This window comes from Thermobia domestica, chromosome 15 (assembly GCF_964235325.1).
Source record: "Thermobia domestica chromosome 15, izTheDome1.hap1.1, whole genome shotgun sequence".
NCBI lineage: Eukaryota > Metazoa > Arthropoda > Insecta > Zygentoma > Lepismatidae > Thermobia > Thermobia domestica.
Window position 1 is genome coordinate 23,826,417 of NC_137468.1, and position 144,179 is coordinate 23,970,595.

General features: G+C 35.3%; 2 protein-coding genes across 6 annotated transcripts in view; both read left to right on the forward strand.

Annotated features, from left to right (window-relative positions):
- The first annotated feature begins 7,711 nt into the window (after positions 1 to 7,711).
- LOC145672120 (tumor protein p63-regulated gene 1-like protein) lies at positions 7,712 to 63,545 on the forward strand. Of its 4 annotated transcripts, none has more exons than XM_081741398.1 (6): positions 7,712 to 8,107; positions 26,391 to 26,607; positions 28,551 to 28,727; positions 36,389 to 36,547; positions 46,582 to 46,736; positions 48,552 to 63,545. In XM_081741398.1, exons 1-6 carry the CDS (start codon positions 7,786 to 7,788, stop codon positions 48,761 to 48,763), a joined length of 1,242 nt encoding a protein of 413 aa, XP_081597524.1. In that variant the 5' UTR covers positions 7,712 to 7,785; the 3' UTR covers positions 48,764 to 63,545. The 4 variants fall into 4 exon arrangements, with proteins under 4 accessions (XP_081597524.1, XP_081597525.1, XP_081597526.1 ...); XM_081741399.1 differs by having other exon boundaries at positions 46,603 to 46,736; XM_081741400.1 differs by lacking the exon at positions 36,389 to 36,547.
- A 25,884-nt stretch (positions 63,546 to 89,429) lies between these two features.
- Positions 89,430 to 144,179, forward strand: part of LOC145672121 (sodium/potassium/calcium exchanger 4-like) — a 57,508-nt gene continuing 2,758 nt past the window's right edge. The window contains exons 1-8 of one of the 2 annotated variants that reach the window (XM_081741403.1): positions 89,441 to 89,646; positions 105,445 to 105,639; positions 106,934 to 107,121; positions 110,723 to 110,870; positions 123,732 to 123,815; positions 125,622 to 125,756; positions 129,874 to 130,077; positions 141,957 to 142,058. In XM_081741403.1, coding sequence (XP_081597529.1) covers positions 89,511 to 89,646; positions 105,445 to 105,639; positions 106,934 to 107,121; positions 110,723 to 110,870; positions 123,732 to 123,815; positions 125,622 to 125,756; positions 129,874 to 130,077; positions 141,957 to 142,058 — 1,192 coding nt within the window. In that variant the 5' untranslated portion in view covers positions 89,441 to 89,510. Of the gene's footprint in view, positions 89,647 to 105,444; positions 105,640 to 106,933; positions 107,122 to 110,722; positions 110,871 to 123,731; positions 123,816 to 125,621; positions 125,757 to 129,873; positions 130,078 to 141,956; positions 142,059 to 144,179 lie in introns of both variants that reach the window. The other variant, XM_081741404.1, reaches the window with a different exon arrangement.

Sequence of the window (144,179 nt, forward strand, 5' to 3'; positions counted from 1 at the left end):
TCGATTTTTCTCGCTATAGTCGGTGGATCTTTTACTAACAGTGAATCTTCCAGACATATTTCCAGGAGGGCTTTTGATCCTGCAGAGTGACAAAAGCCTCTCCTCCCGTCGAAATAGTATTGCTTACGGGACGAGACGAGACGAGACGAGAAATAAGATTTTCTCGTCTCGTCTCGGAAGTCTTGTCTCGTCTAGATGCTCTCTAATTATTCTTTCTCGTCGTGTTTTGTAAAATTATACACAAAAATTTATCTCATGATTGTTTTTCTTAATTTTTATCTAGAAATTATCAGGTTCCTTCCGCTTCACAACAGGTCCACGAAGAGTGTGATAATAATATTTGAACCATATTTATTATTAGAGTATATTGTGCAATGATTTTTAATGATGTTCACTGTGTTCGTACAATCATTTGATCAATTTATAGTTTTTACTAGTGGTGGACACAAAAATCCACTGTTTAAACTGTTTCGGTTCCAGTTTTCTTCAAAACCGGTTCGGTTTTCGCCGAAACCGGTTGTCGGTTTTCTTGAAAACCGATTCCGTTTTTTTTTCAAAATTTGTTCTATTTCTGACCAGAATAGTGCTTCGTTGTTTTCCGGAAACTGAATCCGTTTCCACAGAAATAGTTCTGTGTGTTTTTCAAAGGTTTTCACCGAAACCAGTTTCGGTGAAAACCGAACCGGTTTGTGGAGAAAACCGAAACCTGTTTCGGTTATAAAACCGAATCGGTTTTGGTGAAAAACCGAACCGGTTTTGGAGAAAACCAAAATTTGTCTGTTTTTCGGTTTTTCTAGAAACCGGTTTTCCGTTTTTATAAAAACCGGTTTTGCCCATCCCTAGTTTTTACACTATGAATCATGTAACACTCAAACAGTGTTTGAGATTTAAGACCTGAGTATATTAGTGTTACTCATGACTCTCCTGAAATACCTCGTTTCATCCGCAACACTACCTCGGAGCTAGGGCCATGGTTGCTCAGTGATAGAGTGTTCCCCTCTGGTGCTTAGGGTCCCGGGTTCGATGCCAGTCCCCGCCAAGTGAACTTTGTGGTGGACAAACACCATGTGCGTGGGTTTTCTCGGGGTTCTCCCGTTTCCTCCCACTTTCTTCATTTCTCATCATTATCGTCTCCTTTAGCCTAACCGGAAAAAATCGTGGGACGTAAAACTCAAATATTTCATTTCATTTTTTTACTACCTCAGAGCTAAGATAAATTTAATTGCAATTACAATCTCACTTTTGTGCAGGGCACATTCTTCAGCAAATAATGCATCAGGGTGTTTTCATCAAATTCCAACCCCCTCCTCCCGGAGAAAATTTTGTTTAAAAAAATCTGATTACTATGCTTCCCACCACTTTCTCTCTCTTTTTTGTGTGACTAAATCAGTATCAGCAAATAATGGTAAAGTAGGCTATTGCATTCTTATAAAATGGCGTCAAACGAATTAGAAATATAAGGGTCAACTAGTTATTTTCAATATCTCGGTATTTAGGACGTCATAAAACGCTTACCCCACTCTCTGGTTCAAGAAAAAGTAGTAAAAACAGTAACTATTCTCTTAATAACATTTTGAAGATGATATTTGGCTCACTTCCTCAATTCTTGTCATGTATTATTCCGTCTTCAATGATTAACTGAAATGATGGAAGTGCTGGGGAGCAATTAACTTTTAGAATTATCATTTCTAGTAACAACACAAAATTCTCATGCAGATTTAATAATCCTTTTGGGAAAACTAGATTTTTATTATAACGATATGATATATATAATATAAACGTTCCAAATTCGCTAAAAAATAATTTATGTAACAAAAGTTTTTGAACTAAGAATGTGATAAGGGTACCTAACAGCCCAAATGTTATTAGAGTAGAACTTTATCCTTGGTGTGTGAGTCTCTCCCTTGGATTCCATAGTATCTTTATAATATAGAGATCATGGCTGTATAATGTAAGATATTTAATTAGATAATATCAAGTATTTTTTGTTGTATATACCTTCGAAGTGAAAGATATTCATTATTAGATTTGTTGGTGGTTGGACTCGTGAGTCAGAAACTACTATTAATTAAGAGTTTGTTTTGTCTACTATCCCTGCGATTAGAAGGGCCTTATCTAAAAGATATTTCATTTGTATATGAGAAAAGAAGAAAGTTTATTTTCTAAGAATAAAATAAATAATTTCAATGTGAAGCTAACATTAAGTTTCGAAGAGGAGCTAAACAGAAGAATTTGTTATCATTTACATCAGTTTTCAGACAGTTCACTATACTCTGAAATGGGAAGAAATCAAACTGGGAAACATTTTACTAAAGAGACTTCGACAGAAAGTTCAACATGTAAATACTGCAAGGTTAAAATAAAATAAAGAACAAAGGTAACACAAACGTGTTATGGAAACATTTAAAAGCACAGCAACCTACTATATCAGTGAATCCTAAAAAAAAGTTTTAACGAATTTTAGATATTCAATTTTATCATCACAATTTTTTCAGATGCAGGTTTGGATACGAATCAAGATCTGAGATTCGAATTTCGGATCCAGATCCGAGATCCGGATCTAGGTCCGGATCCGAAAATTTGTAAACGGTCTTTTCCAGGAATGAGAAAATCTCAAAAATAAATCAAAAAAAATTCTGCATTGGATTACCACTTCGTTAAAGATTCTTAAAATCCAGTAAAACAGAGTGATGAGTATTTTTTTTAAAATATTATACACTATGATAATTTATAAATTTTGAATAGGTAATGAAAGAAAAAAAACTAAGTTCTGTAATACTGCTCAACATTAACTTTGTTCCAACGAAATAACGCGCAACTGACTCGGTTCTAGAAAATGACATTTAAGTTCTTGCTTAAGCAGTAAACCAGCAGTAAGATTCCGTATTATTACAACCTCTATATGTATCACTGTTCACATTGCTATTTAATAAATTAGTTTATTTTATCAAAATCATAAGCTCAAGTTAGGATAACAATTTTATTATCTTAGGTCGGTTTATCATTACAAAACGGAGACAAGAAAAAAATCCAGTTTGATTAATAATTTAAGACAATTGTATTTCATAACAATTCAATAAAGTTGCATATTGATACTTCAATTGATATATTTAATAATCACAAGACAGTTTCAGCGAATCGGTACGTTAGTCACAATATATCAGGCAAGGACTGATATTGAGTAGCCAACTACGGAACTTTACAATAATTGCTCTTCGACTAAATTCGTATCATGACTGGTTTTACAGACAGGAAAAGAAAAAAAAATCTACCAAATACTCATCCATCCCCTTTTTAATTATCAAAAAAAATTGAACGTTCCATTTCTGAAGACATAATTATCTAACTGTCACTCATATTCTACAATGTCCTCTAATCTGTGTTGCTACTGTATAACTCCAACTGAGTTCTAAAACTGTAGCATATATCAGATATGGCTTAAGCATTTAGCCCGCCCTCGGACAACACATTAAATATTTTATTTATGTACTACAAAGAAAAAAATAATTAACAGCGAATTATGTACATATGATATGATTGATGATAAGAAACGTAATTACGTGACAGGATATTCTCGGTATTAATGTAACTAACACAAACACACGATCATAACAATAATAAAACAAATTGGCACAAATGCACAATACGGGAGCCATCAAACATGTAACGAGTATCAATATGCCTACCGGTATTAATATTAGTGTAATGTAATCGCTACCGGTAAACCGGTACGTTACAAATTTTTGGCCATCCCCAATATATATATATATATATATATATATATATATATATATATATATATATAGAGAGAGAGAGAGAGAGAGAGAGAGAACATTATATACAACAGCAGTGGATTTTGTTTCGAGAGAGGCTTGAGGAACGGGTAAGAAACATTTGTGTTGTACGTGCAATACGAAAAAAATTATCACAGATTTATTTCGGGAGGGGCTTGAGCCCGATATCTACTCCCTAAATACACCACTGTACATCAGTCAACCGTTCCCATATTATCTCACACAGCAACGAAACAAATTTTGAGTAAATGCAAAATAGCTATCAATATTCGAGACGAGACCGAGACTGACCAAGGTCACGTCTCGATCTCCACTCGATTTATTGAGGTCTGTGTCGGTCTCGTCTCGGTATGTAAAAGTTCGTCTCGGTCTCGTCTCGGTATATAAAAGTCCGTCTCGGTACCATCCCTAATTAATTCGCGTATTCCAGCAGCTAGAAATAGTTGTTTTTCTAATTCTTGGGCCCCCTTTCCATCTTCCTTCCCCTTCCACATATCAAGGTCTGCGGGAGCGTTAGTTATGCCTCTGGGCCGTTCCGTACATGACAAATTAATTAAGAAGATAATAGTGACAAATCTCATATCCATACGAATAAATATTTCTAGGGCCCCTAATAGTAGATATGTTTTACTGAAATGGGCCCACGACTCATTTTTGTTTTATTTACCTTTTGTGTGCTGTTTTTGTTTATATAATGTAGTGATCCTGTTCGGTGCTTCATTTTTAATTTCATGTTCGTATCGCATATGGAGTAAGAACATTTTGTCTTAAAATGCCCCCCTTGAACGGCGCGGAGCTTCCCTGGGGTGCAGTTGCCCCTCCTTCCCCCCACAAGTTACGGTCCTGGCAGTAAGAGAAGTTTAGATGATATATTTAAGGAATTATGGAATATTGAAAACAAAAATGGGTCAAAATGAACCCAAGAACCTTATGAGCGTTAAAGTAACTTCACAAGCTGCTTTCACGTCATCAATAGTTCTCTATGTTCTTTCAGGGGGAATTCCAAAAGGGGAAACAAAAAGAAATCAGCGGGAACCAAGTCGGGATTGTAGAGTACCTGAGACAGTGTTGCAACGTTAGATTTGGCCAGATAGCTGGTCACGAAGAAGGCAGTGTGGGCTGATAAGTTGTCATGATGAAGTTTCCAATCGCTGCTGATGTATAGTCTGGCGCCCTTGATAATTGCTCTGTCTCTTGAGGACCTCTACGTAAAATTTAAAGTTAACCGTTGTCCCGGGAAGTACAGATTCATGGTGAACGACCCCCTGATGTAAAAAAATGACCATGGTTTTGATCTTTGATTTGCTCAGTTGAACTTCCTTGGGACGAGGGACGCTGAGGTGTGCCACTTAGCACTTTGCTTCTTCGTTTCGGAGTCGTACTGGGATATCCTCGCTCCATCATCCGTGATACATTTTCATACATTTCCAAAACGTCTTAACAAATTTCCTCGCGGCGAGATTTTTGGTCGTCAGTTAAAATTATTGGGACATCTTCGCGTACACTTTTCTCATGTACAAATTCTTGGTCACAATCTGATGGACGATAATTTTGGGAACATTTAGCATTTCGGCTATGAAACGAACAGTCTTTCGACGGTCTGTTTGCAAAATTTATTTCACACGAGTCACATTTTCGTCTTTTGAGGAGGTTGACAGGTGTCCAGCGCTGACTTTGTGGTCGGTCTCTTCCACAAACATCATGTGCCATTTGTAGACATGCCCTTGTGATAAACACTCATCCCTGAAGGCCTGTTGAACTATTGGAAAAATTTCCGCTGCAGACTTGCCGAGTTTCGCACAAAAGTTGATCGCGTATCTTTGTTCCAGTAGTAAGTGTTGCATCATGACTTGTACAAGAGACGAAACAGAGGTTTACGAAATCGCTCATCCTTCACCTTCGAGAGCTCGGAGACAACTGAGCAAACAAACACTCGGTAGTTGACTTCGATCCCGGTGGATACAGGCGCTGCAATCGATTCATAATAAAATGTATGTCAGTACTCTTCGGCGCCTGGGTATTTTCAATGGCTCTATGTAAACATTACGAACATCAATAGATTCAGGATGACGAAACGAATCAATTGGTATAAATACTAGCCACTTTCAGTATAGTTACAATTTCTTTCAGTATTTTCTATAGTTACAAGTTTCTTTCAGTATAGTTACAAGTTTCTTTCAGTATAGTTACAAGTTTCTTTCAGTATAGTTACAATTTACTATCTGATGTCTGAGTATCTCTATTGACTCTAGGAAGATGTTAAGAAAATTAATCGATGCAGAGTGACGAAATGAATCTATTAATGCAAATTATCGCCACTTCAAGAGTCACTCTTGGTTTAAAGTCACACTTTACTTTCCGGGATCCGAACGTTTCTAGTGATTCAATAAAAGTAATATCCACTGAGAATGCGTCAGCTACTGACTACTAACGTCAGTGTTATGCCTCATTAATTGAACTATTGACAAAGCTACTCTTACAATTGAAGTTTGTGATATATTAATCAATAAGTCTGATTTACTCGTAAATTTCTCAATATAAGTATCTAAAATATTCGTTTAAGTTAAAAACAGTACTCTAATATTGGGATATTATTCCCCAGCGATGTTATACTACTAGTATCGCAAGAACAAGTAACTTGATATAGGATGGAAATTATATACAAACACAACGAAATAAATCCGAAGGTTTAATAATGAAATTCTCTGTTGAAACTCTTTATCATCCCCTCCTTTTTACTTTTCTGTTTAGTAATATACATTAGATTATTTTTCTTGTTCAAGTGTTTTTCAAAAGATAAGTTAGGAATAAAGCCTTCCTTGGCATTTGTTTTATGACTTTACATTTTTTAAATTTGCGTATACTTTCTTTCAATTTTCCAAACGAGGCCTACTTTTTATGACTGCTATCCCTTAAAGAAATTATATTTTCAGATAGTAACCAGGGTGAGAATCGCTACCTGGAGCTATAAAATCCTTTTTCCTGAGGAATTTCTTCGGCAGGTTCAACATGGGTTACATGTAATTTCGTAGTACTGCTTACGCTCCTCGTATATTCAAACATCCGTTCGGGGAAATTAAAATCATTGCTGTTTCAAGAGGAAGCTGAAATTTTGAACGCAAACTTATGCACGTGTATAAGAGTAATTCTGTAAAAACTTTTTTTAAGTATAATTTTCATGCATTAAGGCACAGAAAAGAAGTTCCTCTTATGGTGAATTTTAAGGTGAAATAATAATAATAATAATAATAATAATAATAATAATAATAATAATAATAATAATAATAATAATAATAATAATAATAATAATAATAATAATTTCTACAATACAGGGCATTACTAGTACAGCAGAGGATATTTGGTACAGATTTATTGTACGGCTCCGTAGATAAATCCTTTGCATATACACTTATTTTTCAGTATATCAACTCTACATCTTAAACAATCATTTTTTGAATGTGGACTTGCGTTCCTGTGTGGAGATTAACTTTAGGAGGGCTTCAGTGTGCGTACACGAAAAGAACTATTGTGCAAAAGACACTAAGCAACTTGTACTACAAGCTTAAAAAAAAAAAAAAAAAAAAAAAAACACGAATGCCATCTAACCACGACAATGCGTATAAATCTAAACGAGGATGTCGCAAAACACTGTATACGACATAAAAAACACTTTCACTACGTGTTGGCTTATGCATTTTTACGTTGCTAAGGACATTATAGATAATATCTTTGTATGTTTTAAATTGATCCACATTTGTGTTCCACTAATGATACGTCAGAACGACTCTGCATAAGGCCCAAGGTTTTTATTTTAACTGACCATAGGGTGACATCCTTAAAATTCCTATAATAAAACTGAATTTTAATAATCTGAGACGATACTAAAAACTAATTGCTCACTGTCATTGTCAGTGGCAGTCTTCTGCTGTGGTCGTGGTGATGTGTATTTGTATTTTACAGCAGGGGGAGTGGCTTCGTTATATCAGTAAAAATGGTAGATAGAGAGAAAAGTGTTGGAGAGTTTGCAAATAATGATGATTCGTTATTAGAAGATGGACCTACAGCCGAGTTCTATGGTGCTACGCTGCAAATACAGGATGCATATCGGCTGAGTCCTAGTCTAAGCAATGAACCGAGTGATAACGAGTCAGTGGCGAAATTACCGTTGACACCTGATTCGTTGTCAACTGATAGACTAGTGGTGAGGACAGGTGGTGATGGTCAAGATTATTCGCAACCAGAACACAATCTGAAACCAGTGGTATTAAGTGGTGCTGATGTTGTATCCCCGGTGAACTTTTCTCCTAAAAAAAGTAAGACAACCTCAATAATCTAGTTGCAATTGCAATCTACAGATTTTTCACTAGCATTTTTTTTTTAAGTAATAGCTAAAGATTATTTTTTTACTCTACTTCTATGGTTGTTCTTCGACAATAACATGAAGAATCGTGCAGAAATAACATAAAAAGGCAAATATTGGACTAATTTATTAACCTAGTATTTATGTGCATAATGATCTAATATAGAGTACCCATGCAGCAAATAGGAAGCCAGAGTAATTTCCGCCCCGCTAATAATAATTAAGGCAACGGGGAGCGCGGTGGCTCAGTGGTAGAGCGTTCACCTCCGGTGCTTGGGGTCCCTGGTTCGATCCCAGCTCGCGCCGTGTGGACTTTGTGGTGGACAAACACCGTGCTCGTGGGTTTTCTCGGGGCTCTCCCGTTTCCTCCCACTTTCTTCATTCCACCATTTCACTCATTTCTCATTATCACCGTCTCCTTTAGCCTAACCGGCATAACCGTGGGTCGTTAAACTTAAAAGAGATAATAATTAAGGCATTTATTCCGAAGTTGGTCGTCCGCCTTGTTTCTGGCTAAAAGCGTAATAATTGATTCCTTTGTGTACCAAAGTTTAATATGTCATTCGCACAGTATTGCCGAGCGAGTGTTAGCGAGTGAAGGCGGGTTAGAGCACGTTGTTTTCTGTCTTTATTACAGCTAAATGCGAAAGAGGACCTGTGCTGTAGAACCGTGGTGTTACGTTGGTACGTTACTTACCGTTACATTGAAAAGTACAACGGGTTGAGTTTACAGGAGAAATGCGGTAAGAAACAATGATTTGGGGTTCTTATGTGACGTTTAGATGTGTAAGTTTGGCACTAAATATCTGTTTAATATTAAAAAAAAAAGTTATGTAGAAGTGGGTACTATTTGCAACACGCGGAAGGTTTCTGTGATTCAGCAGCATGGTAGTCGTATAGGACGACAAATCTGTGCGTTGAATAAGATATTTCCGCATTGTGTTTTATAGAATTATATAAGCATAACGTAGAGAATCTGTTAATTTTTTGAGAACCGGGTCTAGTCACTGTTTTAGTCTGACTAAAGTCTTACCAGCTAACCTAACTTAAACTAACCAAACCCAACCTAAACCAATCTAATCTATTCTAAACTAACCTAACCTAACAATGTTATAATTGCTATATAATACCTATAATTGCTTTATTGTAGGTTTGAAACTGGAGGGATGACTCTAAACTTAAGCCAGTGCAACTTTCTTCACGGTTATTTGCTTACCGCATTTTCTACATTTTATTTTTAGATTTATTAAGCCGTAACTTTTACTTGCTTTTAATAGATTTTCCTGATTATCACCAGCCATGTTTACAAAACAAATATTCATTACATTCCCATAATCCTTCCATGACATAACCTTCCGCCAAGTAGTTCCCTTCGCTTGCCAAATAGTTGCGTTTATATAAGAAAACCGTTTATGTAAGAAAATAAACAAACTTTCGCTCTCCTTATACATTATCAAGCACACAAACAAGCAAATTATACATTTCTTCCCGGTAAATTTTCAAAATTTTGCTAGAAATGGACGACGAATTTTAGAACTTAACCTAGAATTAACGTCTTGTATGTTAAAAAACTTTAAAGAGTATCATCCAATACGAATTACATGAAATAAGCATCAGACTAAAGAAATGCTGAACTTCGAAATCTAATCAATGTCTCAGAGTGCAACGGGATATCCTAAGGGTCGACTTTGTAGTGCCCGCTTCAGTTAGTATCCTTACAGATAAAAATGACACTAGGCTCCATGTAGCGTAGTCGCTAACGCTCTAGCCTTCGGTGCGAGCGGTCTCGGATTCGGTTACTGGTGGGAGCACTCGGTCGAAAAAGTGTAAAAGGCTTTTTCAAGCCATCCATCCTGAATGAATGAATTTCCTCATTCACACTAGGCAAATGCCGGGGAGGTACCTAACTTATAGGTCCCAGGCCGCTTTGCTTCGCCCGCTTTACGCGTAATTTTTCAACTTCGTTTTATAGTTAAATGTTGGAATGTACCTTATACCTGACAGATTAAAGATAAGGAATTTCCTGTAAAAAAAATATCCTATGCATGAGTTTCTCAGTGTACTCTCGTTTCCTTCAACTTTCTTTGTTCCGCCATTTTATTTATTATCACCGTTTCTCTAGCCGACTTTTGCATAATTGTAGAGCACGTTCAAAGAGAGATACGGAGAAAATTTATATAACACAGATACTCATATTTCTCAGTTGTAGAGCTATCACCTCTGATGCGTGCTGGTTCGATTCCAGCTCGCACCAAGTGGGGTTAGTGGTGGACAAATATCGTGTGCGTGGGTTTTCTCGGACTTCTCCCGTTTACTCCCACTTTCTTCATTCTATCATTTCATTCATTTCTCATCATTACCGCCTCCCTTAGCCTCGGTGTATAATAGTGGAGCGTTAAGTTAAAAAAGAAAAAAATCCTTTACGATACAGACAGGTGTGTACTGTATGCCAGTCTCTCATTAGTTCGTGTGTTGTGAGCTGAGCATACATATTTTTTTATCTATGAATTTGGGAACACTTTTGGAAGGGAGAATGCAAACAAGATCTGACCAGGAAATGAATGTAGTAGAATTTTTGAAAACCTTGAGAAAGACCAAGTATTTTTAATAGTAAGTAAAGGTCTACTTATAATTAGTTTCCTCAGCACGAATCGTTTTATAAACCCAACGTTGCTGGACAAGTTACATCATATAACACGATTGGATCGTGTTGGGTTCGGTTCCAGTTCGGGGCAGCAGTTCTTATGGCCTGGAGGGTCTAATTTTTGTTCGAGCTAACCACTTTTTTGACTGGCAGAGTCTGATCCTTACCTAATCCCATTCGGGATAACCAAATCTTATAACTCTGCTGGAAACAACTCCCGTTCAATACAGCTTACCTGTGGTGGATTTTAGTAATTGGTGTGAAGAAGGCATTCGCAACAAAAAGATAATACTACAATAGAGAGTGCGCAAACCTCCAAGTTGGATCGCGAACCAAAATACTATTTCATTGAGGTTGCGACTGCGAGTGCCCACCATCCTTGCCACGCCTGCTGGTATCAGCGGAATAAGTGCAAGTCATTAGACATAACATCCAGCAACTCTGTAGTGATTGTGCAGAAATACTGTAAAGGTAATTGCACATAAAGAAATAGATAGTGTGTAAATTTTATTCGCTTAACACAGGTTTATAATACTTACGTTTACAACATTACAACATTTGTTAGTGATTTATTTAACATGTACCAACACACCATAAGCCCAAAACTTTATTAACGTGTAATTTATGCGAAGAGATTATTATATATTTTTATTTTATTCTTTCTTTCTTTAAGGAAGATGACGCACTACGAATGCCGGCTAAATTTTATATTACGCAATGCACTAGTATTAAACACACGCCATTTCGGTATCACACTTAACCACACTATAAATTGATGGATTTTGGGGGGGGGGGAATCATGTAGTCATTCTTACGAAGAAGATTTCTCCATGCTTCTTGTTGCTCGTTGGACAGTCATTATTTAGCTTCCGTGGAAGTTATTATTTTTCAATTCCAAGTGGAATTCACCCTTTTACTTGCATAAGTTCCTTGCTCATGCCTCGTTACTTACATGATTTCACATATTAAACGTTGTCTTGGTATACGAACATGGATTTTGTGTTAAATTTATATTTATATACCTGCGCAGATTTAGCTCACTCTTTTCATTATCAAACTTATTAAATCTTCAACGATTGCGAGGCAAAACTTTGATATTCTTCTCGGGCGTCACTGTAGCAGAACCAATCAACCGCCATAACCACTTAGAGTACCACTCGCGGCTTTTTTGCCTCAACGTCAGTATGTTTACGCTGAGCACACCAGAAAAGATTTTATAAATATTCATAATAAATATCTTTCATCAGAAATACAAACATCAAAGGGCGTTAAATAAGTTCACCATTAAAACAAAATAATTAAAGTGTTAAAAACAGTAAAAATATTTTACGATGGCATTTGAATTCAAGGGACTATTTTTTTTAGATTGTCATAGCCACTTTGCACCTCCTTTGTTCGGTGGACGGGAAGCACGAGTCATCACTCACAGGATTGCCAACTTATACAAAGATAAAACAAAAACACAGTTTGCGTCGACGAACAGTACATGAAGCCTCATTCCAATTCAGCCAACAGTAACTGGGAAATTTAAAATGGAATGGGAGTGAGGGGGGCCACACGCTCACAAATGGCGTGCGACATGGACGATGATCTTCTTTGAAGATTATCAGAACCCTGGGATCTTGGGTTTCCTCTTCTTAAATTTATTTTTCCGGTTATTATTCCTCTTGTTTCTTCCATGATTAACATTTGATTCATTATGATTCACTAACACTTTACACAAACGTAGATGGGCTTTTATTTTATGGGCTATTTACTTTAAATGGGCTTTCTTTTTTTTTTTTTTTTTGTGTGTGTGTGTATATGCGAAAATATAAAATTACATTTGTTTTTATAAGACAAGATTTCAATATAAGTTGAAAAATATTGATTATCTATTATATTTTCATTTTATATCATATACTATTCATATTCTATTTACTAACATCAAACTAATATATTTCTTACACCATTACTTATATCATAAATTTTTTTTTTTTTTTTTGTTTTTGTAAGTATCTGACTCGTATTACTACACCTCACACTAAATATTCTTATCATACTAAACACATAAAATTTTCAATATTTTGAGAAAAATGACACATGAAATGCAAAAATAACCTTTTCATCAATATATGCTTCCTTATAACTAATTCTCAAAATAACAATTCTTCAAACCTTTAATATACAACATTTAAATAACACTATATCAACTTACAAGTTAATTTTCAAATATAATGCAATAGTATAGTGACATGACATGAATATACGAAATGGGTTCTCTCATTAGTAAATAATTTTTCAAAACATATTACATATTAAAACTTTATTTTCGCACAATATTCAATAATATACGTTTCAGTCGAGATTCAATAAAATTTATCGGCGCCTTTAAGATTCACAGCTAAACTTTTACAACGTAATAATTCAGCTATGACTCTCTCTAATCACTCGACAAGATCTGCCTGGCTAAATTTTGAAGAAACCTACCCACAATGAATTATTTATTTTACCACCCTGAGATGAGGCTGAATTAAAGAATACAAAGTTAAAAACGTAAAATAATAAAGAATGGGATTTACCAAAATAGCTTACTCCGAGCATTACATAAATATAATGTTACCCAAATATATATATAAGGGGGGGGGGGAACCTCATCTCCATGACTTGGCATATTTCTTTGCTGGTTTTTCCATTACTTTGGAAAAGAAATATCAACGGCCATCTGGAAGTCGCATAGCGGGTCACAGATGCCTGCATAAATCATATGAAACAATTTTTTTTTTTTTTTTTTACTTTTCTTGTACTTGCTCATTTAGTGTCACATAAGGATTCTGTAGATTTACTAACGCAAATTCCAATACATCAGATGAGCATAAATTTTTACAGTACAGAAAATTCAAATACTTATCAATATCTAGCAATTTCTCTAAAATTTTATGTATTCGTTGGTTATTACTTCTCGATTGAACACTTTGAGACAAACATACTGGTGTTGTAGTTAATGCATTGCAAAGAACGGTTTCGACACTACTTTCTAGATCTGAATTTTTAAATTCGCTTGAAATTACATCATGATATTTCTCAGAACTATGTTTTACTGCTAAATCTAACCAAATTTTACGAGTTTGTTTCGTAGGTTTCCACACCTTAAGTCTATCCACTGAATGTGAACCAATTGATTTACCAGTTAAAGGATCTAACAATTCGAACACCTTTTCTGAATTTGATGGTTTGTTAACACAAAGATAGGGTCCCTTGAACACATTGAAAAATTTGGCGATTTTCTTGTCTGTTGCGGAACTTAAGTTTGTCTGTTTCAAAAAAACCAGATCATTCACCTGTATTTTATGTTTACTCTCCTGTTGTGAGTTATACCTTTCATTTCGCTTTCGGATCACTTCTTTTCTTTTAAAATCTGCCATTACCAATTTATTGTCCCAACTTTCATTATCGTTTTCGTTCGTATCATTCGTAAAAATGCCAAAATGTTCGAAGATAGGTTTTTCAGCCTGTATGTTCAAATGTAAACTGGCTGGACTCGCGCCAAGACTGCTAGATATAGAATAGTTCAGCAACACAACGACTTGTGGTATAAATTTCTCCCAAGAACCATGATCATCTTTACAAAACAGTCTAAACAGCCTGTTCGTGTCCCGATGGATTCTCTCCACCGCGTTCGACGCCGGATGGTAAGGCGTTGAATAAAATATCTTAACACCATATTCTTCCATTTTCTGTTTAAAGTTTTTAGAGATAAAACAACTACCATTGTCCGCCAATATAGCTGAAGGTATTCCTAAATGCACGAAGTACAATGTCTCCAAACATTTAACTACGCACTTCGTAGTAGCGTTCCGGATCGGATAAAGAACAAGGTAACGAGTAAAGACATCCAAAACTGAGAGTATAAATTATACTTTGAGGGAGATGGCACAAGAGGTCCGATAATGTCAATCGAAATTAATCTCCTAGGGCCTTTCACCTGTATGGTTTCTAAAGGTCTCGCCGGGGGTCGAGTATCGACTTTAGTTCGTTTACACTCGAGACAATCGTTAATATAGTTCATCACGTCTCGCCGCATAGATTTCCAATAACAGATCTCACTGATAAAGCTTACAGTTCTTTCGCACCCGAAATGTCCACGGTTATTATGCATTTCTTCAATTACCAGATTTACTAAAGATGGTGGGATGCAAATTCTCCAACTATTGGGAAAGTGAAAGTTCTTATACAACAATATACCATTTTCTAATTTGTAGAATTTCTCTACATTTCTATTTTGCATCTTACTGTAGGGATCGTTTGGTTTCTCTAGAAATTTGATAATTTTATTATACTCAGGATGTTCCTTTTGTTTTTCAGTTAACTCTCCTGGTGTGAGATTTCTGAAGAATGATGGAAGTACTTCTAAATTGTTTATATCCAGAATTTCACTAGGAGGAGCTAAAACTATCCTGGACAATGCATCACTGGCTACATTTTCACTACCTGAAATGTGCGTTATTTCTAAATCAAATCCCTGTAGTTCAAGACTCCACCGAGCCAAACGAGAGGTCCAATGGCGAATTTTATTCAAAAACACTAATGAGTTATGGTCTGTGTAAACTTTCACATGATGGCCATATAATAAATGTCCCCATTTACGTACAGCTGTAACGATTGCATACGCCTCTAATTCTGTAATAGTGAAATTTCGTTGTGCACTATTCAAAGTTTTACTGTAAAAACCAAGTATGTGTTTTTCACCGTTAACTTCTTGAAATAATATATTTCCCACTGCTACCAAGGAACTGTCTGTCACTAAACAAAAATCGTGATCTAACAGCGGATGATTTAACAACACTTCTTCAGCTAACGATGCTTTTAACTTAGTGAAACTTTGATCACATTCGTCAGTCCAAACCCATTTTTTATTCTTTTTCAGAAGTTCAAACAATGGATTGGCTAAATGAGCGAAATGATATACAAATTTTGAACACCACTCGAACAAACCTAACACTCGCTTAAGTTCCTTTACATTTTTCGGACGAGGCAATGTTCGAATTGTTTCTACATACGACGGATCCTTTTTCACGCCTTCAGGTGTGACTACGAAACCAAGAAATTGAAAACTCGTATTGCAAAATGAAGATTTCTTTAAATTTACAGTCATATTGGCTTCTTCTAATTTTGTAAACAACAAATTTAAAATTTCTAACTGTTCATCGAAAGAAAATGTTGGTACAGAAATGTCATCGATGTACGTAACTAATTTGTCAAACAATGCATGGCCTAAGACAACCAAAAGACAAGCCATTAATCCTACACCTCCATTTGCATATCCAAAAGGGATAGATGTAAATCTATACATTTTGCCATTCCACGAGAAGGCTGTGTAATCTCTACAATTTTCAGAAATTGGAACTTGTGTATAACTTCCTACTAAATCAATATTTGAAACATACTTCGCACCTTGAAACTTTAACAACAAATCATCAATTTTATTTACCTTTAATTGTTTTATTTTTACATGCTTGTTCAAGACAGTTAAATCGACTACCACTCGCATTTTACTAGTGTTTTTCTTTGGCACGCAAAAGATTGGGTGAGAATGGATTGGCACACAAGATTCTATTACGCCACATTGTAACCACTCATCGATTTGCGAATCAATATGTTCTTTGAATTTATATGGTAATGTATACTGCCTTTTAACCAAAGGTTGATCAGTGTCTACCTCAATTTCATATTCAAATTTGGTACAACGTCCGGGAATATTTTTAAAAATTTTCCTATGTTTCAACAACAATTTGAACAATTTCTCTTTCTCAAAATCAGACAATTGTGCTTCCATAACCCTTTCCCGTATTTCTGAAATTGGAACAAATTCACTTTCAATTTTACTATCAAATGTATTACAAACTGCAGCTCTATCTAACGATTTACAATGCGATTTTTCGATCTCACAGTCTATCTCTGAAATTTGCTGTGAATAGTAATCAAACAAAAATTTATCTTCGTTAGCAACTTCTAGATTTAACACTTTCATTTCTTTTTCATTACTACAAGAATTACGAATTTTATTATAAGCTTGATCAGAAAGAACAACATGATTAACCCATTCTTTTTCTAATTTTTGTTTTTCACTTACCAAATTATTTACTATGGGACACTCTACATTTACCTTTCCAATTTCAAATAAAATTTCTGATTCATCATCACTGTCGCTAGTAACATTCATTTTTGCTTCAATACCAACTTGAGATACAAAATTTACCTTTTTCTCTACATCACCTTTAGTCAGAATTTTTGTAACTTTCATATTGTCAGCTTGAGCACCTAGCATAGGTACGTTAACAATTTCTCCTTCCTTTTCAACCGTAATAGAATTATCACCAAAATCTATCTTTGCCTTGGATTGTGTGAGAAAATTTCTACCCAATAAGCATTCAGTATTCAAATCAGAGACAACTAGCACACGTACGTCAAAACTAACTTTCCCTATTTCAATACACAATATTGTTTCACCTTGCACCTGTTTCTTTTTCTTACCTGAAAAATCCACCAACAAAATATGTGGAGCTGGTCGCAAGTGAGGGTGTGATATAATTGACGCTATACGTTTCCATGTCTCTAACGACAAAATACTAACCGAAGCTCCAGAGTCACACAAGGCTACTACCGGTTGATTTAAAATATGTACTTTTATTTCAGCTGACCTAGCTTGGCTATTAAATTTCTGTTCTTCATCACTACTTTCAGATGAATCAGTGTCCCAGCTTACTACATTCACTACATTCTTTCCAATTACAACAAGCTCGCATTGCGAATCATTGAGTGCATTTTGACTTTCAGTACTAAAATTACCATTTACATTACCAACTCTGCCAACCGCACTCGCGTTGGAGAGCAACTTTAGTTTAAAGTTTGATCTTTGTTTTGAGGAAACATAACTCTTGGGCTATAATACGGAAATTGTGGTGCAGATTGAGTATATGTAGACATTGGCTGTGTTCGGTTCATACCTTCATCATGGTTACTATTTACAAAGCTCACTCTTTCGTTTTGATTTGAATTTTCATACTCGTGATCATCTTCGTAATTGCTACGATTATTACCCTGACCTTCATTGCGATCATTATTCCTTCTGTGATTATTCTTACCTTTGTTCCAATAGAACTTTCTCTTGTTCGGAGTTCCCTTTCTTCTGGGTCCGTCAAACTTACCTTTACCTGAGTTTTTGTGGTTTTCATTACCATAATTTCCCCTCTTATTAAAATTCTCGTAATTCCCTTGCACTTCGTCTACCTGATTGACACGTACAGTTCTACCATGAAAGTTGTTTCTATCGTTAGTATTTCTACTGTCATAATACAGTGCTTCAAGATTTTGTATGGCTGTTAAAAATGAACTGAAATCTAAATTTGGGAACAACGCTAATTGTCGTCGGTAAGAAATAGGGATCAACTGTTTAATTGTGTTCACAATAAAAGTATCCGGTATATTAGGTGACAAACCACGTATCTTATTGAACCTTTTGTGAACGAAATCGGAAACCGTACCATCAGTTTTCGGATTGAACGCTTGCGATTGCAACACTGAGAGTTTGCTTGCGATGACTTGTTCAGAACCAAATTGAGCTTTGAATTCTTTAGTGAAATCTTTAAATGAACGAAATGTACCTAATTTTGACTTGTACCACTCACGAGCGTTACCGGTAAAAATAAACCCTAATACATCTAAATATTGGGATTCAGGTACGTCTACAGCGTGCGCTGCGATCTTAAACTGCTCTAAAAACGAAGCTGGTGACTCATCATCTTCTAAACCAGAAAATTTCGGGAACATTTCGATGTCACCGTGACGCAATATTCGTCGTTTAGCCCTTTTTACGTCACCCCTATCTGATTTTCTTACTTTAATACGCTTCTTTAGTTTTGTTGTCTCACTAGCTGTCGAAGAACTACAATCTGTTTGGTTGGCACTACTAGTTTCTTCCTTACTGCTGTATTTCGACTTAAGACTACTCCTATCATCACCGGATATACTTAATCTACGCCAATTACGCTCACTCACTTCTCTGCTAGCGCTCTCCGCTAATGAGGTTAACTTCGTTTGGGTTTCATCTACCTTAATTTCTAAACTTGACAACCTGTCACCTATTAAAGCAATATTTTGGTTCATATTAACGATATCAATACCAGGAGGGATAGCGTTCTGTGACAAAATATCAACCCTACTGTGCAAAACTACGACATTTCTTTCTAACTTATGGGTCGTATCATTTAATCCCACTAACATTTTTTCTTTATTTTCCAAATTATCTTCAATTTTATTTACTGACCCCTCGATTGCTTCAATTTTCTCAAAAGCTCGGTCCACCTTTTCTTCACATTTACCCAAATCGACCGTAATGTTCTGAAGTTCTTGATAATTCTGAAGTGTTTTCCCCCATATTTTCTCACATTTATCATTAACCTTTTCATATTTCTCATCTATTTCTTTGGATATTTGTTCATATCTACCTACGCATTCTTTTTTGAATATTTCTAATTGCACCTCGAGTTTATCGTCGATCTGTTGTTTTGTTGCCTCTGAGATTTCTAACATCTTGTTTTCTAAGGAATCATTGATCTCAACAATTTTGCTTTCTAAAGACTCATTAACTTTTTCAATTTTGTTTTCTAAAGATTCACGTAAATTTTGCATTTCTTTATTAGAAGCAGCACTTTTAGTTTCTAACGACTCGTGCAAAGTTTGCATTTCAGCTTTAATTGCCTCTAAAAGTGACTTAACGTTACTTGCATCCATTATTCACAGTTATGTAAAATTTCTAAGTACGAGTCAGATACTTTATACCTTTACGTTTCTACACATAAATCACTACTTTTTACATGTACGGTGAAGGAGTTCTGTTCCTGTTTCGGAGCGCCATTTTTATAACACGATTGGATCGTGTTGGGTTCGGTTCCAGTTCGGGGCAGCAGTTCTTATGGCCTGGAGGGTCTAATTTTTGTTCGAGCTAACCACTTTTGTGACTGGCAGAGTCTGATCCTTACCTAATCCCATTCGGGATAACCAAATCTTATAACTCTGCTGGAAACAACTCCCGTTCAATACAGCTTACCTGTGGTGGATTTTAGTAATTGGTGTGAAGAAGGCATTCGCAACAAAAAGATAATACTACAATAGAGAGTGCGCAAACCTCCAAGTTGGATCGCGAACCAAAATACTATTTCATTGAGGTTGCGACTGCGAGTGCCCACCATCCTTGCCACGCCTGCTGGTATCAGCGGAATAAGTGCAAGTCATTAGACATAACATCCAGCAACTCTGTAGTGATTGTGCAGAAATACTGTAAAGGTAATTGCACATAAAGAAATAGATAGTGTGTAAATTTTATTCGCTTAACACAGGTTTATAATACTTACGTTTACAACATTACAACATTTGTTAGTGATTTATTTAACATGTACCAACACACCATAAGCCCAAAACTTTATTAACGTGTAATTTATGCGAAGAGATTATTATATATTTTTATTTTATTCTTTCTTTCTTTAAGGAAGATGACGCACTACGAATGCCGGCTAAATTTTATATTACGCAATGCACTAGTATTAAACACACGCCATTTCGGTATCACACTTAACCACACTATAAATTGATGGATTTTGGGGGGGGGGGAATCATGTAGTCATTCTTACGAAGAAGATTTCTCCATGCTTCTTGTTGCTCGTTGGACAGTCATTATTTAGCTTCCGTGGAAGTTATTATTTTTCAATTCCAAGTGGAATTCACCCTTTTACTTGCATAAGTTCCTTGCTCATGCCTCGTTACTTACATGATTTCACATATTAAACGTTGTCTTGGTATACGAACATAGATTTTGTGTTAAATTTATATTTATATACCTGCGCAGATTTAGCTCACTCTTTTCATTATCAAACTTATTAAATCTTCAACGATTGCGAGGCAAAACTTTGATATTCTTCTCGGGCGTCACTGTAGCAGAACCAATCAACCGCCATAACCACTTAGAGTACCACTCGCGGCTTTTTTGCCTCAACGTCAGTATGTTTACGCTGAGCACACCAGAAAAGATTTTATAAATATTCATAATAAATATCTTTCATCAGAAATACAAACATCAAAGGGCGTTAAATAAGTTCACCATTAAAACAAAATAATTAAAGTGTTAAAAACAGTAAAAATATTTTACGATGGCATTTGAATTCAAGGGACTATTTTTTTTAGATTGTCATAGCCACTTTGCACCTCCTTTGTTCGGTGGACGGGAAGCACGAGTCATCACTCACAGGATTGCCAACTTATACAAAGATAAAACAAAAACACAGTTTGCGTCGACGAACAGTACATGAAGCCTCATTCCAATTCAGCCAACAGTAACTGGGAAATTTAAAATGGAATGGGAGTGAGGGGGGCCACACGCTCACAATCACTGTCAATTAACTTTTACTGTATACGGTAACTTACATTCTTCCACGTATAGTTTTAACCTCTTTAGCTTGTACGAGGAAGAATCAGTAACTAAAGTTAAAAGGCTGATATTTCTGGAATTTCGTGTGTTATAGATGAATGAGCAATGTGCTGTAATTTTAATATATGGAGTTGGCAACTGTGCAGAGTTTCAGCCACCCACACCTACAATGCTAGTTATAAGGTAAATGCAAATGGCGACTCGTTTGGAAAACTGGACTCGCGAAGAAGTCCGCTCAGTTATTCGATTTCTATGGGTGAAACTAGGGATGGCTACAAAGTTCCGGTGGAACCGTTTCCGGACCTGGATCCGAAAACTGTTCCGGAACCGGTTCCAGACCTGGATCCGAAAGACCCGTAAAGGAGGCACAAAGTTAACCTTCAAAACTGCAAAGAGGACCATGCGCTTGTGCCCCCAGAAAAAAAAAATTGGTCCAGCAGTGGGTGTTTAACCAAATGAGTTGGCCTGTTTAGCCAAATGAGACAAGCGGCCGCCGCCTGGGCGCCTGCCTGTCGGTTCCATTTCATCTAGCACACTGTTCACAGCCTGCCAGCAGCTCGGGTTTAGTGTAGGGATGGTCACAAAGTTTCGGTTCCAGCGGAACCGGTTCTGGAGATCCGGTTTTCAGAACCGGTTCCGGATTCGTTCAGACCCGAAAACCGGTTCCACCAGGAACCGATTCTGGCCATCCCTAGGTGAAACATGTTACCGTGGCCGAAATTCACCGGCAGGTGGTAGAAATTTACGGAGAGACTGTAATGTCTCGCCAGCATGTCGCAGAATGGTATCGAATGTTTGCGGCTGGTAGAGAAAACGTCACCAACAAAGAGCACAGTGGCCGACCCAGCACGGCATCAACAGATTTTGAACACCGCTCGTGTAGCAGAGCTGATTCAGGACGGATCTACAGGATGATCACGTTACAGCATCTGATGACAGAATTGGGAATCGTTCGTCTCATTGTGCACCAGGGTTGGCTGGCTTAATCCATTTTTTTTTTTTTTTAATGGTTTAAACCAAAAAACGAAAAATGTTCGTAAAAGTAAGTATTCGTAAAGTCTTGATGAAAACACATTTGTGGGTTATCACGTTTCACTCCCGTATATTATTCGTATTCGCTAAATTACCCATTCATTACTCAAAGAGATTATACTGCAAAAGCAACTTTTTTTTTTTTTTTTTTTTTTTTAAATATAAGTTTATGAATGTTTCTTTTGTGATTTTTTAATAGTGTTATATTTGTTATGCAATTGCAATCAAAGAAAAATTCTAAATGTTGTTTCGTTTTAATAATGTTTATTATTGATAAAATACATCGAAATGCTGTACTTTATTTCTGGGGGGCGGAAGCATACAAACCCCACAAGAGGAATTTATTCAAATCAGAAGTATCTTTGATATCTATTCATCTATAAATGGGTCAGAGCCAAAGTGGACTCAAATAATTCGTATCTGTATGCACTTTTCTTAGTGATATGCAAATTAAGTCGTTATATTTCTTTAACTTGGACTAAATTAGTTCTTCTGTACTCTAAAATAATATTTTGAAATTGTCTATATGTAATTCTGTATAATGGTTTCACTTGTGCACGTGTTTATCATTTTGTCCTGAAATGACTCTTGACAATCTATTAACAAGTATGTAAAGATCAGTGAAACGTATTTTTATGAGGAGTCCTTCTTGAGTGAGTCGGCAGACATATCGCACTTGTGGCCAATTAGAGTTCCGGTTTCGAGTTCAAATGGAGGACAATTTCCCTCGGATGTAAGTCGAGAAAGGGTTTGGATTCCGCTTTAAGCTTATGTGACCCCTTCCAGCACAACCCGATTGTTTAATAATAATACCAAGGTGAAACAAATTTATTTCTGTCCATATGTGATATAAATATATAGAGCAAATTATTTAAACCAAAAAAATCTGATTTAAACAAAAAAGAAAACTTCAATAAAAACCATGGTTTTTGCCAACCCTGTTGTGCACCGTATTTTGCAGGCAAGGAGGTGAAACACTTCGTAACAACGTTGCTTACAACGCAAGGACAGGATTTTTACCAGGAGGGAATCTTAAAACTCATTCCACGATGCGACAAGTGCCTCAGCCAATATGTAGACTATGTCGAAAAATAACCTAATGTATGTACTATCTGTTGGCTGTATTGGTTGTATGAAATAATATATAAACGTTTCACTGCAGGCTTTGTAACATTACTTTCTGATCATCCGTCATATATTCTGTGAATGAACCTTTATTAATAATCTGATGATTAATAATTAAAGGAATATTGCTCTAAAATGTTACTTGTGTTTCATATCTTTTGGCTAAAAATTTTAAACTTTTATCCTTAAAATCTCAGGTATCGCCATTACCTTGAATCCGTAGGAAACGATTCCTTGAATTCTGTTCTTAAATGAAATAGAAGGAAACAATGTACTGTACTTATGTTCAAATTAACATACCACTGTTTACAGTTTCGCATTAAATTACAAATTTTAGTTGAAGTTTTTGTTGAAAAACTATGCTGCTTAAGTATTATAAACATCACGTGACGTATGAAAAATTATTTAGCTTTAAAACTAAATCTGGTCTTTCCTGTTTCTATTTTACAGGTTCTGTCAAAGGGACGAATGGATTTCCAAATCGTTTAGCTAATATTTACTTAATCTGGCTTAGTTAATACTTAATATGCGTTTAATTAAATCATTCTACAGTACAAAACATCCCTAAGGATGTTTTAAAAGGACACCGGTCCGTATCAGATGATTTAAAAATTGCAAAATCTATAAAAGAAATTACAATTTTTCCGAATCGAAATTGATAAACAAATTGGCATAATATGTATGAAGGAAGAACCATTTTGTGAATTAGTTGGGAATGTGCATTTTTAGAAATATGTGAGCCTCGGATCGAACATCGAACCTATACCAATTGTAGTTTCCATTTTATATTTTGAGTGAAAGTAATCTATCAGATAATATGATGTGCAGTTCCGGGAAGAAAAGTAATCGGTAAATTGTTGGATGATGCCTATATGTATATGCATTGAGGAGATAATTCTAGTGTTTCTTTTTTAAAACAGCCCTCTACGAAATATAATGGAACAATATGGTTTTAGTAATATAGAAATAAATAATATAAGGATATGTGATGCGTATATGTTAATTATAATGTGTAAATTGATGATGAGGCTGTTAAAAGAATAATTGAATTAATCTTCAGTTAAACTATATATATGTATATTAATACGTTATTTTATTGGAAATGCATCTTCAAGTTGACATTACAAGGAATCGTAGACTGCCTTGTAGCTATGTCTGATATGAATAGAAGAGAGGATAGTGTTCTTTACTGTGGGAATCTCCATCCACACAACAATCTAATATATAAGAATTGCTAGAAATTATAATCACCTTCTTCCTCCTACACTATGGTGAGAGTGGGGAGCTGCATAGTTAAAGATGACAACGTTTGGTTAAGTTTATTTCAAAATCAACGATGGTTCGTTTGAGTTCACTCCTCGCACAGTCCAAAAATTCGGAGAGGGTTTTAACCAAGGATGTTATAAAATAGATGATCTGCCTATATGTATGTTCATCCTATTAAATTAATGAAGGAAGAAAGAAAAAAAAAAACGAGCATCGACAAGACTGATTGCCTACTCTCGTTTTCGGCATCGTCTGATTGGTTACTTTCGTTTCCGCCATGATTGTTGGCTCAAAACTCTGCGATCTTTTTGGGCGGAGTGGGCAGAGTAGGGGTGGCAAAACTGTGACGTATGACTTCAAGATTTTGTTGTAAGGGCAGATCCTCTATTTTATAAGATCCTTGGTTTTAACACTCCTAATAGCATTTTCTTTCTTCATTATTTTCATTAAGATACCTCGGGTTCCCATCTAGCTACTACTGTTACCAACTGTATTGTTCATTATTCACGGCATATTGTCTTCAGTGTCTGCGTATTCTTCGTCTGTACCTCAGAAAGTCCTTTGTCAACGGTCGCCATTTTCTGAAATGCATCTACTCACACACACTGGTACATGTTCCATTATAAAATTGGAGGTTCGGTGCGCAACTGGAGAAACTTCCACAATGAAGAACTCTATCAGCCATGCATGAAACTGACCATTAATACTCAAGCTGTGCAGGAAACGTCTATTAAATGTCAATTGGACTATGCAACATTTGAGAACATACTAATATTTATACGATATTTTAATAGAAATCAATTTAAATTTCATAAGTCCTTTTATAAAATTACATATTGTAACGCATTCATTACCCATTATCATCATCTTTGTCATCATATACAATTCTTATATTTTATCATATCATTCAATTCATTTATATCTCATTTTTCTAACTTTCGTAGAGGCTGTTCTCAAAACTAGAACATCTGTTTCTGTAAAGCTGCACATCCTACGTGGACAAAATATTAATATGATTGCAACAGCTCGAACTAATTTGATATATCTAGGTTTCATTTAAGTATCAAGTTCTAAATGTAAACACAAATACAGTTTTCAGTTGGTTTAGCTTCCGATGCTCAATCCAAAATTTAATCATTTACAAATTCATATTTCTAAACTATATTATCAATCGAAATTCCAAAATCTTCTAACATTTCATCTTTACTTTCAAAAACTAATTTGTTTAATACTTTCGATTCGATTTTTTTTTTCTTTTCATTCTTTTAAATTTAGGGGGCTGCGGTGGCTTAGTGGTAGAGCGTTCACCTCTGGTGCTTGAGGTCCCTGGTTCGATCCCAGCTCTCACCAATTGAACCTTGTGGTGGACAAACACCGTGTGCGTGGGTTTCCTCGGCGTCCTCCCGTTTCCTCCCACTTTCGTCATTCCACCATTTCATTCATTTCTCATCATCACCGTCTCCTTTAGCCTAACCGGCATAACCGTGGGAAGTAAAAACTTCAAGACTTTCTTTTAAATTTAGATCATATGATACGGACCGGAAAGCTTATTGCCACACTTCCAAATATCATGCGACGGCTTGGATTTAAAATAGCAGCGCATTACAATTAAATCTAACGAATGTGTGCTTCTTATCATAATTAAATTAACTTACATTTAGTAATGTTTATACACTTGTATGCTTTATTGTAATATATCATTTCTAGGTATTACGAGATCGTCAAATCAATCGAAGTGCCAACCAGTTCGAAATGATATGTTATGGCAACCTCAGAACCCGATGCCTCCTACAACAGAAGAGGAGGCGAGAGAATTTTTTACTTACCGTGATAGTCTGGTGCAAGATGCTGTGAAAGAATGTGCCAATAAACTAATCCTGGAAAATATTGACGGAGAAATGTTAGGGTCGTGGCTGCTAACTGAGTAAGTGAATATAAGTTAGTTAATAAGAAAAAAGAACGGAAAAATAATACGGAACGGGTTTAAAGGAGTAAGGTAGATGCCACTATGACGTGGTGGTTTATCTGTACAAGTTATCTCAAGTTACCTCTCCTGTAAGGGACTAGTTAACTGGTTCATGTATTCAGTCCAGTGGATCCCAACTGGCGTGTCGCGAAATTTTAGGTGAAGCATGTACTAATTAATCAATTTTGAGACAGATTGTACACTCCTGTTCACAAAATCCTAGAAGCCCTTTCAGAGACTTAAGACCAAAAAGGTAAGCCTAGATCCATCACAATTCCCACAGATCTATACAGAGGGAATTGCATTTTCCCTCCATTCTTTATATAGACACTAGCTGCAAGAAGTACTTGTACTCATGTACTTGCCAAGTGTGATGAGGCACTAAGTCTTCGTAAATAACTTATGAAGCTTGAAGATCGAGGGTTCGCAACTCGGTCTCAGATACTTTTTTGTATTAATTTTTAAACATAAAGATATGATGAAATACTTAAAAGTGTAATATTTGTTACACATTTAATTTCAGATTTAATGCTTTGGTGTTAAAATTGATGTTTATTGCTATATTTCATTGTTTTCTTTTTTTTAACTTATAGTTCCAAAACGGAATACGTATAAGATCTCTTGGTTTAAAATCTCTAGAATAATCAGTGACATTTGGATGGTTTTGAAATTTGACTGAAATAAACGCAAATAAGCAAGTAATTAGAAATTTATACACAAAACTAATTTTATATCTGATGAAATACGTTTCTACTGCAAACATATTTGATAACGAGGCGGGCAGTAGAAGGAAATGCCTTCTCTATGGCCAGAACTATTTTCAAGTTTATGGAGCGTTTAATGTGTAGAAAGGTTGTAGGCTGTATGATATTATGAGCTGAAGTAGGAAAACGTATAAAACGTGTAGCTGCAAACATGTACGTCTTGCAGCTAGTGTCTACATGAAGAACGGGGGGAAAATGAAATTTTCTCTGTACAGACCGCAGAGATTGTGATTTATTATTATTTTTTTATTTTTATTTATTTATTTATTTATTTTTTACTTAATCTCTGAAAGGGTTTCTAGGTTTTTGTGAAGAGAAGTGTCCCAGTCAACTTCTCCAGTGGCAGCAACAAAGGTGAATGCTTTTTAGAGTCAATATTTTTTAGAAACCTGTAGGGTTACACTATTACAATTCATACTATTATTAATAATAATTTACAATTCATACTATTATTAATAATAATAAAACAAACTAGTGTGTTGCTATATCGTAGTTCTTCAATAAAGTATGTCTTAAGTCAAGAAAGGTGGGACCCACTGATTTAATGTATTACGACTATCTTTAGACTTATTTCCATGTTACTGTGAGACAGATATACTGCATAATCATTACAATATTTCAAAAACTCGATTTTTATTCTTCTGGCAATAGTAAAGAATGCATCTTGCCTTATATTATGTTCCTACATGTTACGTATTTGATTATAGAGATTCCTTAGATGTGTGTATTTTCTGTCAAAAATATGTATAACATAGAAGGTAATTGACGTAACTGAGTCTATATAATATAGGTACAGTGGCATTGCCCCTGTTTCCCTGTGAGAGATCTGAAGTATTCCAAAGGGGAGATGGTGTTGAATGTATGTCAATGGCATTTTCTGTATCCTCACCCATATTAATTATTTACTGCACAGTCATCCCCAGCACTTATAATGTTTCATTGTCCGATCAAGACTTTTGGAACATCCTTTATATCTCATTATTGTGGATTTGTCAATCCTAAGTTATCTTCTCAATACGACATAAGGAAACTCATAACCTTTTGATATACTCCATAGATTGAAACAACTGGATAGAAAGTTATTTGTGATTTTTTTTTCTTTCTTAGATATTGATATTGGCATTGTTTTCTTTTCAGAATTAGTTTGTGGGACAATGAAAAGGAGCGCCTTATATTACTAACATCAAATACGTTAACGACAGTAAAATACGATTTTATTGCATTGAAGCAGCTGGAATATCGTAAAATTCCTCTTCAGAATATTGATACTCTAGTTATCGGAGATCTCATTTACCCATCAGGGTCTCTAGTGCCGTAAGTATTTCCAAGGACTATTTTCAGAAAGAATGCTTCATTTCACCTCCTTACATGTTATACATATGTATCCTATCACAAATTCTTCTATGTCGATATTTGTTGGTGTGCTTCTTACGGGTAGGCTTATTGGCGAGACACTTGCGGAGACGATCAAACACTCGCTTTTGTGAAAATTTTATCGTACTAATCACTTATTAGTCAACTGCTGTGATAGAAACATTACTTTTGTTAATTGCCGTAGAAGTAAAAATAAAACCAGCAGCATTGTCACTTGTATGGAATAGTGTAGCATTTATTTATTTTTAATCTAAAGGAAGTAGATGTATCACCCAAACAAAGTAGACACAGCTTTTATCACAACATTTGAAGTGAATAAGCTATTAAATTATTTGGATAAATATTGTAATATTCTTGTAGGTGTAGTCAATAACCACACGAGATTTAGCCCATTATCTTTTATTATAAAATGTATTATAAAGTTATTATACAAAGTCTCAATAAATCTATTATTAATTTAAATAGGTGTTTTCAATATTAGGTAGAAAGGGTCCCCTCAGGCATAAGATGTTGCCTTGGGTTGACAGGATGGTGTCTTATCCAAAAGCTGCTTGAGACGGGATTGGTGTCTCCTAATACAAAGCTGTTAGAAGGAGGTAGGATAGAGTCCCCTTGCACAAAATTGTCTCGGGGAGGGTAAGACTCCTTAACCCAAAGCGACCTCGGGAGTAGGGATTGTACATAAACGATCAGTACAGGCGCTCAAGCCAGACGCTCCTTTTAAGGCCTATCCTCGTGAAACTTCGGTTCTTCGGGCCTCTTCGTCTCTTCCGGTGTGACTTTCTTCTGTCTTGCTATTATTTATTTATGAATGGTAAAAACATGTATTCATAGTATGCTCATAGTAAAAACATGTGCTATATAGTATGGGTAGATGTACGAATCCTTGCAATATAGTCCGAACGCGATTAATGTGTCAATGATAAATATACCTAAATTCTGTTTAGTAATTTTCACTAAGTATTATTATGATAAAACTTGAAACATTGATAACCTATATAGTCATGTTGATTAAATAAGTAAAGATACGTTTAAAAGAACGTCACATGTTTTTATTTTTATTTTAAATAAATAAATTGAAAGATGTACGCTTTCAATATGGCAATCAAAACAATAGGTAGAGCTTTAGTGGTATTATATGCCAGATATTCCGATATCTGTGTCTAAAAGTCATACAATTTTGAACATTTTACGTGACTATTTAACTTGAATAGCTCCAAAACAAGTAGTTACGCTAGAATTAAAATTTAAAGAGTTGAAAATGTATAACTGGATCAGGAATAGAATCGAGGTCTCCGAGTAAACTTGCAGCTGTATTTTTGAGATTCGGCTTCAATTCTAGATCCAGTTGTGCATTTTTTAATTCTTTTAATTTCGCTGAATTTACGCCCAGCGGATATAACGTGAGAATAATCAACCGTTTTTCCCATTTATCGTATATCTATATCACCAGAAATTAGTTTCCTATTCAAATCGTGTTGAACATATCACATGACCCACTTCCCATATAAACATATTTTAGATGTCCATGATAAATATGAACTTCAAGAGATAAAGCACATTGTTACAATTTCATGACCCTGATATTAAAATACTATGCAATGATTTGATTATTCTAATTGACAATAAGCAAAAAGAATAGAAATGAGAATCGGGGGAAGGGGAGGAAGAAGATTAAATAAAGTCAAATTGAAACGATAGCATTTCAGTACGTTCTGATGATTAGTGTCGTGACAATATTATTAAGCCTAGGTTGGTTAGTACATGATTTTTCCGGTATCTAACTTGTAAGTTAACAGTAACGAACATAAATTAAAAAAGAAATGTAGAATTACTTTATGTTATAGTTTTGGCGCTGAAAATAAGAAGAAAAAATATGAAATTATTGTTGAAGTTATAAAATGGAAGGAAATTGTAACGCGACCGTACTTATGATTCTCTATATTTCTCAGATACATGTAATATTGAATTTAAAAGTCAGTGTTTCAATGTTTTAATTTACAAGGAGTTTTAATAGAGTGGTGCAACATAACAAGGTTAGTTATTGCAGTGAAGAGGCTACCTTCAGATATTTTCAAAATTTTATCAGTTGCTGACGAGTATAACTATAGGACAGCTTTTTCATTAACGTTCTTTTGACAAAGTATCATTATTTGTTCCGTTAGCCGAGCAGTTTTAAGGTTAAAGTTTTTTTTTCTTTCTTCAGTATATCAATGTGTTCATTTCAAAATAAAATAATAACTATTTACTTTAGAACTATATAATAATACTTTAATCTGTTTAGAAATAATTTGGGTTCGTCTTCCTTTATTTATATTTAATATACTGTATATAAAGAATATATCCATTCTAGTAGATAAGATTTTTACATTAAATATTGTTTTAAATTTTCACGAAGATTCTAATGAACTGTCAATATAATATAATATTTTTTTACATTGTTCGAAATAATTTACTTACTTTTGAGTTTACTCATATTTTACATATCTATGCCATTCGTCTAATATAGATGGTTTTTTTTTTCTGGTTGTCCAGACTCTTAATATTTTTTTTCTTTCTTTTCTGTAGAGGGTTGTATGAACTTTTATTATATTTAGTCACCCATTTAAGTAGCAAAAAAATATATAGTAAAGCACGATTATCTGTGGGCGGATGATCCGTGTTGCGGATTATCCACGAGTGCCGCGAAAAATTATTTTAATTACGAACCTAATAAATAAGTAAAATAATCCAAACCAACGACCGGAAAATATACAATAGGTTCTATAGTACGAAGGTTGAAAATTACTGACTGGTTTATTGTGCATCGTAATCCTATATGCCTTCTCGGAATTTCTGGATGATTGGCAGACTCTTCAGACTCTTGCTCTTTTGTTTTGATCATGGCTTTCATATTCTCTGATCACTGACCTTGACGACCCGAACAATACAAACAATAAAACATAGTTTTTATGCTGAAATACGATTTTTTTTTTTTTTTTTTTTCATGTTTGCACCTTATTTTTGGTCTTTTTCAAGTTATCTGTGATTTTCACTATCCGTGGTGTCCTTGCCACCCAATTCTGCGGGTAATCGGTGCTTTACTGTGTATTAACTCGAGAGTTGTTTGTATATACATTTTGTTTTATTGTTCCTTTGTATTTTACACAGTTCTTGTATCTATATCTTTAAGTTGGTTTGTAATATTTTTTCTTCATGTCGAGTTCACAGATTGTTTTCATATATTTTTTTAAAGCAGATTTTCTTTATGTAAAGAATCAGTAAATTTAAATTGAAATTTTTAAAAATAATTAAATAAAAATAATAACTTGATTTCTGGATAAGTGTTTGTACTATGGTCAATCTACTCGTGCGGGTAATGAATGGCATGAATAGGCATTAGGATCTGGAAATTTAATTAATAAGCTAATAAAGAAACTATCTGGATCGGTAAGGAATTTTCTGCTCCCAAAATTGTGTAAATCTGTCTTAGTAGTAATGAAAACTGTTTGCTAGATATATTCGTAGCCAAATGGCTATTGTGCGTGTTTTCTAAAAGAGTGGTCTCTAGTTTGATTCCTGAGAGGATTCTTGTCTCGGATACTAATTCGAGGATTGGTTCGGATCCCACTTTAAATAATAGTTCCCTTCTCATGTAGTCTCGGTGCTGAGAAAGAATTCCAACTTTGTCACCGGAAACATCTGTGTTTGCGTTTTCCGTTACTGTTATTAAATTGTGATTTCTAACAGGAAAGTGTAGATATTAGATTTGGCGCCCACCAACCAAAGAATATTTACGACCTCGGATGGATAAAGACGATGATCAAGGAGGGTAAAGAAATTTACCTTCCACAGCCTTTGCTTCTTCTGAGCAACCATCAGTACTTAGTCATTACTAATTTTATTTGAAACGCTGCTGTGTGAATTACAGTATGCTTATGAATTTTGGATCTTCATTTTGTTTTTCTTCTTCTTTTTTTTTAATAAATTATTTTTAAGGGTGTTCTTCGAAATTTATGGCATATTTTATATTTTTCTTCAAATATTGTAACTTTTTTTTCTTTCTTTAAAGTGTTTACAAAGTGCGATTATGATAGGAAAATTTAATAATGCATTTGTACGTCACTTCATACATGGTCTAAGCATGTTACACATAAGAGCAAACCCTACAATTATTAAGGTTTACAAATAAAAGATCTGAGTTAGTATTCATCGGTTCTTGACTGAAAAAGATGTGTGCGCGTGTGAACTGTAAGTTGCTTATATTGTAAGAATCAAAGTTATGTTTTCAGCTAATCATCTGTAACTTTCCCTTTTTGGCAGTAAGTTTTGAATTGTCACTGAAAGTGGTACTTACATTTATTAATGGTCTGTTGACTCCTCCCCTCGTGATAGCAGGTAAACTTTTTCTCTAGGCTCTATTTTGTATCCAGTGAATTATTGACACGAGTTAAAACTTAAATAATAATCATATCACGAAAATAATTCCCTGGGAATCAATCCAAATGTGTCTCCCTCTATCTAACCATACATATTTTTATATGGTACTGAGTACAGTAAATCCTTGTAAGCACATCGGACGGAAAAGTAAGTTATTCCCTCCAGAGCTAACATTGATGGTTTTTCATCACACTTACTTTTGGCTTGGCTTCGTTCGCAGATTCCATAAAATCCTTTTTCCCTTGAAATCACAGCCGTCATAGGTGTTCTGTATATGGACACAGGGATTGTGGAAACACAGCACGGTCTGTGGGATAACCTATGTGGTCCGAGTGGAGAGCACCAAACTCGAGAGCGAAGGAATAAGTGATTATTCTGGGAGGTGGACTGGGTGGCGTAGTGGTTAACGCATCGACACAGTATGTCGGACGTCCCGGGTTCGAGTTCCGGTCCAGTCACTCACTTTTTTACTTTTTGTACGTTATAAACAGATCCATTAGTCTTCAGGGCACATCTGGAATTTGATTATAATTGAGATCGCGTAGTGTGCGATATACAGTATTTGAATATAACTAGAAACGAAAAAAATGGAAAGTGAAAGACAGATATTAAAAGTCAAGAACAATGTTCATTCGGGGTTCTTACAAATCTGGAAATCAGAGAAATACTGGAAAAGACAGGGAAAACGAAATAATATGAAAAAGTAAAGGAAAACGGTACTTAACCTGGAAATCAGAGAAAAATGCGGCTTTTGCTTAGGAAATTATTTTTTCTTTTCTCCCCATTTTGCTCATTTGTTGAGATAAGCCAGTAATTCAAACACTAAAGCCCAAAGAAACAAGTCTGAAGCAGTCAGTCTAAGTAATTGTGTTACTTAGTAATACAGTTTAACTTCCTTTTACATTTTAATGTTTTGTGCAATAAACTTGTTATTGTTGCTAGCTTTCATGTAGTTCTACTTAGCTCTTATCGGTATTTAACATCATTTAGCATTGCTCTTTTGCATTTTTTTTTTTTTTTTTTTTTGTTTGTTTGTTCATTTAACAAATAATTTTTAAACAATTGAACAAACGTATGGAAATTACAAAATTGGCATGAATAGCTGTAACAATATTCCCCTCCCCAAATCTTCATTATGTCATATCTTTTAATACTTGCATATGAACAAATGAAACACTCCTTCGGTATCCTGTTTTTATGAAATTTGAGAAAAAATTAAAATATCTCGCTAAAGTAATTGTGTTTTCTTTATTTACTACATTTTTAGAAGTTCATCTCTTCTTCGAAATTTACTGAAGCAATGTCTTGAAACTTTGTGAAAACCCTAATAAGCAGCTAACTAGTTGAGAAGAAGAATGGTCAGTTTCTTAAACAATAACAACAACATAAAAAAATAATGTGTATTAACTTGAAGATATCGTATAAAATTTATTCAGTAGCGCAAGTACCAATTCTTAGGTCAGTTTACATGTTTTCTTATTCATTGTTATTAACCAAGCATTTATTTAGCTCAAAAACTGGATCTTTATCTTATTAAATACCGCGGGTCAGGGAAAGTGGTTGGTCTGGTGATCAGTAAAACATCAGAGGAAAACGTAAAAATTATCTTGTAAGAACCTTGTTATTACATTTTAGTTTCCTGCTCATTATCCTCGTGTAAGCGGTATCGCCGTGAAAGTCTTATCTGTCCACTATGTAACGTGGACACATTAATAAGTAAATTTCCCAGCGAAGTGATTGTCTTAGCGTTGAAGAATCTTTCGGTTTGCGAATGTAAAGCTCCCATGTCAATTATTATTATTATTATTATTATTATTATTATTATTATTATTATTATTATTATTATTATTATTAATAGTAATAGTAATAATAATAATAATAGGAGGAGGTCCTTCTCTCTTAAGTTCGGGTCTGGAAATGTTTCTTCCACGCTTCTCGATCTTCAGCTTCCTCTGTTAATTCCTAATATTTTCTTCTATTTTTCAAATCATTAATCAGTTGTATTCTTCTTTCTACTCCTTATTTTCCTTCCATCTTTCCCTCTGTGGCGTTATGAAGAAGACAGTCTAATTGGCCCTTCTACGAAGAATATCGGATAAAAGCATCTTTCTCTCTTCTACTCGTTTTAAAACACCTTCCTTTATTAGGTCCGTCCACTTTATGTTCTCCATCTTCCTCCAACACCACATTTCGAAGCTTAAATAGTAGTAGTCATATGTTATTAGATTTAGAGATCTTGCAGACATTCCATTGGAGTCTTTCATCAAGTCCACCTGTTCAGCTAATCAGAATCTGTTAATTTTATTTTTTCCGATGACGAGGTTAAGAGGTACTCCAATTGAAAGTACGTAATTAGTAGTTAAGTAATTGAGTAATTGGAGCACATTTGAATATATTATAAACTAACCTGGATAATGTTCCTTTTAAAAAGAATTCTTGTCTATATTTCCAGTACCTCCCACGGATATTTTTCTCCGGGGCTAAGGCTTGAGAATATCTTGTATACTATTATTCACATCTTAATGTTCTAACAAACAGTGGTGTGAAAACATGTATAAACTTTCATTGTTATAATAGTTAGTGCACTAACTCTAAAAGCCACCTGCGTTGTATTTTTTTTTTTTTTTTTTTTTTTTTTTTAAATAAAGTCTAGTCCTGAGATGATCTATTTTTCACATGTCTTCCAACCTCCGTAAGTTTAAATCCTGCCACTTGCTAGTATTCCGTTCCCGGTTAACCAGATAATGTCAGCACAGTATAGAACCAAACGTATACCCTTTCTTCTGAGTCTCTGTCTCTACTTAGCCCTGTTACACATACCTAATAGAATATTGATAATAAAAAAAATAAAATAAATAAAAAAAAAACCTTCAGCACAACAAATTGGAGTGATTTTGTTTTATATCAAGTTGTCATAATTATTGATAGAAATTATTTTCTTTTTCTTCTTTCTTTTCTTTTTTTCTTTCTTTTAACAAGACTAACTTTAACATATGCTGAGGAATTTCGTGAACACCCTTTTTAACAGTTCCTCCTTTATTGTTGAACTTTATTTGAAGCAGTGTTGCTTGTATCCTCCTTGAGAACGTTGATTTTGAGTGCTTTCTTATTTTTGTACATGGTATGTGTACATATCTTGGTTTATCTTGGTATACGTCTGTGTGTGTGTATGTTCTTTGTAGAAGAATCAACGGCTTGGCAAGCGGGGTGGTCACTGTTGTTAAAGGTTGTCTGTTGAAGCCTTTGCAAGAGAGGTGGGCTCGAAACACGGAGGCAGGAACGAAACTTGATGCTTCCGAGTTCTGTTCCGCTACTTTTGACTACTTGAGCTTTGAACCAAGGTATGGAGTATTGGTCGTTTGTTGATGCATGACTCGTTTGATATTGTATATACAGTTATTACAAATTGCTGTGGGCTGCATTAAATTTGGAATTTAGTTTATACGCTTGTTACTTTGTAGTTGAAGATTAACTGTGCTTGTGGTGTATTGTGTGCATGCTGATTTGAAAGCACCATAACCATTTGATCTTTTAAATTATGCTTAAGGTAGTTCACCTTCACGCTCGTTATTATTTTATTTATTTATTTATTTTTTGAATAACTTAAAAAAAATTTTATAATCTTGAAAAGTGTAGAATATTTTATATTTATTTATAAGATTGATTGAAGTGAACTATTATGGTTATATTGTGCGTTTACCTATGAATAACATTGTTTAGAGAGATATGCGAGAGGTATCTCAATCATAGCCATAACCAACTATTTCTTAGAAATCTAGACATCGATAATCTTACACCAATATCTATGGACATTCTGTTTAGAGTGAAATGAAAACAATTAAGTTTCGGACAATTATATTTAATGCATGTTGTTAAACGTTTATTCATATCTGTGAAAATGGTCCAAGAACCGTATCATACCAAGGCATTCACAAACATTATGCAAGTACATACCTTATTTGGTGATATTGAATTCTCAGATGGTCCTTAACTACAAGCTCTGTTGACGGCACACTTCACGGTGCAGACAAACTATAACCTCAATATTCAGTTCGGATCCAGGTTGGATACAGTATGTTTTTCGTATTGAAAGTCTAAAGTCTAATGCCACGACTTAGATATTTCAAGTGGTTTTGCTTCTCGACTAATGCAGAGATCAGCTACTGTACTAGAGGCGAAATAGTAGGTACATACAGTATATCTACAGGAATATACTTGTATAATTATGTTTGTGAATGCAAAACTTACACGGTGACGTTGTGTAAGGTGGTTGACATCGGTACGTGGAAACAAATTCAATGACAGAATCACAAAGGAGTTTTACACACAAAGAAGTCCTAAGTTAATGATAAAGGAGTTTGGAAATATCCAAAGTTTCCTTTCACCATCTTTTGCAAGTCATTTTAAAGAGTAATGAACTAAAAGTACAATTACGGACAAAAGTGTAACGTAGTCCTTGACACTATATATGTATGAATTATATTGACGGAATTCCATGCGCATTAAATCGTCACACGTTTTATTATTATTATTATTATTATTATTATTATTATTATTATTATTATTATTATTATTATTATTAAAGTCGTAAGTATAGTTACAAACCCATGTCATAGTCTTTTCTAAGTTGGAAATGATTATTTTCAAGGAGTTTGTTTTACCAAGACTTATATACGAGAACAATTCGAAAAAGAAGAAAAAATCTCCGTTTGCGCATGTGCGACAAATGGCTGGGAAGAGCGACGTCAGTCCTGTGGCGCTGTGTGCAGTAGTTCAGTAGAAAGTGAACAGTGGAAGAAGAAGGTTGTGTTACAGTTCACTTGTCCGTTATAACAATTGCAAATGAACGCTACAATAGAAAAACTCGCCGAATGTGAAGCGCATGCGGTAATACGATTTCTGAATGCAAAAAAACTTTCGGTTGCTGCGATTCATTGGTGGTGTTCACGGACCAAACGTGATGAATGAAGGTGTCGTACGTGAGTGGTGTCGCACGTTTAAAATGAATGAACCGACGTGCACGATGCGGCGAGAAGTGGGCACCCATCTGTAGTCAGCAATGAACTCGGCTGCACCTCTTCAGGCACACGAAACAGTGACTTGCGTTGCACCGCTTCGACAGTGACAATGCATTTCACAATGATGTTAGTGGATAGCTTCATTCCCAGACGGGATATGTTTTTACAGAAGGAATTTCAGACTTTGTAAAATTACGCCAAGAGCCTCAATTTGAATGGTGAATATGTTGAAAAGTAATGTAATGTAATGTTGTACTTTTCTAATGTATATAATACAAGTTCTGTATCTACGAGTGTATATCATTGATAACCAAAAGTTTTTTTTTTTTTTTTTTCTTTTTCGAATTGCCCTCATAGTTACTCTGTACATGTATCCGTCCGTCTGAGAAAAAAAGAAAAGAAAAATCTCGAGAACTGTTGATGAAACACTACCAATTTTGGTCAAGATGTAAAAAGAGTTACGAGTCGAATTCATTGCTGAAGGTGATAGTCACACCAGAAGTTGTAGAAATCAACCATTTTCGGTTTTTACTTTGATCATATAAAGCCAAAACAATAATAGATAGCGAGAAGCGATTTAATCAATTGATTAACCGTCTGAAGAATATATTTAATCTCTTTCTTTAACTCTCTGCTAACACCAGAAGTGATAGAAATCCATTACTATTTCAGGTTTTAATGTTGATTTTCAAGAAGCAAAAATGATAAGGGATAAAAACGAGAAGCGGAGTCGATTTAGCGCTCTAAGAATAGGTACTGTCTTCTCTCGTAATCTTCCATTCAAACCGTAATTGGTAGAAATCAACCATTTCCGGTTTTAGCGTTGGTCGCCATAGAATAAAAACGGTAAGAGATATTGAGAAGCGATTTTCTGCAATCAATTAAGCATCCCAAGAATATATTCCATCATCACTCTAATCTAAGAAATTACCGCTTCCGGTTTCAATATTAATTGAGAAAGTATCACGTTGTAGAAGCCAAACTTTTTCACGTGATGTATCCGTGACACTGCTATTTGTTTAAAATTGTGATTTTTGTCATCGATGTTATACAGGGTGTTTCAAAATGAATGACCTGATTTTAAAAGTCCATATGTATTGATAAAAACATACTACAAAAATGGGATAAATTGCAAAATACTTACAAAATCTCCAAGTTCTAGCTATGGTATTACAATTGCTCTATGTGTCCACCAGCAGTAGCACAAAGAACATCTAGACGATAGCTAAATTCGTCATATATTTTACAAATATATATCTGCAGTTATGGCAGTTCAAGGGGGGCGCAGCGAGGGGCATTTGCCCCCCAGAGTTTGAGATGTACATAGATTTTATCAATAGAATAGTAGTAAATCAATGAAAAACGCGAAATTTTACTAATATCAAGGGGTCTTCCCCCCCCCCCTCCAAAGCAAAATCTGAAATGACGCTCCTGTGGCAGTTGTTATTGTTCTTTACTTATTGGCGATGCCAACGACGAATATTTTTAGGTGCAGACGGATCAATGCCAAAACGCCAATGCTGAACCGAAATCACTGACTCAGTTTTTGCAAACTGCGGCACACAAAACATCTTTTGTTGAGCGGACGCCATCTTACTTCTGACTGACTGCAAACTGAGAAGACGTATTGACTGACATCTAACGGCGATTTTCTGAAACTAGGTCATGTCTATTCAAACAACACTTTTTCCTTACTGGCACGTCCCATGTTCCGTAATTATTACCGTTCAAAATCAGGTAATTCTTTTTGAAACACGGTGTATATATAATTCTGAGAAGTGTTAAGGAATAGAAACGACCTTTATAGACTCGTTGCTACGCTAACCCCTAGTTTTCTAACAAAAATTTAGGAAGTGAGTGAGTATCTACAAAGTGCCGTTAAATAAACTAAGAATGGTTCTTTGTCCTTTTCTGATAGGCCAGAAATTTTGATGGACAGGTTATGACGTTATAATTGTAGGAAACTCGCATCCTTACATTATACGGAAGATCTTGCAATCGAATTGTCATTTCGTTTAATAGTATTTTATCGATATTATCTGGTTCACTTTATAATATTTTTATATACTTCTTGAAGTTATTTTCTAGAATTAAAAGGAAAAATATGGGATGAACGTAGCAAACAGAAAAGTTTGATGAATGAAGTGTGTATGAATTCATTTTCCAGAAACTGTAAGTTCCCTCATGGCTATATGGTTAGCATACGCGTCCTCGACGGCGCAGGAGACCCGAGTTCGATTTCCGGCGGGAATTCATTTGCTTCGGATCCTACGTTTAAGCTGTAAGTCTACGTCTCATATAGCCTCTTTGCTGAAAGGGATGCTAAACCCCAACTCAACCAACCAAAGACTTATACATTGGTGAGCGTTTGAATAACTGCTACAATATCACCTTTTTTGTAAGTTACAGGAAAGTGTACTGACCTATAGTATATATTGAAATTATTGATGTAAGAGATTGACGGTATTGACTTTTGCTGGTGACTGTACCAGAAATTGTATCGTATTGATCTAGGTATTATGTTACCAAATATTGCATAGAGAGTGCAGAGTACAAGTTATCGTTATTAGTTTAATATTGATAAAATAATGTTGTCACATAGATACATTTTAAATCAAAATTATTTATTCTTTTCTAAAACTTAATGATAATCCAAAGGAGTCGTCTATCGGCAATTGACCACATTATCCATGTCGCCGAACCAGAACAAACTTTAGTTATTCTTGCTCAAGTGAATGACTTGAGACGGCTACTCCAGGGGGTTAAAATCAAAAAAAATGAGGCAAAGCATTATCAATATGCAGACTAACGTTGTGCGTACGGTATACTCCATAAGAGGAGACCACGTCAACAATTAGCTAAATGTATCATAATAATAAAGAAGTGCATTTCCATATGTGTGTTTATTTCGCCCCTTTTCGCTTGTACCCTACTGCTTTTTTCACATAATTAGTTCATTCAACTGAATTTACCGTCTCTTGCAATCTCTGTTGTATATTTGAAAGTTACGGACTTCTGTAGGTTATAGGTGTAAAACTTCGGAGATTCCGTTAGTTATTACTTAAGTTGTAGTCACAGGCAGTGCAACAGGAAATATACATATCATGAATAGAATGTGATTTACTGCTGTGGATGAGCAGTGGTAGAGTAGTAACAATTCGTCTGTTCATTGCCTCATCCTGTCATGGAACAACAGACTTGTGCTCTCTTTCTCAACGTAACTTCTTCTAGCAGGACTTAGTGTACCATCAGCAGAAATCGAGAGCAGTAGAAGCGCGGTGGCTCAGTGGTAGAGCGTTCACCTCCGGTGCTTGGGGTCCCTGGTTCGATCCCAGCTCGCGCCGTGTAAACTTTGTGGTGGACAAACACCGTGCTCCTGAGTTTTCTCGGGATTCTTCCGTTTCATCCCACTTTCATTCCACCATCTCTCATCATCGTCTCCTTTACCCTAACCGGCATAACCGTGGGACGTAAAACTGAAAGATTTCATTTCATTTTTTTCATATACGTCTTGACTGACAACGAATCGTGCGTACATGGTAGCATACGAGAAAGGCTAGTATTACGTCACGCGATCAGAATCTTATTACAGTACTTGTGACTTAACAAAATCAATATCATAACATCAACTGGAATTACGAATTACTCATAATTTAAATATCAAAATATACCAACAAACTTGGAAAGCTAAGTTCAATTCATTAGTGGTATGAATAGGTTTTTAAGCAAATATAATTATTATTTCACAGCATATTTATGAACTGCTATAAGCTGCAGTATGTAAATTACAGAAGATTACACTATTATCATGGATTAATTAACAATCAGGGATAACCTCCCTATTAAATAAATCTCTTCGCAGTTTTAACCTTGTCTTCATATAGTTTACTAACCTTAAAATGGTGTCATAGTGCCAATATTTAAATAAATGAGACAGTGACACCATTTTAGACCAACATACATACTATTCGAAGACATGGCTAACACCGCGAAGAGATTTATATAATAGGTAGATTATATCTGATAATTCCTTAACATATGCTATAATACCCTTAAAATAGCTTATTCTCTTTTTTTCATCAATAGTGTATTAAAATCAAACAAAACTAGATTACTATTCTAAGTTTTAAAGTATATTAAACATAACTGAACTTTCAAAAAAATTCAAACAAACAGGCATTAAAATTCGAGCTACTTTTGCCACTTCTCAGATATTGCACAAGAATTGGCATTTCGAAACGAATTTAAAAGTTCAGGGAAATCATGAAATTATTAATGTTACACAAATATAGAAGTATTGCACACAGAAGATTGTATCGCAGTAATAACATCGCAGTATTAGTAAAATGGTATTGTTGCAAATTAAATGGGTGAGCCATATAGCCCTGCACACGAATACATGCATAAATCAGTAAAAATGAGAAGAAAACAAACACCAATACAGTGAATTAGGTAAGAAACATGAAAGGAAAATCCATTAAAAAGAAAAAGAATATATGTAACAAACAGGGTCCTTACAAGAAACGATAGACAGTATCATGCGTTCGTTAATAGATGGGTCAAGCATGACGTATTTCCGCCCGCATTATTTGTTTCCAGTAGGTTGCAAACACATTAGCTACATATGGAACTTACAATAGTAATGTTTTGCATTGGATTTTAAATATACTGAAAGAAAGAATTATAATTCTAGAGAAAAAAACTTTAGAGAAAAAAAAAAACTTTCAAGAGCAAATGGGTCAAAGATAAGGTAGGTAAGGAAGTGCAGTAACATGAAAATAAAGCGAAATACACGTTAGCATATGCTTTATTTACCTAGCTTGTTTGGAGTCGAAAATATGAATTTCGGAACCTTTTTGCTGAGATTGACAGCAAAAATGACGAAATTACTTCACTCATCCATTGGATGCGTTAGAAGAAAGCAGTTGATGGCAATGAATCTGATTTCCGTTTTGATGGCTCGTTACAGCCATAATTATCATCGCAATCTGGACCAGTAACGGTGTATTAGAAAATCACAAACAGCTGATCCATATTCAGCATATATTATTTGGCGCGGTTTATTAACTGAAGACTTAATTGTACTTATTTTTTTAAAAGCATAACAATGGGCAATAACAATAGCCACCAAATGCTACTGCACGATGATAACGACGTTTCTATGGCCAGAATTTTATTGATGCAAACCCGTATTTACATAAAATGTATCTAAAATTGCGAGAAAATTAACTTCTGGCAAACAGCCATGATAACCATTTTTCCCGTATATAAGTACAATAAACAATAGTATTTGTTATATTAAAAGAAAAAAATTCTTTGTTCTAGCTGTGTTTCATTTACACTTTTCGTCCTGTAACTCTTGTTTAAAATTTCTGTAGTGTGATCGGATCATTTTGATTTAGATTTTTATGTAACATCAAAAAAGGCAACAAAACTGTTCCTAATACTTATCGAGCCGTCTTTCGTATGTCAACTTCTTATAAAATTATCCCAAACTTTATTAGCAGGATTGACTTCATACCCAGATGAAATTATTGGAGATTATCAGTGCAGATTTAGGCGAAATCGATCAGATATATTTATCGTTCGCCAAACACTCGAAAAGAAACGGAAATACGACACCTCGATAGATAAATTATTTATTGACTTCAGAACGGCTTAGGACTCGGTTAGGATTGAAACATTGTATAACATTCTTACCAAATTTGGTATACTTAGAAAGCTTATTTAGATATTGAGAAGTATTTGTTGAAATGAAACCCAAAATAATCTCAGTAGGAAAATGTCCACGAGCTTTCACACCGAGAAAGGCCTGAAACAAGGAGAAGCGTTGTCGCCATTATTATTCAGTTTTGTTCTGGAATACGCTATCTATATTATAAAAGAGAACGCACAAATCCTTTGTTAGCTCATCACGCTAATACGGCTGAACCAATTTCTTTTATTTTTGGGGGTTATTAGGATTTGGACCAGATGGTTTTTATCATATCACTTTAATTTTTAATTACCAGTGTCTTGAGATAATTGACCATTCAAGTGTCCATACGTACAAATCCTTTGTTATTAGTTCATCATAGGTAAAAATAAACGTATTTATATGCAACCCGCATGACCGTGTCACTCGGCGGGTTAACATAAATGACAGGCGCTATAATGTTAACATTTACTGCAATTTGAAAGCGAAAAAGTAAAAATTATCTAAGTAACAAAGTTTATTGCGTTCCGGGGTGACCGCAGCGAAGCGGGGTGAACGCTGCTAGTATTATAATAGATAAAATTAAAGATAGCAACCAGGACCTAGAGCTGAATGGTATTCACCAGGTTATGGCTTATGCTAATGATGTCAGTCAAAAAGGAGATCATTTGAGGATGATAGAAAGAAATTCAGAGATTTTATTAAACGCCTACAGGAACATGGGTTCAGAAGTAAATCAAGAGAGAACTAAATATGTGGAAACTCGTCGTGACCGTAATACTGCAAATGATGAATACATATATTAAGTAATACTTGCGATAAAGTGGACACTTTCAAATATCTGTAGGGTCAGACCGAAACCAAGTAATACCTTCGACAAAGTGGGCATTTTCAAATGTGTACAGGATCAGACCAAAACCATATCCGTGAAGAAAGTAAATGTCAACTAAAAGCAGAGAATTTGTGTTATTAGAGAACGGTGGCTCAATGGTAGGGTGCTTACTTTAGTGCGTCGAGTCCCTGGTTCGATCCCCAAGTAAGTTTGTAGTGGACAATATCGTGTCCGTGGATTTTCTTGGGGTACTCCCGTTTCCTCTCATATTCTCATTCCACCAATTCTTTCGTTATCATTCAGTTGCCTAAATCATCCGTCTCCCTTAAGCGTAATAGGCATAATCATGGAACGTTAAACTGAAATATTTATTTGTGTGTGTGTGTTACTAACCAATCCAAACTCATTTATCTTCGTGAATTCTCTCGAAAAATTTGACGCTTAAAATGTATAAAACTAAGACATTTACTTTGAGGTAAAAACACAGACTAAAAATATTTGAAATAAAATTCTGAGGCGAATATTCGGACCCTAGAGGGACAGGAATGGGAAATGGCGGAAACTTCATAGCGAGGGATTGCAGAACTTCTACCGTTTACCTAACACTGTTCGAATCATTAAGTCTAGGAGGCTTGGGTGGGCAGGCCCTGTAGCCAGAATGGAAGAAAGTATAAAGGCTTTCTAAATTTTAACTAGAAATCCAATCGGCAAATGACCATTAGGAAGACCTAAGTGTAGATGGAAGGACAATATTAAACTGGATCTCGCAGAAATAGGAATCCAAAGTAAAATCTGGATCGTGTTGACTAAAGACAGAAGTCAGTGGAGAGCTTTTGTGAATGCGGCATTGAGCTTTTGGGTTTCATAGGCAATAGAGTTAGTTAGTTATGTAACATCAAGTTATGAAGGACAGAACTAACTATTTACATGGGCTTCTTATATAGCTAGATTTGAATCCGGTGCAGTTGGCGGAGCACAAACTGCCATGCAAGATTACTTCGCACAAAACATATCTTTAGTACTTGGATCGAACTAGGTTCTCACCATTTTTTGATTGAAATGCGAAACCTAAGAAGGGAAGGGAGAGTTTCATACACACCTTTAAGATATTTCCTTCTTACGAAGATTATACGTTCAGCTAGTGTCTTCTAAGAATTACTTCATGAAAATTATACCTTCGAAAATTATTTTCGCATAACATTTTTCACATGCAGCCAGTTTTGTAGTATGTCTTATTATTGCATTTTGACAATGCTAATTGGATCTCTGAAGCTCAGTCAGTAATGTTCGGAACCTTCGCCGCCATTCACTTTCTCCTGACTTCCACTAGACAGTAATATTTATACCATTACCACAATATGACCTGTCCACCTACCATTCCTAATACTATCACAGTAAACATTTTATCAGTTCTAAACTTTGTCTTTCTGTTTTTTTCTATTTTATTATACCTTGGTCATTAATGCTAGCTAGAAATTTGACAAAGTAAAACAAGTGTCTGCTCAGTTAATGTTCATGGACGTGTTAAATCAAATAGGGAGTCCAAAGTAGTCTTGTTCAATTTTCAGAAGGTTCAAACTCTAATACTTTATATGTCTCTTTTCCTGTAAGTTTATCATTTGCGTTGCATGCTGTTTTTGTAGCTACATTTCAGCAATTCTTTTATAATATATTCTGATTATTAGGGTGTATTGAATACGTCTGAAACTGTTGTATCGTCTGGTTGATAAAAGTGTAAATACTTTAAATTAGTCTTAGTATTATGTAGGGAAATTTCCCGCCTAAAATTACTGCTTAGAAAACAACACAATCTTGTATGTTTTCACTTAGTGATGCTGAGGCTGGTTTCAGGGCACGAAATGTCCAAGGAATCCGTGCTATGTGGAACAAAGGAGAGCCTTTGTCATTTACGAAGAAATGGAATCCTTTCAATAATGAAGTTCCTTGGGCCACTTACACGTCTCACCCATTGTTGTGGCACAAAGGTAGGTTTTGAAATATTTCGGTGATAAACTTGTTTGTTTCAGTGTAAAACTATTAATCAACGTTTTTTATTATTATTATTATTTGAATTTGAATTTATTGATAATAAAGACCACAGCCGAAGCCAAAATGGTCATATGTACAATAATATACAATAAAAGATTACAAGAGAAATACAAACAAAACAAAACAAATTAAAAATACATCAAATCATCTCGACCAAATTCAAAAAAATAAAAAATTAGCACATAAATTTGATACAAACTAAATTATAAAATAAAGTTACGACATAACCTCGATTCAATAGCTATTATATCAAGCATAATGTATTATTAAGAAATTAAGTATATTGAACATAATAAAAAATGAACAGGTTGCAAAGAAATTATATAATAATACACATAAACATATAAACAATGTAGATAAAACAGACACAATGAAAATTCAGTATACAATATACCAAAGCATGGTAAATTTTGTATATTTATTAAATAAAGCATTCCAAATATTGTTTTTTGAGTAAAGTAAAATTCGGATCAAATAAATCAATTTTAAGAGATTTTTTATTTATATTGTCAACACTAGTAAATAGTGGAGAACCAACCAATTGATTGTTACATAATATAGAACGGTAAACCCTAGAATTATATGGGGGAACTTGAATATATAAATATTCAATTAAATTCACTCTAGCGTGTATTATATCATGAATAAATTTAATTCATTCATTCAATAATAATAATAATAATAATAATAGAAACATAATTATCTATATTGTGTTTTATATTCGTTATCTTCTTACCTTTCTCGTATATATTATTATTTTGTGTCTTAAGTTACCGTAATGTACTCTGATACCACACAAAGTGCTATATTTTTTCATACACAGAATGTTTGTGGCACTGAAATAAAGATTATTATTAACTAGTAGAAGTAAGGCACAATTTATTCTAGGGATGGCCAATTCCGGAATTTGTAAAAATTCCAGATTTCCGAAAAATTCCGAAATTCGGAAAAAATCAGGAATTTTCCCAAAATCTGAAAAGCGAAATTTCCGGATTCCGGAAAATTTTGACCATCCCTAATTTATTCCATTACTCAAATCCTTTCATTTCCTCATTACACAAATTCTTTCACCATAATTAATTTGCTTTATCTCCTTTTTTTTTTTTTTTTTTTTTTTATTCGAGCTATTTATGACTACTTATTAAATAGTTTATCTTATTTTTATCACAATTGCGCTGAATTTCTTACATACCATGTTGTACTTCAACCCATGGAAGTTCCACAATATTATGAAATAACTTTACGGAACCTGAGTAGTCCATTTTATATTTAGTTTGAGAACCAATTAAAATAGCTTACCCGGACTAAACCTAGGACTTACTAGTATCAATGTTGTAAAGGTAATTTCCTAGTGGTAGAATCTACTATAGGAAAACAAAGATGGAATTTCAAAGAATATCATAAAAGATTTAAATAAGTTAAAATTTCTGTTATTTTCCCAAAAAATGTATACTTTTTAATGAAAAAACATCCCCAAATAAGTCGCCTTTTTCATTTGTAGAAAGAATACTGTCGTGAAAAATAATAATTTTTGGAGATATACTGCTCTTGTTTTGTACACTACATTTTATTATTTTTTTTTTTTTATGCAATAAACCTTTTGTTAAGAAATATAAAATATATCAAGGAATGGAAAATTTCTTCCGAGGTGAAACAATAATAATAAAAATAGGAAGAGGAAGTTATTATACCACTTTCACCTTTCTTTATTCGCTATTACAGAAGTGTGATATACATTTCCTTTCCTCTAGGTGGAGAGAACAACAAGATTTTCGATGTCGCCGACTTCTCGCAGAGTTTTATTGCAGCTGTGGAGAAAGCCCAGATGGAGGCCGATTCCAGTGTGTCGTGTAAGATAGAACACAAGCCTATCATTCTACAGAACTATATAGGAATTGGGTCGTTAATACATAACCGTAATGGGCTTGGGTTTTTCAAAGTGAGAGGGAAGTTCAGTTTCTAATCTTCATTCTTGTGATCATGTGTGAGGATGGGTATTTGTAATCTTTATTATCATCAATAATAGTGACACAGTATTACCACTTTGTTTTTTCGCTCTTGTCACTACATTTTTTCGCTTAGCACGTGTATTTTTCTAATAAGGGCATTGCAATTAATTTTGATCATTGTTTATGTACTGACCAAATAAGTACAGGTATATCGTGACTTTCGAATGATAAGTTTGATTTTGTTGTATCGTATACAACCTACACTAGCCATGTCGGTTTTTGTGCAGCATGTAATTATTTTGGGATAATTTTTTTATTATCCTATTTATATTACTTTCAGTTGTCATTAACCTGAAGCACAATATTAAAAATTTAAGAATTATAAGCTTTTCAAAGCTATTAGATTATTCCAAAGCCTTCAAAAAAAAATACAGGAAAGGAATATGTTTACTGTCTTCCTTTGTACCATTGGATTTGAAGAGAAAAGTATGTATAGTACTGATTCAAGCGTCTCAACACACGGCTGTAATTGAAAACAGTTTTCTGTAACTTGTTAAGTTTCTGATGCCAAAGAATGTTTCTACTTTATTGAATAACACAATCTAAAGATCTTGATAAGCGCCCAAGGTGGCTGTGCCATATGAATCTCTTTGATCAAACAATTTCTGTACTAATCGACGAATTTCATTTATATAGAATGTTTCTGAAGCTTTGTTCAGTTTCAAAATATTCATTATTATTTATTACATTTAACAGCAACGTTAGTTTCTTCTTTCTTTCTTCAAATGAAGTAGTTATTTACACATAACTGTTTCTTGGTCATATTTCACAAGAATTTCATGAGAACACATTTTTGTGCCGTTGCCTACTATTTTCTTGCAACAGTTGTTGTAATACGAGTATGTGGGTAATATTACACGTTAACAGCTCTATAGGAACAATATCTTTCTTATTGAATATTAATAAGGTAAGCGAAAGCATTATTTGCTCATAAAAATATTGTTAAATTGAGCATGACTATTTACGTATCTTGTATAAATATTTCATGATTATTTTTTTCAAGTAAGTTCAAAACTACAGGGCTGTTATAAAGTCCTTGCTATAAAACAGATGCTTACAACTGTTTTGAAAATACTGATTTTGCAGTGAAATAAATATTAAGATCTTTATTGAAACTTACATTTTGTATCTTCATCCATAGATACACCACTGCTATCATCGCTATACCTTCAGCTGGGCTCCATTGCCATCCATATTTCGTGCAACTTCCGGCGAAGTCCGTGAATGTTATTCCGTCTGGCGTCGTCAGAAATGCCATCGATCACTTCGCTAATCTTAGCTTTCAGGTATTGCAAGTTCTTGGTTTTTTCCGCATTCACCTGTGTCTTAACGTGACCCTATAACCAAAAACCACAGGGTGTTAAATCGGGGAACCTGGGGAGAAAGGGGTGGGACTTCTGTGCCCAATACACCTGCCAAGTAGCACCTGACGACTTCTGCAACATGTGTGTGTAGGAGGGGGGGGGTGCTCCGTTTTGGTGGTAGTGGATGCGATCCTTGATTCCCAATCTAACCAATTCGGGCATGAGGAAATTTGTAGGCGTTTGAAGGTATGTGACCCCTGTCACAGTGTTTCCGTTGAAGAAAAACGGACCTATGAGGTGGTCCTTTGATACATCACACCACATATTCACTTTCGGGCTCTCTCTTTTATGCGTTTCATATTCATGATTGATTTCAGTTCCCCAAACAAGACACTTGTGCCTGTTTACCCTCCCCGAAACATGGAAAATTGCCTCATCTGAGAACGTGAGTGAATGCAGAAGTTCCCTTTCATCATCCAGTCGTTTCGGCATCAGTTCACGAACTTCAGTCTTCTATCAGCTCATGCACAGATTTAATCTTTTACTGTTTGGCATTTAAACTGTTTACGCATTATCTTACGCGTTGTTGACTGAAGGATTCCCAACTCTGCGACTGCCACGGAATAGATTTTCTTGGATTTCTCTCCAGGCTGTTGGCAACCCTTCGCACCGTGTTTGAGCTCAATAGCGGCCGACCAGTTCTTTGCATATCACAAACACTTCCGGTAGCCAGAAACTTGCTGTGCTAACTCTTTATATTACAAACATCAGGAGTTTTTTTTTAACACTCGTCTGAAGTTTTGCTGCACCGATTTTAGTTCTGCATATCAACAAACAGCACTCTTTCTCTTGTACCGCCGCCATTTTCATGACCTTTCTTGTCATGAGTGTTGCCAACATCATCATTGTGATAGTGTTGCCCACCAAAAATTTGCAGATCATCGCACAATTTAAAATGTATTTCACTGCATTATCATTATTTTTAAAGAGTTATCACCATTTGTTTCATGAGCAAGTACTTTATTGCAGCCCTGTATTAAAATAGTTTAATTAAAAATGTGTAGATAATTAGAATTGGAAAATTCTTTTCCTAAATTGAGCTCTTGAATGAACTTATCAAAATAAAATATTCCTAATGATAGATAAGGTTTGGCCTTGTCATTTTTGTCAACTTTTATCAACTTCATTTTGCTCTGTCTTCATTCATAGTTTCTATGTTGTTGATCTGCATTATTACATACTGCAGAAGAAAGAAGTAATGTTTCCTTAATGTTTATTATAGCTTATTTTGTTTTCCGTTGTTTAACTAGGGCAACTTCTTTTTTATGATTCTCAAAATTGAAAGATCTCATAATACATGTGTTGATTGTCGAGAACTAATGTCAGTGAGAAATACACTTTCCCCGCTGTATTAGATATATACTTGTTCTAAAGTTGGGTGTTCAGCTTTTAAAAAATAAAGTATGTATATTGAGTTTTCTTGTAAAAATGTCTGATAAAAAGTTATAAATAACATTTTTTTACTAAACTTAATTACAAATCAATTAACGACTACTGTGAAAAAAAAAATGTAGTATGTATAGTCTTTATTTCTAATATATTGTCTGCTCCCATAATTGCTTCTATGTGTGAAATTAATTAATTTCGTGTATTGAATACTGTTTACAGCGATCTAATCTTTGTTTGTGTGTTTGGAAAAAAATATGAATTTATTTACTATAGTGTAAATTTGATAAATACACTTAACGATTTTGTTGTATTTGTTTTTCATATGAATATTTTTGTACTTCGGTAAATATTTCAATAACTCCAAACTGCCATTTAATTTTAGATCTGGCCTAATTTGCACCTACAGTACAAATAACTTTTGTTATGATCGAAACGCTAACTTTATCTTTGTTCTAAATCAGGAGTTATTTAACATTAAGGTATTTTATTTTCGCTGTGAGTAAGTTGAAATTAATGTTTAATCATATTTATTCGTGTTTCGTTGGTACTTTTTATTTAATATTATTTATAAATACGGCATTGTAGTCTTGTAATGAGAGAATTGTTCACTATAAAGTGGTAGTCACCTCAAAAGAAAATCCTCGCCGGTGTTTTTACTTTGTCGACGATGATTATACAAATAGAGCATACATTTTTTTTTTCCAAAGTGCTCTAAGAATTGATTGTATATCAATTAAAGTAATAATGAGTAAAGTAACTCTTTCAGTATGTGCACCGTATCTTAAGTGACAAAGTGCTCCTTTGTGACGGGAAGATTTCGTGCTTCGCTCCCGGTCCATGTAGGCTTATGAAATGCAATATTTTGTTATGGGTGATCGCGAGATTCTAATTCCTCGAATTGTTTTTGCATCATACATTTGTATTTGATATACATCGCCACTCGTCTACATCGATACTCTGGGACGTTGAACTATACCTTTCATTTTTTTTTTTTTTTCATTTGAATGGTATTTTTTGTTATTGGTCCATTTACTTAAGAACAGAATTAAAAGTGTGTAAATAAGTTGAACCCTTTTAAACTCCTTGGTACTATCGTATTGCTACCCATACATATCATCAATTATCATTTCCTAAAACCTATATGTTTGCTTGAAAGTTGTTGTTGTTGTTGTTATTATTATTATTATTATTATTATTATTATTATTATTATTATTATTATTATTATTATTATTATTATTATTATTATTATTATTATTATTATTATATTACGTAATAACAAGGCGTATTTTCCACATTTTGCATACAGAGGTATAGGTGGATTACATTATTTCAAGCTTGACCTTGAAGGTCACGTGTTTTGGAGTAGCGTAGCATTTCTGTCTTTGCTTCGCAATAATGGAAAGAAAAACAGTTTGTCAGTATTGCTTATCGGTATTGTAGACCTACAGTTCGTGCATATATATATTGAAAAATGAACCATATGGCGTTAACTGAAAGTCAAAATTTTCCTCTAAGAAAATTGCAGAAAGTTAAAAGGAATTAACTTGAAGGCAAACTGTTATCAAGTATGCACCATTGTCTCATGTAATGAGCCGAACGTACCTGTTACATGTCCGTGTCTGATATATTTGTACAGACGGCAAGATTACGAGCTAATTTCCTTATTTACAAGTGACGTCAAACATATGGCGAAGTTACAATGGATATTGATTTACGTGAGATATTTTGGATGTGCATAAGCTTTTCAAAAAAGCAGAATGGATAAGTTGAACATATTCAAATTTGTGTAAGAGCAGTCGTCTACACACTTTAAATCGTTTGGCGTCGAATATATAAGATTATCTAACATGAGATCAAGCATTAAGCCATTCAAATGGCTGCCCTACATGAAAAAAGAACTTTATACATTAAAAAACCCATTTTTAAAAAATAACATCAATGTGTCTGAGATATAAGGTTTTCTTTTATACAAAATTTCAATAATACTTTGTATCAGGGGTGGGCAAACCGACTTTTAGTAAAAACCTGTTTGGGTTTTCTCGAAAACCGGTTCGATTTCTCACTGAAACTCTTTCTTCGATAGTCTTTTTCTGCAATAGTTATCGGTTTTTACTGAATCCAATGTGATTTTTAATGATGCAGTATCGTTTCTTATTGTAGTGCTCATGTCCAAACACATTAACGAAGAATCACAAAAGTTCTGATAGAAAACCGAACCGGTTATGAACATTTGTCGATAAATAGTCCGAAACTCAATAAATAGTCCTGTTGTAGCAATGAAACCGACTCTTTGCTCAGACATAAATAAACAATGCTGTATAGTGAAATTTATATTTTCATACTTTAGTTCTGTTAACTTACCGACTTCACCTGACAAATTTTGCAGACCAAAACATTGAATTCAATATTTCATTATTGTTAAGAAATGTGTTCTAAGATTATTCTAATAATAATGTAAAAATCGTGGCAGTGTCAGTACAAAAGAAAATAGAGATTGCTTTAGGATAAAGAGATTATTTAAAAGGTGAGAATGGTGTTGTTTAGTGCTTGAAAACAGAGGATGTAAAACGAGGGGGAATTTGTCACGTGCTCTTGGACGTTCAAGTATAAAACACCACTATAACACCATATATTTTGGAAAAGTAATAACAATAATAATATTGAAGTGCCTACCATAGAAATTTTGAAGTTGTATCGTTTCTGCAGTTATAATTATAATAATTAACACAATGGCATTTGTTAATGTGTATATGCTATTAGAGTGGCATGTAGTAATTCTGCATTTGTATATATATTCAATCGTTCATCCAAATCGAAAATGTTAAATTGTTTAAATCGTACTACAAAAGAAGGACATTCTTTGCAAATAGCGTTGCCTAGTGAACATTTGTACAAAACAGAAACATATTTCCTTTGGGGTTGATTCTGAGAGATTCGTCATAATTTTTGCGCGTGTACCGTCTATCAAAACGATTTTCGTTCTGACAGACTTCTGTTTTTATGGTGACTTTCATTATATAATGCCATTTTCAAAAACATGTCCTTCCCTTGTTAGAAAAAAAAAACAGCTGGTGTTCGTTTGGAAAATAAATTTGATTGTTCAAAGGCAGTCCTAGGTAATGAGTGTTGTATGAAGGGTTAGGAGTATGAGATAGGTTTAATCAAGTTAATCTCAATTAAAAGGTGATACGTTAAGTGACTATAGTATTGAACGCGAGAGTAATTACTGTAATTTCCTGTTTTTATAATCTTAAGAAACTAGGAAACATATATGCAAAAAATGCATGTACAAATTATTATTTACGTACTTAAGTTCTGTATGGTCTTTGTTTGCTGGAATTTGTCTTATAATTCATTGTTTGCAGTGGCGGATCTAGAAGATAAAAACTGGGGGGACACCAGAATTCAGACTATGATAAGTATATCATGAGTTTATTATAAACTTTCAAAAATATATAAATAATAGCTTAAATTATTTTTGTCACTCAAAAAAACTGGGGGGACTAGGCCCCCCGCCCCTGACCTAGATCCGCCACTGATTGTTTGCTTCCTGTTAAAGGTGTGAATTACGTATTACTATCATTACAATTCTCTGTACGTAAGATACGTTCGAAATAACACAACAAGTTTGAAATGTTTTGTAATGTAAAATTTATATCTACTGTACATTGTATTTGAACTCGTGTTACTTATCTTGTAGATAAAGATGGTAGTTCATTATTAATACGTTTGAATCGAACAGTTCCACTACTTGAGGAAGAATAATTTCCTCGTAGCCTGTACTTACTGTATCTATAATAAATAGACACTCAGCAAGAAGTGCAAAAGGTGTTAATGGAATAATGGGCTGATAATATATAGTAATAGTTTGGGGATAATGGTTAAGAGTCTTACATCCGGAAAACTCGGGTTCCATGCCTTGTGGGAGAATATAGATGAGAATACCACGTTAAACTATAGGATTATGACTATGGTATCTTTTTAGCACTTGAAACGGGCATAAACTTCAGGGGTGCCCACAAGGGGGGCTATGACGCAAACTGCGTCATTGAAATATTGGGGGGGGGTTAAAAACTATATAAATATGTTTGATGAGGGGGGGTAAAATTAATCAAAAAGAAGATTTTTTCATGGAAGAACACCTACGGATAGACAATTGAGGGAGGTGCGTCATAGACATAAGGGAGGTGGGCACCACTGCATAAACTAAACATAATGAACATTTTTTTTTTTTTTTTCTAGAAAGGCGAGTGTTTCTCACTTGAAATGAATATTAGAAAGTCTCTTTCGTATTGTCAAGTAACATGCACCCATGCTTACTGTGCAATCATGTTTCTCTTTCGTTACCATACACTTAGTATAAAACAAATATTAAAAGGGAAGCCATATATGTAAGATATGAACTGAAAAGTAACGTCAACTTAAATTATTATGTAAATTGTTAATAAAAATGGTGACAAAGAGACTGCGTGACAAAGAGACTTTTGGGGCCTTGGAGTCGATTATTTCAAGGGGGCTCTATGTTACGAATAATTCTAGCGCATAAATTTTCGTTGCTGCTTTCCACAGCGTCATAGGGTTATCGAAACACCGAGAGCTACGCTGTAATATTTTAATGTGCTCCAAGTTTACAGTAATTAGTTTAATTACATTCATTATTAACAGTTAAATATTCATATACTGCAGTGTAACACACAAATGCCAAATACAAGCCAAATGGTCAACAGAATTGTCATCACAAGCTAGTAATTTGGTTCGTAATAGAAGCCAAAAATAGCTCAATCCTTCACAAAATAAGTATCGTGAAGACGGTGGTGGAAGATGATTTAACTCTAAGAATACCGCAAGCGTTGCGAGCGGGAAAAAAATTAGGATGGGTCTGAAGCCTATAATATAATAAGTCGATTGCTATATTTTAGTATTAAAGAGAGGACTTTTTGGAGGCTCCTTGAGCCTGGGCTCCATTGGCTTCGCCCTTAGTCCGCTCCTGCACCTATCTCAGTTCTTTGAAATCGAGTGTTCGAATTCTGGGTTGTGTGTTAAATAACTTTCGTACCGGTTCTTTCACTGCACTAATTATTTCATTGTTACTCAGTTTGTTGTTTTATCACTTCTTTAAACCGAAAGAGGAGAATTGCGGAGTGTAAAACATACATCGTATTCGCTTCAGATGTGGAGCTTCCTCGTGGCTTTTTAGTTATTGTATGAAGCTTCAACGCGGGAGATACGAATTCGATTCCCGGTGTGAGCCCATATGGTTCGGATTCCATGCTAAGCTCTAGGTCCATGTCTCATATGATCTTGGTGCTGAACTGGATAATAAACACCAACCAATCATTTCAAATACTAAGTTGGTTGATATGTCGTACCTTATTTATTTATTTATTTATTTATTTTTTAATAGAAAGGAAAGGAAAGAGTTATATTCCTCAATGGTACAGTGAAGTATTCAGTTTCGGCATCTTCTTTCTATAGAATTTGAAATAGGAGAAAAATATTTTATGTCACTTGGAAGCTAATTGCATCGTAGTATCGAAACAATAGAAATGAAAACGATATGTTCTTGATTAGATCAAAATTGTATAATATAAAACTATTGCATGATTTACGCCATAAACTCGTCAAGGAGTTACCTATATTAAAATCTTACTGTGCTTGACGAGGCTAATTTTATCCCTCTGTTTTTCAAAAATAGAACTTGGTTCCATTTCTTCCTTACATTAAGAAAATCGTTCTACTGGAAGGTTGTTGAAATCTTCAGTTTATCTGCATCATTATATTTGAATAATTTCTATTGTAACAGTTTTAAAATAATCTTCTAGAATCGAATTTTATAATTAATGGTTTTGACATCATTTGTCTTTCTTATAATGTATAAATATTTATAGGGATCTATATTTTACAAAAATGTATAATGAAATTCACAGTGCTCTGTGTCACAACTGATACTGTTTGGTATAAGCAAAGCTTCATTTTTCATTAACGTAAAACAATTAATTTCAGTTAACTAAATATATTACCTTCCTTCCCCAGCTCCATTTTTTTTTAAAAGGAAAGTTTCATTTCACTCTGGTTTTAAGTAGTTTTCTTATTTGATTTTTATATGTGTTCATCATATTTCTCACGGTGGCTCAGTGGTAGAGCGCTTACATGTGGTGCGTGGGGGCCCTGGTTCGGTCTCCGGCCAAATAAGTTTGTGGTGAACAACATCGTGTTCACGGGTTTTCTCGGGGTACTCCCGTCTCCTGCTACTTTCTCATTCCATCAGTTCTTCCACCATCATTCACGTGCATTAATCATCGTTTCCCTTAGCGTAAAAGGCATAACCGTGGGACGTTAAACTGAAAGTTTTCATTCTCATCATATTTCGTAAAAATTTATTAGATTTGTACAAAGATTCGCTACACTGTGTAAAAGATATGTGAGTATGTGGGTCATAGAATACTTTTAAATGTCGAAAGTTTATCTTATAAATGAATGTTGGTTGTATTTTCGCCTTATACTGAACAATAGGCGATTCGATTTCCATTAATCCGTCTTTCCACACAATTATTTGAATTATTCCATATGCTTTAAGTATCAGCAGACATAAAGAACAACGATGCAAAATGAAAAAAAAAAAACATTCCCCTGCCAGTTAAGGATTAGATTCCTGGGCTGTTGGCATCAAAGGCCATTTAGCTCGTCAGGTATATGAGGAATGATATCCCTAGGCAAGCACACTATCCGACGAATGGAAAGGAAGAAAGGATTGAGAAAGAAAGGAAGTGACGTGGGACCATTGTGTTAGGTACTCCCGACATTTGCCTGGTGTGAATGAGGGTAACCTAGGAGAAACCTCATTCAAGATGGCTGGCCTGAGAAAGCTGTTACATCTTTTCGACCGAGTGTCCCCACCTTGAATCGAACCCAGGACCGCTCTCCCCGTCAGTTAAGTGGCGAGAAATTTCGTTCCTTTCCTCCCTTCATACTGCTTAATTGACATCATTTCCGAAGATTTTCGTTAGTAACAACAGACTAAACGCAACAAATCTGCTAAGAATATATATTATTCTTAGAACAAAATGATATATTCTACTATAGAAACATATATTATTCCCAATTAAACAAAGCAGAATGTAGCAGATTTTAATGTAATTCTAAATTATATTCATTAACTGTTCGAAGTGTAATAAATTATGAAGTGATATCATTGTCTTGTGCACAGTATTGTTTTGCTGCTTCATAAAATTATTTTCTTATCCCTGCTGAAATTTGAACATCTCTATGTATATATACAATAATTATATATATGAGGCGTATATGTGTGTACATGTATTATATAGTGTATATTTCTTTTTCAAAATGCACATATGTATATATGGTATATAGTAATATCGAAATGGATGATTAATTATCAATGTGTGGGTTTAATGAAGGGCATATGGACACCAATTGCTTTGGTAGTACAATATGCTGTACAACGCCTTAGGTAATTAGGAACTTAACGACATATCACATTGCCTTATACACGCATGTTCGCATTCTTTTCTGCTTAAAGTCTGCCAGTACTTTTAAAGGGCGATCACTCACAAACAACATACAGGTTGACTCAAAATATTGATGAATGTCGACTAGTCATTCCGGATCGTCATTTTGTCCTCGGTAGTTACGGCAGCATGATGGGGTCAAAATTATTGAGAGAAACTCTACCTCGTTCACGGAATTTGTAAGTACATTACTTTTCTTTATTTTAGGTTATGTCTTCCATTCACAGCTTCTCGAATGGATGTTCGTGTATAAGTATTCTGTGAAATACAATGGAAGATATATCATTCCCTTCTTCGTAAAATAGCATTATTAGGGGTCGCCTGGGCAATACGCATACATCGTCCCTTAACACTGTTTCTCGATGTTCATAAGTTTCCTCAGATTTTATTTCATATCAGAAATCACATACTTCTGTTATTTTTGTTTGAGTCAGCCTGTATATTGAAACACTTCATTCCCGTCTGTGTTTTTTGTTAATCACATCGGAAACAAAATAATATTCGCTGCTATAACTGATTAATTCATCCGTCACGTTCGTTTTGTTGCAAGGTAACTGTAATTGTGTGTGAATTCGAAGACCGGTGCTTTAATATCATGTTCAATAAACGTTGATGTATTTCTGGTTTAATACGTGCTATTTGTGAAGTATAATTGTAGAAAACAGTATATAATACGGAACTTATTACTATATCTTACTTTAAACATTTGGTATTTATAAAGAGTTTACATTGCAACAAACGAATGTGACTTATAATTGAACAATTATTGGTTTCTTCCTGTTTGACTGGAAAACAAATTATTTTTTAAAAATAAGTGTTTGAAATACATAATTGTATACTTGTACCTGGTATGTAAGTAATGTAGATTCTTTGATGTATAACTGTTGTGTACAGATCGTGTTACTTGAAAACGAATCTCATATTTTGTGTATGTTACAAATAATACCTTTGTATAGGAAAGCAGAGCGAGTTGATTCTATGAAAACATATATGTATTGATGTGTGGGATGCAGTTACTAATTTGTAAGAATAAATTATATGTGGTTCTTCGTGATTTACCATTGAGGCAACTTTTAGTCAGACATGATGACGTGATCGACACAAAGTAAGAAACAATCTAATGACCTTTCACTATTAGAAATATCCTTAGGCTAATGATTCCAGTCTTAACACTTTACGATGTGGTTTGTTTTACAAAGTTTGTTATAGAATGAATACGACCATATAATGAATACCGTTATAATTAGTAAAACATACTAGTTTGGGCTTGGATATTAGTGTTGCAGACTTTATTTTTTGAGAAAATTCTTGTCCTCATCGGTGTAATTAACAGTTTGGGTGGTATACCAATTGATTAGCTACATTCTTGTAGCGGACTGTGTCCTTGTAGTGGACAAACACTGTGTGGGTTCGTTTTCTTGAGTTTTTCCGTTACCTCCCAGTTTTTTCATTTCATTTCATTCATTCTCATCATCATAGTCTCCTTTACTCTACATAGCATAACGTGGGACGTTAAAAATAAAAGAATTTCATTTCGTGGAACGTAAAACTGAAAGATCTCTTGTAATTTCCAATACTATGCTCCTCATATGTCGAACTGTTGTTCTGGGATCACAACTGATTAAAGTCATGTATAAATGCTATTGTTTTGCGTTAACGTGTGTCACTTCATATGAACTGAACTTTGACTGATACCTACGAAAAAGTAGGACATAAGCACATTTTGTAGATGATGAAATTCAAGATTGTCTGATAAATATCTATTAAATGGAATAGTTTTGTGTGCATTTGGAGTTCACATCTTTCTTTAATAAGCCGAATATCAAAGAACAGAAAATAAATGGGAAAGCGTGCATATATTTAAAAAAAAAAAATCTAATACATGTATTTGCTAATATGTTATGTTTTCATACTTACAATTATCTATAAAACTTGGAATATGGAATATGCGTATCTTTAATCGAAACATTAAATCACTGTGCAGCTAACAGCTTGTGCCAAACGTAACATGGCAGAGGAATTTAACTTATTTATATCTACAGTTAATAAATTCGTATCGAAATTTCATTAGTCTTAATTTGTCTTGTAATAATTACATATCCTGAAAGCGTCCACAATGTATTTTATTGTTTATTGAAATGGCATTGGAAAATAAATAATGTAATTTAAATTTCATTTACTTATAGTTCTAACCAATGGCAACAGCTCTACAAGCTGTCCAACTCAAGTTAGGAAATGGGGCCGCGGTGGCATGGGGTCCCTGGTTCGATCCTAGCTCGCGCCAAGTGGTGCACAAACACCATGTGCATGTGTTTCCTTAGGGTTTTCCCGTTTCCTCCCACTTTCTTCATTCCACCCTTTCATTCATTTCTCATTATCACAGTCTCGTTGGATGTGAGACGTAAAACTCAAAGATTTCATTTCATTTTCATTTCTTGAAGTTACGAAACGCTATTCGCATATGGCTAGCTTTTAAGTTCTGTCGGGGAGGAGAAATAGCCAGTTTTGTCGCCAATGCTTCTAGGTCAGTTATGTATAATCGTAGTACCGAAGATGATCAAATATTAATAAGCTAGAGCAACTCCGTACTGCAAGAGTTCGTCAGTACATGATTTGTAGGCCTAAACTGAAGGGTAAGAGAAAAGCTCGTGCATTTAAGAGTAGTCACACTTCCTGTGAAAAAAAAAAGATAGTCATAATTAATTTTAAATATGCATTACTTTCATTTTATTTTAGCACGTGAAAACATTTTAAGGCTAATAAATCTTTATTCTTATCACTTCTATTTCCAAAATATAGATTCTGAATAGAATGAATTTTGTATCAAATTAGTATCTTGAAATAGTAGTATACTATACGTTTAACAAAGTATAAATTAGATAAAGAATAACAAACAAAAACTATTTGTAATCGAAACATACAACTATGCTCAATCTTTCTACAGCCGATTTCAATCATTCGATTATAACATATTTTCTAATAAATAGATAATTTAAAAAAAATATATATATATATATATTCAATTATCTGCTTTTACCAATGATCTAAACTCAACCCATGACAAATTATTGTCGTTAGATTGTATGCAAGGAAAATATTGCATTTTAAATGTCCTCTAAAGGAATAAATTGCATGTATTTTGATCTTAGAAATATAAATATGAAAAGATAGGACATACAGCTAGTTGAAAATAACTATATTGTAATCTTAAATGCTTATGGACTTTTGGAAAAGTATATAGTATGTTCTGAACAAAATGGGGATTTATTAGTTTGTTTTTTTTTTAACATTTGTAGAAATATTCAGTAGAATAATTGATTTGAGAGCAGAAGTCATTAGGAATTATTGAAATGTCTGATAGAATTAAGTCATAGTTGATTTGATATGAAACAGAACATAAGGAAGTACAATATAGTAATAACAAAAAAATGAACATGTTAGTAATAGTGTTACTTTCATTATGAAGTGTCTTAGTTGCCCTAATAGTTAAAAATCCAATTTTGACTGAAAGAGAAATTTTTGGTAGGTTTACAGTAGCCGCTATTATTTGTATGTGTTTTAACTGTGATATTGATTCATATTGTTAAATATACTAAACATGCCTATTAATTTCTGTAAAGAATGTTTGTATGCAGTTTGGGCAAGTAAAAATCTGATAATTATGATTTAACAAACAAAAAGTCATTTTGTTCCTATTTTATAATGATAGTAAAATTACGAGGCGCATCCAGAAAGTAACTCTCCCACGTGTCCCATAGCTTGGGAACCATATGTTGCGCGAAGCGATTGCGTGTACGTGAGAGAGTAAGGTCCTAGCATGGCGCATGCGCCAGCGGAATTTCCCTAGTACTCTCAGTAGCGTCGTGGTAGTGGTTGAAGATGAACGTTTCTATTCCAGCCGCGTGTGAAGTGCGAGCAGTGGTAAAATTTTTGAATGCATAGGGCATAGCGCCGATTGAAATCCATCATCAGCTGTGCCAGGCCTATGGGCCTAACGTCATGCACAAGCAGGTAGTGCATTGCTGGTGTAGACAATTTGCAGCAAGAACGCACAATCTGCTTGCTCATGGTCCATGCTAGGACCTTACTCTCTTACGTACACACAGTCGCTTCGCGCAACACACGGTTTCCAAGCAATGGGACGCGTGGGAAAGTTACTTTCTGGATGCGCCTCGTATATCGTATCGTTTTTGGAAATATAAGAGATAGGATGAGTCATACTTGGGTAGTATATTTAAGGAAAAGTAATGTGCTACAGGGGGTTATAATTAAATGTCCTGAGTAAGGATATAAACTGTTAGTGACACAATCATAGCACAATACTGTTTTATTATCGAAGAGATCAGTATTTCGCATATTCAAAATTGCTTGTCAAAATTTTTTGTTATTAATTATAATCGCGGAACTAGGTTACTTCGTATTTGGTTGCATATGTTTAATTTGTACCTCATTTTTTTTAAAAATTGCCGGAATATTTTTATCATGAAACTAACCACTTTCAGTTTATACAAAATCAAGAATTCTAAACTTGTTACTAAATCGAATTGAGTATGTCCACAAAATAAAACCTCCCTGAATAAGATTAACTCTCTACTAGTTTGTATTTACAAAAGTATGCAAAGATTAAAGCGAAAAAATAACTTAAATTTCTGCTATTTCAAGTAATTATTAAAAATTAATTGTATGAAATTCTTATTCGTTTTTAGTATTTTTTTAGAATTTATATTTTGACATGCTGTAAAAGAATATAAAGCAGAATTCCTTAATATCAACGTTAAAAATATTTAATTAAAAGTTTTTTTTTTTTTTAAAGTATTGTTCATCTTGTGAAGAGGTTTAAATATTGAAGCTGTAACATATTACTTTTCATTATAATGTCCAAGATTCGTTCCGACTGAAAAGTCATTGTTATGCTGAAAAATAAATATTAATTTGTTGTGATAAGAATGACTATAACGTTAAAAAAGGACCACAAAGATTTATATCAATAATTACTTAGAATATTATTGTGGTGACAGTGTTGACTTAGCTGAACTGTGAATACGAAAGAAGTTTCGCTAGCAGTTTTTAATAGATGTAGTCTTAGAAAATAATGTATTGTTTCATGGAAAATGGTTATCTACGTATTTGTGAAAAAAAGTCTCTTATATATACGGGGAGATCTCATTTATCCAAAATACTTCACTAAACTTCACTAATTTCTGTAAGAATGCTCTACTTGCTGGATCGTAACACTTTTTACAGAAAATGAAGTTGTAATTCTAGTTAACTTTCTTCTTCCTCGTAATATGCTTCCTTTCTTGTAATAAGTTTAAGAGAATGTAAATTGTATTATTATGTAAATATTGAACAGTGTACAGTTCTATGGGAACGTACGAATGAGGTGGTTGCCTTGTGTTTTCTCTTTCTCTCTCCAGAAATCCTTAATATTTGTACTAAATGCAGTATTATTGATGTAGACTGATGTTAAAGCACGTTAAGCCATTAACTGACTTCGTATATGATAATATTAAGTTGCATGTAAGGTATTTGGTGTAAAATGTAACGTGAGTTGTGTCATTTTTTGAATAAATGAAAGAGACTTATCCGTGATAAAATGACGAGGTAATGTTAACTGCGGGGCCATTCGGTTTGTTCAGCAGTTGAGTAGTGAGTGGATCGAATGCGATGCTACCTTAACGTAGAATGTGAGGATGCTACCAATTATTTAAGCACAAAACAAAGGTGGTCACCCTGCTAAGCACAGAGAAAACAGTCGACAAATCGACGCTCGACATGGAAGAAAGTTGCTTAATGTAAAGATTAAAGAGTTAATAATATTATCAACAAGCATTCGTATGGCGATTCGTGAAGTATCTCATACTAAAATTATTATTGCAAGTTCGAAAAAAATATCTGAACTTTCACAATATCAACAACTGTGCTTTGTTTGCGGGGTTCTTTATATGTGACTCGCTACAATATCTTTTATATGCATCTTACATAGATGTAACGTTCAATGCTTGAACTTCATATCCATACGATATATTACTTTTATAAATACTCTTATTTTTGATAACTATCATAAGCGAAAAAAAAAAGCCAATCTTTACCCATCTCCTTTCCCTCCTTGTAGCGCTGGATTGCTTCACACACACACACACACAGTACACCGATACTCGAAGCTTTTTCGCAATTTTGCGCGTCGTTTTCTTACTGCAAAATTGCAGTTTCGGCCTTTATTACGTTACAAAGTACTTTCCCGTCAACCTATTTTTAACTTGCTTTCAGATTATTTTAATGACTAACATCGAAATATTCGAATAGGACATATGAAGTGAGAAGAAAATTGACAACTGGAAAGCAATTTGTTTATTTTTGCATTTCACTTACAATTACACGAAGCATCGCTAGATGGTGCATGTTCAATTTATCGTACCAAATGTGATTTAAAAAAAAAAAAAAAAAAAAAACGTGATTCATACATGTGTAAATACAGTCGTTACACACCAGTTATAATAGGATACTAATCAGCATGCATAATCTTCTTTAAACTAACTGAAAACTATTGTTTCAGAGTTACCCTGACAAGTAATCCTAACGGATACATTTTTAAGTATTAATTAATTATTTATTTATATACGCGAAAGTGTTCGTAAACTTTTTGGTGGTGTAGATTAAGGATGCACTTTGAAGAAGAAACCAGATTCTAAAACTCTGAAACCTTCGAATGTAAAACTACACAGATAGGTGGATATAAATATAAATAAAGATAGAAACTCAAATCATTATTTGGTTTAAATTTCGTGATAGATATTTATAAACTCACATGGTTGCACACATCTTCCTAACTTGTAAATAAAAAAGTCGAAGTCACACCGATTGTAAATGCAGGAGAACAAATCCAACTCGATTTTTATAAGAAATAATAAATACTTCTGACCAGAGTATATACACTTGTTTTATTAAAAACTAAATTCCAGTGTTCACTAGTTTTTAATAAACAAGTGTATATACTCTGGTCAGAAGTGTTTATTATTTCTTTAGTGAGTTCCAGAGTCGTGATGGATAGAGTCGATTTTTATGTTTATTTCTAAGTTTGTCACAAATTATAACATATTTCTTAAATTGATTACTTCTATAAAAATAATTTTCTAACAGCAGTAAGAATTGACTGGCTCTTGAATTCAACTTTTTTTTTTTTTTTTATTTTCGTCGATATAATGTGCCTTATTTTCTTCGTTGTTCTATAAAACAGCAAATTCATATTTTTTCCGGTTACAAACTGAGAAGATTTATGCTACCAAGAAGTTTGAGCCAACGAATGTTCTATTTTATTGTTCGTTTGTTTGTTTATTTATTTACACTGGAAGATTTTAGTTTTTTTAGGAGCTGGTTTTTCCTTCAGATGTGCATACTTTTCTATGTCAAAGTTTAGCTACAAGATACTTCTATCTTCAATTCAAGATTGTGCCATTTCACTTATATAGAGTTTTCAGTATTGAGAAGTTGGAGTCAACTTCAGAATGTGTTCTAAAATCAATAGCTGATTACTGTTCTTGTCGTTGAAAGTATTGTGATATTTTCTCTTGTGTACTTCAAAGATCTCGATGCATACCAAGGAATAAGTTATTCTTTCCTGTTGTCAGTGTATTTAATGGAAGTCTGAAAACAAAAATATTAAAATATATATATTCTGTTCGGAACTGCTATATATTAACATGTCAATATTCAAAATAAAATAAAATAAATAAAGTAAAATAAAATAAAAGCACGTACATGATTACAAAATATCAAGTCATAAACAGGAAAAAGCTTTTGTACCAAAGTCAGCAATGTGACATCATCAGTTCGTAATGATTGCATTCGACAGATGTAGAGTTCCTTTAACTTCTACTGTGGACATTTTCTCAGATGTTGGGCAATACCGAATGCGCCTTTTGTATGAAGAAGTGAAACAATAGTTACAATGAAATGACTTTAGAAAACAAAAGTAAATTTAAAAAAAGAAAGCGAGTTATGCGAATCTAATATATGTTACACAGAGTATAGTGTTTATGGTGTAAATTTGAGGAAAAGGTTATGGTTATAAGTTGTTATAAACGAATACTTACCTTATAATACACTATTTTGTAAGGTGTATCAAGATTTACTCATAAAAACAAAATATCACACGCACACACACACACACATATATATATATACATATATACACAAACTAAATAAGTAACAATATAATTCATGTTGCATTATATTTCTTGATATGTCATTGATTAACACTTTTGTGTACAAATAAAAGAAGAGAGATATCAGAGTTTTTATTTTTAATTTAGTTGTCCCTACCTTTTCAATAAATTTCGCTTGTGAGAAATATAAGAGAAACAGGTTTCAAGAATTTTATTCTTCAGTACAAAGTATTAGGAAGGTATTTACTTTTACTATTGTTTTTGTCAGTTTTCCCAAAGATTCGTACTTACTATTATAGCCTTTTTGTGGGAGAAAACGTGTGTGTGTTGTTTACTTAAATGGACTGATTTAGTTCAGAAATTTCTCTGCTGTAGTGTGTCACATCAGGATGCGATAAGATTTTGAATTGCTGAAGGAATAAGTAGAAAATATCGTAACACAGATGTACCCAGCGTTCTAATTAGTTTTAATTTCAAACTAATTAATTATTTTAATTAAACTAATTAATTTTATTTAATTAGTTTAATTGTTAATTTTTAACGCACTAATTATAAGCCTGCTAATTATCTACAAGAGGCTCTGTACATGTTTTATTCCTTCCAAGTGTGACGATACATGGCAGATAATATTCTTAATTCTAGAAACACTCGGAATTTCCACCCTGTTCCACTCCCTGCGAGTAACAGACATCAAAGGCAGCCTTTAATTGTGGGCTTTACTATCCACACTAATGAGGATTTGATACGCATGCAGAAAAAAAAAAAAGGATTTGCGTCGTAACTTTGTTTTTTTTTTTTTTTTTTTTTTTTTTTTTTTACATTGTGCTGCATATATAGTGAAGCTCCGATTATGTGCAAGTGCCGCGAAAATTTTTTTAAGCCCTGCTGCAGTCGCCCTCTATTATTCTTCATAAGCAGTCGCTGCGGACTGACACTCCATATGCAAATAAGTACTGTACGTTCTAAAACATAAAAATAAATTGCATTGTGAATACAATATTTCCAACAATAGTGCACGTTTCGAAGTGCAACTCTACTCTGATAAGCAGTAGCCTATTGTTGTAAGGTATGGGAAACAGAAATTGGGAACAGTGATTTGCGTACATTCGTTGTTCCCTGCGAAGTGCAAGTCCGCAGGCTACCACTGAAGGGTTAATTACGAACCCTAAAAAAAGTTATAATAATCTAAGGCATCAACCGAGAAAATACAATAGGCTCTACAGTATGAAGATTGAAAGTTACTGACAAGTTTATTGTGCATCGTAATCCTATAGGCCTTGGAATTCGCTCTTACTCTTTTATTTTGGTCATGGCTTTCATATTCTGTGATCACTGACCTTGACAAACCAAGCAATACAAACAAACAGTTTTGAAGCTGAAATACTGTATTTTTTTTTTCGTGTTTGCACCTGATTTTTTTGGAGGGGTGGGGGAGGCTTATCCGTGATTTTCGCTGTTCGTGGGGTCCTTGCACCTCAGTTCTGCGAATAATGGGTTGTCTTTATTAGCAATTTAGTGCGAATATTTTCAGCAGGAATATTTACTGCTGCAGTCTGATAATAATAGCGTTCCAATGTGTTAAATAATTTAGAGAAACGCATTTACGAATTGTCCTTAATGTCCTCATAAACTGTCAAATAATGTATAAACATTTTTCACTCGCCAATTCGAAAGACACATTTTCGACTTAGGTTTTCTTCGTTTTTTAAACGCTAGTGTCAATTTTCAGTATCGAGGCTATATGCGATCTGGACATATAGTTTAAAATGTAGTCCGAATCACCGTAATGCATTCAAAATTTAATGTTTCTCTACAGGGAGTCGAACCCCAGAACACTGATTTACGTTTTGAATTTCACAACAGGCAGACATATATATATGTTCCTCATGAATGGTTCATCAAGGACAACTTACTCAACATCTTCATAGACAACATGATACCAGTGGCAGTGATAACTTTCCCGCAGATCCCGCGAATTTATGAAACTCTTATTCGCATAGGACTTATTTTTTTTTAGTTCTGTAAAGTAGGTGAGAGGACGATCCAATTTCGCCACTATTGGTTGGGAGACAGTGGCGGACCTATGCCGGGGGCGGTTATGCTCTCCCCCAGTTTTTTGAGTGACAAAAATATTTTGAGATAGTATTTATGAAAGTATAGTAAACATGGAGGGCCTTATGCAGAATCGTTTTGAAGCGCTATTAGTGCCATACTAAAGAGTTCGACTAACATAAGTCTCCTGCAGTAGTCAGTGTTTTAGTATGAAGCTAATCAATCTTCCAAACGACTCTGCATAAGGCGGAATAGGTCTTATGCAGAGTCGTTTTGACGAATGATTAGCGCCATACTAAAGAACTGGCTACTGCAGGAAACATGTTAGTCGAACTCTGTAGTATGACACTAATCACGCGTCACAACGTCTTTGCATAAGGCGGGATAGGTCTTATGCAGAGTCGTTTTGACGTATGATTAGCGTCATACTAAAAGTATGACTACTGCAGGAATCATATATTAGTCGAACTCTTTAGTATGGCACTAATCACGCATCAGAACGAGCCCGATATATCTATCATAGTCTGGGTTCTGACTGCACCCAGTTTTTACCTTCTAGATCCGCCTCTCTTGAGAAAATAATGTTTCTGCCTCTTTTTGATTGAAAAGATACGTGAAATCAAAGTGGATTGCGTAATTCTGCGATCACACTGTATAGATAGTAATGCATATGAATTAATCCATCAAGGGTTAAAAGCCTTTACAATTTCTGATAAAACAGAACATGAAACAGCAACATTGGAATACTTTGTAGTTATTTACACAATGGGAAAACGTTATACCTAGGCCCCATGATAACGAATGATTTCTCAAAAAATCTTATAAGTGATATTGTATACTTGTAATATCTTATCAGAATTGTTAATTTTCTTATTTACCATTAGTTTGATAGCATTATTTAAGTGTACTTGAAGATATTTAAGTGTTAAATTCAACAAGGTTTCCAAGTTTTATATCGTTTCAGATTCCTGACATGATTGAAGATTGCATAGCCGTACAAATTTTGAGTTGTTTCTACGACAACGTATCCATGGTATTTCCATAAAACACTTTCTCATATCCATATGCTGTTATATATACAGCAATGCTTTCAGTAGACTCCGAATAGTACCATTAAAATTAGTTTATTGTCTTCACCTATATTAAGGAGTAGTTCTATGTACCATCTCCCGAAAGGGTGCATCAATGTACTCATGTCTTATGAAAGGCGTTGGACTCATATACTCAAGTATTTAGTCATGCAACGTGACAAACTCTCATGAAAGGGAATAAATTAGGTCAGAAACCTCTGAAATTTAAATTTTTGGCAATTTTTTCCATAAAAAGGAACGAGATGAACCGTCCAAATTTAGAGGTACAAATACCATGGCCCTATACTACCATACCAAATTTTTAAACTTGGTAATTTTTAAATTTAAGAAGTGGCCCTATACACCTCTCTCGAAATTTGAGGTATTGGGCCAACATACTCATTGCAAAATTTAGAAAGGTAGTCCTAAGTACCCCTAGGTTATTTACCCTGGGCCAGAAACCATGGCTCTGGGTCAAGGACTTAGGGCACATACGTAAGTTAGCCTAAGTCACGCCCATATTACTCAGGGATGTCCGCGAGATTTTTTCCAAATGGGTCCAAAAGACCGATTCCAAGGGGAGCAAAAGACTGACACACAAGCGCAGTTGTGAATAGACACACACACACGCACACACACACTTTGATGCACGTATACACATGATATATAAAACAACAATTATTTAAGGGCATATCTTATTAGTACTATAGTACTATAGAATTTAGTATAAATGTATTCAGTAAATATATTAAATATATGTGAGAACAAATTAGTATATTTTGACATGTATTTTCATGAACTGAACATCCTTGCCCTCCGCTGCGAGAGATCATGGTTACAAGTGTCAGTTGTAACGGTGGCAATACAATAAACATGCAAGAACCGCGTTCTCAATTATATAAAAGCTGCTTGTCTCCAGAGATCTCTCCAGCCCGGATTGACCCAAGTCAACACGTTTTAGGCGGTGCGAAATCATCTGAGCTGAATCAGGCCAACGCGTCGAGCCACGTTTGGCCCATACATGTATGTGTGCAAATCCATGCTGGAATCATCACGGCAGTGACTCCAGTAGAACCTATGCGATTGCGAATTCATATGCAAACTGCATACTCATCTGTTCCCATTCGATCCGAAAATTTACGAATGCGAATTACGTCGACTTGTCTGAAAAAAAAAAAATCAACCTACAAAATATACTTTGCATGAATTTCACTACCTTTGTATTTTAAGTTTTTGAGAGAGCGATAACAATATATATTTTTTTAAGTGATAAGTAGAGTCCGGATTTTTATGTAATATCAACCTCCTAAATATGTACATAAATATGTAACAAAAATCGCTTAAAATGTAAGAAATATGTAATATATAAGAATATATAATATTATATATGTTACATATTTATGAAAACGTAATATTAACACGCGTATGAGTATGCAATATTTAAACGAACTATGAAAATAAAAACGGAAAATCTACTACACTTTATCCTGCTTAATGCAAGTCCCCCAATGAAGTGAAATGCTTGAACAGCTGAGACAGCCATACGTCACTGACGTGACTGATTGCAGGATAATAAAAATCAGACGCGAATGAAGGAAGATGTGAATCAACTAGAGAGAAACAGGAAAGCCCCGAGAAAAGCAATGCATACGGCATTTGTACGTCAGAAATCTCATGTAGTGTGGTGTGGTCCCGTTTCAAATCTAGAACATTTTACACTAAATACGCATCCGTCACCAAGGCCCAATCTTGAAATGAATTGTACGCAATATACAAATTTAAATAGGCCTACTAAAAGCAACTTAAGACGAAATATATTGTTTTAAATATATTTATTTCATGCGGGAAAAAACAGTCCTATATCTTTTAAACAATACCAGTTGAACTAAAATTGAAGAATAGTTCATTTAGTTTCTTTCGAACTTTTTCTCCTACATCTCCACACACACCTTGCAGCAGTCTCTTTGCATCCTTTATAATATCCATGGATTCCGGAAGAGACCGCCCAACAATCTCTAGCTTTTTAATGCTTGTAGGTAGCCAACCAAAATTGCTGCCTAAGTATCGATATCACACGCTAGTTTTGAGTCTAAACAGTTTCTGAGCAAAACCAACTGACACAACAGACTCCGATGGAAATGAATGAACAACAGGCTTAATTTTTTGAAAATGTTCATTGTAGAAATGTATTGCCTGTATCCTAGTGCCCCATCGCGTTAGCACAGGCTCCGGAGGAAGTGGCACGTCTGGCAGCTAATCTCTGTAAACTTGAACATGTTGTGGCGCCTTAACAAACATTTTTTTCGTGGAAGAAACTAGTTGATTTACTTCACAAAAGTTGTCTCTCACCTCTTCAGCAAAACGCTGAAGAGAGTGGGCCATACAGGTGAAATGGATTAAGTGAGGGTAAAAAACTGTAAGTGTCCTAGACGCTTTTAACATGTACGCTGCACTGTCTGTATAGAGAACAAGGACTTTTTCTTCCTGAACTCCTGCCGGCCACAACACTGTAAGACCATCGTTTACAAAGCGAGCAATTGTGGAATGATTCGTGCGTTCCAGCAATTTACTCGCAATAGGATTTAGATGGAGCATCTTCACTTAACTTTCCAATCACTAAATTTGCTACATAACGTCCCAAAACGTCTGTTGTTTCGTCCACAGAAATCAAAATATATGAACTACCTATTTCTGCCCTAATGGTATCTATAGCTTCCCTATAACAAACTTCGAGATAACACTTTCGAAGAGTGGATTCGTCAGGAATTCGACGCCCGGAGTACTTCTCCAGAAAAGCACGGTATTTTTGCACTTGAATTTTGTTCCAAGGAATGAATGCTGCTATCATTGCTTGGCACAAGTCTTTGAAAAACTCCCTCACTGAAGTATCTTGATGCATTTGTGTCAAGAGTACTTGTTTTTTTTTTTCAGTTCGCAAATTTTTATTTCTTGCATGGAGTGCACTTCGTACGTGTTGTTCTAACTGAGATTTCATTGAACATCCATTTTTTTTATCACACATTTGGCACAACACCACTTTACCGTCCGTAGTAAACGCATCATCGATAGTTACAATTGCGGATAAAATTGAGTCAACTGGAGCCATTTCTAACTTCGGCGGTCAATACAGAACATCTGCGTTTTGCAACTGCAATACTAGAGTACTGTCCTCCTGTCATTCAGTTGAACAAACGAAGTTCTTTGAAAGCTTAGGTTACCTGCTATGATATTGCCATTGTCGCCAGCTTCTTGGAACGAACTCTTGCAGTAAATTTCTAGAAGCACACTAGCATATAGTTTTAACTTGAATTGCAGGATTTGCTTTCATCTTTTTTCTCGTCCGATCTCCGTTAACAATCAAATAGTCTTCATTTTGGGAATTTCCTGGTCAGTCGCCTGTCAGGCACGTGATCTGTCTTCCTCCAGAGTTGAGAATAAAGGGCGCTGCTAATGCACCCCGGAGGGAGGATTTTTACTTTCTTCTTATATTTCTTTTATCGGCGAAAATTCTGCGAAACATGGTTTGACAAATAAAAGAAAAGAGAGAGAGATTTTTCTTTCGGTAAAGAAACGAAAAGATAGACATGACAAAATTGAATCTAGATGCAAACCTTGCACAGTTGGAGAGTTCTTTTTATATAATTTTAAATTAAAATTTCAGTAAACGCAAAATTTTAAAACAGTTTTATGTAAAAAAAATGTAGAAACCATAGAAATATGTAATATTGGTCAAAATATGTAATATGAAACTTAAGTTGAAGCACCCTACAGGTGTGAATCACAAACATTTAAGGATTTGACGAACCTACATATGAAGGAAAAAATATGTAATTACATACAAATCCGGACATTAGTGATAAGTTGTCACTTGAATAAAAGAATTAATATCTGTACAAGCAGTGGCGTAACTAAAGGCTTGGGGGCCCTCCCGCAGACAGTGTGGAGTGGGGCCCCTTCCCTACGTCCCACTAAACTATTTGGGGGCCTCTGATGGCTTGGGGTCCTCCCGCAATGCGGGGTCTGTGGGACCCTTATTTACGCCCCTGCGTATAAGTTTACAATAGGTCGTCAATGTTATTTTCCCCGCGTATGCCCAAACAGTTGCTTAAAGGAAAGTGGGGTAGAGTGAGACAAGAGCTTTTCTTGATTATTTGTTGCATGAAGCTGGAAATGATGGATGTACAGACATGCGGCTGCTGACCTTCCTCTGCCACCTTAGTAGGCAAATGGCTGACGCGAAGGATAGAGGCTGAGAGAGAGTTCAGTGATTTTCAATTAAGCAAAGTAAATTTTCTGTATTTCCTTTATGTCTGAAGAAATCAAAGTAAATCAAATAATTGGAGATTTTATTTCAGAGCATGAGATACTTTATTATTTGTCGATATTTATCACAATATTGATAGTGAGACACTTCCTTCAAACAAAATAGAGATGTGTCCAGAGAAGAAATTATTGGCTGAGAAAAGAAACATTAAGAAAATAACAAAGAAGAAACGAGTATAAAATTAAAAGAGACGCCTTTTTGACTATGAAATCGATCCAGATGTAGAGAAAGAATTGATCAAATTGTCCTCATCAGATGAAGAAATTGAATTATTACACGAAATAGCCCCAGATGATTTTAAAGAATACATGGAAACATAAATTAGGATGATTATGTTCTGGTAGAATTTCACTGTAAAAAGGACATTTATTATATTTGGAAGGTTCTGAAGCTGGATAGTGATAACAATAACTATATAGTTAGCTTTCTGCGAAAAATGTGGGAAAATGTACGGAAAATTTATTTTTCCAGTTGTTCAGGACATTGCAACTGTAAACGCAAATGCCATCAAACTGAAGTTATCATAACCGCTAACACATTGTAAAACTAAACGTCAAACGTCATACTTATCATTTTCTCTTGATTTTCACCTTTTGGATATGCGTTGAACTTCGTAATAGAGAACGAAACAATTAAGTATGTGTATATCTCACTCTACCCCAATAGTTGGGTACAGTGAGACAAATTGTCGTATTTTGTTTATGAGCAAGTAAATCAGAGATGATTAACATTAAACCAAAATAACCAATATTGTATGACAGCCTAAACTCCAACCTTTGGTTCAGATTTTGTTTCATTTTAATCTATTATATAAAAGAGAACGCACAAATCCTTTGTTAGCTCATCACGCTAATACGGCTGAACCAATTTCTTTCATTTTTGGGGGGTTATTAGGATTTGGACCCTAGATGGTTTTTATCATATCACTTTAGTTTTTAATTACCAGTGTCTTGAGATAATTGACCATTCAAGTGTCCATAACGTACAAATCCTTTGTTAGTTCATCATAGGTATAAAAATAAACGTATTTATATGCAACCCGCATGACCGTGTCACTCGGCGGGTTAACATAAATGACAGGCGCTATAATGTTAACATTTACTGCAATTTGAAAGCGAAAAAGTAAAAATTATCTAAGTAACAAAGTTTATTGCGTTCCGGGGTGACCGCAGCGAAGCGGGGTGAACGCTGCTAGTATCTCATATAATACAAGAGTTATTACCTGCGAAAAAAATGTGTCTCACTGATAATATACCCACTTTACCCTACAAATTGATAATATTCGTAAAAACTGATATACTATAAAAAGGACCATTCATGCCAAAATCAGTCATGACAAAACTAAGTTCTGCCAATAAAAAGTCTGTTTATTGTATTACTAATGAACTAAAATCAGGGATGTAGCCAGCAGGTTTATGTAGGAGGGGCCCGTCGTTTTTCAGGGGGGCCAGCTACAAAGCCAAAAGAAATTATGTTGCAGCTAGTGTTTTTGAGGCCTGGAAAAAAGGAAAATTTTGGTTTCCTTCCGGGAAACTAAAAAACACTGCTTTCTAGCTTATTATTATTATTATTATTATTATTATTATTATTATTATTATTATTATTATTATTATTATTATTATTATTATTATTATTATTATTCGCCTTTTCTTCATAAATTATATTCCAGGTGGTTTTTATTATGTTTAACCAATAATTACTGTCCCGGACCAAACATATCTTTGTGCATAACTATTTTAGTTTAAGCCCTTATGCACAGGCTCTCAATCTACGTAAAGCTGATTTTCTTTGAAATTTCACTTATTTTCTTTAAGATTTCCTGACAAATATATTTATTTATTATTCGTGACTAAAAGAAAAACAATTATTTTATTAACATCTATGTCTCATTTCCTGTTCTAGGGGCCGCGGCTAGAACGCTATTTTTGACCATTTTTTACCCCCTCCTTCCTGCTTGTCACATTTCGTAACGCAAGGCCGAACCCCTCCCCTTTGTTACGTAACACTTTGATTTTTTGTTTTTTCATTATTTTGATTATTTTAGGGGTTATTACAATAAAAAACTACTTTTAATGGTGGAACTTTTTATTACAAAATGCTTATATTATTGTGAATATATTTGTAGCGTTTTTCGCCAACAAATCAAAGTATTAGAAAATTGTAGACTCATAATAATATGTTATCAACATAAGGTTGTTTAATTAACCAATCATAATTCTTCAATACTACTGTCGTTTCCCCAAGGAGATCGCACCCATCATTTTAGGTCACTGGTGATTGACAAGGAGAAAGTACTGAGGAATATGCAGTTAAAACAGGATTTAAAGAAATAAGAGCGACCTCTTCTTCCGAGATCCAGGATGCTTCGTGCATTTGAAGTTCGCCAGTGTCAACGGTGCAAAGTTCTGTTCCTCCTCGACCATAGATTCGAAGTGACTGAACACGTGAAGGAGCAGGACATCTCGTTTGTGAACTAGCTTTCGAGCATCTGCTTTGGACTTCGGACTTCAGTTTACCACTTTACAAATTCTTTTTTTTTTTTTTCCTAAATCAGTGCGAGAATGCGAATAAACTCGATTTTTTTTTTCAGAAATATTCAAATCCAAAAATAATAATAAAAAAGTAGTACGACATTAATATCCGACGAATTAGGTTTTTAATATCATTAGGTCTGCAAATCGTGCATCGTTCCGTCGCGGAAAATATTATTTCACGAAAAAATGTTTCTTCTGTTTCACATGCAAAACTTCTTCGAAGAAAAGAGTGGGTAATGATTCGAATCAGAAGTTTTAAATAATATTATCAGAAATAGCGATACAAGTGGGAACGCGAAGGAATTTTAAAGCGGTGGTTACGATCACTAACAACTAACTCCAGAAACGTGTGTGGCGTGAATGCAATGCTGCAATAGCCACAAAACGGAGTTTTATTGTATTGTAATACACACAGGGTTCTTCACCAGTCATGCTGGTGTCTAGTGCGTCTTCGAATCCCTTCTGTATGATTCAATTTATATAGGCTATAGTTCGCAACTTTTCAAAATAATGGAAATATTTATCTATCCATATATCTATATATACAGGGTGAACGGTAACTACGTGGACGAACTTGGACGGGTGATAGTATATCTTTAAAAAAGCAAAAAAGTCCTAGTGAACATGGGGGAAATCCCGTCCCGTTTAGGAATGACAGGGTGTTGAAAGCGTGGAAACATGAACTTCAGAGGCCAACAGCTTAGGAACAACACATCGTAGAGAGTGCGGTTAAAAACGTCAATTAGAAAGTCGTACCTACTCTATTGAAAAATGCATATTTGAAAACGCAGCTACGTGTGCGCACGGAATTAACAATCTGTGACACTTCTTTCCTTTACAACATGTCCGGGAAGCCCTCCGTTCCTTTGAAGAATCCCGTGCGCATGCATAGCTATTAGTACCATTGTTTTATGGTAGTATTTATAGTACCTTGTTGAAACGTTTGTCTTCAAAGTGTCAAATATGAATCGCAGTAAATTGTGTAATCTGCTGTAAAAGAAAAAAAATAATTAAAAAATAAACCATATTGTTTTACGATTGGTATAAGGAGGAGATACCATACTATTTTTCGATTGGTATGGTAAAATAGTATTTTTCCATACTATTTTACCGTAAATTATTAATTATATGTAAACTTTGTTATTTTTAAGTGACTGAAGAGAGGTAATCTTACAATGGTTTTAAAAGCTGGTCATTTGGGGGGCCAGAAAATCACTTGAGGGGCCTGGCCCCGATTGCCCCCCCCCCCCCCCCGTGGCTACACCCCTGACTAAAATAATTTGTTTTTAAGCATTTGAACTTTATTCAATAAAGAAAACCAAAACGTGTAAGTTGTTAGTATTTTTCCTTAAACTGTGATCTACTTTTGTTTGTAAATTTTGTTTCAATATGTCATTAATTTTGAAGGTAATGCGCGACCGGAAGATATTGATGGATTTAAATAATATTTAAAGATTGTTTTTGTGGGTTCCAACACAAGAATATAAGATATTACATTTGGGAAGAGGCTAATTTTAAAATGTTAAAAACTATCGTAAATATGCGCATGTTTCCATATTTCGGCAAACTTTAGATCATATACGCACCCGAAAGATATAAACCGATTTTATTTCTTTTTGTGCTCTTTTTAGTCCACAATTCGCAAATTTTCCTTGGTATTACGACTTGAAAAAACATTACATTATACCACTACGAATAAAGTATGACCTACTATTGGCTTCGAACCAGTTGTGAACCCTAGGAATCGAACCCGAAATCCCTTAATTACAAGCCCTTAAACAGTGAGTTTTCAATTTACTTGCCATTTGTTTTCACTGTCCCTGTGATTATATATATCCATACGTCAGTCGTCAAAGAGGGAAAGAAGATGTAAAGTTAGGAGTTATTTTCAGTGTCGCTTGTACTATTGTTCACAGACATGTCCGTGGGCTATTTCATGACACTGTGTAAGTGCTGGTTTTGATCGTCTCTGATCAGATGACACTCTTACCATTGTGATTGTCTGGCAATACCATGTATCCCCTTTCCTATTACTACCTATCACGTGATACACATGGGTAAGGAACTTTTCACGTTGGTCACCCACATGCACGAAGCGTACATGGGTTTCTTTGCGCTTCTCCCATTGTCTAGCAGACTCTCATTCGCTCAACTCTTTTCATATTTCTTTAATCATCCGCTTCCTTTAGCATAAGAGACAACACTGTGGAATGTTGATTTGTTTAAAACAAATCTGGGAGGATAAGTTACACGACTCTTCGCTCTTCTTGTTACATAACCAGTAAATTTATTGTTGCTTTTATATGTCATCACCTCCCACACGTTGTCAACAATCTGTTGTTCGCTACGTAGGAGCAGGGCCCACTTAAGAGCAGTAAGGACCGGGGGCGGAAGTCTGATAGGAGGTCCCTTGTGAGTAGTCGTGTGGAAAACAGGAAGATCATTTAACAGCCACACAAACATTGTATAATGCTTAACTCTAATACCTAGGTAAACTCTAGTTTGTATATTAGGTCGCATTTAAAAAAAAATACAAATAATAGGAGGGAAAGCCGCATATTGTAACTATAATAATATAAACTTATTCTAGTTTCCAGGAACAGGAGATAAGTCACATTATTGTTTCTATTGAGAATAACTCATCTTCCTTGATTTGTTTATTTTAATTACATACACATTAAAAGTAACTCTGACACTGTTGCTGCCATTTCACTTGTATTTCCATGAGTAAATGTCTTTTCGAGAAAAAAATATCTGGAACCACTAATTACATGTTAAACCACTTATACTAAATTAGATAAGAACACTTGCATTCCGTTTAGGAAGAAATATGTTAAAATGGGCCTACTTTCATACGCTGAATTGCTTCTTCCTTGCTTTCAATGCAGCGAACTTTGAAATTGTTTCAGACAAGTCCGGTTCCCTAATTAGGTCATGTTCTGACGATAAAATGGTAAGAGCATTCAATTCATCTTCCTTTAACGCAGTTCGGATTTTAGATGAGTGATCATTTTAAGAATGCTCTTTCAGCCTCACAACTAGAAATAGAGAGTGTTAGATACATTCGAAGAGCATTCAACATATTTGGAAAAACTGATTGCAAATCATTGTTATACATATGTCTATACCTTGAGCAGTCCTATCTTGTGCCTCAAACTGTGTTTTCACCATATAGCTAGAGAAATGAGTGATTTCACCTTTAATATTTTAATTTTCCACGTTCTCCTTCTAAACTACAATAAATTGTTGGACATCTTCATGAAGTTCTGTGCCTAATTTTGGAATAAAGTGGAAAATAGAACAGACGTGTTCATACGCGGCAATTCTTCTCTTGATTTCGAAAGAAGTGTGTCGATAATAGTGTAAATGATTCAACTTATCATTGTCGATAATAGTGGTAAATAAACGTCATCATTATCGTCAAGGAACCTTTTGGTTCTGCTTCTTTTAGGTGCATCATTGTCATTTGTTACATTTTCTGTATATATCTGTAACACTTCTTCAACTTCATCCAATTTGTCTCTTAGTCAGGATATGAAAGTTTCCAGACTTTTCATCAAATTTAACTGCTGTTGCAATATCCAAGCCAATATCCAAGTAGTTACTTGTTTCATTAAATATTGTTAATATTCTGTGCCACAAAACAGCCATGAAATACAGTTCATACTTCATCTTCTTTATGTGAAGAGTATTAACATCTCGTCGAGTATCGGTGCTCTTTTCTTTATTCTTGTTTATTTCCTCGAGGATCTTCATTATTGTTCGAAAATTTAAAACTAGAGCCTTACATGATTCAGCGTGGCTTGACTGAGTGATTTTTAAGACTAATATTCGATAGTTTTCATTTGGTTTAAATGCCGAACACAGCAAATTCCATTATTGTTTCATCGATCTTACCTCCACATAAGCTATATCACAGCATAATACGAACAATAAAGATTCTTTTTTATATATAAAATTATGAAAAAAAAAAACTAATTTAATCTTAACCTGGAAACATAACAAAATTCAAAGAAAGCTAATTAAATGAAGAATTAAAGTGACAATTCCTGTAAATACTTTTATTAGTTTGTATATAACGTACTAAATCTTTGAAAGTCGATTACAATGAAATGTGTAGGAATCGTAATGTAAACTTTCCAATTGCACAGGGCCTCCTGAAGCTCGGGGCCCAGGGCTACAGCCCCCTTTATTGGGCCCTGCGTAGCAAAGAAAAGGGATTTATGATAACTCAGTGGTAGTGTGCGTCTATTTGAGAAGGGATCCCACTTCAGATTTACGACTAACTAAGTTTGTGATGAAGAGCATTGTATAAATTGTTCTTTTTACGTTTTTTTTTATACTCCCATATTCTCGCAAATCCTCATTACGTCAATTCTTCCAAAATCATTAAGTATTATTAATGTCTGTCTCCTTTAACATACAGGTCATGATTGTGAGTTATGAACCTGCATACGCAATGATTTTATTTAATTTCATTTAATTGCATACTTTCAGTCTACTGTAGTTATGCAACTACGCACAACACACCACAAAACTCTCGTCATCTTGCTTCTGTTCAAAATATGAATGGCCTGTCAACAACTTTTTATTACTTGCTGGAACGTCATTCCATCTGTCGTGAATTGGAACCATCTTTCCTAACGGAATATCCGAGACTCTCCATTTCCTGTGGGGAACCCCCCTTGCACCGCCACTGAACGATTCGAAATTATGCAGTTTTGGATAAAGCAGATTACAAGTCTAAGACACTAACGTGTTGCCTCAGCTCAATGCCTATAATAATTTTGGAAATATTCGGCCTCAAAGTTCATTTTTCCACGATTTTGGACAGACCTAGGTCTGAAACCACGCATTGTGACCACAGGTCCATATGAACTTTCTTCCTTATTTTGATTAGGAATCACCTGTTTCAGTTTGTCGGCCTGATTCATTTACACACACACACACAAACACACACACACACACACACACACACACACACACATATATATATATATATATATATATATATATATATATATATATATATATATATATATATATATATATATATATATATATATATATATATATATATTTGAAATTGTGAAGTGATAAAAGTAGAAAATCATTACAAATGTTCCAATGTACGAAGTAAAATTACCCAAATAAATTTTAAATAAGACAATATAATGTAATATTTGAAGAATTTAAAATTATATAATTGAGGATTATAGAGAACTCACTACAGAAATTCTTCAATATGTCTTCTTGGAAAAAGCAGTTTCTAACTAGATTAAACTCTCGTTCTGATGTGATAACATGGTTGTATGTTTTCCACTTGTGAAATTCAATGATATAGGTGTATTTATTCAGAGTTGCCAATTCCTTTACCTTAGTATCAGAGTTAGTAGAAGTTTTATATGTAGTCAATTTAGTTTTTTATCTGTTCTACTCAATTTGAGGAAAATATTCACTGTAAAAAGAGGAAAGTTGCCATATATGGGTCGGTTGCCTAATTTGAGGAAGTTGGATTTCTCAATATTCATACAACATTTTATATGAATGAAATTATTTGAATGGACATGTATGTTTTGCTCTGGCAATATAGGGTATTAATTCGGCGGGGCTGACAATTTATTGAGATATCTGCATGCGGATGTAATCTCCGAGTACCGAAATATTTTCAGTAGGGGAGAGGGGGGCACATTGGTACACGGGGCACATATGTACGAGGTAGATATTTTTCCACTGTGAAGAGGTAAATGGACAACAGTTTAGTGTTGGCAACATTAGCGACAAAGAACATCGTGAGGCACAGTTGATGGGTGGATGCAGCGTTCTTTTCTCCGTGCAGAAAAAAACTTGATTTCTTAGAGCAAAAGTAAGTTTTAACTTATGTTTTTGTAAGCTTATATTTGTAATAAGCACTGGATTTTTGAAAACTTATGTATGTTGCATGAAAGTGTAATTCTTTACAAATAATTTCATTTATGTTCAATTGCCCTGCGTGGAGTAATTTTCAGTTATAGGAATTAATGATTCTGAAGTTCGGTTGGGGCACATTAGTACACATGCATGTGGGGTGGATTGATACGGACCAATGTGCCCCCACTGCTCTGTACCAATCTACCCCTTCCATTTGTAATTATAAGGGTAGACTACTCTTTGTGCATTTCCCATGTATCACAGTTTTCATTGTGATTAACATCAAGCAGAAAAAGTTACTAATAATGTAGGCTTCTCTTGTGTGATCGCTTGATTTCCGTAATCAAAGCATAAAAATAAATTAACCAAACTAATATGGAAAACGTTCCTATTATTATATTTACGACTTTGCGGAACTATAGGTATAGCCGATAGGTACACAAACTTTCGAATGGAAAATTGTTTAACCATTTAGGAGCCATGATAGTAAAAACGTGAAGATTCTTTCCCCCAGGTCATAACATGCGAGTGTTTTTAATAGGCACATGTCTAACAAAATCAACCTCAAATGAAGGGTAAGGGGAAAAGGAAGGAATGTCACAGAACTACATTTTCGAGGAAACGGCGTTTTAATATTGAGAACCGCCTAAAAAGAATAGGGTTAGTTAAATCTTTTGCTCCTTTTTACATGGACATTTCTACATCTACGCATGCATGGCATATACAGTCGAATAGGACCAAGAGTTACCAACTGATAGGACAAAGCACTCGATTATGCACATGCATAAACATTCATTGTTTTTTCCCTTACCCTTCAAATATATATTTGTACATGGACGCTAAAAGCCAGGATGTAGTAAGTGTCCAAATGCAAGGGCGCCGATACATATACACTATATATATACACACTATATATATACACACTATATATATACAGCGTGATTCAGAATGATGTGAACGATAAGGAAACGTTCTATAAGTGATTATACTCTATCAACAATGAAATCTCTATGGAAATACTTTCAATATTATCCTCAAGTTTTGTTTGGAACGAGCGTATAGTTTAAAATTTATCCGCTAGGTGGCAGAGTGATTAGTTCCAAGATGGCTGCCTGTGGTGCAGAGAGAGCATTTTGCGTTTTACAGTTTCACGTTTGTCGGTTTGTTGTTAGTGTTCAACGCGACTTCCGCACAAAATTTCATAAAGATCCATCATCAAAGAACTCCATACGTAAGTTGTATGACAAATTCAACAGAACGGGATGCATTTGTAAAGAAAAATCGCCCAGTAGGCCGTCCACTTCTGAGGCAGATGTCGAAAGGGTTCCAACCAGTTTTCAACGCAGCCCACAAAAGTCAACAAGGAGAGTTAGCAAAGAGCTTCAAATGCCTCAAACAACTCTTTGGCGGAGCTCCTTCGTGGCTAAGCGGTTAGCGTACGCGCCTTTGGCGTGGGAGACCCGGGTTCGATTCCCGGCGGGAGCTCATGTGGTTCGGATTCCACGTTAATCAGTAGGTCCACGTCTCATATAGCCTCGCTGCTGAACGGGACGTTAAACTCAAAATCAACTCAACTCAACTCTTTGGCGTGTAGTGCGTAAACATTTAAAGATATATTCGTATCGAGTGCAGTTGTTACAATACTTACGAGTAACACCTAATGATCACACGTGTCTCAAGACTTTTTGTGAGTCATTTCAAGAGTTGTGCAGTGTTAATGATGATTTTTTGGGCAAACTTTGTTTCAGTGATGCTATGTTCCATGTGTCAGGAAGAGTGAATATACAACATGTTCGCATTTGGGGAACTGAGAAGCCTCACCAAATCTGTGAAATTGTGCGTGATTCACCGAGGACGAATTTGTTTTGTGCAATTTCATCTTCAAAAGTTTATGGTCCGTACTTCTTTGACGAAGGAACTGTGACTGGACAAACATTTCTATAAATGCTTACTACGTGGCTTATGCCACAGCTCGAACATGACAGTGCAAACTTCGTCTATCAATTGAATGGAGCTCCATGTCACTTTCATCACAATGCCAGAAATTTCCTCAACAACAGACTGCCACACCGCTGGATTGGGCGGTTAGGTAAAAATGATCATCAGCTTCTACGTTGGCCACCAAGATCACCGGACTTAACCCGCTGCGATTTTTTCTGTGAACTGAAAGAGCGCATCACTGCTGCAGTGCAAACTGTTGATGCAAACATGTTGAAACGGATCTGGGCGGAATTGGAATACCGAATAGATGTATGCAGGATAACAAAGGGAGCCCACATAGAACATTTTTTATTTACTATTTTCATTTTTTATCACAAAAACTTGGATAGTTTTAACATTTATTTGTAAGAGTTGAAGCTATTTGCATGATTAATAAAAAAGTTATAAGGAGTAGTAATCGTTCACATCATTTTGAATCACACTGTATATATATAAGGATTTTAAGACAAATTGCATTCAAATTATGCCAAATAATGTATATTCATAAATACAATAGGAGGACCCGGACCCCCAGGATCGGCTCCGTTGTCCAAATGTGCTCTAAATTAACGAATTTTTCTCACGAATAGATTCTATTTCAATCAGAATTGTCTTACAACTAACTTCGTACACTTTCTCTCCGTATTGACAAACGTATATCCACGAAGATGGAAATGTGGTCAATTTCACGTTCCAAAAGCTTATGTAAGTACGTAATACAGGGACCTGAAAAACTAAATGATCCTTTAAAAGAAAAAACGGAAAATAATTTAAACTAATAAATTATGGGCTAACCTCATACACCTAGAATTATTCTCTTAAATCCTTATTAGTATTTATAAAAACAAAACTAGATTTATGCCGGGCAAATACGTATTAAGGAGACTTCACTTGCAAAGATCCTGTAGGTACGAAATAATCCAGTTCTTGATAAGTTATGGGCCTCCATATTCTCCCAAAATTCTCTGCATATTGCCTTGGTAATAAAGCCTACTTTCATGTATTGCATGTAAGTTTATTATTAAATGTTATCTGTCGTTTGGAAGCTTTAGTCAATATTCATTCGCTTTATACTCTTGTTTTTCTATATTTCATCTTGTCGTGCAAATATTTATTTGTATATTATTACAAGAAATATATAATTGAACCGAACGAGCTTATCATTATCACTGAACTTGCATGAAGTTTGTACACTGTAGCTCAAATCGTCCCTTTGCAATTCATTTAGGAAAGAATTCAATACATCCTAACGATAATCACTGTGTAAAGTTTACTTAATGTGGATCAAACAGTTTTGGAGTAATTTGATCAGAAAGAAACTGAAGTGTCTGCTAATGCTAAGTATAAGATTATATATAATAGTTTTTCGGCCACTATTCCTAAAAAGCCGACCAATCAAAACGGTTTTGATTTGAATCTATATATGTAAACCATAATCATCATTAACACACAACATTCGGGTTGGAGAACATTTTACTTGAACAAGTCTTAAGAGAAAACAGTGTTAATGTATGGAATAATTAATAATACTTTTGCATGTTAAAATAATCTGCTTCATGATATTATAAATGATTAAAGTTTGGTCAATGCACCTAAATTGTCTCGGTTAGTTTATTAGTTTGTCAGAATATGATCTACATCAAAAACATTATCAATGTGCAAATCTCTTGGAAAAATCAATGCTATTGCAAACAACATATTATCGCACGTTGTTTCTGAAAGACACAACTAATCACAAACACTCACCTTCAAAATTACCTACCGCATGACCACTACCATTGTTCCAAAATTTGATCAGTACAGCGAAAACCATACTTGAGAAAAGTGGCTTTAATGTCCATAATAAAATGTATGTATAAGTCAAAAGTTTCTACAGTGCAATAGTTTACTTTGATAAACAATGATTTTTTTTTTTTTTTTTGTATTACCCTGTGGACGTAAGGTAAAAGTTAATGTTATATTTAGCCAAAATAATTTGTGTATCAATTGATACCGTATCTTGAAGCAAAAATGTCATCAAATAATCTTCAAATTATCGATAAATTTTATCGGTGACTTGGGAAACGACGTTCTGAAGCAATTGGTATAGAATAATTTTTGCTAAATGTGACATATTAAGTTTTGTTTTCTGGTCACTGTCTTTAATGAAACGAAGAAAATCTTCACAATAACTTTTTCATTTTCTTTCTTTCCTTTTTGTATACTCGGCCTTTCGGCAGCTTACAAGCAATGGTGCTATTCAGGCGGTACGCACTGCTTTGCTCGAACCGGTTAAAATTGTCTCTTCACCTATAGATCCAAGACTTTCGAAAGAAATTAATTCACTAGCACTATTTTAATAAAATCAATATTTAAAATATCCACGTTGGCCATTTGCTATGTGACTTAATCCTAGTTACCATTACTAAGATCAAGATAATAACACTAAGTCAACTTACTACCTAGGTATATTGATCATAGAACCGGTTATTAAATGATTTTAGTGACACCACTACTTACAAAGTTTCTTTATGTTTCCATTTTTGGAAACCAAAGAACACCACTGCATATGGCACCAGAAAAATACGTATGTAAGCTGGCCGTAAAGAAACAAAACGAAATGTAATTGCAGTTTTACGTCCTACGTTTGAAGACTGTATGCTTAAGGAGACAGATGATTAATGAAAGTGAATGAGTATGACAGAATTGGTGGAATGAGAACGTGAGAGGAAACAGGAGTGCATCTGGAGAAACTACGGACAGGGTGTTGTCCAGCATAAATTCAGATCGTTTGTGATCAAACCAGGGACCATCTTGCACCAGAAGAAAGCGTTCTACCACTGAATCCCTGCACCTTCCAAGCTGAAAAAAAAAAACAGCTTTAAACAAATATTCAAAATTCATGACGTTTAAAAATTTTGTACTAGTGTTTTGCTATTTTTTAAAAAAATATATCTCAAAGAACTACTTAATACATACATATATATATATATATATATATATATATATATATATATATATATATATTTACCTGTTCAACTTTATAATCAGCATTTGATTATTCAAATGTTTTTCAGGATCGTTGAACTTACCAATTATACATTCTTTTATGAATAGATTACCTTCTATGCCCGAAGCGTCCATAGCTGGATCAAACAGGAACGTCCACATATGGATGTAGCAATGATATCATTTATTGGAAAAAAAAATGTATGGACATCCAACAGATTATATTTAAGTGCAATATTTATATATATTTTTAGAACCAAATAATTTGGAGATCCAACAGAAATCCGCATATGGTTGTATTGTGGATATCCCTCATTGAATCCAATATAAACATCCTACGAATATCTGAGTATGGATATACCACTTATTAAGTCAAATATGGGTATCCAATAGACGTCCGCTTATGGATTATCACTTAATTGGACTAACAAGTAAGTATGAATATTCAAATATTACATGGTTTACTATGTATGGAGTTTACTGCACGAGTTTCAATAACTTTTCTCATATTGGCTTTGAAATTAAGCTATATTTATTTGTTAGGTTTGGAAACAGTATATATCACACATGATTTTTTTTTTTGTACAAAATACAGGTAAGTTTAGAATTACTATCTTTGTTCTTAAGTTCGTAGCGTTAAGACTGGGTTCTCAACCACTAGCAATAATTAAATATTATTATTATTTGTTATATTTTTTATTTCCATATTTATTGTCACACTATTAGGGTATATTCCTATATAAAGCTTAACATACATATATACAAGTGTAAGCGACAAGCAGCAAAAATCGGTAAGATTAATACTAACACGAAATTATTTATGAGGCCATTGGCAAGAGAATGTGATAAAATGAGGGTCGTGATATGAAATAGGTTGTGGAAGCCTATTTTGAGGAATAAGCTGTTCCACGTACAGTAATACGTAGTAATAATTAACTATAGTTTTTCACTAACTGCTTGAGAAATAAACTGAAAACTTTTTGGGGTATATTTTGAAACAATTTTAGCGTTCATAGTTGGAAACACTACATATAATTATTACTTAAGAACATTATAAATGCTAAAGCTCTGTGTTTTGCGAACAGTTATACATCATTCTAGAACAAGTGTAGTGATTGCTAAATATTTACGTGTTTTCAAACTTTTTATCAAAATAAGTTTTGCCAAATTATCGAAGTAAATGAAGATAACTGTTAAATAACCAGAACAAAACGTGACTCTTTTGTGTGTTATTTAATATTTGTACAACATTGCCGGATAAAACATTTTATTTTTTTTTAACTTGAGACAATATTGGCTGATTGAAGGTGAAGAATCTTAGATAAGATGATCGAAGTTCAATATCGATAAGGAACCCATGGACCTCTTACCTGCCCGGTTTCTTTGCATTACTAAATGGACGTACGGATCATTCGAAACTATCTTTTTCTTCTGATTTTGGTGTTTACAGTCACCAGTGGAGAGTCGAAAGGTGGTTTAAGGCTTACTAATACATCCGTGAATCCATACCCGGAAGAAAATTTATATTATGGTAAGTTTACATTCATCATCACTTTGCAATAAAATGATTGAAGTATACTTGATAAGGAAATAAGTGTGTGGCTTTTTAAATAATATATATTTTAATGTAATTTAATTTAATATATTTACCTAAATATCAGTTTATCTTTGTGGAAAATTGCTTCCGGTGAGCAGTTTTCAACGAAAAGAAGAAAAAGGAATAAGATTTGATCACCATATACCGCTCGATGGAATATTTCTTCTGTTGTAATCATTTTAAAGATTCCATAGTTACTAAACAAGCGTGGCCAGCCTAAATAGATCTCGCAGTCATGACTTTGATCCAGATTACAAGGAGATTATGAAAGTTTCCTTGTTTAGTTGTTAGCGTCCTTTCATTTGATGCAGACTCCAATTCAATTAGTAACTTACATTTAAATGCTGTAAATTCACGCTTCACATCTTTCGTGAAATTTTGGTTTGATTTACTTCCCTTTCAGCATCAAGACTATATGAGACGTGAACCTAGATTGCAATTAATGTGGCATATGCAGAACATGAATTCCCACCGGAAATCGAACTCGAGTCTCCCATATGAAAGGCGTGTACACTAACTTCTTCGTGAAATGTTAACAGGCACTGAACCTCCGGGTTCCATAGGCCATATAGTTAGTTAGTTAGTGGATTTAATGTAGTATTGTAGAAATGATAATATTTTTCTCGTTATTGATTTATATCGTGATTAACTAGGGGTTATTTTTCTAAAATGTTCCTTGTTTGGAACATTGTCCTGTAACGATATTTATATGTTCATGTATTGCCTGTCTTAAGGTTTTCCGAATACTCTCTTTTTGCCTGTCTGTTTATTGAACATTGCAATATATGTGTGTATATCTTACACAAGCTGAGCATCATGATACTTTTATATATATTATTCACACTCGAAATTTCTCGAAATGAATTAGTTTTTTTTTTTTTTTAACTTTTCAGGGGACATTTAACACATATTTAGTTTTACAACTTCTATTAGAAGAAATATTATTTTCATATCTTCGCATGGTTTATGCATTTCATGTTTTGCTCAGGCACATATCAGTGATAACTATCTAAATTCAAAATAAGTAAAACATCTATTTCAATGGTGTTCATACTTTATCGTCGTTATAAGCAATCGTGATTTGTCCATAGGTTTTGCCGGGATATCGGGGTTTCTTATACTAGAAGATACGTTTAGTTATTTGAAAACACTTTGAAGTTACGAGCACTCAGATGTTGATCAACCCTTGGAGAAAGTAAGAATCTTACAAATGAAGAAGGGGAACCTTATCTGGAAAATTATCTTTTACTAGAAGAAATTCCAGTAAATGTGTGTGGGCAATAATGTTTTTGTAATGGCACAACGACATCATCATAGGTATTCTGCCCTTACTGGCAGGTCACTTGCAGCAACTGAGAAGCTTTCATGCTCCACGGTCCTCCGCTAGCCTCTTCGTCTTCATGTAATGATCTTTCTGTTTTTATATCATCCATTAACTGTAGTCTCCTTCGCCTTCTGCCTCTCTTTCCCGCTACCATACCCTCTATGACGTCCCTCATGATACAATTTCTTCTTAGGCAAAGTCCCAACCAGTTTCTCTTCCTCTTCTTAACAATATCTAAAAGTGTTCTCTTCTCCCCGACCATTTCTAACACCCACTCATTCGTTTTCCGCTCGACCCAACTAATTCTTTCCATCCTTCTTCACACCCACATTTCGAATGCTTCCAGTCGTTTTTAATCACTTTTACGTAATGTCCACGTTTCCGCCCCATACAGTACAACACTCCACACGAAGCATTTTATGAGTCTTTTTCTCAACTCTCTATTCAAGGTCCCACAGAACAGGCATTTCTTCCTCCTAAAGGCTTTTTTCGCCATTCCTATCCTTGCTTTTATTTCACGTTCGCGTTTCATGGCATTACTAAGAATACTACCCAGATATCGAAAACTATTCACTTGTTCTATTTTCTCCCCTCCCACTTTTATATTTGACAAAGACCTCTTCGTTCCAATCATCATGGTTTTTGTCTTTCTAACATTTATTTCCATCCCATATTCTTCAAAGCCCATCCTCAGGTTTTCTAACATTTTATTGATTTTATTTTCAGATTGTGCAACAAGCGCCATATCGTCTGCAAATCTTATGCATCTAATCATTCTACCTCCTACCAAAATGCCGTCATCATCATGTAAACTCTTTTTCACTATCTCTTCTAGATAGACATGAAATAGTGTTGGCGAGAGGCAGCATCCTTGTCGAACTCCCCTTCCAATTGCACTCTCTTCCGTCAGTTCTTCCCCTATCCTAACACTTACTACTTGGTTCATGTATAAGTTTTTATGAGTCTTCGATCTCTCCATTCCAATCCTATCTTCTTTAGAACTCCCAACAACAATTCCCAATTCACGCGGTCAAAAGCCTTTTTTAGATCGATAAATACAACATACACCTCTTTCCCTTTTTCTATAAATCTTTCACCGATCGCCCTTAATAATCCAATACCATCTCTTGTGCCCTTACCTCTTCTGAACCCGAGCTGCTCCTTCTCAACTTCTTCATTTGTTCTTCCATAAAACTTTCTGTTCAGTATTCGGAGCAAAATTTTAGCTGCATGTGATATGAGACTAATAGTTCTTTAATCCTCACATCTCTTTGGGTTCGATTTCTTAGCCATCGGTATCATGATCGTCTTCAGGAAGTCTTTTGGCCACTCCCCTGTCTCATGTATTTCATTGCATAGTCGGAACAATTCTTTCTTTCCCTTGTCTCCTATATTTTTAATGAATTCGATTGGTATATTATCTATCCCGGTTGCCTTTCCATTCCTAATCTCGGATATAGCCTTTTCAAACTCATCTGAAGAATACTAAATCCTTTATCATCCTCGCCTACTTCGGTTTCTACTTCAACATTTAGGCTACACGGTCTCTCCCTACTCTCATATAAGTCTTCCACATATTCTTTCCATCTTTCTATGACCTCATTTCTCTCGCTGACTACCTTCCCATTTTTATTTTCTACTGCCATCGTAATACACCCCTGTTACCTCCGAAATTCCACAGATTTCACCTCCTTATACATTTCCTCACATTTCCCAACTCTTGTTACTGACAGAGAAGCAGAAAATAAATGCGTGTTAATGTCAGTTAAGGTATTTCAGATCTGGCAAATAGAATGGTGACTTTTTGAAAAAAAAAAAAAACATTGAACAAGTGTTATAACTAGGTTAAGATTTTTAAGTGTGATACATAAAATATTTCCAGTTGGGAATAGAGATAATTTCTCAACACTTTCTCCCCTTTTGGAGAGCCTTTTATCCCTTTAATTTGCTGTCAACTTCCTTTTCTTCCCTTTTCTTTTCTTTTACTGCAACTTTTCAATATTCTATTTCTAATTTCCCTGTCATTATGAATTTAGTTTGCTGTTCCTTGTGTTAGAATTGTGACAAGATTGAACAGTCTGTACTTTCTCCGGATCCAAATGACACAAGTGCTATTTCCAAAACTCAACAAATTCTACAGCCAGAGAGGATTTATGATTGCATACAGTTTGTATTATGGACTATAAATATGCGATGTTGCCATTAACCTTGGTTATAACATGAGTTTATGGATTTGGCGTCGAAACAAAAGCATGTTCGTTGTAGTGGGTGGCTCAATCATTGTCGAGAACATAAAAAATATGATTTAAACTATTCGCTAAGCAAAATAATACGTTTATTGTACAGTATGCGGCAAAACAAACAGTACTGAAATTACATCGTTGACATTTATTTATTTGTTGTACAACATAATGAAACATAAGAAATGTTGTCAAATAGGTGTCAACTAAATGCTACTCAACATATATTGTAAATTTAAGGGGAATCACGCCTGTACATCATATATTCAAAAGTTGACCATTACTTCGCACAATTGTTCATAGTAATCCTGTAGATCGATAAACATGTTAGTGGACACGGGTTGCTGTAACGACAAAACAAATGACCGAATCTTCTCTCTTAACTCTGGTATAGTGGTAGGAGCTTATCTGTGCGGAAAATTGCTTCCGTCAACATATTCCATATGTACACAGAAAAAAAAAAATTTAAAAAATGAGGTGTTGAAATAACACAAAATGACTACCACTTTAGCGTGTTATTTGTGTGTCACTTCAACACCAGTCACATCGCCTTATTTTAGTTCAAGCACAGCACAACAGGCTCTAGGCCCAATTATTGTGTTGTCTTTGACAACGAAATACATAATAATACAAAACAGTGAGATATACAAATAATTAAAAGAAATGCACATTACAAAATAGACAATTTAAAAATACACATTTATATTGTCTTTAGCACATGTGCTCTTTATATGCCGTTTCCAAAACATGCCTGTTTAATTGCTCTTTTGTACACACTTTCCGACATGCTAAATATAGCAACATTGAAGTCTTTTTCAACCTCATTGTGGAAAGTGCTTATCCTCCATATAGGAGATTTCCGAAGGATATTTGTTCTTGCCTTTCTTTGATAAAACGTAGATGTGTTTCCTATTCTCGTTCTGGTTGATGGGACTTGGAAACAAAGCAACGAACGCAGCTCAATAGAGTCAATCTTATCATGTATTAATTTATATAAAAATATTAGATGATTATATCTTCTTCTTTCGTATAAAGTGGGTAGTTGATAATTTTCCAGTAACTCTCTGTAAGATTCATATTTCGGGTAAATCCCAGTTTTCCTGTACGTTAGAAGTCTTAGGAATTTTTTCTGTATTCCCTCAATCATATCACAGCATTTTTGCATATTTGGTGTCCACACAACAGTAGCATATTCTAATTTTGACCGAACGTAAGTGAAGTACAATTTCATTAAAGTTAAATCATTACGAAACTCTTTACCTAGCCTCATGATAAAACCAAGGTTTCTATAAGCCTCGCTCGTTACTGTTTCCATATGATGCTTAAATGTTAAATTTTGATCAAAGAAAATTCCAAGATCTTTGATATACTTGGGAGAGCTTAATTTTGTCTCATCAATCGAATAAGTATAGTCTACATAACTACTCTTACGTGTAAAACGTAGGAAGTTACATTTATTTACATTCATTTTAAATTTATTTTTATTACACCATTCTATAATGTTAGTTAAGTCTTGTTGTACTTTCTCGCAATCATCAATTGAATCTACCTTAATATATATTTTGAGGTCGTCTGCAAATAGAAGACAGTTAGCATGTTTAATGCTAGTCGGCAAATCATTCACTGCTAAGAGAAACAAAAGCGGTCCGAGATTTGAGCCCTGGGGAACTCCTGACAAAGCATTGAACTTTTCAGAGATGCACCCTTTATAAACAACTGATTGCCTACGGTTACTTAAGTAGGAAGATATTAACTGTTTGTACTCTTGAGAAAAGTGAAAAGAGTTTAGTTTGGCTAGTAAAATGTCATGATCCACTAGGTCGAAGGCTTTAGAAAAGTCAGTATAGATTACATCCACCTGATTACCTTTATCAATCTCCGTTGAGATGTAGTTAGTAATGATGACCAGGTTCGTGGATGTTGATCTCAGAGCATATCAGAAATACCTCGTTACTGGCTGTAAGTATTTCCATTGCTTTTTATTGTTTGTATAAGCGAAGATTTGCGAAACATATTTCGCATTTATGGCAAGTAACTTATAACATTCTATTTTTTCTGTAATCGGTCACAATAATATTGTTGTAAACCTGTGAATCATCTGACAACAGTTACACAGATAGCTGTGCTTCCATCTGTTTTCTTTATCTGTTATTCTTGTGTCTTAGCATATATGAACATAAGATGGCAAACTGTTGACTATGTAATTGTTGTCGGACGATTCACAAGTGTACGACAATATTATTGTGACCGATTACAGAAAACATAGAATATTATTCGTTACTTGGCATAAGTGCGAAAGATATTTCGCAAAGCTTTGCTCATATTAAACGATAAATTCTCTCAGGTAGTAACTAGTTATTTCTGATATGCTCGGAATGCGGTGTCTTGGTGCTGAATGAACACACAAGTAATACGCTAAAGTGGTAGTCATTTTGTGTTGTTTCAACACCTCATTTGTTACAATGTAGGCATCTGAAGCCGTGAGGTCCAGGAAGTAGGAAGAATATGGAAAATCTGTTCCATGGGAAATCAAGCGATGTCCTCCAAACTCTCGTAGACAAAAGGGCAAGTGACTCACTTTCAGTGTGAGCAGTAGCTCCATCTTGTTGTGTCCATTGTTATTTTAACGACAGTGCTTCAAAAACCATCCAAATCATGCAAGAATGGGTCAAAAATCAACTACCGATTGATGTAGCGATCAAGGTACATATATATCTTTCATCACTGAACCATATGGTCCTGTTGAAATCTTCATGTCAGTAGCGTCATTTCAGATTTGGCTTGGGGGGGGACCCCTTGATATAAGTAAAATTTCGCGTTTTTCACTGACTTACTACCATTCTATTGATAACATCTATATAAATCTCAAACTCAGGGGGGGCAAATGCCCCTCCCTGCCCTCCCTAAATGACGCCCCTGCTTCATGTGCCATTGCTCCAGAGCAATACTGTAGACATGCGCGCACATCTCGTGCAGTGAGATGCTGCCTCATACCGTATGAGCGGAAATAGTGCTCGACAATAAACACCTTCTCCTTTGTTGTGAGTAACATTATCTTCGAGCTAACTGCGTACTACGCTAGTCCACACACAACTATAAGCACACACGTGGCGCTTATAGCTGATACCACATTGCACCTGCGAGTAATCCGTGCGCGAATTTCAGTACTGTTTGTTTTGCAGTATACTGTGAAAGTCTTTTGCAGTGAAGATCTTTTGATCATTTTCTTTAACTTTAATAATATTGTTCATTCCAGTTCTACCACGTGAATAAATCACTATTAGATATTTTTAGTTGAAAATAATTTGGCGTTGGAGTAAGGCAATATAAAAAAAGGAAAAAGAAGCTTCAAACGTGAGTAACATAAAAAAAAATCACATGGAAAACGCTCGGTTTCACTCCATATGAAACACTTGCAAACCATTATTTGGATCAGACATATCATTAACTCATTTTTCTGTGACTCTCGGCTTACCCCGAGAAACCAACAAAAAAGAAATATATTTTAAAGTTTGAACAATTGTTATCATTTATGGAAAAGAATAAGTTCCCGCAAAATACTGGTTAACATTCATCCGATCTTTGTTCTGAAAATTGCTAATGCGAGCAGCATATTTCCAGGCATCCAAAAGTCTAGTAGCAAGAAAAAGATATCAGGTGTCGGGAAATAACAATAGCCTACTAGATATCCATCTACTATCCGGATTTCTTATGTTACTTAAATAACTACAGTATTATGTAAGATATATTTAGTTATTTTCAAAAGATCATTACGAGTTTTTTCTTTTTTTCTTTTTTTTTTCAGCCCTCACTATTCTATACTAATGGCATTTGACCCACTTGAAATATTGAATCAGACATGCCTGATTTAGATTTTCCAGTTCCCTATTTTCCAGACTTGGCACCAGCAAACTCTTTCTTTTTCTAGAGAATAAGAGCCACTCAATGTAAACGCCGTTTCTAGGCAATTGGAGAAGCTCAGCAAAAATTTTATACAAGATTTAAAGTGAACTCCACTAAACGCATTCTAGAATATATTTAATTCCTGAAAGAAATTAAAGAAATTATTGAGAAAATTAGCCAATTACTCAAACTAAATCCCTGGCATGAGGCTGCGAGAAGCTTAAAGGAACATCTGGCGAGTTGAAATTAGGGGAAGTGTACTGGTTTGATTGACCATATTGAGAACACTAACAGAACATGAAAAGTACTTTAAAGAGAGGTGGCTTTTGAGGGAAGTCATACCGATAAAAATTAAACTTTTATCGCTTGAAACTATGGGGATAAAATTTACCTTAGGTTCTAATTCTTTTACACAAGAGTTAATAGATTAGATGTGTTTTCCACTCAGTTTTAAGTGATAAATGTTTTTTACGGATGGGACTTCCCTGAAGACACGCCCTTACAAGAAATTAAGATAGTTCCATCACAGGTAAATAAATAATAATATTTAAATAAAACTCGTATAAACTTATAACCGGTCCTTTTTTTATTGACTCAAACAATGATATGTGTGTGTGCCAGTGTTGGGAAGTAACGTAACGCAAGTAACGCGTTACTTGTAACGCGTTACTTTTTAAGTAACGTTTGCTAGTAACGCGTTACATTTTTTCCAAAGTAACTGTAACGGTAACGCGTTACAAATTTTTAAGTAACGTATCTAGTTTGCGTTACTTTTTTCGCGTTACATTTCGGATGAGTAACTACAATATATGTATATTATTTTTCGGAAACAAACGTTTTTTTCCTGTAAGTGAATTTCTCGGAATCGAGCAATGGAGCATGAACGATGTCACTGACCGACAGTCACCGGCACTCAAAGAATCAGATAAGATCATACTACCACTTGCTGTTTTTGGAAGATGAGGACAGCCTCAGGGAAATCACGTGTACTGATTGCAAGCACCTGGAAAGTTTTGTCATAGATTTTGACAGCTCCAATCCATTCACTGAGTGAACTAAGAGTGCAATTGTACCGGTAGTCTATATTACTTTGATTGGTGTTGTTTTTATAAAGATGGAGAACGAAAATATTTTACCGTTCAAACATTTGAAAGATACTTCTTCTTAAAAGCTCAAGATGATAGTGGACAGAATTTAAAAGTAAAGTGGTGCCCCGGCGGGAAATTTTGTCAACAACTAGGGTGCCATAATTTAACGATATAGAGTAAGGGGTTAACATGAATAAACTGTGTTCTGATGAGCAGGCTTACTTTATTACTAGAAAATAGTTTGTTGATGGTTTGTAATATTGGAGTTCTTTCAGATCAGTTTGCGGATCCTAGAGTCCCGTGGATTATAAAGTTTGGAACAACTAGCTTTAAAAAGCATGTATCGATTTTAGAATTACTGGCAAGTTTTGATTCACCTTTAGTTAATGTGTTCTCATGTTATTAGTTGTAGTGTAATGTTTCTCAATATTCTGTATTTTCAATATTACATAACAACATTGTTATTATTATATAATTAGTTTAGCAAAAGAATAATAAGCAATCATTTTTTCTAACGCATATTGATGGGCAAGAGTCGAGCTAAAACTCGACTCAGATTCAAGTCGAGTTTTGAGTTGAGTCGAAGGTAATATTGTCGAGTCTAATTCCGAGCCGACTCACTGTTTTTGGCGTCGTTTCGAGTCGAGTTGAGTTTGATAAATGGTTCGCTCGTTTTAACTCGTTTTGAAATTATGGCCTGATTACACTGGAAAGCGAAAGCCATGAGAAATGTAAGCTAAGCAGTAATATGGAATACTTTGTGTTGCTCACGAGGGGGAACACTGCTCGCATCTATTCTCGTCTCAATATCGAAACCACAAGAAATTATTTTATAACAAGCTCAGCTCGGCTTGGCTCAACTGAGCCGATGGCTCGAGCCGGCTTGCTTGGGGTGAACCATCGGCTCGAGCTGGCTTGGGATGAGCCATTTGCTCGGTTCGGCCAGTAAGTACGCCAGAAATTTTTACTTAGGGGGGTGTTCAAAATAAAAGGGGGGGTGTGCTCTCAGAATAGTGATATAATTTTTAAACAAACTCAAACAAAAAAACAGTATGTTTTGTTACGCAACTATTGCAATATTATTATTATTATTATTATTATTATTATTATTATTATTATTATTATTATTATTATTATTATTATTATTATTATTATTATTATTACTAATAATAATAATAAGAATAATAATATCAACTCTTTGCAGTAGTAGGTTCAATAAAGTAAGTTCACACATTTGAGCATTTAGTATTATTATTAAACTAAGTAATACACTGAAACCTCTCAAAACGGACATCGGTGGAACCGATTATTTGTCCGCAAATGAGAGGTGTCCCTAAAAGGAAGGGTTCTCTCTCATAACACCACATCACACATATTTATGGCATGGAAAAATAAGAAAGTTTGTTCTCTTACGAAGATGTCCACTATTGAGAGATGCCCGTTAAGAGAGGTTTCACTGTATTAGGAATTAACCTCCACTATTTTACCTAGTAATTACATGTGAATTGATTACATACGAATTATTGTAGTCTAATTATTTTGCAAAATTCTGCTATTATTTTAATTAATTCACCCCAGCAAGTTTTAGTGGGTGATTTTTTCATATATATATTAATTGGGAAAAAATTCCCACGCTGAAATCACATTCGTTTAGTAATTAATACTGTACATAAACTAACTAACTAACTAACTAACTCACTCTATGGCCTATGGAACCCGGAGGTTCAGTGCCGCGTTCACAAAAGCTCTCCACTGACTTCTATCCTTAGCTAATTGGATCCAGTTTCTACTTTGTATTCCTATCTCTGCGAGATCCATCTTAATATTATCCTCCCATCTGCGCCTAGGTCTTCCTAATGGTCGTTTTCCTATGGGTCTACCAGTCAAGACTTTTAAAGCGTTTCTACTTTCTTCCATTCTAGCTACATGACCTGCCCACCTAAGCCTCCTAGACTTGACGACCCTAACAATGTTGGGTAAACCGTATAAACTATGTAGTTCCTCGTTATGAAGCTTTCGCCATTCCCCATTCTCGTTCCTCTTGGGTCCGAATATTCTTCTCAGGATCCTGTTCTCAAATACTTTCAGTCTATGTTCTTCCCTCAGAGTAAGCGACCATGTTTCGCAACCATACAGAACAACAGGCATGATTATCGTTTTATATATTTTAAGCTTCAAATTCCTCGACAGAATTCGCGACGACAAGAGATTTTGAACCGAATAGTAACACGAATTCCCTGCTTTTAGTCGACATTTAATTTCTTCGTGAATATGATTTTCATCTGTTAATATTGATCCTAAATATTTGAAAGTATCCACTTTATCAAAAGTATTATTTAATATTTTAACGCCTCCACAATTTGCCGTATTACGGTCCCGACGCACTTCCATGTATTTAGTTTTCTCTGCATTTACTTCTAGACCCATGTCCCTGCAAGCGTTTAATAAGATCTTTGCATTTATTTCTACTGTTCTCCTATCATCCCCTATTAAATTTACATCATCAGCATATGCCATAACCTGGTGAATGCCGTTCAACTCTAGGCCCTGGTTGCTATCTTTGATTTTCCTTATGGCGTATTCCAGCACAAAGTTAAATAATAATGGCGACAACGCATCTCCTTGTTTCAGGCCATTTTCGACGTGGAAGCTCGTGGACAAAAATTTTCCTACCCGGACTTTACTTTGGGATTCACTTAAACATATCTTAATTAATCTAATTAGCTTTCTCGGTATTCCAAGCTCTGTAAGAACGTTGTATAATGTTTCTCTCCTAATTAATACTGTACATAGTTCCAATTTCATTTCATTTAATATTCTAACCCTGTTGTTAACGTTAATTGTTGTAATATTATTTGATCTCTTAATCTCCGTTCCTGCCCCTTTCTGGCTACGTTATTCGCCCTGAATATCTTTCATAAGAAAATTATTCATTGATTTAGTTGTTTTCCAGAAATCCAGTTTTTCAATTTACAAATATGTTGTATCTTTCTGTTTTGTCTTCTTTAATATACCCTAATTTTAATAATCTCAGGGCTCATAGTGGTCTGCTCTCTTGTAAATAGTGGAAAAGTGACAAAAATGGCCAAAAGCACACACAGAAAAGTGACCAAAATCTCATCATAACCCTTTTCCCTTTGTCAATTTCTCCATCACCTCTCTCTTTGTTTGTTCTTTTATTTCTTCTTTACTTCTTTTTGAGCTTCCTCCTTTCTTAGGTTTTCAAAGTATGCTTTGTAGTTACGGTAAGCAGACTTAGCAGATGTAAAAAGCTTCTGAGTAAGTGGAACCAGTTCTAGCCTATTTCCGAATTTCTTCATCCCAGACATTATATTTAACTTCGCATTAAGAGTACTCAAAAACGTGAAATATTAAAATTCATCACCTACTCTTAAGAAGAACATACAAGAAGCATAACACAAGACGAACATGATGAACCACCCAAACACACTCACACAATGTTGAACGGAGCGTTAACTATTACGAGAGAAAACTAAAAGATTATTATGATAGAAGAAAGAATAGACAGAGAAGGGTTCTCAACCCCACCTTGAGAGCTTAAGCATCCACCAACCGACCACTGTGCTTTAGAAAGAATAAAAGCTGAAGTGAGAATAAAGCTGACTGTTTCACATGTGGCAGTAAGTACTGAAGCTTTCAGAAGAGTAATGACAAGCAAGTTTCTGCCTTTTTCCATTTGTTTTTATATTTTTCTTATTGTTAGAAAACTGCCAATGCAAAACATAAATCACACGAAAAAAATCACTTTACCTCTCAAAAAAGTAGCGTTTAGTGACAAATTTGAAAAAAAAAAAGTAACTTTTAGTGACCAACTTGAAAAAAAAAAAAGTAAATTTTAGTTAAAATAGTTACTCGCTATGAGCCCTGTTCCGCTCAATGAATTTACTTTACAAATATACTTTACAAAAATTAAGCTAGCGCCAAATGCGTTCCTGCATAACACTAGGCTCAGTCTAAAAAATATATAATTCTTACTTCGATCGATCTCTTCATTTCTAAAAACGTCTTGACGACACCCTTGTAACGTCCGTACGTTGATACCCACTTGCAGAGAGGCTCCAAACCAGCCACAGAGCTTTGGGGTCCATGAATATGTTAGGAGGGGTCAAGTCATTAAAAATTCTCTTATAAATATCTAAATTGTGCATTTTGTATTGAGCTCTGGACTGGATATTAAAAATTTAGGGAGGGCCAGGCCTTCCTTAGCCCCCTTCTGGTTGCGACCCTCTTCCAGAGTAGCACTTACCAACTGAATCTGGTGTAGGCTTATTACTATATTGTCACATTTTTCCTTATTGAGGAGGAATGACCACTCAAGACGTTGCCAATTTCAGTAATCTGCATCTGTCCATCAATCTCTTTTCTCGTGAACGGCCGCGGAGCCCAGGAAGGTAGGTATCAGCGGTCTGTTTTGTCAATTGTCTCGATCGAAACACCACCCGAAACAATGAGGTCATGTGGTTCTCGAAGCCGTACATGAGAACGAGGTCGCTTCGTATTTTGAAGTGAAAAAAATAAATAAAAATATTGCCTTCTTTCCTAAACGCTAAAGCTTTTTAACTTGATGCAATAATTAACCTATATGATACTGATTGATACAATTGTATTTGGGGGAGTATACCTTTTCCATCCAGAGGTGTGTGTAAAGAAATTTGGAGGGGTGTTAGGGGGGTGTTGGGGGGGTGTAGATTACTCCCTGGGTTCGGCTCATCTGTGCCGAAGCTCTAGCCGACTCGGTTGGTTGAGCTGTTGACTCGGCTCACTTCTCGGTTCGGATCGATAGTGAATGAGCTGTGAGCCGAGCTGCTCAAGTCGTTGACAATTCTAAATCTGGGCCGAGCAGTTTTGAAGATATTTGGCCACTACCCTATAACTTTTAACAATGTTTGGCTCGAGCCCGAATACTCAATCTAGACCCTTAACCCAAATTCAGAAGCTCGTGAACAATGTCCTTGACTCCTAGACTTCACGACTACTGAGGTTGGCAATCAAATAGCTTTTTAGTATTCAAATACAAACCGCCTAACACAGTGTTGTTATAATTATTATTAATAATAATAATAATAATAATAATAATAATAATAATAATAATAATAATAATAGTTGTAGTAGTAGTAGTATCATTGATAACCTATATTGTCTATGCAAGATACTTGAAGAGAGTACTCGAAACTACACACCAGATTTGGCTCGATTCCACTTGAAACTCGACCCGAATTCGAGTCAAGTTGGAGGAAATTTTTCGAGCCGAGTTCTCGAGTCGAACTCAAAGGGGTCTGTTTCTAGTCGAATGGAGTTTCAAAGAAAACTCGCCCATCCTACAGTGACCAGATTCTAACAAACGAAAAGTAGGACATAAGTATAATAGTATATGGTAGTTTACTGCGTTGGCAATACGCATATCCTTATTTCATTTAATGTTAACCTTAAGTTAATCAACATTTTTTTAAAAAGAAGAAGCACTTAACAAAAGTATTCCAGGAATTCAACACAACTCCAAATCCTTTGACGAATGACAAAATGATTTATTTTTATGAAGATACAGTGAAACTTTGTGTTGGGCTAAAAAAAATAATAATAATAATTTCGAAGCGTGGTATTATTTTAAGAAATGAGAGAAAATTTGGACCGGCACAAGGGAACTTCTACAGGTACTTAACTTGATCATCACTAACATAAGTTGAAAAATAAACTTTTCCTACCTTACCGATATCTCAACAAGCCCTTCTCAGTAAAAGCAATGTATTGTAAAAAAATGTTTTGATGATTGTTCTCCATCCCTAGTCTTTTGAGGAGTGTTAAAAAACACAGCGGTTCATCATTCAGGAAAAGAGTGCATTTGATTCAAAATGTTGTGAATAAAGAATGAAACATTAAGATATTGCAAATAAATTAACTCTGGACATTTCGCAGAACATTTAAAAGAATAATATTTCTGGATTTTCTAGGCGTCTTCGCAACACGCAGGACAGCTCTTTGAAAAACAGTACTGTACTGCGAAAATCAGTACGTCTGATCACCGTAGCCCATCTCTATGAGTAACGCAGTATGGCATTTTAGTCAATGTTACATGATATGAAAATATTCATATAGCTGTCAAGTAAAAATTTACATAAAGCAATTCAGAACGTGCAATAATAATAATAATAATAATAATAATAATAATAATAATAATAATAATAATAATAATAATAATAATAATAATAATAATAATAATAATAATATAGCGGTAGTAATAGTAGTACGGAAAATTGAAGTAATAAGATTTTTTCACATATTCAAAGTTTCGGACCTAAAAGTAACGCGTTAGTAACGCGTTACTTTCGAAGTAAAGTAACAGTTACTTTTTGGGGGCAAGTAACGCGTTAGTAACGCGTTACATTTTAAGAGAAAGTAAAGTAACTTGTAACGCGTTACATTTTTACAAGTAACTTACCCAACACCAGGGGCGGATCCAGGGGGGGGCGATCGGGGCGATCGCCCCCCCCAGAAGAGGAAACTTTCTTATTTTATATATATAAATAAAACCCATCCCAAAGTTTGGAGCCCTTAAAAGTAGCAGTATGACAACCCACCGCCCCCCCAGAAGTCGGTCCTGGATCCGCCCCTGCCCAACACTGGTGTGTGCCCTAGTTTTTTCCGCTGGATATTCTTATGAGTGCGAAACTTAGGCTGCTTAATTAAATTGTAAAAGTATAGACAGGAATAATTTAAAGGGATCCAGAGGGAAACCAATCTTACAAGGGCAACCCCCACCAAATCGGCCACACACAATCGATCACAACACAATCGATCTCAACACAATCTGAGCTAAACACAATCGATCTGAAATATGTAAGACGTATTTTGTTACAATAATTTTAAGAGCATTCTACTATACTTATGAGATACGAGTAATTTTCTTGATACTGGTTGCTTGTTTCTGTTTGTATCCTTCCGTCTGCTACGTGTAGGTATGGAGTATTCGTTTAATACCTTACTAGGAAAAGATTCATAATTTAAAATATTTTCTTGTTGTGAAGGCAATATTTGGTTGACCCCCTCCCCGATAACATTAGAATATAATCCCTGACTATAGATAGTACTGAACAAACTATTGTTGTGATTTCTACTCATTCGTAATTTAATTAAATTTTTATTATTGTTACTGTTTCAGGTCGTCATTTACTGGGATTGGAACGGAATTGTACTCCCCCAGCCATAAATGAATTCCCCCGAGACATATTCACTTACGAACAGCGCCAAAATGGAGGTTTCATTGTCCATGCATTTGTTACACTCTACTTCTTCCTCTTACTGGCTATGGTTTGTCAGGATTATTTCGTTCCATCGCTGGAAAGAATTTGCGAAGGTTTGTTTGTGCTTTAACTTTAATTACATCAAATTCTATAGCGAAAAAATAGATTAATATATGATTTCTTTTTTAAAAATATGTAACAGTAAGCGTTATTGTGTTTGTTTCGCTGGAGTAGTTTTGAACTACATTCACTCTCCATTTTGGCAGTTGGTGTTTGCAAACATAAAACGAATTAAACACACTTTTATAGATTTATCTGCAAAAAGCTTTCCAGTTCCAGTAATTTATGACGGAAAAAGAAAAAAACTATAAGGAACTAAAGTATGTTAAAATTTAAACATAAACAACTACAAGAGATATAATACTCAATGATCGATATTGAGTAGGGGTACTAAGTACTTAAATTTATTCATATATGTTATTATTATTATTATTATTATTATTATTATTATTATTATTATTATTATTATTATTATTATTATTATTATTATTATTATTATTATTATTGGTTATGGTATTTTGACTATGGTGTGAATACAATCTTCGATTGGCTCATAGTCATATACACTTCGTCTAATCGTCTTTCCATTTACTTCTAGAAAGGTTTCCTTGCATATTGTTGAAAAATATTAACATTCCCTTACATTAATCCTGTATCATTTGGTGTCAAATCTACATAATTCGCGTCAGGAGCGCAAGCTTTTGAAAATCAGTGGAGTGTGCTGTAACTCTCAACACACAACCTACACACAGCAATTTAGTGGAGATACTCAGTGCTTTCGATAAGTTCCAGGATTACCTCGAAAGGATGTACTTAATGATGCCAGAAAAGTATTAATCACGTTAGTTTCATACATTCTTTACGACGCCAGACACTCACAGGAGTGGTCATAGATGTTCTGGAACACGCTAGAAAAGTCGTCCACTGCTATTATTTGAATCCTTGCAATATCCTCAAAAACGTTCCCTCTTGAGGGTAGATTTGAGTTTAGGAAATAGTATAAAGGCGGTGAGAGCAAAATCAGATGAATATTGGGGTGTTCAAGGACTGTAACGCTTCTTTTGGACATAGCCGTTGAATACCTCAATGAAGTCTTACTTTCTGTATAATAGTACTGTAATGGTAGAGGTTTTGGTGAGTATATGCTTGATCATTTCCAAAAATATAACGTATTCTCACCTTCATATATACTCGTTCTTTCGTAAATTCAATGTAAGTATACGCTACACTATAAAAAATATTAGGTGAATATATGTCATATACTTAAGTATACATTCCATTCCATTACACCCCATCATAATTTACTTTATTTTCTTAAAATATATTTTTTTTCTGTTTTTCCCTCAGAGCTAGAGTTGTCAGCAGACGTCGCAGGTGCGACTTTCATGGCAGCAGCAACATCAGCTCCTGAGCTGTTTGTGAACGTGGTGGCTACATTCATCACAAAGGGTGATACCGGTGTTGGAACCATCGTTGGTAGCGCTGTTTTCAACTTGCTTTTTGTGGCAGCTTGCTGTGGACTCTTCGCAGGAGTGGTAAGCCTTTAATTACTTAATTACGATGTATCCAAATGATGACCTTCTAAATTTAGGTGCATGTTAGAACCGTTAACTTACAATACATAAGACAGTACTCGTAAATACTAGTCATAACGTTCATATTAATACGAGTTTTGGAAATAAAGTCATGACAATACATGAATAGCATACGACCCCTTTCTTGTAGAACGTAAGCGTTTGTCTTTAATGTAATTCTTAGCCATGGTAATAATCCGTTTCCACACTGCTGGAGGATGTTGGATACTAGTAGCAGTCCAGGTTTTATTAATGCCCATGACAAGAGTACCTTTTCGCATGCTGAATGGCGTCTCTGGTGGGAACACTGTCTTCTAAATGCTTCCATCAGATGGGGGAGGAGCTAAAGACCACAAAGGTTAATGTCTGGTGAATATAAGGATATTTCAAACATAAACATTGCCACTAATGGCCTTGACCGTCATGCAAAATTTGATCAAGATCCATCAATCTTGTGGCGTACGCAACCAGAGTTTCGAGGTTTTAACTCCCCGTTCAACAAGATACAAGAAGATTTCAATATGACCATGAGTTATACTGTTACAAACCACTACCCATTCTGTATATTCTGTATATTCTTGAGCGAGTACAGTCGCTACTCCTGTTTTACCTTCCATTTAGATTAGAACTTGCTCAATCGATTCTGACACTCGCAAGAGTGATGAGCGAATAATAGGTGCCTCGAACCGTGGAACAACATGTTGTAATCAATTTCTCATTCGAGAAAACTTTTAGTCATCTGGAATGTAACAGAAACTCCAAACATTGTATAGAAAAAGTTTCTCTCTAGGACCAGTATATGTGAGTTGTGTAGCTGCTAGAGTGAGGGACGAGATCGAGTGGAAAAAATAACCATATAATCGTCGATCGCGAACATACGTCATTCCGACAAACATTGATCGTGTGACTGTAGTTATTTGTAAGAATAGACCAAGGAACTTGCGTTGATGCTTTCAATCAGTATTGCTAATGTAGAAACCATTGTGAAAAAAAAATGCACTATGGCAAAGTGTATACTAGGTAGATTCAGAACATGTTGCCGCGTGAGAACAAAGAAATGCGCATGGAAGCCTTCAGTTCTCTCCTACAGAGGTTTTAAGATGAAGAGATGGGTTTTTAAAGTCCATAGTGACCGTTGATGAACCGTGGATCCGCTACTTCAACATCAAGTCTCATCACTCACCACATGAATAGCGGCATATCGATTCTTAATACTAAAATAAGAACAGAGAATCCGTTAGGCAGAAAAAGTATTGACAACGCTTGTTGAGACTGGCAGGGGGTGATTCATGTAGACTTTATTATAGATGCCCGAACATTCACTGAGTTTCTTGCTCAGAACTCCTGAAAACATAAGTGAAGATATATATCCGATGTAGGCATAAGAAAGGGGCGCAGCGAATATTTTCCTTTAGAACAATGCCTGACTTCACACAGCCAGAATAATAACGGTGTCCATCGGCAATTTGAAATGGAACCTTTTGCTACATCGTCCTTACAGTCTCGATTTGGCTCCAAGAGATTTCTATCTGTTTGGAAAGTTTAAATCCTACTTGAAAGGCATGCAGTTTATGGATAATGACGCCTTCAAAGTTCAGTATTTGGGAGTGGATTCGCAGCCAACCAAACCACTTCTAAGAAAAGAGCATGAAAATCCTGCTAGAACGTTGGTAAAAATGCACCGACTCTGGATGGGAGTACTTTGAAGGGTGATATGTTCAACTATTTCGTCAGTAACACAAGATATAAATACACACACCTGATATTATATGAACTTTGGAGTCTAGACCCCCTCTTGACTAACTTGTGCGTACGTCACTGTCATATTCTTTTTAAAGTCAAATGTATTGCATTTCTCGGAGATAATGGAGCTTGGCTTAATAAATAGGTAGATAGTTGCCATCAAATTGTGGCGTCTCTTTCTTGTATATTTGTTGTCAAGGATTTCATGAAAATGGAACGATTTTGAGTAGTTTTCTCAGAAATTGAGAGAGCAAAACTCTCTTTTAATGATATTGAAAACCTAACAGGACTTCGCCCGTCGTAAGGCTTCCACCGGAATTTGGAAAGCAGAAGTATCTTGGTTTACGGCACTTTTGCTATTTGGAAAATTTTACTTAAGGACACGCTATAGTTTTTGTAATAATTTAGCACGTATCACAACATGAAAAGTATCTTCGTGAGAATAGACGCTACTTGTGTGCTAGTGGTAGAACGGGTCATGAACTTCGTGATCAGTAATCCGGAGTGACCTATTCAACCTGATGTGATTCGTAAACAATGAAACATCGTCATGCACATGAAAAAAAATGAAATGAAATCATTAAGTTTTACGTCCGACGGTTATGCCGGTTAGACTAAAGGAGACGGTGATGATGAGAGATGAGTGAAATGGTGAAATGAAGAAAGTGGGAGGAAACGGGAGAACCCCGAGAAAACCCGCGAGCACGGTGTTTGTCCACCACAATGCACATGAAGATTTTGAATAAAGGTGCTAAATAAACTCCAACAAACACAATCTTCCCCCTCTTTCTTCTCATTAAATCAATTATTTTTCTTTCTCTCTTATATGCGTATTAGCGTACCAAAGCATTGTGAAGATAGTCTGGCTAGCTGGGGGCTCCGTCCCCAGACACTCCCCCCCCCCCCCCGTTTGTTCGGCCTACGGCCTCGCATTGCTTATATATCAGCCTTTGCATCAACAGTGAATTTTGTGCATCTTCATATTTCCTGGATTTGCCCAGCTGGGGCCTTCGCCCCCATATCGCCGCCTTTGCTCGGCCTACGGCCTCGTACCCCTTAAACCCGCAATTCTACTGAACTTCAAGTTTATTTACTTGGATAATGGTAACAAAAACGTACAAGCATAACGAATTTCAAGTTTTTATTCCAATTCCAAGTACGTAACACGTGAGATTATATGTCCAAAAAATACCCATTTAAATAACATGGGCAAATTCTTCATTACCCCTTTAGAATCCCTAAAAATTAAAAATATTTACTTTTGACAATTTTCCTGTCAGTTAGTTGCGGAAATCTATAATCATGCCAAATTTCAACTTTCCACGTCAACCGGAAGTATCCCTTTAATTTATGTTAGTTCATGTAGTTTTATATATACGGGTATACTAAAAGATAATACAAGATATATACCTGTATATAAGAGAATTATATATAAGGGAAGAAAGCATCGTCAAAATTTAACCATAGAATATAAGAAATACCATAATGTCCAAATTTTTATATACATAGTTTGTGTTGAAAACCATTGCATTTTTTATTTTTTATCTTTTATTTATTTATTTATTTATTTCTGACTTTAGTGATAAAAGTAATTTTACAATGTGAATGATACAGCACCTGCACTTTTGTTGGAGACAGAACATGTGACTCCCACTAGATTTCGAAGAAGCATAACTCTTGAACTATTCAAATCATACAAATTGTTATTGCTTAAATAATGTAGTAATTTTAATTTCTAAATATTTAAAAGTGTTTTTCGTAACTAAAATGAGTGTAATTGTATTTATTATTATTATTATTATTTATTTGCATGTTTTAGGTGGTGAAAGTAGACCCTAGAGCACTCACCAGGGATTGTGTGCTCTATGGAATTACGGTGGGTCTGCTGATCATTACATTGCACGACGGGGAAGTCACTTGGTACGAAGCTCTGGTTCTGGTCCTTGCTTATTTCTGTTGTCTCATTGGTGAGTTTTGAAGCTCAACTGTCAAAAAGTCTATCTATCTTTCATGATGAGAAATAGTGCTACCTGTAAAAATTCCATCAAGAGAAAGACACGTGCAAGTGGAATGAAATTTATTCCACAGATTCGTTACCACAAAACAGAAATTGTTATAAACTCACAACTAAAACACAATGAATGTAAAGTCTGCACGTTATAATAGAAACTGAAAAACTTAAAATTTTTGATTCTATTCCCATAGTGACGAAAAGTTGCCTCTTGTCGTGAAAATGACAAAAATAAAATTTTAGAGCAGGGCTTCTCAACCTGCGTGTCGCGACAGGGGTCGCGAAAGGATTTCATGTGGGATCACGAAAATAAACGGAAGATAAATGAACTGACCAAATTCGGTTTTAATCCATTCGCTTTTAGGGAAGTTACTGTATCCACTATATACAAGAAATGGATTCTACTATTATAGAAATAGATGGATATAGTGAGATCTCCGCAATAGGTATATTAAAAATCTCACACAAGCTTATTTCAAACAGAAATTATAAAGAGTCACTGGCAAGAGGATGTGATAAAATGAGGGTCGTAGTGGGAATTAAGTTGAGGACCACTGTTTCAGAGTACCGGTAATCGGAGCATGTTTTCAGGTGCCGCAAATACGATGAAGTTTCCTAAATATGAGATTTCAACCTCTTTCACTCTTCTATTGTACTTGGTATACCTTTTTATTGAAGAAACATTTTTTTTGGGGGGGGAGAAATAATGGAATAATGATTCTTGCTTGTTAGTATACAGTAATTTTTCATTTTAAAAAATAATCGATTTTTTCACACTTGTGGGCTAATTTATCTATTTTTTTTTATCCTGACCATAAATTTAAATCTTTTCTCCTTTTTCCCCAAAAGTTTGTTTCTTCAATGAAAAGACATAACAAAAGCAATGAAGGTTTTTATAGTGCAAATAGAATAATGAAAGAAGTTACTTCTATGACTTTCACTTCTATGAACAAGAAATTTCAAATTTATGAAACTTTTTCAAATTTACATCATCTCAATATTCCGATTAACTTAAAATTATCTTTTTGTCTTTTTCACACCAAAATGCAATTTTTCCGTACGCTTAGAAATAAAACATTTGAGTTTTTCGTTCCCCTCTACTTCACGTATTGGATTCAGAGCACTATACGTTGCGCCATCGAACCAACAAAAGTCCTGAAGGCGATCCTGAAGGCGAAAGCTTCCAATTTGGAAGGCGAAATTTGTCTCATCCCTAATCGATAATTTAATTCAAAGCAATAAATTTAAAATATGCATATCTCTACAGATCTTATAACTAATTAATCTTCTGGCTACGTTCTAAATTATCTAGGGGCGATTTTTAAAGGTTCAAATATTTTAAAAGTAAGTGAAGTGATTTAGATTGAGAATAATAGATTATTTACAACTTACATTTCCCTAATTTAGATTTTTGAGATTTGTAAGACTAATATCAATCGAGAATCTAAGTTAGTTTCCGCTGAAATAATAATTTACTAATTGATAAAGAGGGCAACGAGATAAGTTTCTTTAATTTTCCTATACTCCTTTCTGAGGATTTTTCCCTCTAAGTTCTTGGATCATGAGGATATATGGAGAGCTAGTGCTCTCTTTACTCTGACTCTGCATTCCTTTCTTTTAAAGACTGCTCCTTTGATCTCGGGAACAATCTGGCCTAACACTGTTGGGAAACTGTAGACTTGAAAATTTCGTCATTAGGAAACTAATTAACATCAACGATAGGTTTGATTACTGGGGTAGGTAAACAGCCTTCTCTTCTGGCTCAGTTTATATATATATATATATATATATATATATATATATATATATATATATTGTAAAACTTTGTGTAATTTCGTCTCATATAAGGAAGAGGTAGAGCAGTTAATAAAAAGAGTGTTCGGAATCGACTCCCACTACCAGTTTTTATTATAAAAAATCCACTATATAAGAGTATTTGTACAAAATACTATACAATTTGTTCTCTATTTTAAAGGGTAAGTAAAAGGTAGTCTTTGACCGTAAGGTCGCAGACAGGATCTCCAACAGAGCCCCGAAGCAGGCAAAGTGGAATTAGGTTCCCAAAGCTCCGAAGCAAGCAGAGGGTAGGTTAGATGGCCAACAGAGCCCCGAAGCAGGCAAAGTGGCTGAGGTTTGGATTCCCAGACAGAGCCCCGAAGCAGGCAAAGCCAGGAGAAAGGATAGGCGTAGTCCCGTAGCAGACTAGAGGCCCTGGGATAGGTTACTCCTAAAGTCCCGAAGCAGACAGTAGGAGGGTCACCAGAAAACTGGTACTGAGCTGGATTCTTCTGCCCAATTTATAGCGTCCCTTGGGTGGCGGTGGCGCTTCTGCTTCGACTTTGTCTTCTGCTCCGTGGGAGGGACTAAACGTCGTCTGCAGGTGATTGCAGGTCCTCCTGGTGGAAGCTCCTCTTAATGAAACACGTAGTGGTGTTTATAAACACTTGAGGCTTGTATTTGTTTACAAACAACTTTACATGGGATATTACACCCCCTGGCTTGTTTAAAAATAAGCCGAAGGGTTATTTTTGTTTATGTGATAGTTGGCAACACTGAGGAATCACACACACACACACAAAAATCACTGAGCACTAAACACTTGTGGCACTGAAATAAATGAAAATCACTTTTCGGAGCAGTAATGTGGTAGCGGAATATAGAGCACTAAACAGGTGGTCCCTATACACAGGCAGGATCCGTACATGGTACATGATACTTCATTTCCCTCGAGATAGGGCTGTTTTTGGCTTGGCGTCAATAAATATAAACTAATTCACTTATAGTAAGTGGGGTTGGAGTCTGTGTTAGCTGTTGCTTCTTAGTTGTATTATTGGTATTAAATGTTTCCAATGGAATAGGAGATGAAATTTCTATGCGGGTCGTTTTAGATTTGTCTGGTAACGAACGAAGACGAATATAATATGTATAAAATAATGAGACTTAGGAATACTAAAAAAGTTGCAATTGACACTGAGATATAAAGATAATTTATATTGGAAAGTTCTAATTCGAACATCGTGATTTCTTGGTCACCCTGTATAAGTTGTAAAAGTTTCTAAAATATTTGCACTAAAGATATGTATTTCAATAAAATAATCCAATTTTAAATGTCAATGACAATAGTAATGATGGTCCTGAATTCCTGGTCATCCTGTATAATGTAAGCGTGGTCATAACTTTTGGAACATCCTGTACAATATTTATGTTGCATAATGTCGGTGACAATATGTAGTTCACAGAGGAAAAGAAAAAATATCGATGAAAATGTAGAATTATGTTAGCTGTCCTTGTAAAAGATCATTTGCCTTTTAAATGCGGAAATGCTAACGTCGGCATTCTTTCCATTGAGTTGCAGAATAATGATTCAGCTTTTTATAAAACAAAGAGGAAATGAATGTTCGTGTCGTTATGAAAAGTGTTTATCTGCTGAAGTCTTGACTATATTTCTTTCTTCCTAGTGGTGAGTACTGTACTTTTTTTTTCGCTCGTTTAGAAAATAAAACGAAGTTATTTATTCTTGTTCTATGTCTTGTAATTCTTGATAAAATGGCTTGATTCGGTCTATTGAGATTTCTTGTATTTTCTTCCGAAAAGAATTTGGAAATTCTACCTTATAAAGGTTAGGATTCAGTCTATCCAGGATTTGAATGGGTCCAACATAGGACGCTGAAAAACTTTCCGGCACTCCTATTTGCCGATTAGGAAAGTAGACTAGTACTTTTTGTCCCTTTTCAAATTGAGTTTGTCGGTGTCTGCTATCGAAATACTTTTTCTGCTTATTATAGCTAGCGATCAAGTAATTCTGTACACTCTCACGTATTTTATTCAAATGTTCTTTGTTGACACATAATGTTGGAGTTGACGCTAAGGCAATATCAGAGATGGTCTTTGGTTCATATCCATACATGAGGAAAAAAGCAGAATATTTAGTTCCGGCTTGCACAAATGTATTAATAGCGAATGTAATATATGGTATCAGCTTCGGCCAAAGATTTTGGTTTTCTTGCACGAAAAATTTAAGTGCATTCTGTATTGTCTTGTGGAATGTTTCCACTACGCCTAGGTTTTTATGGTCGTATGCGGGGCAAAATTTAAATTCAAAGTTATAGCATTTTGCCAAATTTTGCAGCCTCTTAGCGTTATGTACTGGATGTCTATCCAGGTATAAATATGAAAAAGGTCCAAATTTGAGTATGATGTCATATATGAGAAATTGTTCAATTTCTTCCACTGTTATGTTGTCCACAACCTTGGTCACACAATATCTTGTGGACATTTCTATGGCCACTAATATGTGTTTAAACTGTCCATTTCCCACTGTTATTTTTCCAATAGAATCATATTGCCAAGCTGTTGCGATCGGCTTAGGTGGGTGATGGAGTAATTGACCCGCTGGTTTAACTGGTAATTTCTTGAGTTTCTGACAGGAAATGCATGTTTTAATTCTGTTGGCAATGTACGCTTTCATATTAGGAAAGTAGTATTTCCTAAGCGCCGAATGATATGTTTTGGTATATCCAAAGTGTGGTGCCATTGGGTTATTGTGTAAGGCATCAAACCACTTACTTAATAAAGATTTCGGCACACAAAGTAGATATAACAATCCTAATTGGGGATGCTTCTGTGTTCTGTATAATATCCCGTCCTTTAGAGAAAAGTATTTTGCGGCCCGAAAAGTAGACAACTTATTAGGTTCCTTATTTTCCAAAACAGTAATAATGTCAGAGAATGAAGGATCTTTCCTTTGTTATTCTGCTAAATTTGGTAGGATTATAGGTTGTTCAATTTGGAGAGTAGTGTCTAAAGAATGGGATGCAAATACTTTAGCATCTTCCGTGTCCGAGAAATTGTCAATTTCTTGTTTTTCTCCCTGTTTAATCTCCTGTTTATCTTCTAAACGACTAAAGATGTCCGCTGGGTGTAATTGACTTTTAATGTGTTGTATTTCGAAATTATAGTCTGCTAAGAATATTCGGTAGCGACTAAATTTCCCAACTTTGTCCGCTTGTGTTGTGAGAGATGTCAGGCATTTGGCGTCTATAAATAATTTAAATCTTCTATTTAGTAGGAAGTATCTAAATTTTCTCAAAACATAAATTAAGGCGTACAGCTCTTTTTGCCAAGTGGATGCTTTCCTTTCACTTGGTGTAAAACGTCTACTAGCATAGGCAACAACACGTTCTTGTTTCGTTTTTTGGTTATAACATGCTAATAAGCCTCCTGCGGAGATAGAGGAAGCGTCAGTATACACGCGTATTTCCAGTGAGGGATCGAAGTGAAACAAAGATGGCGCGTGTATGATGTCAGTCTTAAGTTTCTCAAATAATTCGTCATGCTGAGAGGTCCATTTAAATTTTGAATTCTTGTCTAAAAGGCACTGAAATGGTTCTATTTTTTCTGAGAAATTTTTGATATGTGCTCTTAAATAAGAACATAATCCTAAAAAGCTTTTCAGAGTTCTTTTAGTAGTTGGTTTCTTAAAATTTCGAATCTTGTTACCGATTTTGGGTGAAATCTTGATTTCTTTCCCACTAACTGTGAAGCCTAAAACGTCCAATTCTGTGTATAGTAAGTGGGTCTTCTTTGGACTGGCACGAAAATCATGCTTTCTTAATCTTTTGAAAAGTAATTCTAAATCCGATAACTGTTGTTTCCAATTTTTACTTCCTATGACCAAATCATCAGCAAAGGCAGTTATACGGGGTGGTAGGCCCTCTAAAAGCATGCGTACAGCTATACTGAGTCCGGCGGCGGAACTGGAGTGACCCATGGTACATCTCTGAAATTTACATACCTTTCTAGTATGGTTGACCTCAAAAATCATGTATTTTTGACTTTTGGGATGCAACAATAGTTGGAAATAGGAGGATTTTATGTCAATTGTGGATATAGAGTTTTTTCCTCTTAAAACGTGTAGAATATCCTCCGTATTTTGAAATGGTATACTTAGGTAATGTGAGAACCTATTACAAGCCTGGAGGTTCAAGACTAACCTGAATTCCGAAGTCCCTGGCTTCTTCACAATGAGCAACGGCGATGAAAACGAACTATCGCTAGTTTCCTTGATAATATTAGCGTCTAAAAGTTGCTTAATTTGTAAGTCAATTTGAGTACTGCTAATGGAACCGGAGGAGATCTTTGATGGAAGAATGCTCCTTTGTCTATTCGTATTTTATGTATATAACCTAGGAAATATCCAATGTCTGTTGGTGTGTAGGAAAAAACATCTCTATATTTAAAGAGTAAATCTTGTACGGCTTTCTTTTTTTCTTCTGATAAATCCGGGTTTATGTCAAACAAATTAATATAAAAAAAAATGATTTTGTTTCTTCTAATCGATCCTGAATTTCTTTGTCTGATCTGTAAAAAGTTTCGTCATTATGGCCATTATCTTGACAATTACCCTGTAAATCTACTTTTTGAAGATTCTCTTCTACGTAAGCAATTGGGGTGCTCTTTACTAACGTTACCGGTCTACTAGTAGGATTTGATATTAATAAAGTCAAATTATTCTTAGGTACCTTAGTAGGTAACGTTTGTAGTCCGTATTTGTCCAGCAAATTTTCTAATGGAGAGATGAAAAGATATTCATTATTCTTTTGCCGATTCTTGACACTAATTGGTAAAAAGAAATGTGACCTGGCTGGTATGGTAACCTTCCGAGTTGTAAAAACATCAGCCGACTTGTGCTGTTTTATTGTATGCATAGCGTTAGCAGATAATTTTTCCTGGGTATCAATTTCAATTGGATACTGTGGAGGCCGTGGTTTCTTGTATACTGACAACATGTTATTCTTTAAGTCAATTTTGGTCTGTAATCGATTTAGAATGTCTTCACCGAATAAAGGCAAAAAATCTCCATGCTCTAAAATTCTGAAATAATGAGAAAATGTTGTTGAGCGAATTCTGAATGTAATCAAAGCTATATAGCGTAAATTTACAACAGAATTCTCAATTCCTCGTAGATTAGTGCTAAAAGGAATCAATTTTGTGTTTGGTGGAAGCCAATTTTTAGGCCAAAGACTCAATGAACTGCCAGTGTCTATGATTACAGGATATTTTTCTTTATTAATTGTTACATTAATTAATAATTTATGTTCCTGATTTAACATTTTAATGTTCTCCCTTCTATCTGATAACGGAGCTACTGCATAAAGTGATGTATTTGCCAATTTTTGATGTTCACTTCTTTCCTATTTCTCGGCCCTCAGAACATGTTCTTGAGAGGGTTTGTCCTGGGGCCCTCCTAGGCGTTTCCCTGCTGATTGTTCTTATAACATGTACTGGAAGAATGACCCTTCTTATAGCACGTACCGCATACTATAACTGTTTTCCGGCCTAGGATTACTATTATTATTATTTTTAGAATTGTTCTTATTTCCATTTCTCTGCCGATTTTGATTTCCATTATTTGTATTTTTCGACCTATAATTGTTACGTCCACCTCTCCTAAATTGTGAGTTCTTAATGGCATTTTGAGCTACAAGAAGAGATAGTTCAGCCATTTGATTTGCTAATTTAGTGAAATCTAATGTATTGTTTGCACTGGAATTACTAGATGTGCTAGGCGCGGGGGGTTCGGGAGGGGGATTCGGATTAGCAACTTGGGGGGAAGGATTTGGAATTATCTGATTTTGTGATGCACCCTGTAGCTGTGGTGCTGAAGGTGTAGGAAAAACTGAAGCTGGTTGCTGGTATTGATTCCAACTAGGTGTTGGGTTACATATTGGATAGGTCAGTTGTTGTTGATGTACAGGGAAGGAAGCGCCAGCGATTGCTGATGAATGTAAACTGCTGACTGGTGTACTCTGATCGCAGAGTGAATAGAATGCCTGTTGTAATTCCACGTAATCGCGTTTCTTCGTTAGGTCATTTGCTTTCTCGAGGTTGTGTAAATGCGTTTGTAAGGCGTGAACAGTTGTAAATGTTTCTAACGCTATCTTTTGCAAAAAAGTTTTCTTTAAACCTAAGGATAAATAATTTATTTTCTGCTCCTCGGTGGCCTGGGGCAGAACTTGTCTAATGACCCTTAATTTTCTGAGAAAATACGCATTTATAGGCTCGTTTTCACCTTGTTGGACTTGAAAAATTTCAAATTCCGCCCGGTATGCCGGTAATCTTGGTCTACTCAGTGCAACTAATTTGTCTTTTAATTGTTCATAATTAAGCGCGTCTAACTGATTCTGGGCCTTTAACTGTAGGACTAAGTCAAGTGCTACGTCTTGTAAGTACATAGGTAATAGTTCTTTCTTTTTCTGATCATTCCATGACTGCAACAATGCAAGATGGTCAAAAAGCATAAAAAATCTATCGGGGTCCTCCGTAACGTGTCCCGAATACTTAGTGAGGTGTGGTATATTAAAAGAAGGGCGCGAATTCTGCTCCATGTTAAAATTGTTTTCTGGAAAAGTGTTTTTACCAGTTCTAGTTTGAGGCATAAACAAAATTCAGTTCACTAAAAGCACTAACACTTCTGGTATGTAAAAAAATTCACATACCTTCCAAAGAAAAAAAAAGTCCACTTCGGATTAATAAATATACTGTCCGGTAGGGGAGTATTCAGAGCTTATTCTGAGTCGGTCAAGCCTCTACCATGTAAAACTTTGTGTAATTTCGTCTCATATAAGGAAGAGGTAGAGCAGTTAATAAAAAGAGTGTCCGGAATCGACTCCCACTACCAGTTTTTATTATAAAAAATCCACTATATAAGAGTATTTGTACAAAATACTATACAATTTGTTCTCTATTTTAAAGGGTAAGTAAAAGGTAGTCTTTGACCGTAAGGTCGCAGACAGGATCTCCAACAGAGCCCCGAAGCAGGCAAAGTGGAGTGGAATTAGGTTCCCAAAGCTCCGAAGCAAGCAGAGGGTAGGTTAGATGGCCAACAGAGCCCCGAAGCAGGCAAAGTGGCTGAGGTTTGGATTCCCAGACAGAGCCCCGAAGCAGGCAAAGCCAGGAGAAAGGATAGGCGTAGTCCCGTAGCAGACTAGAGGCCCTGGGATAGGTTACTCCTAAAGTCCCGAAGCAGACAGTAGGAGGGTCACCAGAAAACTGGTACTGAGCTGGATTCTTCTGCCCAATTTATAGCGTCCCTTGGGTGGCGGTGGCGCTTCTGCTTCGACTTTGTCTTCTGCTCCGTGGGAGGGACTAAACGTCGTCTGCAGGTGATTGCAGGTCCTCCTGGTGGAAGTTCCTCTTAATGAAACACGTGGTGGTGTTTATAAACACTTGAGGCTTGTATTTGTTTACAAACAACTTTACATGGGATATTACAATATATATATATATATATATATATATATATATATATATATATATATATATATATATATATATATATAAATGCACTCAAGACAAAGGAATCATGGCTAACGTCATAACATTTTCAAGCTCTCCTACATGGAATTTGCAGTGTGAAAACTCTAAGTAACCAATAGGTCCACATCTACTCATGTAAATTACCTATATAGGGAATCGATCCGAATTGCAACTAAATTCAAAAATCCTCCTTAACTAAGAACAGATTCAAACAGCCTGGGTACAGTCCGAATCCTCCCTGTTCCTGGCCGACCCTAGAAGCAGATCACTAACTGATTTTCTAAATTTAACAAAGAAGGCTGTCTATTTGCCTTCTGTATAGATGTAGGATTTGTAATGTTAAAATATTCCTGTATTTCCTACTACCTACCTGGAATATCTCCTAACTTGCGGCTGGAGTTCACTCATCTCTAGCAGAACATGAATATGCTCCATCCCTGTATATCCAAAGACATTGCGTGAAAATTCCAAGCAGAACTCTTGAACTGGACTTACTGGTCTGTTCCCTACCCATGAGAGACGACCGAATTAATGCATCGGTTTTTCCTCAACAAACAAACGAAGCTTCCGAGGGTTATCTTTTGATACTTTCGAGCCAGCTAGAAGAAAGTGGGAGAAAATCCTCTCTGTACAGCAATGCTCGAAAAATTACAAAAAGCTTCAGCAAAGATAAAAACCAACAAGGAACAAGAGGATGCTGAACAATGGAAACGAAATTCCTTTCACTAACTTCTAAACAAATCTAAAACAAAATTCCTAAAAAAGAATGTTATAAGCTAAATCTAAAGCTAAACTTAAAAAAGAAAATATATTGTTATATTCTACGTTTGCTCCATATTTGTAAAACCGATGCTTCTTTACAACTACTACTACGAGCAAGCAAACGACAGGAATCACTGTCACTAACAGGACACATGACCGAAGAGGAACACTAGCGCCGCCGCTGATCATGAAGAGGGTATAAAATACGGTGCAGTACCTTTGCATCCAGTGTTGCCAGATCTACTGATTTAGCAGGAGATCTGCTTTTTCTACGTTCTACTGATCTACTGCGAAAGAAAATTAAAATTGAACAATCTCCTGCTTTTTTTCCTTACTTCGAGAAGTTGAAGAAATATATTATTATTAATATTGAATTTTCAATCTTTCCTCACATAAAAAGATGAAATTACTCTGTTATAATACACAAAGCTCTGTAGAGTATATAGATATATAGCTTTACTGTATATAATATGAATCCAAAGAACACAACTCTACGTCATCTTCTATATGCATTATGGTTAGCGTTTTTACGACTTTCTGTAAGATTTACAAGTAAGTGTTGTTTAGATTGGGATTTGGGTTGGAAGAGTGGCTTAGATCATTTTTCCACGATCGTCAGCAAGAAATCGTCTTACGCCACGATCACGTGTGACTGTACCTTATAGCTACGTTATCGCTATGTGCATGAAAATACATTTTCCCACTCCACTTTGCTCTTTCACTACGTTTTACTTCACACACGTATCAAATAGTATTAATATAAATCGGGACTTTTCCCTTTCATTTGCTCAACGTAGGTCATCGGAAATGAATTTTGGACTGCTTGTTATGACTACTGCGCCCGTAATAATGGCAATTTTTATTGACCCCACCCGGATTTACATTCAAATGCCACCACTGTATGTGTCTACTGCTTTCTCCTGTTTTTTTTCTTTGAATCTCCTGCTTTTCCAAGTGACTGGTCTGGCAACACTGTTTGCATCAGTTTCGCCTAGTCAAATCCTCTATCTTAGCTTCACTGGAGCTGTGAGAGATCTAACTTAACATAATTCTCTTATCTTGTTTGAAGCTCTGTGAAAACTTAAAACTCTTTTTGTTTGAAAGGAATTTGTGATTTTCCTGCCTGCTTGGATTACCTGGAGCTCTGCGGGATTAATCCTCTCTTTGCTTCCCTGGAGCTCTATGGGACCTTAACCGCTCCCCTTGTTTGCCTAAAGCTCCGTGTTCTCCTCACACTCCTGAGCTTGCCTGCAGCTCTGGAGTATCCTTTCCTTAGCTGTCTAAGCCTAAGGACACCCATTTTCCCAACAAAAATGTACATAAAAATCATTGTACTGCTCTTCAGACCTCGGTTATAGTGAATTGTGTTATATTTGTATATAACAAAACTTTTATAATACAAAGTTGTGGGAGAAAGTCCAAATTCTCATGTGCTAATTGCTCTCTATATATTAATGAGCAGTACGTAAATATTGTACTAACGAAAAACTGGAACTCTGCGGTTATCACTTCCTCATTTAGTGTAACATTCTTTTGCTGATTAGAACGACACCCACAGGGCACGTCTATTTCTATTGATAGGCGTTAACGGTTGACCATACATCCTCTACTGGTTTATTTGTAACAATACACAGACACAGGGCCTTATTCAATAAGGTTTGCGTCAACATAACGCAAAGTATGCTTTTTATTTGCGAGAAAAGGCATAGTAGTTTCCTTTGGGGCAATATATATATATATATATATATATATATATATATATATATATATATATATATATATAAGGAAATTATTAAGCAGTTAGTGTATTATCCCATAGTGGACCTTATGCAGAGTCGTTTTGACGAATAATTAGCGTCATGCTAAAGGTCTGACTACTGTAAAAAACATATTTTACTCGAACTCTTTAGTATGGCACTAATAATGCGTCAAAACGACTCTGCATAAGGCCCAGTGTATTTTGTTGTTGAGATTACTACTCTGTTATAGATAAACAAATGCTAATGAATAAATAAATAGGTCTAAATATTTTAGGCCTTATGCAGAGCCGTTTTGACGTATGATTAGAGCCATACTAAAGGCCTGACTACGGCAGGAAACATAGTCTGCGTCATCCGAATATGCGTATGGCATTAACCAATAAGCTCTCAGTGCGCTATCACTGAGTCTTCGGGGAGGAATCTAATCATTCACAAATGTCCATAAATACGAACAAAATCAATTATGAATGATTATATTCCTCCCTGAAGATTTAGTAACAGCGCACTGCGAGCTTATTGGCTGATGCCATCGCCAATTCGGGTGACGCGGACTATAGTCGAACTTTTTAGTACTACATTAATCACGCTTCAAAACGACACTGCATGAGGCCTTTTGTGTGTACTGAAGTATGGTTAACTAACACAGATGTTTCACTAAACATTATATTAAAATATCTAATTAAGAGGAAATATAGTACCAGTTTAATTTGGCTATAGTCACATCAACATTTAAAAAATTGCAGTAATTTTAGTAGTACTTACTGGTTTGGAGCGTAAGACACACGTTCGATTGCCGGGGGAAGCTTGTGTTTTGGACTTCACGTTGAACTGTCGATCAACCTATCATAAACGTCGGTACTAATAAGATGTATAAAATTCACATAATTCAATTAGCATAGTTTACAGAAATGTCTACACAAATGTAAACTATGAAAAGATAATTAAAATTAAAAAGTAATATTTTCTTCTGATTCCAGTAACATATTTCAGTGGAAGGTTGAAATGTTGCTCGAAGTCTAACAAAGAAGAACATCAACCATTAATCAATGATTCAACAGAAGGTATTTTGATTATATTTTATATTACTTTCTTTATACAAATTACTTTATTAAATGTGTAAATTTCTTTTCATTTTTTTAAAGTACAGTAAGACATTTTTTCATCTTCCAAGGTATTGTTTTTCTGGAATTATGGCCCAGGAACTGTGAATTATTATTGTACATCGAATCCCTTTTAACGAGTTTGATTTACCAAAACGCCTTTATACAGTATAGTTACTCTGTCCGTGTGTCCGCCCGTCCACCTCGGAGACAAAAATCACAAGAGCTATTTGATAGATCACTACCAAATCTGATCATTGTGTAGGGGATCAAAACGTGCGAACCGAGGATTTTGAGGTTTCGGCTCGGCGAGTTGCCCCTCCAGTTTCAAACCTACAAAAAAGCCGTAAAAACTTTTAAACGTGCAGTTTTATTATACAGATCCATAGTATAAGTAGTAGTAGGAGTAGTAGTAGCAGTAGGAGTAGGAGTAGGGGTAGTAGTAGTAGTAGGATCGGGTTAGAAGCCCTGCAGGGGTTCGTTGGATTCTGTTCACGACATAAAATGGGCATGATGCTGAATCATGAAATCTTCCGCATCTTGCAAATATTGCCAACTTCCACACATCTTTCCTCATCCGCCAGATTTTCATCACGTCAAAAGAAGGAAGTGTCCTGTTTATGCAACATTAAGTTTTAACTGTTGCTAACGGTATACGTTAATTGGGTGATCATTACCTAAGAGTAGGGCACAGATAATATATTCGTCACCTCTGTTTTGGGTTTAGAATGGATACTCGAAACACAAGTCTAGTGTCGGGAAAACAACACCATTCCATTTAACTTCTGATACTTGAGTAAAAAGTAAATATATTCTCTTATGCCAAACTGGCTGTGAGATGCACAAATATTCATGTTTAGTACATTTTATTTTTTAGATGGTAAGAAAATCGCAAACCATTCGAGCCAGTTAGTGTGAAAATGAATTACGCCAAGCTCTGATGGCCATCGAGTAAGATATGAACGTCACATGCGATACATGTACATTTAATATTTTCCGCAGAACTTTGAGAGACTGGTTGAAACGAAAGCACCAAAATCTATACGAAAACATGATTCAAGTTTTCTATTGATCCTGAAAATTAAAATAGAATGAAAACAGAAAATAATTAGTTTTCATAGAGTTAGATTTGGTTTAATCAGAAAAGATGTTTGTGTTGTCGCCTAGAGAGTATGTCAACTAAAACGCCATAACCAGTGCATTTGGTAATGGTAGAGTTGGAAAAGATTGGGTTTATGCGTTTATGGTAAGGGGTGGGTCCTTGGGATCTGGACCTCACCCGAAATTACTACTTTTTTTTGTTAATTTAATCTAATTTTAGGGATAATTTTACAAAAAATCTTCATATTGAAATTAGATTCCCCGAAAAACTTTGGACCTTCCGGAAATAAATTCTTGTGTACGTCCCTGATAAGCATGTATAAGAAGGCTTATTATTTATACTTTAGAAACACGTACTTTGCTTGATCAAATTAATGTTGTATCGGTTTATTGAACATCATAATGCCTTCATCTACAATTTTGTTTCTCCCCATATTCTTATTACGTAATAATTTTAAATTTCAGTTAAACATTCTTAACAACATACATTATGTTAATCAAAAATAATACAACTTTTAATATTTTTTCACAATTTTACAAGTTTTTGAACAAATTATATAGTCATATTGTTCATAGGTCTATAGTTAACAGATGTATAGTTAATATTTTCACTTTTACATGTTACAGCACGTTTTACATATTTATTTTATAACTTTCGTTTTTAAGCTTCGAAGAAAGAAGAGCAACTGAATGTTATTGAGACTGATACTAAGTGTCAACAAAATGGTGTGGTTAAACATCCTAAACAAGGCGCACAAGTATATGGAACATCCCATCAGGTTGATATGCATTTTGTAACAGGTAACTTGCATAATCTATGTAATTATCAGTGCCGTTCTCTCATTATATATAAATCAAACTTTAAGAAAAATTGTATGTCTGATCCAACGAGATGCATTTAAATACTTAATAAAATATTGTACATTTACAAAATGGTAAATAATTTTACATCATTGCAACGTATAAATATCTCGATTTAATAGTCAAAATTTAACTTTCAACACAACAATGATAAGTCTTTTCTTATATTTTCAAGTTTGCTTTTAAAACATTGTAAAAAATATACTGAAATGCATGGGAAATAACTAAACAAGAGTACCTTATATTTTCAACCAGTAGATGAACAAGAGTACTCACGTAGCATCATGTTGACTTTGCTTATTCATATTTTTCAGTAGGTTTGATCTTTCCTAAAAAGGAATTTCTTTGAATATAAATAGCCAAACATATCTTGATACTTCAAATGTATTTTCAAGATGAATTGATAATACATTTGAGCTTACAAAAGGCATACAAATCGGGAAATTTAGGAAAACGTATACGGACGGAATTTTTACTCTGAAAATGCGGATTTGTCTACGTAAATGCTCGCAACAGACGGCTGGAGATTCTCTAAGGAAGCCAATCCTTCTAATGCACCCCATTCTAACAGCCATCAATTCTCTATAAAATCCGAATTTTCAACGAATGCAAGACTACAAATCACGCAGTTTAAATATATACTGAATTCTAAGGAACTTAATTATAATACATTATGAAATTTTTGAATGAATTATATCGAAATTCCGGTACTATGTATAATGTAGTTTTAAAAAATCTTAGCCACCTACCTCTCTTCGAAAAATCCTTTATTCTTACTCATATTTGGAATTATATCAAACAAAAGCGAATCTTTTTTGGACAATCGAGGACATCCTTCACACCATAGCATTATACTGTAGTTTTCTACGTACTGTGGCGAGAATATGGTGCTTAAAATAGGAGCGTGGCCAGCGTTTTTGAATAAGACTATACGTTTACTATTGTTGTTGGGATGTACAGTACAAGAGCGCTTTTACTGGAATAATACGAAATAAAATCTAGACCATTTACATTTAATACCGACAGTAGTCTACGAGCACGTTCTCACTTCTTAGCCGATTAGTGTTTTATTGCAGTGTGTATAACTTGAAGCAATTGATTACATTTTTGGATCAAAAGGTCCAATATATTTCAATCAAAAATGTTCTTTTACGCCTTATATCTGGAGAACTACATGTCTTGTATAGAAAACAAAATATATCATCGCGGAAACGAGCAAGATATGATGTCACAATATTCTAATCCTATCTTAACATGTGCTGTATAGAAAAACCATGGCGTTCACCATGGCAACCAGCGAAATGTGACCTTACACTATTCCAGCTCAATGCTTTAACACGTCTTGCATAGGCAAATTACATGGCGAGCAATATGCTAATACAGTATAACCTCGTTAACACGAACTCGCTTAAGCCGAACACTCGGTTAGGACGAACAAAATTTCGGTCCCGGTATCGCTGTACGTTATCTTATAGGAAGTTTTATCGGTTAACACGAATTTCGGTTAGCACGAATTACGAACTAATTTTTAGTCCCTTGAGTCAATAAAGGTTTTCATTTAACACGAACTTTCAATCTTTTTTTTTTGTTTATTTGTTTCTTTTTGGATTATTTTTCTTATTTCAGATTTCATTCCAGATCGGTTTTTGTCATACAGTATTTATACAGACGAAAATTGCCTTGTAAATAAGAGAGAAACCAGAAACAGGTATCTTTCCTCTCTTATGAGGTGTTGATTCTGTCCTCCGTCAAGCGCTGAACATGCAGGTGCTTGGCAGACGAGCTGCTGACGACAGCTCGAGAAAAACATATTCTCTCCCCTGTAACTCCAAACTGGTGACAGCAGTCATAAATACCTTTCCGTTACTAGCGGTACCCAACCTGCTAGCGGAGTTATCAATTTTATAACTTGACCTGGATTTTCTGCGTGGAAACTTTTTTTTTAATCTTCGAAGATATAATAATAAACTTACTGTACTGTTTTCACTTTTCAGAGGATAATACCGAGACCGAAACTAGTCTCGATCTCGATCTTAACTCGAATTTGAGACCAAGTCGTGCTTTTCGAAATCGAGACGAGACCGAAACTCTCAGTCTTGTCTCGATACAATTCTGTGCATGGTATCAAGACGGAGAATAGTCTTGGTCTTGTCTCGAATTTGGAACTGAGAGGAGATCAAGACCACTCAGTCTCGTCTCGATACCATCTCTAGCGTTTTCTATGACATACATAATAAACTGTAGTGGTATGTATAGTCTGTATACTGTAGTGCGTATGTATGGAGAAAATGTATTCGAATAATAAAATTTGGGTCCCCGGTTAACACGAATTTTTTTAACACGAACTCCTGATTTTTCAGTCCCTTGGAATTCGTGTTAACGAGGATTTACTGTACTATAATGTGACGTTACATTATTATAGTTCAATTTTACAAGTGTTTCACATGGCGATACTATACCAACTAGTAAAATGTAACGCCACACTATTCCAATTCAATCTTAGCGTTTTTGTGTAATAAATATAGTAATTACCATAGCAACGAGCAGGATATGACGTCATACTATTCCTGTCCATAGTAAAAATTAAAATAACACTCTTTGAGTGAATTAAGTTTTATTAAATTTAACATTGCGCTATTATTTTGAACATCTTTTAACATTATTTTAGTGTAGAAGGAAAACTTTTTTCTTAGTTATTAGATTTGTCACTAAAATAGGCTAAAGTGTTGTATTGGTAAGCAAGAAAGTTTTGTCGCTTTTTCACCCACCACCTTAAAACATCGATGTCATCTAAGACGTATCTGGAAGATCAAAAATAGTCAGCATCGGCATCGATGACCTTCTGCCAACGTTCTGGAAGGCCATGGATTCCATCGCGGTGGACCGTGAAGCAAAGAAGGTATCAAGTGCATTTTGCACCTCTACTAGGGATTTGAATGGCGTCCTTTAAGTTGATTATCTAAGGAATGGAACAGATGATAATCGGAGGCTCAATGTCCAGGGAGTATGGCGGATGTACGTGTTTTCCATCAAAGGCGTAGAATGGTGTCCCGGGTCATCCTAGCCACATGGGGCTTAGCGTTGTCCTGTAACAGCGCTCGCTCCAGAGTTGCGATTCAGCAGTGCTCGCTTCAGAGTTTTGAGTTTTTCTTGAGCATGGCTCAACTGCTGGCAGTACACAGTTGTATTGATGTTCTGACCAACTGGTAGCAGTTTCCGATGCACGATGTCTGATGCGAGCAGTCCACCAAACACATAGGAGAATCTTCGTCTGGTGCAGTGCTGGTTTCCTCTGTTTTGGAACCTGTTCATGGGATGCTAACCAATGATGAGGGCACCAGCTTCTTGCAGGACCTACTTCTCATCACATGTCAACACCCTGTCCAGAAATGGCTCCTTCCTCACACGAGACAACAAAGAAATACAGGTTTCTGCTCGCGTTATCGTCTGGCCCGGAGTCAAATCATGTGGGACCCATCGACCAAACTTGTAGTGCTTTCCAAGTTAATGGAGATGCTGCGAAATGGTTTCTCCACTCACACTGACTTGTAGTCCCAGTTCCTTACATGTCTGGCCACTGTTCGCCTCAATTCCTGCCTGAAGATCTTTATTTTGTACATGTGTTAGTCTTCCAGCACGTGGTGCGTCTTTGAGTATTCCATCACCGATCTTAAACTTGTTAAACCATTGCTACCCTGTCCGCGTAGTCACAACACCCTCACCAAAGGCCTGGCATATCTTCCGCTCCGCTGAAGCGGCGTTTGACCCCAGTTTGAACTCGTACAGTATACACACCCTTATAACGCTCTGTGGAGATCCCATGTTCACTCTGCCCTCACGCACGTTCACGCTGTAACTGAACTGCGACAACCAGGTAGTATGATTGATATATCAGCACCAACAACTGACCTTCGCTTTATCTCCATTCGCATTCAACTCACGGTGTGAGGGCCAATTGAACACAGACCTTCACAAAAAGCGACAGAACTTTCTTGATTACCTTTATATTTATTTCTAATAAACATGTTACCTCACATTTCCTCTTTCTTCTTAATAGAAACGAAGACCGTAGGCACATGCTTATTAGTGTCAAGGAAGATCTTCTGGATACTTACGTTGCCCATCCAGTTAGCACTTGCTATAACAATTCCTGATTGCCGTAAGCATCATCTGAGGAAATGGTATCTCCTGACATTTTTTATATGTGTTATTTGGCTCGCTTTGGCTTCCTATATTACGGCGTGGATGATCGCAATTTTAGGTTAGTTTGTGATTGTAGTTATTTGTAAGATAAAGTTACTGCATATAATACTTCATATTCAGAATATATTTGTTTGAGAAAGTCATAGGTCAACTGTTAACATATATTTACATTAAACATTCTAAAACGAAACATATATAGCACATTTGTGTTTCTTGACAATTCGCCTTATCCTCTTCAGTGTCACTAGTAGAACAAAATAGTTTTGTTTTGTAAATTTCATATCTTCGTAATGTTTTCGTTCCATACATTCAAAGAATAAGGCTAGTTTTAGACGGGAGCATATATCGTAGCATTTTTCGTAGCAAAAATCGTATCATCGACATCCTATCGTGTAAAGTAGCAAATGCTATACCATTTCCCATGCCATGGCATATCCTATGGCATTTCTTGTCTATAGAACCTTCTCTATTTCATAGCATTTTCCCCAGCATTTCTGGTCCGATTCCAGCGCCGTGGTGTGTTAAAAAAAGCGAAAGATTTTGTTTCAAATATCCATGCTCTTTGTTTTGTGTGGGAAATTGAATTGTAGTAAAGAAAAACGAGTTGGAGTAGGGATGCTCTTTGCCCACATACTTCTTTGTGATTTTCGTTTTTTAATATGACCAGCGAGAACTGTTGTTACAATTACTATGGCTTTAGCTACCTCACGCTTAATTTCGGAGCCATAATTGCGCTCTTCTCGAGTGATTTGTTTGCTACGTCACGACAAATGCTTATCAAAATGCTTCCGTTTAAAAACACTATATACTTTTGATGCCATAGAATATTATATGAAATTTTTGGCAGCACATCTGCTACGAGAAATGCTAGGATAAATCCTTCCGTCTAAAACTAGCCTAAGAGAAATAACATTTTTTTTTGCACAGAATAGTGACAATCATGTGTGTCATATATGACACATTGGAACTCTACAAATAAAAAGTAAGAAACGATGTTCTGGTAGTGGTCTGTCCTCCTTGCCTTCCCTATGCGTACGCGTATGTGTATTAGATACTTAATACATCTATGGAATATAACAATAATATCAAATACCTAAAATACGGTAACATATTCATAATACGGCAAAATAATCAACATTACAACAATTGTTTCTTTATATTAAAAATAATATTTGAAAGTTAAAGAACATATTAATGTCGATTCGTGATCGAAAACAAGAAATATTAAATCAGAAATAATTATGTAATTATAACGTCAAAAGAAAAACTATTGTCCAGGAACTGTTATATATAAAACAATTCTTCTCAGAGTATAAACACCTCATCCAGTTCCTTGTCAGGTGGTAAAGTGTCAAGGACCGACGAGACGTTACCACGTTGGATAGAAACGGATATGCGCTGTATTAGATAAGATGTGGAGCGAACTTCGCCGGAAACAAGAAATGCGTCTTCCTATCTCCCTAATGAATTCAAGACTTCTTGCACCCCAAGCACCACTGGTTTCAATAGCGATTGGAGTGAAAACAAACTTTGCGAGAAGGTTGTATTTTCTTTGCTTTTCAGCTTCTCTGCGATTAGCAACAGCTCCAGCGTTCATTACTGACAGAGGGAGACTTGAGTGAGCGTATGTATCAGCGCATGTGAAGTCCCACAATAAACATTTACCTCTCATCCATGGAACCAGTGTCATCCCATCCGGTCGCTTTCCATCCGAACGACAGCAACCAGAAGGTTCCCGTATTGAAGGAAATCCAGCTGTGTTGAGGGCTCGTAGTATTATATCATTTACAGAGGAATGTCGGGCGAATCTACCAGCGCTCTTCATGCATGAAAGGCCATGCAGGCCACGTTGGTTAACCTCATCCCTACAAGCTGGACAGCGATGAGGCTCACAAACTACTAAGCCTAAACGTAAGGCTGCAGCAATTCGAAAGCTTTCATTTGACAAATGAAGGCCTAAAGGCGGAGAAGGTATCGCCATCAACCATGCACCCGCTTCGGGAGACGAGGCAGCAAGAAGCCTGGCTTTATCTTCCGGAACAACAACAGATTGTAACAAATGATTATGTAATTGACATGCAATTGGTGTATACCAAGATGACTGATAACACTTTTTGTTAATCTCCGGAAGGCTTGTATCTGCTAAGTTTGCCCACTTATTAGAGCCTTCCTGAACTGAACCATCTGGGTCCAAACAATAACCCTGTGGAAGGAGAGCTTCGATTAAACGCAGAGATCCGTGGTATGACGCTAAGAATGTAGGAATCGCCATATCCACAGCTCGTCGAATAACAAGACCGCCCAAACCAACAGGGGTCCAAGAGTCGTCATTTAAGGAGCAGTTCAGAATTGATTCAAGGACAGTATCATATCTTTCCAGCTAAGAACTCTCATGTCAAGATGGAAAGCATCGTAAAAAATAGGTTAAGCGAGGGATTGATAAAGATGCTCGTAAAAGGAAAAAGGCTGAATGGGCTGAAATTGAGGGAAGTCGAGACAAGAACAATTTTAAAGTAGATATTTTATTAAGTAGCACGTTAGTGAGTGCGTCCGACGTGAGAGCAGCACCTAGAAGACAATCATTCTGAATTGTTAGAGGGCGTATGTTTGGTGCAGCCTCATTAAATCTTCTAAAGATTTCGTCGAATGCGGTTTCATTTGTTCCAAGACACCTAAGACGCAAGCCAAGAAGTAATACCTTCTTATTTCTATTAAAGATGAAAGAACTATCTCGGGTTCACCACCAATTGTTCCATCGTCTAAGTACCAAATGTTTAATTCGGTATCCAGTTATTTAACTAAAGAGTGAATGGTTATAGCGAAAAGTGCTGGGCCCAGGGGATCACCTTGTTGTACACCTCTCTGAGAAGAAATAGTGTTTCCGTTGAAAAACAGATCACTTGGTTGAGCATATTTATTTCCAAGGCTTTAACAAGATAAATGAACATGTATTACAAAAAATAACATATTAAAGATAAATAATCGTGTCATTTTTCGGTTTCTGCAATATTTTCTTTCCCCCAAAAACACTACCCAGGACCAACGGAAAGCGTTCTTCAATTGTCAAGCTTCTATCAAATGCAAGGCTACTCTTGCGACAAGGAAGAGAAGCAAAATATTCGTGTCGTATGTGCCATGTTGTCGCTGTATCAAGACAAACAATGCTAATTTTATGTGTCGTATTCGACACATGGCGTCCGAATAGGATACCTCTAGGAAACACCTATATACGAGCATTAATGCAGGTAGATGTTCATTTAAAAAGTAAAACATTTTAAGGTATTACTAATACACTTATGTGACATTCTATTAATATATGTACTAAAAATAATACGTTACTAAAACATACTAAGAACTCTCCAACACGTTCTTTAAAATTCTAGGAATTGGCACTCTTGTCTAAAATGTTACCTTATGTACAGATAAACATCATAGACCTTATGCAGAGTCGTTTTGACGTATGATTAGCGTCATACTAAAGGTCTGACTACTGCAGGAAACATATATTAGTCAAACTCTTTAGTATGGCACTAATTACGCGTCAGAACGACTATGCATAAGGCCCCATAAATCTGTGTAACTAATCATAAAAATATGTTTACTTGAATGGCACAAATATTGGTGCAAATAAGTAAACAAATAGCCTTTCAATGAATATACAAACAGTTTATCATGACTTTCAGACAATATATTTGAATAGTTAATGTTTATTTTACCAACTATTCTACAAGTGTCGTAGGATCGTTTACAATCAATAAAAGTCTATACGAGAATGCTAAAACATGGTATATAATTTTTTTGGGCCATTTTCTGATTTTTCACCCTGGTAGTTCGCCACACTTAGATCTATTGTATACGCTGGAAAGAGTTGGTAATGGCTTCACTAAGAATTCTCTATTTAGTAATATACAGTATATTGTAAAATTATGTCTTTTAGAGCAGAGCTAAAAATAGTACACAGGAAAGTTTGGATTTTCCCAACCATCTTTTATTACAAAAGTTCTTCTTGTATATAGTAGTAGTAATAATTACAGTTCAAATATAAGTTCCTCTTGGACATTTGGTGGTTTGTTATTGAGTGTGTAGGAACCAAGAGACCAGGCATCCTAAAGAGTGGTGAGGTGTTTGCAGAGACCAGGCGTCCTAGCAAGAGGAACTTTTAGAAACCAGGCGTCCTAGAGAGTGATAAGGACAAAGGAGCTCTCAGAGACCAGGCGTCCTAAAGAGTGATAAGGACAAAGGAGCTCTCAAAGGCCAAGCGTCCTAAAGAGTGGTAAGGATAAAATAGTTCTCAGAGACCAGGCGTCCTAAAGAGTGGTTGGGATAAAGGAGCTCACAGAGTCCAGGCGTCCTAGAGAATGGTAAGATAAAGAAACTCTCAGAGAGCAAGCGTCTTAGACAGTGGTAAGGATAAAGGAATTCTCAGAGACTATGCGTCGTAGAGAGTAAAAATGATGATCAATCGGTGGAGATTGATGCCATCTGCGATGTATTGGAGCCTTCTATCCAGAAATGTTGCTGATTTCATTCATCTCCGTCACTTGTCGATTGTTGACGGTGTATTCTTCGTGTTATCGACTGACATTTCTTTACAGCAACACGTAGTGTTGGGAGCACATGTAGATCCTTCCAATATATTTCGTTTTCACAAATGGCTGAAAGTATTTTAAATTTCATTCATAAGATTGCAATTTGCCCTCCTGTAAAAGTAGCCATGTCATGTTTTGTCATCTTTGTCCTTGATTTTTCAGGAAAAATACGTAAAAGACGAAAATGAAATCGGCGTTGTCTATTACATCACAACAAAGAAACGGTTGAACAATTCTAACTGATCTTTTAAGCATAGTTAGTACCTATCTTGAACTAGGTTTTTATAATTCATTTTGATAAAAAATGCGTATTCTAAAGGTGGAGACAAGGTCCAATATTTCTATACGAGATGACCAAATATGATATACATTTGTACAAGAGAGCACGATACAACTTTTTTGGATTAAATTTTGAATTCTTTCACTTCACTGGTGAAAACGTAATAGGAAATTTTTAATTAAGTAATTATCAACTTTTTCCAGCATGGCGCGTCCTCAGGTTGCGGATCGAGGAGAAGGCCTCTAGATATAGAGGTTAGCTGCGAATATACTGAATAAGCAGTCGCGGACAGACGACTAGGAGTGGTCCTCCAGCTTGGGGGTTTGGGTAAGGCTAACACCCTCATCCTGTAAAAAAAAGGTACTTGTTCAGAAACATTCACAAAAGCCTCGGACAAGGACTGATAACTTGGCACGACATCAGCAAAAGAAAATGGACATGAGATTTGGAACATGGAATATTAGAAGTCTTTATAGGGCAGGCGCGTTAAAATCTGTAACGAGTGAGTTAGAGAAATACAGGATGGACTTAGTAGGAGTTCAGGAAGTTAGGTGGGAAGGAAATGGATCTGAGAATTCCGGAAATTTTACGTTCTTTTACGGGGAAGGAAATAAAAATCACCAGTTAGGAACAGGGTTTTTCGTTCACAAACGAATATTACCAGCAATTAAACGGGTTGAATTTGTTACTGACAGACTTTCTTTTATTACTCTTAAGGGACGGTGGTGTGATATTATTGTTTTAAATGTACATGCTCCAACTGAAGATAAGGGTGACGATATAAAAGATAGTTTTTACGAAGAAGTGGAACGGATATTTGACCAACTCCCGCGATACCATATGAAAATTCTATTAGGGGATTTCAATGCGAAAGTAGGACGAGAGGATATTTTCAAACCGATTATAGGGAACGAAAGTCTGCATAAGGAAAGTAATGACAACGGTGTTAGACTCGTGAACTTTGCAACATCCAAAAACCTAATCGTGAAGAGTACAAAATTCCCACATCGCGACGTTCATAAATACACTTGGACATCACCAGACGGAAAAACACATAATCAAATTGATCACGTTTTAGTAGATAGAAGAAGACAATCTAGCATAATTGACGTCCGGTCGTTTAGAGGGGCTGATTGTGACACTGATCACTACCTGGTAGTAGCGATAATACGGGAGAGATTATCGTTGAATAAAGGTAATATTCAATGTCCGAAAACGGAGAGATTTAATTTAAAGAAATTAGAAGAGAGCCAGGTAAGAGAGGAATACCAGATTGAAGTTTCGAATAGATTCGCGGTTTTAGAAGACTCGGAGTGCACTAGTGTTGAGGATACTTGGATTGAAATTAGAGATAGCATTAAAAGCTCAGCAATAGAAAAATTGGGACATGCGGAAATACGTAGGAACAAACCATGTTTCGACCAAGAATGCATTAAACTAGCAGAGAAGAGAAAACAGGCAAAATTACGGTGGCTACAAAATCCGAATGAAACAACTACACAAAATTTCGCAGATATCAGGCGGGAAACTTCCAAAACTTTTAGAACAAAGAAACGGGATTTTTTGAAAGCTAAAATTAAGGAACTTGAAGATAATAGTAAAAATAAAAATATTCGGGACATGTATAAGGGGATCAGCGAATTTAAGAAAGGCTATCAACCTCGTGCTTATATATTAAAGAAATCTGACGGAACAGTTCTCACCGATACGGATAGCCTCTTAAATAGATGGAAGGATTTCTTTGACGATTTGCTGAACACGCAGCCAAAAAGTAATGTGCGTGGAGAAAAGGAGATACACACCGCAGAACCGTATATTCCAGAACCCAATCGAATAGAAGTGGAAGCCGCTATAAAGAAATTGAAGAAACACAAATCTCCGGGTGTAGATGAAATTCCGGCTGAGTTAATTTTAGCTGGAGGCGAAAAATTGTGGAACAAGATACACAAACTCATTCTCCTTATCTGGAACAAGGAAGAATTGCCACAAGAGTGGAAAGAATCAATCATTGTTCCAATTCACAAGAAAGGCGACAAAACTGACTGTAATAATTATCGAGGCATTTCTCTTCTGTCAACATCCTATAAAATCCTTTCAAATATTCTGTTAGCAAGATTGACCCCATACGCAGATGAAATTATTGGAGATTATCAGTGCGGATTTAGACGAAATCGATCAACTATCGACCAAATATTTACCATTCGCCAAATACTCGAAAAGAAGTGGGAATACAATACCCCGGTACATCAACTATTTATTGATTTTAGAAAGGCTTACGACTCGGTTAGGAGAGAAACATTTTACAACGTTCTTACAGAACTTGGAATACCGAGAAAGCTAATTAGATTAATTAAGATATGTTTAAGTGAATCCCAAAGTCCGGGTAGGAAAATTTTTGTCCAAGAGCTTCCACGTCGAGAATGGCCTGAAACAAGGAGATGCGTTGTCGCCATTATTATTTAACTTTGTGCTGGAATACGCCATAAGGAAAATCAAAGATAGCAACCAGGGCCTAGAGTTGAACGGCATTCACCAGGTTATGGCATATGCTGATGATGTAAATTTAATAGGGGATGATAGGAGAACAGTAGAAATAAATGCAGAGATCTTATTAAACGCTTGCAGGAACATGGGTTTAGAAGTAAATGCAGAGAAAACTAAATACATGGAAGTGCGTCGGGACCGTAATACGGCAAATTGTGGAGGCGTTAAAATATTAAATAATGCTTTTGATAAAGTGGATACTTTCAAATATTTAGGATCAATATTAACAGACGAAAATCATATTCACGAAGAAATTAAATGTCGACTAAAAGCAGGGAATTCGTGTTACTATTCGGTTCAAAATCTCTTGTCGTCGCGAATTTTGTCGAGGAATTTGAAGCTTAAAATATATAAAACGATAATCATGCCTGTTGTTCTGTATGGTTGTGAAACATGGTCGCTTACTCTGAGGAAAGAACATAGACTGAAAGTATTTGAGAACAGGATCCTGAGAAGAATATTCGGACCCAAGAGGAACGAGAATGGGGAATGGCGGAAGCTTCATAACGAGGAACTACATAGTTTATACGGTTTACCCAACATTGTTAGGGTCGTCAAGTCTAGGAGGCTTAGGTGGGCAGATCATGTAGCTAGAATGGAAGAAAGTAAAAACGCTTTCAAAGTCTTGACTGGTAGACCCATAGGAAAACGACCATTAGGAAGACCTAGGCGCAGATGGGAGGACAATATTAAGAGGGATCTCGCAGAGATAGGAATACAAAGTAGAAACTGGATGCAATTAGCTAAGGATAGAAGTCAGTGGAGAGCTTTTGTGAACGCGGCACTGAACCTCCGGGTTTCATAGGCCATAGAGTTAGTTAGAGAGAGAGAGAGAGTTCCAGCATGGCAGTGTGACCAACTACTGGAGTGAAATATTAGAAAATGGTTCCAAAAATGATGTGTCATGTTTTTGCCATATTCGTATCGATATAATTCATAAGACTGAAACTTGCTTTCCTGTAAAAATGACATGTTCAACCTTATTCAGAGAGGTTTTCATGTGTGATTAGTGTCATACTGGGACTGACTAACACATGGTGGTTGCTTCCGTATTTTAAAATGCATTGCTTATATTTTCCACGAATTATATCAAAAAAGGTAAGCCATGACTTTTATCCAGGGTTGTCCAAACGATTAGGAGATAAAGGTGAGATAATATTGTCTTGATTTTTCCTAAACGTGTTTGGGACCTTTTTCGATAACGGCCTTTTCGATAAATGTGTAAACGGCCTTTTTCGATAAAACTCCTAGGATACCATAAGCAATGTGTTTCTAAATACGGAAGTTAGTACGAGGTCTGTCCATGAAATCCCAGACGTTTTCACTTGCCGCAGCAGTAGGCGGGGCTAGATTCGCCATCTTGGTATCGAAACATTGGCACACTCAGTATTCATCCAGCTGCAGTAGTGTGATGATTGTGACGCTCTATGACGTGTTACATATGTACTGCAATAGAAAATCCCGCCTCTTGTGAGGTGCATTCTGTGGTGAGGTTTTTATTGACAAAAAACGCAAGTCATTGAGGCGCATGATTCAAAACAAGCGCCAGGGAAACTTAGCGCGAAAGTGTTGTTTTTTTTTTCACGACAACGCACGTCCATACACGGTCAAGCGTACCCGAGAGCCCTTAGGTGGTTTTGCATGGGAAGTATTCGATCACCCACCATACAGCCCGAATTTGGCGCCGAGCGACTACCATCTCTTCCCAGCGATGAAGACATGGCTCGCTACACAACGCTTTGATACTGACGCCGAACTGCATGCCAATGTAAGCCAGTAGTTGAAATTGCAGGCGGCAAATTTCTACCACGACGGTATTGAAAAACTTGTGCCACGTTATAATAAGTCCCTTAATTTGCATGACGATTAAGTGGAAAAATAGCTTAAGAGTGTACCTTTTAAATGTATATAATACAATTTTGTTTGTTCATTCTGTTACTTTTTTTTTATTATTTTAAAACATCTGATACTTTTTGGACATACCTTGCATTATACGTTAGTCAAACTCTTAGTACGACGCTAATCACAATGGGCCGTTTTGACGTCTGATTAACGCCATACTACGGGGTTGGCTAACGCATGGTTATCGAAATTGTATTCGGAGTCTCTGATTAGGACGTAGTATTTGACGAAGTTAATCACATGTGACTAATCAATCTAGAGCTGAGGCTAATCTTTTACCCACGGTTTAGCGTGCAATACATTTCGTATTTCATGTATTTTCATTTTTACGGGCTACGCATGCGCTCATATACTTTTCCGTAGTTGCCACATTAATTTTTCTCACCCGGCATTGGGGTTATATAAGTTAAAAAATCATATCCAAATCAACATTTTAGTTGTACTCAAAGTAGACTCTAAATACCAAAAAGTGCCAGTATAGAGCTAGTATGCCACTAACTAGTCTATGACTAACCTTCGATTAACGAATTCTCTCTGAATACCGCCCAATCAATGCATCTCTGAATGAATACGGCTAATCGTGTTTTGCTATCATGGTATAGAAATGTCTGGAGATGTTGGCATTTTTGTCAACATGTGTGTCATTAAATTTTTGTCTAACTTATCTCTTTCTAACTTATCTCCACTAACTTATGAGTGGTTGTTGCATTTTATTGAATGTAATAACCTACAAAAGTTGACTGCTGTATTGTGAAGATTTTTTCTTTTCTGTTAAGTTACAAATGTCAAATATGTCTTGTCTCTACAATTCTCCTATTACTAACTTATTCTGTACTTGTTCCTCCTACGATATGATTTCCAAATTGCTAAACGATCCTATGATGCAAGTCTTCGTCTTTTGAGCAATCTTAATTGAATGGTGAAATATCTAGTCATTTTCGCATTTTATTGTTAGACTGCAAATATTTCAGCTGCTATTTATATTGTATTCGTTATTACAGCGTACCTTATATCATGCAGGGGGTTAATTAGAGATATTTAGAGATCTGTAATAGCTCGGGAGAGTAATGGTCGCGGAAGCAGAAACGAGAAACACAGTTCTGATTGGTTGGCGTTATCCACTTCTTGCCACGTTGCATTAAAATAGCAGAAATCACACACTTGCTGCTGTCGTAATGAAAGTCTCTTTTGGCGCGAGTTCAAACCCGGCCCGAGGAAATCTTTTACATTTTTATAACACTTATTAAATTAAAATAATATGAAAATAATACTTAAAAAAGTGATTTATTTATTTTTGTGTAGATAAGTAGTTGTAGTACTTATGCCCTTGTACTCTATGATATAGGGGTCGTTCTGTTCCCCTTGTACTTCATGATATAAATTTTGTGACCAACTTAAAACAACTAGCTAGGATAGCGCGTAAAACAGCTGGCTAGAGTAGCGCGCGGAGAAACGTACTTCCGGGAGTATTACTCTCCCGAGCGGGTCGTATAAGGACTGTTTTTAGATTATTTCAGAAAAGAAATTCGGTATAATTTTGATTTCTTATTATTATTATTATTATTATTATTATTATTATTATTATTATTATTATTATTATTATTATTATTATTATTTTCTTTCCACTGAACACTATAGATTAAAATCGTTCTTAAAGTTCTAATTGTTTACACTTAACTTACTACTTTTTCTTAACATTTCAGTTTACATTTAACAGTGGTGGATCTAGCCTTGGGCCTAGGGAGCTTAAGCCCCCAGTTTTTTTAGTAACAAAAGTAATTGAAACTATTATTTATATACTTTTGAACACTGGCGCAAATCCCGGGGAATGAGGGGGCATGTCCCCTACAATCTTGGAACTGGGGGGACTGGCCCCACCAATAATCCGATTTGAAATGTGTTTTTTTTTGGGGGGGGATAGATGTGATGATTTGTGTCCGACTGCCACAAAGAAAAGTGAGATAAAATTGATGTCCCGCAGAATTAGCCTCAAATCTGCCCGCCCTCCTTGTTGAAGACACTCTGCTCCCCTGATCTTCACAGCATTGTTTTTCATCTTCATAAATATTTTGAACATCGCTTAAAAAAAGTTTATGGGAACGGCCTTACCCCCCTTCTCCAATGTTAAAGACAGATTTGAAAGTTCATAGTAAACTCTTGATATACATATGATAGTGTGGCTTTTGATTTCCCCCCAGTTTTTACCTTCTATATCTGCCACTGACATTTACGTGAAACAGTACATTTTAAGTTGCAACTAGATCGTCTCAATTACTCTAGAAATACATAAAATATTAATGCTCAAATCTAAATGTTATGGCCCTTGTCCTATTTTGAAGTAATAGTGCAATTTAAATGGGACTTTGAAATTGCTAGAATTGCTGTAACTTTTCAAACTAACTGGAGGCTAACTCCATCTATTGGCGTCAGACAGGCAGCGAGATAACAGGGTCTTTAACGAGACTGTTAACTTTTAGAAATAAGTATTACTCACAAACCGAGACGTTTCCCTTTTATAATAAGAAATATCATTATTGTTATTAAACGAACAAGGATATACTATAAATTATCAGTATGATAGTTCGTTATTTTATTAATACAAATGAATATTTCAATTTCCAGGAGACACGTTTAATATTCCTGACTCAGTGATGGGACTTACTTTTCTCGCTGCTGGCACAAGTGTACCTGAAGTGGTGAGCAGCGTCATAGTGGCAAAGAAAGGTATGTTTAACGGAAGGTTTTTTTCCAGGAGCGTCATTTCAGACTTCGCTTAGGGGGGGACAAGAGCACCACCGACGTAAAACTTTCACGTTTTGTACTGGGATATTAGTAGAGCATCCATTAAAGTATATGTATTCCTCAAACTCTTGGGTGCCCCCCCTCTGCCCCCTAAATGACGCCCCTGTTTTTTTTCTCATGTAACAGTAAAAGAGTTGAATATACGAGGCGCATGTCATGAAAAAGGGCTGATATTAAAAATTACAACAAAAAGAAAAAAAGAAAATGAAAATGATAGGAAAATAGGCGATTACTGCATGTAATATGACCATATTCTCAATTTTTCGCTGGATTGAAATAGTTAACACTTTCTGAGCTTTTATTTTTAGACTAGTCTTCGGCTAGCTTGGAGACTTCACCTTCAGAATCCCCCACATTTGCTCGGCCTACGCCCTCGCACTTTTCATATCCCTAACATGTCTGTAATCTTAAGAAATTTCGAGATATTGCCATCTTATTTTAAGAATTTCAACCGCACTGTTTTTTTTTTCTTTCTTTCTTTCTTGGGAAATCATCTAAAAACACTGAAATATACCTTTCATTCTATATATTTAAATGCTAGGTGTATATGTTTGTCTCCAAAGAAAAGTTTATATGTTTGTCTCCAATCCTTTCGACAATGAGATCTCGAAAAGCACAAGTGCTAGATACGTGCCGTTTTCGCTGGCCGATTCCAAATTTTTTGTAGATTGTCCAGTTCTAATTGAATATTAAAAAAAACATGGTTGTTATTTCTTTATTACTTACATTTTTTAGAGGTACACCGGAAATGTTGATTTTTTTTTATTCCAACACCACATAGTTGTATGCAGGGGTTGTACATCTCTTATTCGTTTGTTTCATGGCCAAATAATAAAGAAAACCGAAGGATAACCATTACTCCAGTTTAAGATGAATCCAGGGGCGTGTAGTGCATATTACCGCTGTTACCGGCGGTAACGGTAAATGAAGTGGGATTTGATTCCCCCCTAAAAAATCGTTGCCAATGCCTATAGTCTGAAATGATTGAAACGCTAAAAGTACTAGATTCTCTGATATTGAGTTGAGTTGATTTTGAGTTTAACGTCCCTTTTCAGCAGCGAGGCTATATGAGACGTGGACCTACTGATTAACGTGGAATCCGAACCACATGAGCTCCCTCCGGGAATCGAATCCGGGTCTCCCGCGCCAAACGCGCGTACGCTAACCGCTTAGCCACTGAGGAGCTCCCTCTGATATTAAAAAACTAGAGATACTTGTAATATCAACAACCGGTAACAATTGTGAAAGTGTCACGCCACGCCACTGGATGAATCTTTATTGTTTTTGCGCAATGAACACCATATACCACTGACATAACAATTAATTGTGTGTGTAATGTATTTGTTTATTACATACTGCATGCAATAAGAAAGAAAATACTGATTATATATGAATTAGAAAGTTCAATCGGAAGTAGGCTCAAATCTTGCATATGGTGCGAGATATTGAAAAAATAATCGAAAAAAATCTTTCCTTTATGATACCCCGATTGCCGATTTTTATCAAGGCGTCTTTAACTTTTGTCTGTAAAGGGACGTGTACAGATGTTGTGAGGAATGCCAAAGAGATTCATGCTCATATGTGAATAATACGCTTTGTAGAGACCGTAGGTTCAGCTAGGCCTTGTATATATATATATATATATATATATATATATATATATATATATATATATATATATATATATATATATATATATATATATATATATATATATATATATATATGTATGTATTAAAATGTTAGATTTATGTTTGTGGCAAATTGTTTTAACAACGATATTTTGGAAATCACACGCTCTAGAAAGATGCCGTTTTCACTGATAGATTGCAAATTATGTGTAGATTGTTCAGCTCTAATTGAGTATTTTTTTAAATGGCCGTTATTTCTTTGTTACATTTTAAGGGGTGCAGTGGAAGTATTGAAATTTGAAAAAGTAAAGCATCATAACCGGTATATACGTGGGACGTAAAACTTAAAGATTTTATTAAAGGATCATATCCTACGAGTTAAACATTCCAAAATCACATAGTTGTATGTAGG

Bases quoted from the DNA above. Each gene is read 5' to 3' on its own strand.
- LOC145672120 (XM_081741398.1), top strand. From the start codon at position 7,786: ATGGTAGATAGAGAGAAAAGTGTTGGAGAGTTTGCAAATAATGATGAT. The intron at 36,548-46,581 runs GTATGGAGTATT...GTTTTCACTTAG, and splicing joins TACTTGAGCTTTGAACCAAG to TGATGCTGAGGCTGGTTTCA. The intron at 46,737-48,551 runs GTAGGTTTTGAA...CCTTTCCTCTAG, and splicing joins CCCATTGTTGTGGCACAAAG to GTGGAGAGAACAACAAGATT.